Source organism: Struthio camelus, chromosome Z (assembly GCF_040807025.1).
Source record: "Struthio camelus isolate bStrCam1 chromosome Z, bStrCam1.hap1, whole genome shotgun sequence".
In the NCBI taxonomy this organism is placed as follows: Eukaryota; Metazoa; Chordata; class Aves; order Struthioniformes; family Struthionidae; genus Struthio; species Struthio camelus.
This window is the reverse complement of record NC_090982.1, coordinates 1,467,567-1,578,975: the sequence shown is the minus strand read 5'-3', so window position 1 is coordinate 1,578,975 and position 111,409 is coordinate 1,467,567. Positions and strand designations below refer to the sequence as shown.

The 111,409-nt window shown below is 40.9% G+C and overlaps 1 protein-coding gene and 1 long non-coding RNA gene across 17 annotated transcripts; one reads left to right on the top strand and one right to left on the bottom strand.

Moving 5' to 3' along the window:
* Nucleotides 1-7,978: 7,978 nt before the first annotated feature.
* Nucleotides 7,979-39,637, bottom strand: LOC104141137 (uncharacterized). 5 transcript variants are annotated; one of them, XR_011137693.1, is made up of 5 exons: nucleotides 39,521-39,637; nucleotides 37,794-37,937; nucleotides 29,917-30,047; nucleotides 25,566-25,616; nucleotides 7,979-9,932 (listed from the first exon to the last, which is right to left on the bottom strand). It is a non-coding gene; the product is annotated as an uncharacterized lncRNA (long non-coding RNA). The 5 variants fall into 5 exon arrangements; XR_011137692.1 differs by lacking the exon at nucleotides 7,979-9,932 and adding an exon at nucleotides 9,940-14,302; XR_011137690.1 differs by lacking the exon at nucleotides 7,979-9,932 and having other exon boundaries at nucleotides 21,709-25,616.
* Nucleotides 38,804-91,670, top strand: LOC104141138 (polycomb group RING finger protein 3). 12 transcript variants are annotated; one of them, XM_068927029.1, is made up of 11 exons: nucleotides 38,804-39,213; nucleotides 60,549-60,807; nucleotides 65,994-66,036; nucleotides 72,720-72,837; nucleotides 78,380-78,476; nucleotides 81,243-81,298; nucleotides 82,382-82,492; nucleotides 82,976-83,064; nucleotides 84,103-84,240; nucleotides 85,801-85,881; nucleotides 87,642-91,670. In XM_068927029.1, exons 4-11 carry the CDS (start codon nucleotides 72,729-72,731, stop codon nucleotides 87,687-87,689), a joined length of 729 nt encoding a protein of 242 aa, XP_068783130.1. In that variant the 5' UTR covers nucleotides 38,804-39,213; nucleotides 60,549-60,807; nucleotides 65,994-66,036; nucleotides 72,720-72,728; the 3' UTR covers nucleotides 87,690-91,670. The 12 variants fall into 12 exon arrangements, with proteins under 12 accessions (XP_068783130.1, XP_068783131.1, XP_068783137.1 ...); XM_009670271.2 differs by lacking the exon at nucleotides 38,804-39,213 and adding an exon at nucleotides 39,489-39,589; XM_009670274.2 differs by lacking the exon at nucleotides 38,804-39,213 and adding an exon at nucleotides 39,579-39,818.
* The last annotated feature ends 19,739 nt before the right edge of the window (nucleotides 91,671-111,409 follow it).

Below are 111,409 nucleotides of genomic sequence, written 5' to 3'. Positions count from 1 at the left end.
CCCCCCCCCCCCCGCACACACACACAGGGGTCCGTCAGCCCCGCGCGGTACCGTTTGATCATGCTTTTATGCTGATTATGCTACAGACGGCAGTATCTTCGTCCCGTAAGGCAGAGGCATGCATGCTAGCAGTAATCGCCTCCTCTCCAACAACTCACCAAGGGAAAAAGGCTGTGTGGTTTGCAAGAGCGCAGAGCAAAACCCTCCACTCCTAAAAGGACTTCAGGTCTCCTAAACAGGCAGACATTGATGCAGTCTGCCCCCCACCATCCTCGGTCAGCATCCCACAAGAGCGCTGCACTGCCCCAGGAGAGCCAGGCCTGGAGGCAAGGGATCACAGACAGCTCCACTCCCCATGCCACCCCTTGCTCAGCCCCTCCAGTCCTTGCCCCTGCACCTTTCCTCCCCACAGTATGCCAGGAACAGAGCACTATGGTCTTTAAGAAGGGCCCTGAGAAGAGGGATTCTGTGAATAGATTGGGAGGGTTATCCTGCATGCAAATGTTCTCTCATGAATCGTTTTAGCTGAAATTTTCTGTGCCTCAACATAGTTTTTGTGTGTGTGTGTGCGTGTGTGTGTATGTGAAAGGGAGGAAGAGGAGGGAGGACGAAACAGTTTCAACCCAAAAATGGAGCCTGTTGTTGCTCAGAAGACTTTCTCTAAGTCCACATGATCTCTAGACCACATGATCTACCCGCAGTTCTGTTCCTTTTCCAGCTCAGATGTCTGTGTTATCATCAAAGAAGTCTGAATACTGCTGACAGAAACCAGGATCCCGTGTGGAATACTTTTGCTGTTCCTGCTCTCCACCATCCATTTTGTTAGAAAAATATATGGAAAACCTGCAAGCTGGAAATGCACATATTTTTGGGACCGGCCAGAGCCAAGGCTGCCCTGTTCAACGCCTTTCTGTATTATCTTTAATGTCAAGATCGCCTCATGCACTGATTTCCTCCTTAATCAGTACACAGAAATAGGGAGAAGGCTCCAGCAGTGAGCTGCTGCTGGGAAGTAAAAGAGATGCTGTTTGTGAGGCAGCTGTCCCCTTGGGTGATGTCTGGGTGCAGACCTCAGAAAGTCTGTGGCAAATGAGGCTGCAAAAGGAAAAATACGACTGCTGTAGGAGAGATCTGATCTGCTGTTTCAGTCAGAATAACTGGATGAATCTGTGCAAGTCGCTTAAATCTGGGAGGAAACCTGTATTTTGTTTCTCTCATCCTTCTCCTAGGTTGTGCTTGTATTGTGCTTGTTCTTCCCTGTCTTCTAGGCGGGGGCTGCAGGGGAGCTGAGAGCGCTCGGCTGCTTTGTGCCACCCCATTTCTCTGCTCTGCATCACTTCTCCCGCGAGGGGGTGCTGCTGGGTGTCACTGGCAGCACAGCAAGGACAGTGGTAGGATCAGTGTTAAAGAACTGCCCCATCAGCCCCGCCCGCACCTTCTCAGCCCTTCTTGGTACTCAGCATCCTCTGCTTGGTCCCCAGTGTCACCTCCTCTTCCCCACACCCCAGCACATCCTGTAGCCCTTTGTCATCCTGGCCTTTGCTTTCAGGAACTGGCAGCTTAAAACAGTTTGTCACAGGTGCTTCTCAGTTAAGCAATTTCTTGCTTTGCAGGTACTCACACTGAGGCAATTGCAGTCTTGGATATGTAAGCATATCTGATGTACACTGAACCAGACAACACATTTTTGTCTCAGAGGGAAACATGGAGGCAGTAGGTATGTGAAAGCAGGTTCTCAAAAGGGGGGTATATTTACTGTTAAAGCCTCTGTACTTGGATTGTAAAATGGGTGTGGGACAACCAATGGGTGGGTGTTGGGAGCGGATGCTGCACCCAAAGTAGCTTTCCAGCAGTGCACACTTATGATTGGAATTGCAGAATAATTCAGGTTGGCAGGGACCTCGAGAGGTCTTTGGTCCAACCTCCCTGAAGCAGAGTCAGCTATGAGTTCAGGCCAGGCTGCTCAGGGCTCAGTGTAGTCTTGAAAACCTCCAAGGATGGAGATTGCATAACCTCTCTGAGCAACCAGTTCTGTTGCTAGACTTTTCTCATGGTGAAAAAGTTTCTCTTTATATCTGCTCTGAGCCACTCTTGTTTCAGCTTGTTCCCCTTACCTCCCACTAGGCACCAATGTAAGGAGTGCGGCTCCATCTTGATGACCTTCTTGTAGGTTTTGAAAGGTGCTCTTACCTCCTCCAGAGCCTCTTCCCAGGCTCTTCCCAAGCTCTGCTCCCTCAGCCTCTCCTCCTGGGCAACTGCTCCAGCCCCTGACAATCTTGGTGGCCCTGTGCTGAACTCACTCCAGTTTTTCAGTGTTGTTCTGGACTGAGGGTCCAAAGCTGGATGGAGTACTCTAGATGTGGTCTAATGAGTGGAGGGGGATAATCCCTTTCCTCAGCTACTGTCTATGCTCCTGTTCATACAGCCCAGAATGTTGTTGGCCTTCTCTGCTCTCAGGGCACTCTGCTGCCTCACGGATACCATGCATGTCTTGCTGTCTACCAAGACCCCCCCAAGGGCCTTTGGAGCAGACTTGGTCCCTAGCCTGTACCGTTGCAAGAGATTATTCCCTTCCCGGTGCAGGCCTTTGCATTTATCTTTACTGAATTACATGAGGTTCCTGTTGGTCCATTCCTCCATCTTGTCAAGGTTCTTCTGAATGATAGCCCTGCCCTCCAGTAAATCAACCAGTCCCCCCACTTTAGTGTCACCTGCAAATCTGATGAGCAAATACTCCTTTGCTTCCTCCAGGTCATTGATAAAGATGCTAAACAGGACAGGTCCTGGGGTAGATCTCATGGCATTGTTCTTGTTAACAGCCTCCAGGTAGAGTATGCCCCATTAACCACGACCCTGTGACCCCATCCAACCACTATTTTACTAGTCCAGTTGTCCACCCATCAGAATTATGATGTCCTAGCCTGGGTACAAGACTACTGAGTCTTGTATCAGGAGAATGCTGAAAGGCTTGATAAACTCATGGTAAATGATGTCCACTGCTCTCCTCCTATCCATCGTTTTATCAAAGAAGGCAATCAGCTTTGTCCGACATGATTTACCCACGGTGAATCCATGCTGACTGTTCTCATTTGCTGCCTTGTCTTTCATGTGCCCAGAAATGTGATCCAAGAGGACTTGCTCCATGATTTTCCAAGGGACTGAAGTCAGACTGGCGAGCCTGCAGTTCCCTGGACTGTTGTTTTAGCACTTTTAAATAGGTGTGCAACACTTGCTTCCAGTTGTCAGGGATCTCCTCCAATCTGCATAATTTTCAACAATGGTAGAAAGTGGCCTTGCTATGGCATCGCCCAGCTCTCTGAGCACCCTTGGACATGGTCTGTCTGTGATTCCTGACTCAATTTTCCTTCACTGATGGTCAGTCTTTTCCTGTTTGAACTCTAAGCACGGAGGCCTGGAAGGCTTTGTTGATGGAAACTAAGACAAATAAGTTATTCAGTCAAATAACGCCTCAGCCTTATCTGTGTCCTCTGTCACTAAATCACCCAGAATCAGTCCCACATTTTCCTTATGCAACCGTTTACTACTAATGTACCAGGAGAAGCTTTTGTTATGCTCAGTGTGCTTGCAAGTCGCAACTCCAGTTGAGCTTTGGCTTTCATAATGCCATGCCTGCATGCCCAGGTGGTGTTTCTAAATTTCACCTTTGTAGCCTGTCCCCACTTCCACCTTCTGTATGCTGCTCTTTTGCATTGGAGTTCTGCCATGAGCTCCCAGCTTAGACACATCTCCTGATACTTCTACTTTTTTCCTGAATGCTGAGGTGGCCTTTTCTTGCACTTGATTGAGGCTATAGAGGCCTCTTCACTGCTGGAGACTGTCATGGAGTGAAAGGCTCCTATACTGCGCACTGAAAGACAGAAGGAACAAGCTGTTCTGAGCTGCAGAACCCACATATCCTATGGGTGCACCTTTAGGTTAGTTGGACTAGTACTGAGTAAGCTCATCTCGGTTGATGAGTTGAGGTTGAGGCACTGAGTACCTCTCATCTCGGTTGCAGCACGTAATACCCTCTGCTGCGTGGATTATCTGCTTCCTGCTGATGCTGCAGTTTTTGCGTGCTTGGATGCTAATAAGTTCTTGCTTTCCCTTCAGTCATAGTTTTTCATGAGAGTTGTAGGACATTCGCTGTTTTTGAGGAGGTTCCCCTTCTGTCAAAATTTGATAAAACTGGCTAATAGATAAAAAGGTAAGGGTGGGGAATAGGCAGACCTACTAGCAATGTGCATTCCTTGCTTTCTGAGGAAACTAGGTTAAAATGGTACCTCAATATGTAATTAGTGACCTTTTCGTGCACGCTCATTAGGAGCAAAGTGTATTTGTGTGCGTGTAGAGGGGGCATTAAGATTGCTTAGATAGTTTTTATTCTAGCATTTCCTGATGTTTTAATGTTTAAATTAGCAAGCCTTGATTTGTTTGTTTGTTTTAATTCCACAATATAAATTGTTTGGTAGTGGTAGCTGTGATGCTCCAGTAATATACAAGAGGCATCATTTGCGTGAAGTGTTCCTATCTTCTTAGACTGAAAAACTGTCTTGGATGAAACAGGGAAAGATTCAAGCACAAATGTGTCAGGGCAAGTAAGGCCGAGGTTAGGTTTCTATTGGGTTAGCTGGGCTGGAGGATCGGTAGAGCTAGTGGAAGGGAAGGAGTGGAACTGCATGCAGTGAAAGGGAGAGACCAAGCCTCCTCTTTTTGGGGCAGCAAGTACTTAGATCACTCAGCGTGAAGATGTAGCTGAACCCAATGGGAAGGCCTGGGCTTACTGCTGCCTCTTACCTGCAGTGCTTTGCAACCTGTCACTGCTGGCAGAGGGACAGCGGAATATTTTCAGCTACCCACGTGATGGGCTCCTTAACATGGTTGCAGCCTTTAGGTCCTGTTGCAAAGTGACTAATTGCTGGTAAGAATCGGATCTTTTATGAGATTGCCACCTCTGCTGTGCCTGGCTTCTCTTCTCTACTTACTTCAGATGTACTGCCTGTGCTCTCCTTAGCACCTCCCAGACATGGTGCTCTTGCTGTCTCTTCACCTTCATCGGCATAGTAATGAGCACTGCTGGGTCAGACCTGAGCTCTAGGCTCTCTTCTCCCTTTCACCAAGTGGCTGCTTGGGACCTCTCTTCTGCCTTTACGACTCTTTTTCGCTCTCTTTTGCTGGCATGGGGTATGCGGACCACAGGAGAGGTAGAGGCAAGAGTTTAACTTCTTACTCTGGCACATCAGGCCGAAGTGAAGTAGCAAAGCTCTAATCTTCAGAAGGATGGATTGGCCTCTTTGCCAAACAGTTCAATACCTAGAGTGCAGCCTGGACCCTGGGAGAGGAACTGCATTCCTGAATTAATCCTTTTTCCTGGGGGTGCACCTCTGCTGCAGGTTCCTCTACCTGGTTTGGATGTCTGGCACAGCTTGCAAGCCAGCTCCCTACAGAGGGAGAGAGGTGTTAGCAAAATGACGAGCTTCGAGTATTGCAGCATTTGTTCAAAATTGCTTCCCCTCCCTGCTCCCCCTCCCCCCATGCTAGAGCGTGTAGATTGCTACTGACGCTCTACCAAAGTGCACTACTAGGACCAATGTTGTACAGAGAAGTGGCAAACGGGGCATCTGGAACCTAGATCTACTACTTAAGGTGCTACAACTCAGAATGAACTGGAACTTAGTTCATACTGTTTCCTTACAGAATTGTAAAATGTTCCTTGTGGAGGAAATACAGACAGTTTTGGGAGAAAAAGTTGGACTTCATTTTACAAAGTTAAAGACTTGTGTTGCATCAGAATTTCCTGTTATGCCCTATTATGTCCTATTATGTATATCAAAATTTCCTATTATTTAATATTTCCTTAATATAATTTAAGGTTATTCAGGGCTTCTTTCAAGGTTTTAATCATTCAGTTCAATCGTTCAAGGTTGTCCTTTTCAAGGATTCAAGGTCTTCCTTTCCCTTTTTTTCCCCTTCAGTCACATGTTTTTTTCTGTCTGACTGTAATGTACAGGGAACTAAGCTGTAAATAACTGGGAACTGGATGCTTTCTTATTCCATGATTCTGAACAGGGGCTGTTCCTTCATTAGGGTTTTCTATCATGTAAGATTTTACTGTAGAGTACTCCCTGACTTTTCTGTTTTGATTTTCTTGTGTGAGGGGAACGTCCTGAGCTTTTTAGAACAGTTTACTATGGAAAAGGTGTTTATGCATTCGTTGTTATCTGCATTTATCCATATTTTCTCAGTCTCTCCTCTGATAACTGCTGTATCTGCTGGCCAGCTTCGGTTACATTGGATGGAAGGCTAGAAATCCTAGTGACTTTGATATCTTATACATTTTCTAAAACTTGACTTGTAGGAGGAGAGACACCACCTGTACTGTGCAATAGCTCAGCTATTACCTGTCCTGGTTAGCTCGCTGAAAGGTGAGAGCTGGTGACAAGCTGGGCAGTCAGCCCAGCGACTCTGCTGCCAAACTGGCCAGGGCACATGCTGCCTCTTGACCCCCCTCCACTCTAGGCAGAAGAGGTTGGGGTCACGGGAGGCACTCTGGACGTTACAGTGAGACCAAAGAAAGAGATTAACATGGCAGGAATATTGGGCACAAATCCATGGAAAATAAAGCTGCTGTAGAGAGAACCGTTTCTTAGGATTTTTATCCTTGGTTACACAACCAGAAAGTAAAATCCAGCTGGTTAAAAAGTGTGCATATTTCCTTGTACTTTTTTTTAGGTTTAGCGATTCTTGGCTATAATTCAGGATCATAGAGTTGCTAAGGAAATTCATAGGGTATCGTATAGTTCTTATTTTAACTCTGCTAGACTAAGAATATATTTCATGCAGTATCTTTTGTATTCAGTGCTGAACTTTGTGCTGTTTCCTCATTTAAGCAAATGTCCAGTTCTCATTTCTGTGTGTAATTAACAGACCTGAAGGCAGACATATTTAATCGAGAACCCCAGTTGTTACCATATGAAGTTCCCTTTACTTCCCTGCAGAATCACTGAAGTTTTTGCTGAAGGTTCTCTTGATCCTATGGCGTTAAAACTCACACCAGAAATTAACTACCTTGAGATTGATTTATTTTCTATTCCGTCCTTTTACAGATTTTCATAGCTGGAAATGCAATTATGCAATGTAAATGTTCTTAGTAGCACAAGCTTTCTAAATCATATTCGTTATAGATACTTTTGAATAGATTTAGGGAATAATTAGCCTCTGTATAAATGATAACATTTTTTACATCCTATGGCTTTTGAATAGAAAGCTGGAAAAATCATTTGACTTTAAAAACCAGACAGCTTGCAAAAGTTTTAAGTGATAAATAATAAATTTGTTTTTCCAGCAGAAGTCTAACTTACTCAGATTTAACTCATTCTTGCGTTTACACTTGCTTAGAAGATATTTCATTGTATTGTATAGGGACAGCATAAGGAGTTGCTCATTAAAAGAGCATGGGATAAGCTCTGTAGCACAGAAACCTGTAAAGAGAGTCCATGTAGACGTCATTGCTTGTAAAATAAGTGAAAATTGTGATACTAAAGGCTATTCAGTCAGCTATTCAGGTTGACGTTGCAATAGATTATGCTGGTTCAATACTACTGCAAAGAAAGAACTACATGAAAATTATTTACTAAAAAACTGTTACACTAATGTGCTAAAAATAAGCTGTGCATTTCCACATGGGGCACACCATCCATTGCATTTTCAGATAAACTCTTGCTGACTGAACGGCTGCCGGTAAGACCTTATCTTTTTCATGGAAATATGTAAATGTCCATGCTCATCTCCTGAAGGTGAGTTTGCTTATTTTTCACCTGTGCACACAAACAGTGAACAACATTGTTGAAAGAAAATAAAATATGTCCTTATCTTTCTCTTGTCAGATGTACCATGAATTACAGCAGAAGCTCCTATTGCCTCCTGAAACCTCAGGTTCCCACAGTGGAAGAGGTTGCTCCCTGGTGATTATAAATCAAACTCTCTCCTCTTCTTTTTTTTTTTTTTTCCTCCAAGCACACTCAGTGTCAGCTTCACAGTAAGACTGTTTAATGTGTTTAGTTACTGACCAGTCGACAGGACACAAGGCATTTTGTTCACCAAGGGCTGCTTGTGATTTGGCACTAAAACCAGAAAGAGGCCCAACAGAAATGTTGAGTGGGAAAAGGCCGCATCTTAAAATGGGAGGGAAGTAGTGCACCTTCTCCCCCAACTGCTTTTCTTTTCACTTGTTCACCAGCTAGGGCAGAGATGGGGTCTGTAATGAAGAATAACTTTTTTTATAGTTTGCAGGCCCAGATAATCCCTGGGATCCTGTACTTCACCACAGCATGCCCCTAAGCCTTCCTTGCAGACAGCTGCAGGGTGCTTATCACTTCTGACACTGGAGCCATTCATTTAGATCTTGGATCTGGGCTTAAGATCCTGGTTCTCTGGTTTTTAAGGCACGTAGGCAGGATTTTCTCCCCTGAATCCTGTTACGTCTGCAGCAAACCGCATGTGCTAGTGTAAAAGCAAAGAGTGCCAAATAATGAAGCTTCCCTCTACATTAGAATATATATCTCAAATATCTTTAAGACAGCATAAAGCTATCCATTCACAACTTACCTATACAGCCTTTCTTTCATCTTTTCATTTTCCTAAAGGGAGGTATCTTGCATAAGATTTGGTGATATCATTCTTAAAATCAAGGATGTTATAAATTCAGACTTAGCTGATTTTCCTGTTTGGCCTTCAAGGATTTTATAGCAGAGTTGGCAGCCTGAAAAGCAGGCCTAGTGTGGTACTTTTGTGGTATAAAGTCCAGTTAACTTTTCTACCTTTATTTGGATGCAACATCCAGTTTCACTCAGACAAAAGACTTTGTAGAAAACCAGTCACTGAAGCTCTCAGGGAGCTTTTCAAGCATGTATTTAGATCCTGTATTACTTGTTCATGTTCTTTAATCTGAGCCTAATTTGGCAGACGAGGACCTTTCAAGTGAGAGGATATTAACTAACTAATTAGGTGAATACAAGACTACATAGAATAATATCACTGAACAACAAGTGTGCTAGATAATGTTTAATGTTTATACTAGAGTAACTATTTGGAAGTTAATATTGAACAAACATTGTGTGCAGATACCTGTTATGATGAATCCCACCAAAGCCGGAAGGTAAATAAAACAGAGCATCATGAACTGCCCCATGCTGAGAACATGCATGTGGCACAAACAGGAGGGCTAAGGAAAGGTGTTGCTAAAACGAAAATTTCTCACTCTCTGTGATGGCGGCTGTGCTTTGAGTTTCTTCTGGATGACTTCCTCCTGCTGTGGATTGCATTGGATCCCAGTAACAAACGTAGTAATGGCTTGCCTGGGAAATGCAGTTGAACAACTGGGGAAGAAAAGTCAGTCACACACTGGCAGCCGGTTCCCCTGGGACCTACAGCTCTGCAGCACATCAGAAACACCTCAAGTTGTTGTTGTCATCTCGGTAAAGACGTAGAGAAATAAGTACCATGCACGTGGAGGGCCACCCATAGGTTGAAACTAGTTTGCATGAAAATATGAGAGTTTTTTCATAGTGTCGATGTGAAAAGAAACACTCTTTATTTTAGCATGTTTATCATGTGATGCTGATGTTTCTCAGCCAGGAAAATGGATGAAAAAATGTTGGGTGGAATATGCCTCATCATCAAAATAAAAATATCTGACCCAGGAGCCGTGGTGTTAACGAAGCACTGCAGAAACCATCAGCTATTCTGGTGGGAATTTGTGTGCCTCTCTGTTGGAGGACTTTCCAACTCTCCGTGCGGGCACTGAGAACTCCAGTCTCCAAGGGCAGTGTGCCATGGTGGGTACTGCTTCAGAAATGGGGAGAAAAGCTTCCCAAATCTGTTGCTCCATCGCCTTCTCAGATCATGCTGAAGGATTTGGCTTTTATTTGAATCTGTGAGTAAAAGAACGTTTCCAAAGTGTGAGTCCGTTGTACAATGAAGTACCTATCTCCACCAAATCTTTTCAAAAAAGGCTTCTAACAAGATAATTTGCAGGCTTAGCAGTCAAGTGGGCAAGAAGGAAAGTGGGAAAATGGTTATTATGCAACTGTTCAGTCACAAGCATACGGGGAAAAGAGTGACTCTCAGATAATAGCACATCTGGTATGACAACGTGGTTCGTAAAATCCTTTCTTAGACAATGCCAGAATGGAAAACCATGAACAGGCTTTGGGGCTAGTGATCATGATATTTGCCTGACCTAAACAATAGCTGATTGAGAAAAGCTAGCCCTTTCATCCTCTGCCTTTCCCACTGTTACCTAGAGAGTAAATCACTCAGTTTCAGAGGAATGAAATGTGGACTTTATTGTTGCTTCCCGGTCTCTAAGCTTGTTGCATTTCCTTATTGGGTTTCCAGGTTCTTTCCAGCAGAATGGATATCTGCTGCTGCATTTTTTTTTTTGAGGGGTCTTTTTTAGTGAATATTTGACATTCACATACAGTCAGTCAGCGCTATGAGAGCCGGGTCTTACTGCAGAGAGACCTGCACCGCAATTGGGATATGGAAACTCCATTCCCTGTTCACATCACCATCTCCGTATTCTCTAATATGTTTTCCCTTGTGGGACTTTTTAAGCCAAACTCATGCAAAATACAAACTTGACAATGGTTTGTTGTCCTACCCACATCTCTAAATCACTATGTTCAGGAATTTCAGCTCTCATTTCTATTTCATCTGAGTCAGCAGCTGAATTATGTTTGTTCAATTTATGTCCAGCAAGAATGACTTGCTAGGCCAATATTTTTTTTAAGCATGGTTTTGGACAGTGTTTGCAGAGAAGGCAGAATGACATCAAGATTTTTTTTCGTTGTAATAACATTCAAGAACATAATAAATTACATCAGCTATGTTCAGGTCATTGCATAAAATTACTCTTTAAAATAACTTCAGAGCAGGAATGTATTTGTTCATATTAACAATGTCCTTAAGAGGTATTGAAAGTGAACTGAGATTCGTGTCAGCTCCTTCTAAGCCAAGAAATGTTCACTCTCTAATGTGCAGCATGTTTCTGCTGCTGTTAGTTTTGCTGCTTCTATTTCTGCAGTGTTTCTCTTTGCTTCACCTTTTCTCTCTCACCTCTCTGCTGTCTTACTTGACCACCGCTGTTCATCCAAGCCAGCTGGGGCTTCATTTGTACAAAGGGCTTCCTCCAACCTGCAGTGACAGCAAGAAGCTCCACACAAACAGCTTCTTCATTGCTAAGCACACTGTCACTTCTTTCATACCCATGTAAAACTACTCTGATCTCCAGCACAAGCCTCTACAGAAGCAGCCTATGTCACTTGAAAGACACTTCTGTCCCTTCTCACATGGGAGTCTGTGATTTCTGGGCTTCTCACCTACTTTTGGCAGGTCTGCCTGATCCTTCAGGTTAGGCTAGAAACTACACGGAGCTAGAAGATACATCCGAGCGTGAATGGAACAGTTCTGCTCTGCAGCTGTGCACCTGATACTGAGTTAATTGCCTTGCCATTTTCATTTTCTTCTCAGCTTTCTTTGCGCAGGTGTCTACCAGATGGTTTCAGCATGGCAGAAGGAGATCTGTCTTCTTTCCCTCAGCACACAATTGGCACTGGGAAGGGTCTCACTTGGGCTCTGGTGCTGGGTAGGAGTAGGAACCGAGGCCACCTGACCTGGGAGTTAACTGGAGCACAGGCCTGCCTCGTGAGCAGTTTGAGGGTGATTGCTGACAGCAAGCAGATCCATATAGCCAGGGCAGGGAGGTACAAGGAGGTTGAGGTTAATTGTGGGTGCTTATTACTAGCCAGGGTCTGCAATTAAAGGTAGTTAGTGGCCACCCCCCCTCCCCCGCCCCCGGGCGAGTGTTAAGCATCTGCAGCCAGTAATTATAGGTGTTTTCTCACAGTGGAACTGACATCATACATCTGCAGACACTAAACTCTTGTGGCTCAGAGACGTAGTCTTGTTTTCTCCTCCTCTAGTGCTTTAAAATGAAATAATACTACAAAAAAATAAAAGAGGGTGTTTTAACCTTGATTGATTTCCCAGCCTGGTGGTTCATGGGGCCAACACAGGCTTGTCCAGCACAAAGGAAGTAGTGACTGGGAACAAGGAGTTGCTCTTCTTGGTGGCAGTTCCCCATGACTGCAAAACTCTGGCCCAAGATACCCCTCAGGATTGTGTTTATGTTCACATCGGCCTGTCTTGCTGCTTAGCAGCCCCTCCTCACATATACCCTTTCCACCCTTTTCCAACTACTGCAGGGGGCACAACCTGCTCTTTGAGAAACATGGGTCAATATATGCAAAAAGGTTGCAACATCACAATTATGTAGAGCTGCACGTGTGTAAAGAATTGTACAGATGTGCTTGCACAAGGAACAACCGCACACCTGTCAGGAAGTAGTATTAGCAAGGCCATTCAGTTAAACCCTTTCCTCTACCATCCTAACCCCCTATAGCAACAAGCAGAGAAAAAAATGTAAAACTTGATACTGTCTTAGATTTTTTTTTTTCCTCAATTGTTTCTTACTTTGTTTTGTTGATTTATTAAGGGCCTGGACAAAAATTTCACTCAGGAAAGTTTTGCCAAGGAGGTGTCTTAATTAGGGCTGAGTTTGACCCATGGAGTTTACTCTGGTAAAATGGTTGATTTTAGTTTTTCAACTTTAAATCTTACTTGAATCACTTACAATGTAACTGTATTTGATGCTCTTTGAAGTCAAGATCCAAATCAAATAGCTTATTTTTGGAATCTAAAATAATTTTTAGGTGTTTTTATGTCTGAAATTTAAGATGTGTTTTTCAAATGGAAGTTTCAAAGATAGTTTTAAATAAATGTGTTACTTTTGAGAATAATTTGTTTGAATGGAAATAGATAGCTTTCAGTCCATTGCATGCAGACCAAGTGTCTGCGTTCTTAAAAAGGGTTCTTAAAAAGTTTGACTTAAAAGACACTTTTAGCAAAGTTTAAGGATTATTGTGGAATGTGTAGACATCCAAAGGTGGCAGTGTTAGGCAATATTTTCTGTTAGCATGCACGCAAACAGTCTGTCTTGAGCAGAAAAGCAGTGGAACTGCATAAATTTTATTATGCAAGGCTCTGGATCATTGTTTCGGTCAGCAACATCTGCTGGTAATGAAAAACAAAGAATAAGTGCAACTATTTAGGGGATTTTCATGGCATGAAATAGATGACACAGGCTTAAACCTCCACTAAGATATATTGACAACAGAATTGTATTACTCACATATTCTTAATGGTCACTTATTATAATCTTAAAAGGCCAAGGAAAAGTAATTTTAACTTCAGGTAAGAGGTAATGGAAGACAGCACATCTACTCCAGCATCCCTTGAGGACAGTTACAAACTATCTTCCTTTGCAGGGTTGGTGCAGTATTAAGGAACTATTCTATAAAACTTTTTCTGTGTCATTTACACTTTACTGTCTCCTCCTGGCAAAATCCGTAGCGTGCACACGCCAACTTCTGACCCAAGAATTGCCCTGATAGAGCCAGCCTTACCATGGTTGGGAAGAACCAAGGCCACCGTTTTGGATAGCCCCCAATAGCTTCAGCTGCCTGAACTTGTTTCTGTCCTTGTCCAGTAAGAGTGGTGGAGGGAAGGGAGCTTTTCTTCTCATCAGCACCACTGAGTGCAAGTGCATCTGGGGTCCTCTGTCCTCTTCAGGCTCCCTAGGAGAGGATAGATATTGACTCCATGGAGCAAGTTTAGCAGACACCACAGAGATAAGGAGGGTGCTGGAGCACAGCATGTCTCAAAGAAGTGGAGAGAAAGGCCTTTGTTCAGCCTGGAGGCAGGAAAGCAAAGTAGAGCTCTTCTGGATGTCTTCAGCTACCTTGGGGTAGGGACGCAGAGAACATGGAGTCAGAGTCTTCTCAGAGGTGTGCAGGGACAGCACCAAGGCAGCAGACACAAGTACAGGCACTGCCGAGAGAGTGGAGGAGCTCTTTCTTCCCCAGGAGGATGCTCAAGTCCTGGTAGAGTGAGCCAGCAAAGCCGTGGGGTCTTCAGTCTTGCAGATCTGCCTGGATTGGCCAGACAATACCAGAGGCAACCTGATTCATCTGGCCCTGCTATAAGTTCCACGGATGTTGGTGGGGGAAGAGCTGGACTAGAGACCTCCTGAAGTCCTGCTGAAGAAAATTATTCTACAATTCTGTCTCACAGATTCCTGCATAGTGCTTGAGCTCTCTTTATTTTCTTGAAGTATCCTCTGCAGTATGTCAGCTTTCCAGAGCAGAAGGGGTAGTACTCAGCATGCCAGCAGAACCCTCACCTCAGAGGAGAAATATAGGCAGGAGAAGATTATTCACTGCAAAGCATCTTCTGCCTAAAGCTGTGGTATTGGCGACAATCACTCTGATCTCAGGTATGCCAAATATATTTCTACTGCTCATTTTGGTTCTCCAGAGGAAATCAGCATAGTGATGAGGTATCTCTCTTTACAGATACCTTTTCTTACAGATACCTTTTCTAAGAAATGCTACTCTATGGGTTATATATAGATTTGAAACGTCAGGATTGCTTTCCATTTCCTTAGGTGTGAGAGTGTGCCCCATGGTTTGCCTTGGCTTCCTTAGTAAAAAACCTCAATGTGCATGCCAAAAAAATGTGATGTTTTCCTACTAAGAAGCAGAAAATGCAGCCTTTATATTCCTCTGGTATCCAGAGCCACAAGTGTGCCCATTGTTTCTGCTTGTTTTCTGCCTGTTGCACTGGAAACACTGGAAAAACAGGGTTGTAGTTCTAGAGGTATACCTGGGAATCCAAGAGCCCTCATGTCTCACCTCCAAAGTTATATTTCTCTGGGACAGTTTTTCTGTCTGTATTTTTGTTTTGTTTTCTACAAGAATCAATCTTCTTGTTCCTTTTAAAATGTGCTCAGCTTCCCTAAGATCTGGTTGCTCTAGAGCTAGGACTCTGCCTTTACTGTCTCTTATCAAAATAGTCTAAATATGGTGTGCACTGGTCACCATAAAAATAACCTGTCACTGAGTCTTTCAAGTATTTCTTAGCATACAAAAACATTTCTCAGTTTTCTTTTTAAATCTATACTGCAGCAAGTTAACCCAAAAATGTCTTGGCATGATCACAGTGTATTAATCACTGTCAGCCTTTCTTATTATTGCTTTGTAGGAGCCTGCATCTTGGTTTATCCTGTGTTTGCAGTTTTCTCCTTGATGGTAAGGCTAACTCAGGAGGCGGGAAGAGAGGAGGGTGGAAGAGCACGTTCCTGCCCTCAGACTCTGCCCACGTAGAGCTGCAAAAGCCTGTGGAAGTCTCATGCTTGTGAAGTAATTCTGCACCCTGCAGATCCTCCTCCACATGCCTAGCAATGTGGCGCAGATGGAGCTGAGTTGTCAGTGGGGATTACATGCTGGAGAAGAGTGGCTAAGCACAGGAACTCTGTCAGTATTTAAACCCACTCTCTGGAGACTCATGAGTTGAGTGGGAGGAAGAGAATGACAGGAGGAGCTGTAACGTCCCAGGTCCAGGCTAGGTCCTGTCCCAGACAGGTCAGCTCAGCCTAAGAGGCTGTCTTCTGATAACTGATGATACTTCAGCAAACTCACAATGAAAATGGATTTCTTAACACCTCTGGGAAGGCCATAACTGCAGCTGGAGGAGAAGAATCTTAATAATGGAGAGATAATCAGGAAAACAAATCAAAACATTAATGTTTTCTGCCAGTGGCAGCCCAGGGATCCAAAAGGAACAGAAGAGGCCGAACAGAAGTAACATTTCCTTCCCTGCAAAGCTGTTTCTTCATAGCTCCTACTCGGGGCACAGTAAGTCCTGCAGCCTGCATCTCCCCAAGCCTACACATGCTACTCCATCAGGATGTGTGTGAGTTCTTAGCAACAGAATTTCTTCTCCTCAGAAACCAGAATCATGTGGTGTTTTGTGCTCAGAGAGTCCTCAGCATTTTCAATATCTGCTTGCTTTTAGATAGAGGGCTAATGAGAAGGAATTACTCGTGAGGCCACATACAGAAGTACAGTGTCTTAGCCCTTGCACAGTTTATTTACTGCTATGCTTTGTTTTGTTTTACTATATTTGAGCATTATATGAATTCAGATAATATGGTATTTCAGGTGGTATTTTTGGCCAAACAGGCTACTTTAACGTGTTGGCTAGCCATCAAATCCATTTGCAGCCACTGAGCCTGCAAATGCTGTAATGGCACTGAATTTTAGAAAGAGAAAAGCATCCAGATGGGAACTGTATATTATCGCATACAGCAGATCTTCAAATTACAGGCTGAACCTTTAAATAAATGTGGATGAACTAGCCTTTAGAGGTTCACCTTGAGTGTTCACTTCAGTTCTAATCTGCAGTACTCAACAGAATTCTCCTTGCAACAGAGCTGGGCTCCCCAGTGAGACCTCTTCCCACCCTCTCCGCCACCCTGCCAAAGTTAAAGGTCCCTATTTAGGAATTTGCTGGGGATCTGTCTCTAAAAGAAGCGGCTAGGACTGCTAGTGAGCTGTAGTACTGTGTTTGGATCATCCTGACACTCTCTTCAACCCATGCAGCAGCCCACTGAGCAGATGGCTTACCTCTCTAGACTGGAAGTAGAAGTAAAGTTCGAATATCTCTTTCTGTGTAATGGAAATTTCGCTTAAATGTCCTAAGTATCGACTTAAGTGCAATCGTTTGGATTCACAAACCTCTTTAGGTTGACAGAGGTACCTGAACCTGATTCCACAGAGCTATGGCAAAAGGAGCCATATAATTAGTCTTAGATTGAGCCCCATCAAGTGCCCACCTTCTAGAAAGTCCTTTATTGTCAGCCTGTTTTCCCCCTCAGTAGTCAGTCCTTGCGTCTTTAAGAGGACTAACTCTTTGAAAAGATCAAAATAGTATTTACAAGCTGGTGTTTGAGTTACACAGAAAGCAGAAAAATGTAAGGCAAAAATGCAGGCTTTCAAAGCAGGCTAATAAAATGATTGATCCTTCAAAACTACTATCAGTTTTCTTCAAATGGCATAAGAATTCTTCTTTTTTCTCAGAGAAACATGCCACTCTTTCATTCAAGCCAAAAACCAAACAAAAACAAACCAAAACTTCAGGGAAGCTAAAATGGGGGTTAGGGATGGAGGTAGATTGCTACTTTAACTATGCTTTTCATAAAAAAAAAAAAAAAAAAAAAACTAAAGTATTTCAAAAGAGTCTAAAGGTAGCGATTTGAGAAACCAAAACCAGATGCCTGGCTTTCAGAGAGTGAGCAGAAAATACTTCCTGAATTGCACCTCTTCAAAACACCTCAAATCGTTAGTCACTTGTGAATAACAGCATCTTCAGAGTTCACAGAAGGGATAAATATCTTCCTGCCGATGACTGGGGAGCTCAATAGACTAAAATTCATTAATCAGCACAGCCTCTTCCTCAAGGAAAATGACAGCATTTCTAAATTTTATCTCTAGTTTTCATAATGTGTGGGTGATGTGGCTGACTCATTAACCCCGGGGGGAGAATTGTTAATCAATAGATGACTGCAATGTGTGCCACAAAGCTATGATTCAGATTTGCTCCTTTATGGGAGTACCTAATTGAAATAAGCTGTATAGCTGACGTTAAGCTGAAGTCTTCTCATTTTGATCTTTGTTTCCTAAGAAACATGGCTAATATAATCAATCTCTGCCCTTTCTTTCCCACCCATTGCACCCTTTTGCCAGTCTCCAACAAATTCAATAATAAAATAGTAACCTCAGTTTTTAGTTTTCACAACTTTTGTGATTACAGGTGGCTAAGTAAAGGAAACATCTCATTACTGTATCCTTCCTGAGGGATAGGACTTGCAATCCTCATTATACCTGGATGGAGGATGGGGCATGGGAGCCAGGGCTTCCTTCCTCTACTGTGGTTAGTATTACCCAGTAAGTACATGACAGCAGGAGGGAGGTTCCCATCCTGCCCAGTTCATGGCCAGTGCAGGAGAGGTTTTAGAGAGGCAATTACAGATTTCCAGAGCAATTAGTGGCATTCTTTCCACACAGACACTTGATTTTTTTTCTGTCTTTGGTGTTTGTTGTAAATAGTTCTCCTATAGCCCAGTCTCCAGTTACAGAACAGGGCAGGTAGTGCAGGAGTGAAGGGGACTGAGAGGCTCCAACAGAAATATTTTTCCAGTAAAAAATTACACTTTAAAGGTTGTTTTCGTTACAGTCTTGAAAGTGTTGCAGAGCTCTGCACAGAGCAGCTCAAAGACTTTGCGAATGTCTGAACTTGGCAATTCCTTAGCTAAAGGTGTTCAAAAGAAATCTGCAAAAGCTCCACCCAGAAATCCCTGAGCTTTATAGTGGCTGCCTTTTAAAAGAAAGCCCACTACTCTGAAATGTCTTTCAAAAATTGCATGTATATTCTCAGCTTCAGCTACACCTTCACATAGTTCTTGCTAGGAACGTAAATAAGAAGGCAATGCACTTGTCCCAGTTTGCAAACATAATCTGAACCCAACAGGCCAGCTGGCTTTAGGTCATGGCACTGAACCTTTGCTACATAACTTTCTGGGTTCAGTTGCAGATCGTTAAGTCAAACAGAGAAATTTTTTCTATTAATACTTTCAAGCTGAATGTATGAAAGGGGTGTGTTTGGAGTACAGATGCCTGAAACTGATAAATGGGGAATCAGCTACTATGCATAGACACTACATTTTTTGTAAAACTTAAAAAAAAACCAACCTCATATGCTCTGTCTCCTCCATTTTATCTCTTCCCTTTTTTCCCCGCTACAGGTTTTCAGAACAGTTTGTATTAACTCTTTCTCTTCTTTTGTGCATTATTTTGCTCTCCTTCAGTTTTCATTTTTCATTTTCTTCCAATGTCTTTGTCTTTTCATTTCCTTTTTTCATTTGTCTCATGTGTCTCAGGGTGTACATCTCCCAGCCCCTCCTCACACATTTTGCACAGTGCCTTCCTTTGTTCCTGACTGTTCCTCTTCACTCCTTCCAGCCACAGGCTCACGGGTCTGTCACTCCTCCACATCGCTCTTTCATGTGCTTCCCTTATCCATTGCTCCTTCCCCCCTTTCTCCCATAACCTTTTCTGTATTTTCCCACTTCTTTCCTCCTTCCTTTCCTTTCCATCTCTTCCTCCACCAATGGCTGAGGCTTCTTGTGTCCTTCTCACATCTCTCCAGCTCTCTTCCCTTCTTTCTTGTTAACAAGTGCTCCTCACCTCCTAGGGGAGAGGCCCATATCCAAACTAGAGAATTTCTCACTATTCAGTAGACATTTTCCTTTCCCCAGTTCCTGAACCCTGACTACCAGCTCTCTATAATCCCGGCTTTCTTTTCACCACAGCTCTCCTCACCACTTCCCTCAGAACTGTTGTCTCCTTTGCCCCAGCACTTTCCGGTACTTTACTGTTTGACTGCTGACTTGCCTGGTGGGTTGGGGGCACCCCATTGCTCCCTATTCTGACATTGTACTGCAGCTCTAACCTCTTGGGTACTTCCATACTCAGCCTGTCTCTCTCATTCTTAGCTCTCTGTCTTGGTACCTCCAGCAACCAGCTGCCTTTTCTTAATGCTTTTGAAATCTGATTTGAACTTCACATTGATTTCTGTAATCCCTTCTTTAACCCAATGAACTCTGCATACACTGTGCCCTCTCCGCTTACCTTCCATTTCCTATAAGCCCATGCTGCCACCTCCTTCCACTGCAGCTCTTGCTTGCTTCCTTCTGCTCCCCCAAATGCTGGCTGCCTTGGTGTCCCCTGAGACACTATTAGCCAAGCACAGAGGAAGAAGTATCACAGGAGCTGCTCCTGGCCACTATATGAGGTGATGTCTATGGGGAATCCTACTTGATGCTGACTGCTCTGTCTGAGGAGATCAATTCTAGGCAAGCCAACACTTCCCTGTGATGACAATCTCATGCTGGTCTTGACTGCTGGACTGGATTGTTTTAGGGAATGGGTATGCACCCTCTGCCTCTCCCAGACTCTACATATATTCAGTGGCTCTTTAGCATTAGTAAGGCTGGGAAGCTAGCTTTATCTCAGTCCCTTGGTCAAAGAGTTGTCCCAGCACTGTCCCACCAGAAGTAAGAACAGTAATTCCCATAGGCAAAGAGAAACTTTGTTTGCTTGTTTCTGAGAAAGAGCTTGTTGCTTTGAACTGCCCTATAGTGAGTATTAAAAACATGTCAGCCTGGCCAGTCCTTTGGGGCCATTGAAGGACAAAAATAAGGTGATGCACTAAGACTGATCTATGGTGCATTGAAATGTTCCATAAACTGGCTTGACCTGCTGGGAAGAGGGAGTAGTCCTAACAGGATCTTTCTAGGCAAAATGATGTTGACATAGAATCAAGGCATGGCCTGCAACCCCAGAAAAGGTGACAAGAAAGAAGACTATGAGTCTCTGTTTTGAAGGAGGGAAGGAAGGCTGGTGCAGTGAAGGAGAACTGAGGAATAGTATCTTGTTTGGAGGAGAGGTGGCTTGAAGAGAGCACTGAGCTCACAAGTGATAGAAGGTTCCTTCCACAATCTTATGTATTTCATTGATTTCTTATGTATTTCATTCAGCAGTTGCCAAGCCCTTCATAAGCAATCAATTTTGTGAACCTTTTCCACATCTATTGGCTGTATGACTGTCTTTCACCATATTAACCAGAGTGAGTGTCTGTTCTTTGGCAGTAGTTTCCACATGAGCTTCCAGAACTCTAGTTTTCAGATCTGTCTGAGACATGAACTGGCCAGCTGAGTCTGCCAGTTGCTCAGAACCCATTTTAGGACATAAAGTTTCTATCCTTCCCAGTCCTTTGCTTGGCTTTGCAGCTGGTTCTGCTGGACTTCAACCTGCCTCTGTGGGTCCCAGCTATGGTTGTCTCTCTGTGGTCTTACTGATTTGTGCTGTTGGTCCTTATTTTCCCAGAGAAGCGCCTCACAGCTGTCAATGGCAACACTAATTCTTGTCTACATAGTCAATGTTAAATTACCTGTTACTGAAGCAGGAAGTCTTGTGGTTGTGGTGGCTTGTCCAGGTTGCTTAGGGTATTCAGTGGATGCTCCTGGCTAAATTTCTTCAATAGCTTGAAGGCTGCAGGAGTTGTGCATCAACAGATACACCTCTTGCTAATCAGCCCTGGGTCTCTATACCACTCGAGGAAGCATTTTGTGGTTCTCCTACACTGTCTGAAAGCTCTGTCAGAGTTGAGACCTTACAAACTGTATTACCTTGTCTCGTGCCCTAAGAGTAATAATCTAACCGGTTCTGAGGGAAGCACACTTACATCCTCCAGGTAAGCTTTTTCTCTCCCAACCCTTTTCCACTTGCAGGACTGCAAAGCCTGATGTGATGTCTTGGAGCACATTAACTCAAGAAAACAGACTTGTTCTTTCAACCTGAAATGCATATTTGGAAACAGAACTGTCCTTGAAAAACAATAAGGCTTGAAGAACTTGTTTAAGTCCAGCTTGCGTTCTGGTCCGGAATATTTCAAATGCATTTTATGTTGAAACAGATACCTTCTCTAGTATCTGACCCGTGACTTAACAAGTCTGCTGGAAATCATACTTCCATGCAAAAAGACCAGCAAGAGCTTACTGTGCACAACCACTTCAGAGTAGGAAGCTGAAGCATCCTTGAGGAGCATATGTTGGATGAACTATTTGTGGGTGCAGTGCCTGAAGCAGAACTTCAGGCTTACTGAGGCCCCAGCTGCAACCAAAGAATTAAATAAATCTAACTTTTCTTGGTTATAACAGATTGTATGGGTCCTGAAGAAAACACATTGTATTGTGCAAGCCTCCTCCAAAGGAGATTTTAAGCATGAGGAAAATGGGGAAGAAATAGGAGGAAAGGAGAAGAGAAATACTTGAAATAGACTTCTTGAGGAAGTGTGGCATTGGTTTTGAGATGTGTCTTACTTAACAAAGTGCTTGGTGCAGTTTATAACATTGTCTATTTGTGTTCAGGGAACAGCCTGTCTATGAGTTGGGTGTGGGTGCCTATTTTTCCAGTAGTTCAGACAGAAAAAGGAACAACTGCTCAATAAATATGAAACTTGTCTTGATTCTTGCTGCCTTGAGTAATATACCTCCCTGCAGAGCTGACGTGAGAGAGGAGGCTCTGCCTAGTGCAAGATTCTTCAAGTGGTGGCAAACATGGGTGTTTGCCTGTGGGTGTACGCAAATCAAATGGCGGCCTGCCTTGCCTTCCTGATGTCTGCTCTGCTTCTCCATCAAAGGTGATTTCCCCCTTAAAAGGAATGGCTAAATGGGATGTATATTTGCTCCTGGCCTCAGGCTACCAACTGTACTGGCCTAAACTGTAATATGGACAGTTTAGAGCAGTGTATTAAAGCTGTAAACTGCAGCTGTTCAGTAACTGGGCCATTAAAGTGCACTCTTCTCACAGGCTGTGAGTAGGAACCTAGGGCTGGTACACTTAGAACACTTTGTTAGGAGAATTTTTAAATTTTTTTAAAATTTTTTGAACTTGTGTATGGTTGTGCAAAACCTTGAGCCAGCCTTGTTTTCTAGATACAGACAGAACCGTTCAGAGCCCTGATTTTTTGCTGTGTTTTTAAATGTCTGAAGTAATACTGTTAACTAAAAAAGCTGAGCAGGTTTAAAAAGGAGAGAAAATGGCACCAGCTTGAAAAATCAGATTTCTATATGTAATGTGTATTTAGCAATTTTAAAATAATCCTTTATTCTCTTTTTTTTCCCCACTACTTCTGTTTAGTTTTCTTAGTGGAGTAGATGGTAGACTGGACAGTCAAAATCTATCATTCCCTTGTGGTAGTCAGCTATTGTCCCCCATTCATCACAGGGAGAAGCATTTTCTGAGTTATGAGAATATTCAAAGCCACTTTCTGGCCTGTGAAATATTAAGCTGATGCAGTTTCTACCTCTAGTCTGAGCTCAGAAACAAAGTCACTTCTGCTGGTCCTGTCAACCATTCTTCCTCTTATAAGGGACAATTATTCATTATAAAGCTTTGATGGTATTGTTTGAATCCTGATTCCTGCTTACCTGCTCACCAGCCCTGCAAAATTTTAATGGAGGTCAGATCCTGTGGCCCGTATTTTTTAAATATTGCTGAGTCATAGCAAACTGTTCAATATGTTCAAATTGTGGCATGAGGACAAAAATGGCATGCTAGAGAGTGATGCCAATTTGACTGGCAGCATTCAATGTGGGCATGACATATCTGTTCCTTTAAACACTAGACAGACTAATCCAGAACCCCCTATATCCCTCTTTTTGTAGTACAGAGCTTCCCAGATTGTGGATCCTAGTAGTGGTATGCAAACCATTGTAGCAGTATGTGGACCAACAGTCTGCAGCCTTCTACCTCATGCTGGTCTGTTAGTAGCTCAGTCTATTAGTAGTTTCCAGTAGCTCAGTCTATTAGTAGTTATTAGTAGTAGTTTCGTGGTCTCTTCAGAAAGGCAGAATGAAAGATCAGTCAGTCTTCCTCCTCCCAATCTATCTGGAAAGTAGATGCACAGATGAAGCAGGACATGCAGAAGGAATGGAAAATCTGAGGAAACGCTGAGAGAAAATGCGTGGAAATGCTGAGATTTGAATTTGGGAGTATCCCAATTGCTGGCCTGTTCTTTCTTTCCTTGGGATGGATTGTTCTCTTCCTGTTGAGTACATCCCAGCAGTGCTCCACATGACTCCACAACCAAAGAACCTTAAATGCAAGCTCCCACGCATAAGAGCTGTGTCATCTCTGAAAAAAAACCCACTGCAAATTCCTCCTTGCTTGTGCTGGAGGCAAAGATTTCCCTTTGCTCTCTGCCTTCCCTGCCAGGCTCCCAGAGCCCACAGAGTTCTCTGAAGGCTCAAACTCTGCAGGGCCTTATGTGTCAAATATGTTCTTGGGACAACTGGACCTTGGCCTTATCTGCTATTATTTCCTATTTGTCCCTATGTTTTCAGTGAATATTTTCTTAAAGAAAAGTAAGAAATGCTGCTTCCATCTGCCACACTGTAGCAGATGACTGGGAGTTGAGGGAACCAGGTGGAGGATTTGAGGCTAGGTTCTGTAGTTATGAAGAGTAGTACAGTACAAAAATTTGCAATGTGAACCTACAGGTAATTTGTTTTGACTTGAGATGTCTGAGACTGCCTCTGGACAATTCTCCTGCAGAAACCATGGCCTGAAGGTATCAGTAGTCTGTCTCAAAGAAATAGCTCCTTTGGAGGCTTAGCTCCACCTTTTCCTTTGTCCCGGGCAAAGCGATAAGTATGAGCTATTCCAAGGTAAACACTACAAAGTCAGGGTGCTTTGGTTTCCCTGTGAGATAGGATCACCAAGGTCAGCCAGAAGGAATTTGCCTTGCAATAAACTACAGGGCCTTGCCTTCACTGGGGAAGCTGGAATTATTTTTTACCTGTAGTTACCCCGAGGTTAAATAAAAAACATGCTTCCCAGGAGTGGGGGCAAGTCTTGGAAGTCCTGGTCACTAACAAACTTGTTTAAGAAATCCTGTTTTCCCCTTCAAAAATAAACATCTGAATCCTTCCCAGTCCTAGGAACCTCTGTCCAAAGCTGAGTGCCTCACATGCTCTCGGGGAGCTTGATGATAACTCTGCGGTTTTGTGAGAAGTTCCCACCCTGAAAAAGGCTATGAGAATCACCTTTGCGATGCAAAGTCAGCCATTGCATGGCTGCATCCATTGTGCCACTTGGCATGCCCCATGCCCCTTTGGACCCAGTCACAACGGGAAGTCACAACCCATCCTATCTAGAGCTGTTCCATTTCAGCACATGGTTCCCCATGCTGTTAGGTGCAGCCTATTCTTGTCCCTTGCGAGTCCAGCCACCTGATGCGGCCTATCATAATATGGCTCTTTTTTTTAACTGAGTACGACTATTACTTCAGAGTGAGGTAGCTATTTGTTGTCTGTGTTATAAGAAAAGGCCAGTCTGAGAAGCAAGTATGGTTACAAGCTGAACATAGGAATTTATGAGGTCTTGGTGGTGATAACTGACTTTTATTGAGCTCCCTTTCCTCCCTCAGTCTCTTTCTTGATTCCTAGACAGCACACTTTACCTCAAAGGCTGCAGCAGCATCTTGACATGTTTGCCTTCTAAAATGTCAGCAGAAACCTTTCTGCTATTGGTATTGATCAGACAAGCTTTAGGGTGTATTATCAGGGCATCCCCACATTTCTTCTGCCACAAGAAAGCTGATTCTGAAAGATATGCCTGTAAATCTTGCAGCCTCCTACCTATCCTGACTACATGGCCAGCCCAGTGTGGATGAGTTATTAGGAGAGTTTAATTACTGGGATGCTGCTTTGAAATAGAATACTGGATATTTTCTGATTTCCTACTCCCCTTCTTCAAAAGGATATAGTAGAACTGGAAATGTTCCAGAAAAAAAAGGCCACAGGCACAACTGGCAGTCTAGAACTGCTTTTATAAAATCACAGGTAGCACAACACAGATGGATATGGCTACATGCTGTGGCCTTTCTTCCAATACAATAGCTGAGGGGCATCAGATAAAACTGTCAGGTGGCAGGTTCAGAGCAATGAAAGGAAGTGCGTTCTTGTGCAACATGCAGCTAACCTGTGGTGGATGCTAAAAGTTGATGCTGGTTCAAGTGGAGACTGGACAAATCTGTGGGAAAAAAATAAATATTCAAGAATATAGAAAATTATTTTCACCTTTTTTTGTAAAAAATAAGGCATAATAAATACATGGAAGCCACATCTGCATGAAGAAGGGCCTGGGATACTGTGGTTGGAGGGCAGGGAGAACTCAGCAGAGGTATGCTTGGTCTCATGTTAAAGGTTTCTATCAGCATCTGAAACTTGCCACTGTCAAATAGGACACTAGGCTAGACCGTGTCATAAAAGCGCCTTCTGTGTGTGTTTGTGTGTGTGTGTGTGTGTATACGTGTGTTTGTGTTCTGTAGCTACCTGTGTGTGTGGCTGGAGAAACAGTTACCAGAAAAAAGCAGGCCAAAGACAGAAAAAGTACATGCTACAAAATAGTGTGTGAAACTCTCCGAAGAACTGATAAGCTCTGGAGTCTTGTGGTCCTCTTGTACCTACAAGAACTGATAGACTTGGGACACCAAGAGTCAGCTGAATCTGTACAAGGCCACCAGCACGCACTGGCATGAGCAAGGGGTTGTGTAACTTGGCCCACATCCAAGAAGGTGGTGGCTGCTGTATGCAAAGACTACTGGATTATAGACCTACTTGGTGACTCGCAGGACCCCTTGTGGGACTTTCTGAACACCTGTGTGCCAGTGTGACCCTTCAGTTCTGAGTCACCAGCTGGGCCTGCCAGTTGCCTGCCAGCAACAATCCTGACTGTTGCTCCAGTCGGGTAACCATGAGTGAGTGTGTGAGAGATTATGCAAGTGAATTGTGTAAGGGAATAAGCACATGCACTGTGTGAATAGTTATTTGATATTAATAACAACAAATTGATTCTATTAATAAAACCAAGTTAATTTGTAAAAAGTATGTGAGCTGTGATCTGCGTCTTTTCCAATTTGATCACCTATCACGGAAAATGGGATTTACAACCTCTTCTGATTGAGCATGCCATGGGCAGATACATAGATCATAACCAAATACTTTCTTCTTATTTTTCTGAATGATCCTTCTGAATGCTCTCATTGTACCTGCAAGACAATTCTATAAATCTTTTGTAACATCATTGTGCAAAACGCTGTAGGGGAACATTAAAATGAAATTGAAAGCTTAGGAAAAGTCTAAGGACACTAAGGAAAAGACTAAAAAGGAGTCTATTAAAAGGCCATAGGAAGCGCCAGTCACGCTCAAGATTACAGCATTGACTCTCCACAGAAGGAAGGATGTTTCACTTCAGCCCACTAGACAGTCAGCGATATAACATAACAGTTCTCTAATTATTGTAGAGAAAATGAGTTAAAACTTGAGGTTTCAGCTCCTATATTAGTGAGACTGTTATGGGAAGCAGCAAAAACATTTTGTGCTGAGTGAGCCAGCATAACAGCACAAAATCAGCTGCTTTGATCTGAAAATTGTATTTTAAAAGAAACCATTAAGAAACTTCAAATAAGTTTGTCTTTAGAAAAAGAGTATCACCTAGTAGATCAAAATATATAGTAAGAAGATATAACTGGAATTAAATAATAAGGTGAATTCAGAAAGAAAAAGAAAAACTATAGAAGAAAAGCAGGAGTATGAGCTATGCACATAGGTTATCGTGCAGTAATTCATCCTAGAGAGAGGAAGAGTTCCAATGCGACCTGATGGCACTAAATGTGAAATTAACATTAGAGGCTCTCAAAAGCAGATCAGGATGCAAACATAGCTGCTGTATCTGCAAGAAGTGATGGAGAACGTGACTGGGAGCTGTGGTTTACTATGAAATGTTTTTGGCCAACTGGTTTGAATTGTTCACTTAAATTATTCTAATCCCAGAACTGAGGGTACTGTCACCTTACAAAATATTGCCTCAATGACCTAACCGCTAAAATGTTCTTATCTTGGGATTCTACATAGAAGCAACTGGTGATTACAGCAAGTCCACTTCAGGTGAAGCCCTGATGAGGGCCTTTTTGAATTAGGACAATGTCCTGGAAGGTGTGCTAGTAGGTAGTCTCCCAGAAGTAAAAAATATGGCTGGAAAAAACTGCAAGAAGTATTCCAATTTTTCCTGTATACCAAAGGCAAAATCAACTGGATTTACGGAGATGTTTGTTGTGAGCCTGCAGGTCCTGCCAGATGTTTGTTTAGCCTCTTCGTAACCTTCCAGGATAGAGACCTTCCCTGCATCCCCACAGGTGGATGCTGGAAAAATACTCCCCTCACAATGCCCCAAACTTTTACCTAACTTTGATGTGTTTGAAGATGGTTCTCTTGTCTTCATCTATCTTGTTTAGACTGAACCCACGCTCCCTCAGTCTTTCCTCTTAGGCTGTATTTTCTGAATCTGTTTATTCTCATTCACTTCCTCACAATTCTCTCCAATTGGTCTACCTCTCTCTTCTGGTGTGGCACTAGATCAACATGACTGATGATATGGAAAAACTGTATCACTGACTTAGCGATAAAAAAAAAACTTTAAATCTTTAACAAGGCATCTCCACTCCTGAGACAAAACCTTGCTTGTTAGCAACTGCAGTTCTTTGGGTGTCGCTTCTTTCAGTTGTTGGACTTTGGGCTTTTCTTACTGATTGAAGTAACTAACTGGTACTTGCTTCTTTAATTTCATACAGCCAAGATATTTTCTTTATAGACAGTTCCAGGAGCTCATCGGGGCTGCTCAAGGCAGGCCCAATCTGAAATGCAAATAGGTTGCTATGACACTCCTGAAGTAGTTACTTGTGCAGACCTGTTCTTTCTTTCTCTCCTTCCATTCGCCCTCCAGCCCTGCCTTTAAAAAATTTTCTGTCTGATGTAATTGAAGGATCTTTGTCAATGGAAAAGATGCATATTCAGTCACTCAGGAGTTTCCCAGGTGACTTCAGGGTGAATGTTCTGCTACTTCTTTATGTGTGACTATTCATTTCAGCTGTTCTATGGCTGAAGAGTGCTGTATAAGGTGGCCTCTAGCGTACGTGAGCCTAGTGAAAGGTATTATATACACTGCATGCCTGTTTGTGTTCTATCTGCACTGTAATGTGGGACCTGATTAGGATCCCTGATATTCCCTTCTGTGGAACGAGTGTTGTTAAGGGGAGAACTGCATGCTAGATATTTGAATGGGCTTCTGGTACCCTTCTTAGGTAACACAATTCTTTTTAAGACCTGAATCCTCAGATTTCAATCAGGATTCACAGAAATGTTAGTAACCAGTGAGCAAGAAGTGACTGGCAGCTATACCTGTGTCAAGGTGCAGCAAAGGCCAGCAGCTCTCTAAGGGACAGGGAGACAAGAGCCGCAGGGGCATCCTGAGCTGGCAGAGGCGGGCCTCGCAACCAGGGCCTGTCCCATCACCCCATGAGAGAGCAGAGCAGGCCAGGGGTTGCCACCCTGGGGGTCAGGCACCTCCATGTGGATGGGGCCAGGCCGAGGCCTGGCAGGGCAGCTGGCCTTCAGGTTAGTTTCAGGATCAGGCCCAGTGAGGGTAACCAGTGTCAGAGACAGCCCTGCAAAGGCTGGGATGGGCCATCAGGATCCACAGCAGCAGGGCCTGTGGCCAGTCAGGGCTGTTGTGGAGCTGGAGACCAGCACCACTACGTCGTCATAGGGCAGGGGCTAACAGCCTAAGGCTGGGCTGAAATGGGCTCCTGGGCCTGGGTAGGGCTGGGTGTGAATCCCAGTGGGGCTGGTCAGGGCCAGTAAGGCTTATTAGTGCACTCAGGTCTCTGACAACCTGGCTCTACACAAATATATACTTTATATGGCACTGTTTGTGTAAAGCAATTATTCTATCACACTATGTATATGGTGGAATAAATTCCAGACCTTGAACATATGTGGAGGTGACATTGAAGTTGAAGTTGAAGACAAATGAACCCCCTTTCTTTCACAGATATTCTTAACATAGAAAATCTGTCTACTGGTAGATAGATTTTGCCCCAGAAAAAAAAAAAAAAGGAAATACTGGAAATCAGTGGAACTCTATCATAGGTTATTTCTGGTCAGCAGTGCCTGGCCAATACCCAGATCACAGCAGCTAACTTCTGCCTGTTTGGAGGAACCAGGGGCGGAACTGATCACATATACAAAACTGCCTAGGGGAGCAGGTGGACCATGAACTGCACATTGGCCTATATCCTCTATTGCCGTTTGCAAAATATGCGGAGGGCTGAAGCTTTGCATGAGACAACTCAACAACAAATGCGATATGAATAGTGGATGCAAAGGGGCTGAGCTGCATCCATTTGGTTAAGAAATTTTCTAAGCTTGCCAGGTTTAGGCATTGGTCTTGCAGCAATCTGTCAGAAAAATAAGTCAGAAACACTTGTGGTTACCTGAAGAGGTATGAGCCAAGTATGTCTTGTGTAAAGTGCGCCTTAGCTCATCAAAATGGATAGATAGCATTCTGCCAAGTTCATTGTGGTATCATCACATCTTGCATCTCAGTTTCACATCAAAGCTGCAACTTAAATTAAAAGAAAAATCACCTCTAGGAAAAGTACAAAATGTACTGTATTCTAATAGCTTGGGGCCAATCTGTTTTAAAATCCTCACCCCTGCCTTTTAGTAGCAGTGTATATAGCTGTGCTGGTAATATAAGAGGAAATTTTTGGGAGCCCTTTTTCCAAATGTCCTTAGATTCCCCCGACAGCCTGTTCAAACTTCCCATTATTTACTTCTGATCTCTCCATCTCTTCTTCTGATTTTGTTCAGGTTGTCAGTGAGTGCATCTGAAAACTGAATTGCTGGAACTTAAGTGGTAATATTACTGATTTCTAACATGTGCAGGCAATCAAAAATCTTACCAGTGGTATGCATATATGTGGTCTGATATGTTGGCAGTTAAATGATAATTGATGGTCATAAAATATAAGCTTTCCTGCTAAATTGCACCAATCGGGGAGGTAACTATCTCCTTGGATTTAATGCAGCATCTATAGCTGTGAGTTGAAGGGTCAGCACATTCCCATGAATAATGCAGTAGCCTGCAGACAGCTTTCCTCTTACTGGAACACTTATATTTCTGAGAAGGTAAAGTCCCAGACACAGAACTCTTGGGAAAAAGTCAATAGAGTGCTTTTCTTTTTCAGCACAAATCCTATCATTTCACAGTAAGGATATGGCTGGGGCTTTCTGCGTTGAAAACAAACCCTTGAAGGGATCTAAGTCCTGTTTATGTGAGTGAGTGACTAGTGGCAACAAACAGATATTTATTTCCCAAGAGATCCCTCTATTTCTCCTTCTATATGACAACTATCTTCTTTGAAGCACTCTGAGGTCTTCTTATAAGGAGGACTACATAACGAGAAGATTATAACTGCTAGATAACAGTTGTTGACATACTCTGCCAATAGCCTGGATCTTTCGCTTAGCAGTGGGAATATTTGTAAGCTTAGGGCTACATTAAGTGGCTAACCTTTGCTGAAACAGTTTGTTTCATTTTTTTCAAATGAGTGTTGAATAAGTTCATCTTGCATAGTTGAGTAGATTTGGCTGCAGGGCTTAATGCACCTGATTTATTTGAGTTTGACACTAGATAGAGGATAAGGGATTTTTTTGCAATGGGGAATGGAAAAATATGGAAGTCAAGTAATAGAGGACTGAAGAGCTCAGGTGGATTGGAATGACTGAGGGTACAGTAAAATGTCTGACTCTTGGTAGGTAGTCTCTCTACTGGTGCTATGCTTCCATCATGAAAAATGTCGCAGATCAGTACAGGGATAAAATTGTTCAGCTAAAGGCTGAACAAGGCAGCATGCCTTGTCAATTTGGTAGCAGGGGTAACAGGAAGAAAGATATCAAACCCCAGTAAACCAAAGATTAAAGATTATCTGTAGAAATAGAAGGTATCTTACTGCTCTACAGATGAAGGAGGTTGCATAATTATTATGGAGTTAAAAAACTGGTATAGGTTACTTTTAAATTGAAGTAAATCTGTAACAAAATGTTGATCAACGCTTCACAATGTGCTAGATTTTGTGGGGGAGTGACCTCCAAGATCCCTCTCATTTACAGCTCTCCAAGAGATCTTAAGATTTGTATGGTGAACTATACTTCCTCACTTGTTGCATTACTTCTGGGACAGCCCGGGTCTGAGTTACACCTGTAACAATGAACTGCATCTCTGGGTTTGTACATGTTAGAGCCAAGCATCTGGATGGTGAAACAAATTGAGGTAAAAGGGGTTATTTAGTCAAGGGAAGACTGAGTGGAGGGTATTCAGATATGTCAAAAGTTTTTGCAAAGATAAAGGGTGTGAACTGTTTTGCTTACCAAACTCAAAGTGAGTAGAGCAAGGTTAGAAACTGGGGAATACTTCCTAACAATCAGGCCAACAATGCAAGGCTACATTGTCAAACCTGCTCTGAAAATGTCAGAGGAGGGACACTCTGCATCTTCACAGGGCTTAGCTGTCAGAAGTTACACAGTACAGATACAGTTGATTGTACCCTTTGGCAGATCACGTGACCTTTCGCTCTCCTATCTCATCCTTCTTTTCCATTAGGAAATAGTTGGGGAAAGGGGAAGGAAGTGGGCTTTTTAAAGCTGGTGTTGCTGTCAAAGCATGCGAAAGAGACTTAGCGGCAGTACCAGAAAGAAGGCCACTTTCTTCACACTCACCTATTGGAGCTATAGGAAAAGACATGCACTGCCTACCCTTTTATCTGCTTCAGCTGATTCACTGCTGAAGCAAGAAGTGTTCTTCAGTCAGTCTCTCCTGTTGATTGGCCTGACTCCTTCACGATACTGTCTCAGAAGGATTCTACATCGGTATCTCCTGCTGTGAAGGATTACTGGATCTTTGTTTTTAAATAAAGGATTAACAGATTATACCTCTGTAGCTAGACTTTACCTGTGGTAAAGTTGACATTGAGGATACTGGTTTGCAGGCGTTTCCTGAGCAAGAATGAAGTTATCATACGGATTTGCAGCCATTAGGATGTTCACGCAGAACTTACAAGGAATGTAAGATTTAGTGGCAGTACTTGATCTTGCGATAAAAGTTGTCACAGGGGAAGCAAGACATGAGAAATCATTGGCACAGCTGCTAGAAATAGGTTAAGTTTGGGCCGAGAAATTGAAGGCTTCACAGATCTTTCTTTCCTTTCTTTTTTTGGGATGCTCTTGCAGCTGAAAATGAGCCTTCTATTGGCACCTTAGGTCTTCTCTTCCTTACTCTGAAGGAGAGCTAAGCCATTATACACCTTTTCTAAAGCCATTTTTATGTTCCTTAGGGTAAGTCTTCCCAGAATAGGTAGCCTTTCTAATTCCTGAGCTCTTAAAATTAACTTTAAAAAGTTAGGAAAATTACATAGATTTTTTTTTTTTTCTTAACAATGAGGAAGTGCAAGTCTAGCTGCTGCTGTCATAGCAAAGTGTATGCCAGATCCTAAACACGTAAAAACACAAATACAGCAGCCAGGGAATCTCACTGAGCAAAATTGCTTGGTTATCAAGGGAAAACTCCAGAGTGCCAAATAAGATGTGGAAATATCAGAATCTGTAAAAGGCTAGAGAAACACAAGCATATAATAATATAAGTTGGAAGGAACTCTGAACGTCATCTAGTCCAAACCCCTGTTCAAACAGATTAATTTTTTGCTGCCCAATCAGGCAGTTTCTAGTTGAGCATGTTAAGTTTACTTGAAAATTGCTTCCCCAAGTTTTAAAACCCCTACCTTTCTTTATAATTGTTAATATACTAAAACTACTAATTTGAAATTCCCACACTAGTGAAATCTTGGATTTCTTTTAGTAGAGGTTAGATGCCAGCTTGATTCTTAGGAGCATCTTCTCAGCCAACATCCTCTTTCAAGTGTGCATTAGCTATTGTCAGGATAAAATCCTTCCTCTAAACATCTCTGGTAACTGTGTATTTGTTGCTTGCAACTGTTGCTTCTCTGAACCACTCTATTCTTAAGAAGATTACAACAGCATCCATTCACATTAGTTTGTCAGTCCTGCAAACTGGCTTCACTAGTCTATTAAAACCGTTCTGAAAGCTAACGCAAGAGGCAATGGGCACAACTTAAATACAGAAAGTTCCACGTAAACATAAGAAAAAAGCTTTAACTGTGAGAGTGGCTGACTGCTAGGACAGGTTGTTCAGACAGGTTATGGAGTCACCATCCCTGAAGCTATTCAAAACCCAACTGGACATAGCCTTGAGCAACATGCTGTAGCTGCCCCTGCTTTGAACAGGTAGGCTGGACTAGCCAATCTCTAGAGGTCCCTGTCAGCCCAAACCATTCTGTGATTCTGCAGTAAAATGCTGTGCACGCTCTCTTTATTGCTAACAGGTTTCTCCAGTCCTCAGCACGAGAACGTAAGCTGATGAGAATGGATGCACCACAGAGATGGTGAAAAATGTCAGTGCTATCTTCCCCAGTTTTTAAAAATTGTGATTCCACCTCGAAAAAATTCATGACTACTGGCTTAATGCTAGAACAGCACTTTTACAGATCTGATGTTATTAAAAGACTTAAAGTGTAATGAGATTTTTCTAAGCATTTCTTTAAATCTATATGACCTACAAGTTTGTAAAATAAAGCTGGATATTCTTGCAAGTGCAGCTCTCTCCAGGAACGGGGAGTCTACACAAAATGTTTGCTAACACGGCAAAAGATGGTGATGAGCAATGTTATTATACTCTTGATGTTTCAGAGCAGGCTACTGCAATGCAATGCAAACCAGCAATATAAATGCATTTGAGGGGAATGTCTACATTACAGTGGGCAGATACTCACAGAAGAAACCTGATAATGTAAGAGGAAAAAGTATAAAAGAGGAGATGTCCAAATATTGGACAAATATTGGATTTGGCTTACACATACACGTGTGTGTTTGTGTGTATATATATGTATGTGTATATATATATATATGTTCACAGACATATGTATGTACACACACACACACACACACACACACACGTGAATGTATACTTTGTATGTTCTGAAGTGAGGCTACTGTGTTGCTAAAGCCTAACTCTTTTAGGTAATTCCCCTATGAATAAGTTAGCCAAATACTTAGCGCATGGTGCAACTGGCGAACGTTTGGGTTCTTTGGATTCAGGCTGTTGGATATTCAGAATATAGCTCTAGCTTTTCGGTCGCTAGTACAGTGTTTTGCTTGTTGACCACCAATTGGCCTTGAATGAAGAAATCTAAGTGAATTCAGTACTGACTCAAGCTTTATGACTGGGAAAGACTGAGTCTGAAAGCGGGTGATCAGAAATACTCTGAGCTGTCAATTGCAGCCAACAGTTGAGCACTCACAGTGCCAGTAACTGGTGAGGGTCCGCAGGGCGTTGATAGCAGCCAAGATGTAAGGTGAAGGCTAGCAAAAGCAGCTAACCATTTATTGATAAAGTTTACTCATCTAGATCAGCCTGTTCACACAGGATCTAAAAGGCATGATCTTTCTGAGCAGATTGAGAAAGATGTTCTGTCTTCCCAGGATGATTTAACCATTTTAGATACTCTTTTTTCCATAAGCTTGAATTTTGATGGACTATTTTGGTTTCTGTGCTTGACGGTTAATCACAGAATTACAGAAACACTCTGGTGGGAAGGGACTTTCAGAGGTCTCCAGTACAACTTCCTCAAAGCAGGGCTTTGTCTAGTTTGGTCTTGAGTACCTCCACTAATGCACAGTGCACAGCCTCTCTGGGAAACCTCTTCTAATGCTAAATTATCTTCATAGTGATTTTTCCCCCTCTTTACGTCCAGTCAGAACATCCTTTCATTCTATTTACGACTACTGTCTCTGATTCTCCTGCCATTTGCCTCAATAGACAGTCTAGCTCTGTTTTTTAGGTAACCCCATTGTAGCTGTTGAAAGTTGCTATTAGGTCCTCCTGAAGCCATCTCTTCTTCAGGCTGAGCAAGCCCTAATCCCTCAGCTTCCCCTCACAGGGCATGTTCTCCAGCAATTTTGCCATGTTGGTGGCCTCTGTACTCAAGTTTATGAACATCTTTCTTGTATTGGTATGTGGATGCACTACATAGATACATTCTAACAGCTGCTGAATAAAGGGGAACAATCACATTCCTCAGGGTACTGGCCTGTTAATAAATCCCAAGATGCTGTTAGCGTCATCACTGAAGTTCTGACTTACAGTTAGTCTCCTGTCCCCCAGAACTGGCAAGGCCTTTTCAGCAGAGCTGTTCTCCAGACAGTCTGTCAGATCTGAGTCTGTACCTCTGCAGGGATTTAGTCTGTTCCAGGTGCCAGACTTTGTACTTGTTGAATTTTATAAGGTTCCTGTTGGTCCATTCCTCTAGCCTTTCTAGGTTCTTCTGAATGACAGCCCTGCCCTCAAGCATATTGACTGCACCCCCAGCGTGGTGTTGTCCACAGTCTTGACTAGGTACGTTATGTCTCCTTGTCCAAGTCATTAATAAAGATATTAAACTGGTCCCAGGATAAGCCCCCAAAAAACTTCACCTGCCACTGGTATCCAGGTAGAATACAACCGGTTAACTACTACCCTTTGAGACTGGCAATCCAGCCAATATTTCACCCATCTAATATTTCATCCATCCAGGCCCTAACATCCTAGGTCAAGAATATTGTGGGAGATTGTATCAAAAGCCTTGCTAAAATCAAGGTACAGAACATTCACTGCTCTCCTGCATCCACAAAACCAGCCATTTCATCACAGGAGAGAATCAGGACAGTCCACCATGATTTACCCTTGGTAAGTCATGTTCTTCTCTTTCATGTGTTCAGAAATGGCACAGATGCACTCGCTCCATGATTCTCTTATGGATGCAAGTGAGGTTGACCAGCCTGCAGTTCCCTGAATTGTCTTTATTTCCTTTTCTAAAGATAGGTGAAACATTTGTCTCTCTCCGGTAGTTGGGAACCTCCTCTGGTCTCCATGATCTTGCAAAGATGATAGTGAGTGGCCTTTCAGTGATATCAGTCAGCTCTTTCAGCCTACTCAGAGGCAACCAGCCTAAATTGCATAGACTTGCATGGGACTCATACAGCTAATTTATTTTGGATAGGATCTGAGCAGCTACTGCATAAATTCATTCCCAGCTTTGGCTGTATGTAAACATTGTGCCTCCCAAAGTTAGTTACGTTCAGTCTTAAACTAGAATCCTTTTCTCATAATTTGCCTGTGTTGTGCTTTAGTACTGATCATGAAAACATTCTATTTTGTTGGGTTTTTGGCCATTTCCTTGCCTACACAATTATTGTTAATGTGCTATTGCTGACTAATACCTTATCACTGTCACAAAGGAGTCCCAAATGAGATGACTAACTTCTTTCACCTGAAATGTTTTTCCTGTCATGAGGTCTGACATAGATTCTCTTATACGGATTATCTTTTAACCAGAAAAATCACATACCTCCAAAAGCTGGAGATTCCGTTGGTTTCTAATTGCTTTTATCAGTTTACCTGGGTTTATAGTATGCTTTTTTTTTTTTTGGTGTGGAAACTGTGAGAACTGAGGTATATAGAGCTGATAGAAAAAAATCCTTTAAACGCTGATTCTAGTTCCACCAGTGTGGTTCTCTCAACTTCGTGTTTTAGTTTGACCATAGTATTACTGCCATAAGGCTAACAAGAAGTTATACTTACCTCCTAGTCCCAAGTCCAAACAAGCATTTACATCTATTAATTTATGCTGTTAGACACTGTAGCTACTGACTAAGCCTAGCTTTCAGAAATATCATGTATTAGCTAACATATTCGTATATGGCATTGCCAAAGGCATCAGAACTGATATTAAGCAGAGAAGTTCAAAAAGAGAACAAAGCATGGCCTCACTTCTTTGAGGGTCAGAACAGTCTTGTCATCAAGAGCATTTTAAGGAAAATTAATTGCCTGCGGAGACATGGCTATGTGATCTTGCTCCAAGCACCATCTTCTAAAAAATATTTATCAAGAAAAAAAAAAGAAACCTGTCGACTCTGGCCTTTGTAGTTTTCCAAATCTGCAGTGTTTGGCTCTAGAAAAACTGGCAACAGGAAAAGCAGTTTATAATTAGTGTCCAGTTTATAAGTTCACTCACATTTTTATAGTTTGTTACTTTTGCTTTTGGCTACTTGGACCCTACCTCCAGGAAGGAGGCAGCAGGCCCCTATTACCATCTATCACATTACCTCTGTGAGGGTTTGTGCAAAGTCATCTGTGCTTTAACTGGGAAGAGAATTTAAATTTCCAAGGGAGAAGATGTGCCTGCTTGGCCACACTAACCTTGAAGCTAAACAGAGCAAGTCTGTAGTGCTCCCACGTGGTCTGTCAGCACAGGTGTCGCTTGGGATAACAGTGCCTGGAGCTGAGCGGCGCGGACCCTGAAGCCTTGATACACATCTAAGGCTGGGCAGATTGTTGGACAAGCTGGAAAACATAGTCAAGGCTTCTGCTATGTGAGATAGTCTGTTTCTAGTTAATTTCTTAGGCAAGCTGGGAGAGCATATTGCAGCTTGGTCTTGTTGGGAGAAAGAGGAAAATGTGCAGGTAGGTAAACAGACCTCATACTGCAGGTATGCATGATAGGGATAGTAAAGCTCACTTCAGTGCCTTAAATTTTCAACAGGTTAATTTCTGAGTACTTCTCTTTGCAACTTTGGTGTTCAGCCACGCGGAATGAGGTCGAATTTGGCATGGGCTTCATAAACTTGCCGCGTGCTCTTTGACCTACACATCTGAGACTTCATACCTTTTGGCTTTCAGGAAGACCAGACCTTCCTAACTTCATCAACTGGAGCCTGTGGCTTGCAGCTTGCCGCTGCACTGCGTGTCCTGACACCAGCACTCCCAGCTCCTATCCTGAGTTTCATCACTGACTGGTTAAAATGACACCCCCATGCTTCTGCAGAAAACCTCGAACTATTAAATAGCTTTAAGCCCTGGCATCTGAAGGAACGGCAGAAGGCAAAGCACCCTGGCCAGCCTCATTTCCCAAGGAACTGGAATTCATTTGTCAAGCCTGGGCTCCCGAGCACTCTCCCCCGGGCCCCTCGGGCCGTGGCAGGGGGCCGGTGGCCTTGGCACGGCGCCCCCGGGCCCTGCCCGCCGTGCGGGGGGGAGGCAGGAGGCAGGGCGCCGAGCCCCCCCTTCCCCCCCACCTCAGAGCTCCCCTCAGGACCAACGGCCGCGGACAGCCCCGCCCGCCGGCCCGCGCGTGACGCCGCGGGGGGCGGGGAGCGGCCGGGGGGCCGGCCCAGCTCCTCGGGGAGGGGGGGGGGGGCCGCCAGCGCCGTGCCCGGGTGAGCGCTGCCTGCGCATGCGCCGGTAGCGCGGCGCCCCCGCTCGGCTCCGCTCGGGCTGCACTCGGCTATTTCCGCCTCTTTGTTTTAAACTCAGGGCCGAGCCTTTTAATTTTATTCCCCCCCCTTTTTTATTTTTTTTTGAGGGGGGGGGAGGGGAAGAAGGGCCGGTATTTCCCCTACCCTCTCTTTGCCTGCCTCTCTTCTTGTTTTTATTTAATTTTATTTTTTATTTTTTATTTTTCTTTCACGGCGGGCAAGGCGGAGAAGGGAGGAGAAGCAGGCTCGGTGACGGGTCGGATAGGCGAGCAGCCCGGCGCCGCACCGGCCCCGGCCGCGGGGGGGGGAAGCGGCCCCCTCCCCCGCGCCAACGGTCACGGCGCCGCCCCTCCTCCCGCCGACAGGTCAGCTGGGGCCGGGAGCGGGGGGGGAAGGCGCCGGAGCGGGGGGGAGGGGGGCAGGGGCGGCCGCGGGGCCTGCCGCCCTCGGTGCGGGGCCTCGGGGGGGGGGCGCCCCTGCCCCGGGGTGCGCGGCTGCGCATGGACTGGGGGAGGGGGGAGCCCCCCCCCCGAGGGGGGGAGGGGGCGCTTTCTCCCCCCCGGGGACTGGGAGTCCGCCGTCGGCCTGGGGCGTTTGGGTGCGGGGCCCGGCACCCTCGGCTGTGGGGGAGGCGCGTGTCTGCGTGTGTCTGGGCGGCGGGGGTGGAAATACCTGTGCTCAGGCCGGAGGAGAGCAGCGCAGCGGGGGCGCATCCGCGCCTGGGCGGCCTCCGCTGTGGAGGTATGCAGCCTCAGAGCTGGCACTCGGAGTGGCACTTCTTCTTCTTTTTTTTTTTTGTTGTTGTTTTGTTTTTTTTGGGGGGGGGGGCGGAGGGTGGGGGGAGGCGTTTCCCAATTCGAGGTGTTTCCTCGACTGCTCGACTTTGTTAGTGAATTGCAGTGCTGTGGCGCCTGGTCCCCGAAGTTGAGTCTTTAGTCCACAAGTGGCTGGTGCTACTTCGGAATGTCCTGTGAGTAAACTTGAGCGTGTCCTCGAAACAGTGAGGCTCAAAAAAGGTTTGGGGCCGTGGTTTGTGGAGTACTTGGGTTTTCTTTTGTTGTTTCAGCTGCGTTTCTTCTTGGAAGTGTCACATACCTATTGCTCTGTGCATGCTCTTGCCTCACCTCAGTTTAGCCATTTTCTGCCCTCTGCATATGAGGTACGGGTGCTGGAGAAGCCAGTATTTAGAAATTCCGTTTGATTACCTGTATGTGCTGTGGAAGGTTCCTTTGGAAGTGCTTTGCGTGGTATTTTTTGAAATAGCCCTACGTAACTGTCATGCGGTGTTTCACAGAAGAGTTAAAACTGTGGATGAAAAGGTTTGAATTTAAAAAAAAAAAAAGTTGGAATGCTCCTTAAACATAAGGTTCCTCTTAACTTTTCCATCCCGTTTATGTATCTACTGTTGTGAATTGGTTTTCACTGTAAAGCCTGAACAATTAGGCATATGTTAAATAATGTTATTGTAGGTTTTCTTGCTGCTAGATAGTGTGCATTTTCCACTGATTATTGTTAGGTAGGCTGCTTGTGAAGTTTAAATTCTTCATTCTACTGGCGGGTCTGATAAGAATTTGTAGTGTAACACTTTTTTATGAGACCCTGTGTCTCATAAAAGCTGTTTTGCAATTCATGAGACTCCCTGACAGATGACAAGATGAACAGAAATAAAAGCTTATACCTTTCCAATAGCTTTATTATTTCGATTTAAGTTGTCCTTGTAGATATTTTGTAATGTGTTTAAGAGAATACAGAACCTGGGCAGAACTTGAGATACTTAGTGTCATCATATATGATTAATCACAGGAAGGTCAGGCATTTTTTTCTAAAGAGATGTATTGGAGTGCTAAAACAGAAAGCATGGGAAGATTTAAATTTTTAAAGCATATTTAAGCCATTATTTGAGGGAAATCCGTTTAATTTTTTACGTGGGTTGAGCTAGCCAGTGTAATCTTGGCGGCTCTGCTTTCACCATTGGAAAATCAAGGCTAGACGTGTGAAATATTGTGTTAACTTAACAGTTGACATAGCTTTTGTAACAAAGCTAAGATAATACTAATGCCTAGAATGACAGAAGTTAAATATCTTACTATGAAAGACTTCTGCTACTAGAGGACTGTAAAGCAGAGTTTCTGGTTGCTGTGGTTGCCCGTCCTGCTCTTAATTCTCCTGGCTACGTATGTGCTTGAGGGGAGGTCACCTCAGCTTTATATTTCAGATAGGTAATCTTTCTTGTTAAGAAGAGTTCTACGTTTGTTTTAATAACTTCCACTTCCATTTTCCCCAATGACTCTTCAATCTAGGTCGCCTTTTTAGCGTTTGTCTTTAAGCATACAGATACACACACAAAAATTGGGAAGGTTCATGATCCCTCAGGACTGAAATAATTCCAGATCAAAATACTGAACTCTTCAGGAAACTCTGAAAGGAAATGTATTAAAAGCATTTCCTCTGAAATGCTTAAGCTAGATAAGACCTGCAGAGTGGCCAAAGACGTATTTTGAAAAGCCTATATGTTGACAGTGTTTCACTTTTCAGCTACTCTCTTAAGAGATGGTATGGTCTTATAAGAAAAAGTAATAAGACCTTGTAAGAATAAGAATGTAGGACGTTCTTTTATGTGCATGTAATAAATATTTACTCCATTTTTTTTAATTGTTGGAACTGTTGTCTGATTGATACACAGTCTGCAGCGGAGATAATAAATGGAAGGTGGAAAAATTGTCGATAATAAGCTGGTATCAATAACAGTGTTTAGAGGTGCAATATTTTTAAGACTGTCATTGTTTCCTGAGTGTTTAATAGCATTTTTATCATTGCTAGTAAAAATGTTTGATAATAGTTATAACCGTTCCATTTTGCTGGGGGAGGTATGCTGTTAGGTGTAAAGGAAATCCCGAGAAAACACGCTCGGGACAGTTTGACTTGAGTAAGTCAAAAGCTAGGAAGATGCTGTCAACGTCCGCAATCTGTTACTCTGTACAAGACTTCTTTTGAAGCTGTAAATTTATTATTTCATATTGCTCACATATTCCTTTTTATAAACTCAGGCTTACTCTATTAAACTTTAAGTTTGCTTGCTACTACAGAGTAGTAAGTGCAGTAAAAGGGAGGAGAGCAAGGAATTGTTCTGTGTTAAAAGTAATCCTTACTATTGTGATATGTACCATTGTGTTTTGTTGCTGATTGAAGAGACTAAGTTTGCTCTATAACGTACTTGTCAGTGGCAGGGGAAAAGTTGATGCTCTTCTTTGCTTTAAATTTTCTCAAGTTAACTTTTTCAGTCTTTAAGTCAACAGAGTTACTGTGACTTGACTGGTAGTACCATTTTCCCTTCTCTCCCTCCCCCATTTTTTTGTTTACCAGAAAGAACCCTTTAAAGTGAAAACAGAGTTCGTTCGGAGGGAAGTTATCAGCCTGAGAGATGTATTACTTAAAATAGTATCCATCCTTTTACTAAGAGAAATTAGAAAGATTTATTTTTTGAACTTTAGTCATTCCATGTTGTCCAGAAAACCTAACCAAGTCTTTATTTTTTCCTATATTTAGTATGAAAGATTAATAAAAAAAAACTTGTACAAGAATTAAATCAGTTTTAACAGCAGTACATGTAAGGCCAGCAGCATGAAAAGTGAACTTTGGGAAAGTTGTGCCTGTCCAGCTTCAGTAAAATTTGTTGACGCTATAACGTGTCTGCTTGTGTTTGTATAGCCACTTCGCCTCTAAAATGCGTCTGTTGCAGAGAACTTGATTTTTTGAAACCTGTCTGGAACAGTAAGACCTCATGATCTGTCAGGAAACCAAACTTGATATTTGAAGCACTTGGCAGTAAGGCAGCTGTTGTTCTGGAGGTGATTCTCTTTTTTCATGAACGTATTCTGTAGCATATTATGTCTAGGTGGTGCTTAGTTGGTAAAAGTGAATTTGCTAGAAGCAGTTTACTTAGAAATGCTATGTTACTGTATTAGGTATTAGATATATTACTCTGTTAGATATTCAGCTTTTGCAACTGAATAGTTATCATTTGAGACTTCTTTTCAAAATGTAAAAAAGGTTAAAAATTTTCTTTCTCATATTTCAGTTCTGAATCATTTTTTGACATAGGAACTTCACTTTTCTTCCCTTATCCCTGTGTTTTCTATAAAAATCGATGGCTGAATAGAGGAGAGACCTAAATAAATGTTCAACTGTTGGACAAAGTATGGTGAGCTCAAGAGTTTTATGTGTTCCTTGTGCTGAAAGATGACTAGTCAAAGAGTAATGACTGCCTTTTTGTTCAAGTTGCAGTTAACAGCGATGGGGTCGGAGGAAAGTGCTTAGAGGATGTGAGTGAGACCTGGAGATACTGTAGGTGCATGTGTTGGCATTATTATAGTGCAGGGTAAGATCATGAGGAAGAGATACACACAAATACAAAGTAAACTGGGGTTTTGTAGGTCTGCTGCTTTGGGAACAAATTATTTAAACTAACTCTACCTTTATTTTTTCATTTCTGTGCGAAGTGATAAGGGATTTTATCAAATCCCCATAGACATACATTACTATTAACAGATAACTGTGTTGTGTGCTGACCTTGTGTTAGACAATAACTTAAAACATTAACAGCATTAAAACAATTGTTTTTTGGTAGCAATAACTGTCCTTATTGTTTGAAACTGAGGATATATTTGCTTTGTGAATAATAATTTTATTTTGATTAAGGTGGGAAACGTTCTGTGTATGTTTTGTGTGAATGGGAATATGTGCTATGCAGTATTTGCTTAATTAAAAGAACAAAGTCAATTTTTCAAGTTGGCAGAACGAATATCATGTAACTGCTGACTTGTAAATGGGTATCTAGTCAAGTGTTTCAGTTTTACTTACGAACTGTTCTTCAACCTTCTGCATAACCAGACAGTGTGTGACATTATCTTCAGTAGATTATATATTCATTGTGATACTGCTGGATATACTGCAAATCTTGTGTGAATTGTGGCTGACGTTGTGACTGAATGTTTTAAAAGATCACCAGACCATAGGTTGTCTCTGCTTCTTCTCATGTCACGTGCATGCAAACGTCAATATAAAACTGTAACCGTATATGTAAAAATACATGAGTGTGGCCAGTGTGATGTTTGCTGATTTTCATGTAATATGTTCTTCTGTACAGTTTCTTTTTCCCCCCACTTTGTCAGTTGAACAAGCTGAAAAGTACAGTACGGGTGTCGAACTTAAATATTCTTTATGAAGAACTGGCTCATGTGTAGATGGTGTTTCCTGGTGTATGTGAACCATTTATTAATTTAAGTACACGGATGAACATCATGGAATCTGTGAGTCAGCTGGTTACTTAGTTCAAATGTATTGCCCAATTTATTCTAACTTACTAGGCAGAGAAACACACTGGAAAAGTGTTTATTATACCAAATTTGTTTGTTGTACTTAACAGTGACTATCAATAGCCTTTATTGAGGAATGGGAATTCTTTAACTTAATGGCATGCCATGCCATTGTTTATTTAGAATGACTTTACCCAAAAAACATTTGGGCACAGAGACCTTTAGAAGTCAACGCTGTATTCTTAGAGTTAAGGTCAAAATGAACTGAGGTCTTGTATTATCTCCTGTGTTTCGAATGATTATCCTCCATAGAATTGCCCTGGTAATAGTAACTGGTTTTTGTTTTGTTTATATTTTTTGCCTACAATATAATATGTGCTTTAGATGCAAGGAACCTTATCTTCATTTGAGGATTCGAAAGAGGCAAGATCTAAGGGAATTCTTCTACATGTGCTCCTTGCACTCGGGCCCCCTGCCTGAGTTGCAGTGCTACAGCTTTAGCATTACTAGGTGATTGTTTGCTGATTTCCACATTTTTTTCCCTGCATACAATTTTTCAAGCTAAAATGAATCTTTTTAAGGGAAAAGCAAGCATAATACCACCATTTGTTAAATATTCACCTATAAATTCTTATCCCCAAGTGCAAACTGCTTTTTGCCCTATGTCAAGGGCAAAAGGAAAAGTTCTCTCTTGTATTGGAGTGGGAATGTGTAGTCAAAAATTATGAATTATGAATAAAAATCATCGGGTTTAGAGAAAAACATTTACTCTATTTTAGAAACAAAGTGTGGATTTATATCGCTTGTTGAATGACTTGCATAAGTAAATGGCCTTTTACTGTACCAGTTCCTTAAGATTGATTGCAAAGTCACCTTCCTTCTTAAATTGGTTTATGCTTTAAAATCATATTTTTATATTGGTCTTCCGCAAGATGATTATTAATTTACAGGTGTTTGGTTCAAAAAAAAAAAAAAAAGGCATAAGAAAGTACTTCGATCTAGTCTCTAGTTCTCGGCCAGATCCTCCCAACATCTTCCTCTTCCTTTCCCCGCCACCTCCCAGTAATCCACATAAGCGTTTTCCTTCTCATCTCTGTTTTATTAATAAAAGTTTTGGATTTGCCAAGTTGACATTGCTTTGCATGGAATCTGTACTTTTAAAGTCTGATGGTTATTGCTACAATCTCCATCTTTACCTGCAGTACAATCCAGCCCAGTTGAAATACTGTTGGAACTGCTTATTTTGCCAAAAATTTGCATCTAAGTATTGCTGAACAGGAACAGTTTCACCGAAAGGTGCTTTTTAACAACATTTATCTTTGTTAATAATACTGTCATGCTTGGTGGCACCAAATTAAGTTTTTTATATGGATACCAATTTATTAATCTTGTGCTTGATCGATCTTGACTGTCCACAATGAGGTAAAAATCACTCCTGTGATCAAATTGTTGCATAATAATTTCATAGGATACTCTGTTTAGCTTCATTCAAGCTGCTTGTCTTGGCAGTTGCCCACAAGAATAGTATTCTGGATCCATATAGATTTATTTCTGAGGTAGCCTGGTGCCTGACCAGGTAAAAAGGCTTCTGACTGGCCAGTGGAGCTAATTTTCTTCAGTTTACCTTTCTGTGTGCTAGATTCTCTCATGACGGGAGTTGCAAGAAGCAGACCGTGTGTGTTGATTCACATGGTGTTAAATGCATCTTGCCACTTGCAGGTTTCTTTTTATGAATATATTAGATCATCTTTGAAATACATGCGATTGAAAAGTAGAGTATGAGTTGTAAGCACTTATTAATGTAACTTTTTAGGTATTATCTTAGATGCTGCCATTAGAAATTGCTTGCAGGAATGTGTTTGCTGTAAACTGTAACAGTTATTTACATTCTGTACAGTTATTGTGCCCAAGTGATAACTCATGAGTGTAGTTATCACTTTTCTGAAAATGGCTTGCATTTGGAAGAAGAGCTACAAATTGAGAGAGGACAATGCCAAATTTCTGGTTTTGGATCTAAAAATATACTACCTTGCCGATTGTTTCATTGAAGCTAACAATGTAGCTTCAAAGTGTGGAAAGAAATAAATGTAGGGCTAATTCTATAGTCCTATAAGCTTTTTTGTGATTAAGTGTGTGAATGCATTATGGTCTGATGTATTTCCATAACTCCTCTGTGGGAAGGGAAGTACTTTGGTTTCCATGTTTCAGTTCCTCCCTCTGTCACTCCATAAAGTGGGTAAAATGACTTGCCTAGTGGAACCTGAAGCAGACTTTCAAAGCCACTTATTCTCCAGTCATAAACGTTAAGAGGGCATTAGAATGAACTTCAAATTTCTGTGCACCTGTAACAAGTCTGAATTTTTGGAAGTGACTAAAAAGTGTCGTGGGGTTTTGATAATCTTTAAAATGTGGGTATGCAGAGTGTAAGGATAAGGGAAAAAATGTCAGATTCCTCCTCTGTAGCCTCCTTATATTATTTTAAGATATGTTCACTGGAGGAGTGAACACAAGGGAAAAATGAGCTACTCTTACTTCTTCCCCAGAATCCTTGGCAACTTACTGCTTCACATGCTAAGTAACCATGTTTCTAGTTACTCATCTGCTGTGCTCACCAGCAGACATTGACAATTTTAACATGTAAATAGAAAAAAAACAATTTCCTCAGTTCTCCCCCAGCCTTAATCAAAAAACAAAGGAAAGCACTTTTTACCCCCTCCCCCTTCTGAAATTACTTTTTCAAATCCTTACAGAGATCTGCATATGGTACATCCTGGGAAAAAAAGTCTTTCAGATGCTCAGGATATGCTGTGCGGAGTTTTGTTCTGAGTACACTGTGAGGCAGAGTCCTTTCTCTCCTTGTCAGCCAAGCGTTTAATGTTACATATTTTTTGTGTGGTATTTTACTAAGTTTTATTCTAAAGAATGGGGGGGAGGGAATGCCAATGAGTATGTTATCTATTTAAACAACTGTTACATTTTTGTCAATTTTAGTAAATTACTTTGATTTTTCTCTCATGGCGTAGTTCAATCTCAAGAAGTAATTCTTGATGATGGATGGCAGGGGACTGTAGTATTTGTCTTCCAACGCAAGCTGTTTGTCTTTCTTCTGTGCTGCATATGGCTCACTTCTGCCTGGTGTTTGAAATTTGTGGTAGGGAGCATTAAGGATCTTCTGAAGTGATTTTAGTTTTAAAAATTCCTGTGGGAAACTTAAAATATGCTTGCTATCAGATTAAATATGGTAGATAACAAGGGCAATATTTATTTATTTCTGTCTATAGTCTTTTTATGGAATGCCTGACTCTATTTAGGCTGAGCTTCGTCAGAGGAAATTTCTTTCAACGATTTTTGAATACTTAGTGTCAATATATGTGGCTACAACTTTGTTGATATAGTCATACTTTGAATGCTAATTAATTATCAATTCTGTGATAATTCTGTTAAGTTCTGTTATATTTTTAATAGTAAGTGCCTTCTCATATAAAATGGATAAAAGATTGATGTGAAAAACTTTCATTTATAGATGACTTGCTGTTGCTGTCTTCTGAACTCGCTGCTTTCTTATGTGCTGTTGTGGATTAGAAAAGCTCTGCAGTTTATGCACAGTTTGTCTATGTGAATGCTATTGTGGATGCTTGGCTCCTGACTGCGTAACAGCCATTTAGGGGTTATTTGTCTACGTTTGTACTAGTTTTCCATATACTAGTGTCTTTAAAAAAAAAAAAAAAAAAAAAGTTAGGTTCACGATCCTTTCTTCTACTTACCTCACTTTTTCCTCAAGTTGATTACTTTGCTTCGGCTGGTTGCTGATGCAGTTTTAGCTGTCTTATTATGGAAATTGCAGTTGGAAAGAGCTACCTGTTTAGCTAGCTGTTTTCCTGTGTCAACTTCTTCCTCCTTTCTTTTCCAGCACTGCTTCCTTACTTATAAAAGCTGGTATCAGTGCCTTGTTTTAAGGGATTCTGGGGAGTTTTGTGGAATGACTTACGTGCAGAACGTCTTCAGTTCATTTGTGGACTGAAACTAAACTGTCCCAGAGGCTGTAGAGTACCATCACTGTAACTGGGTAAGGAAGACTTGACTTTCATTCTGTACGGTGGTATTTTTACTTCTGACTCTAGAAAGGCAGGTTTGAGCATGTGATGAAATGATTATATGCAGAGCTGAGAAGGGAACCTTCAGTTCAGAAGACAGTTAATTCTCTTCCTAGCTGGAAAACGTGAAGCTGGTATTTGTGTTAGTGCTGCAACTGATGCTGGGTAAGTTGCAATGAGGGTAACTGGTAATTATTTACTGTCTCTGAGATTAGATTAAGTGGTTGGTTTATGGCAATACTGAACACTAATCAGGAAGGCTAAATGCGGGCAATCATTTTTGGAGTGCTTTTAACATATGCCATCAAAGTATCTGGAGTATAAGAACGGCACTTTGAAATTAGGGCTGACAGGCTAGTTGGTGTTTCAAGCTCTCATCTGAGAGCTTACCTTTTTTTCCTGAAGAGTTCTCTCCTGCCCTTCTGCCTCATTCAGCCTGTGTTGGTATAAAATAGCCTTCATTAATGGTTTTGCCAATACGCCGTACTGGTAAAATGAGCACCTGAGCTGTAAGGATACATTCATTTTTGCTTCATGGTGGCCCTCTCCAGCAAGGGGCGGATAGTTGCAGCCAGTAGCTTAAACCACAGGAATGAGACTGTCAAAGCTCATACACAAATGCAACCAGTTCTGTGCCGATTGCTAAGATTGTTTTGCGGCATTGATAATTTAGCTTCTGTTAAACATTAGCTGCACTGAGGAGCAGATGCTCCATCTTTAATACCAACAGCAGCAAAAGTCAGTGATCAGAACAGAACAAAGAATTCAGTTTTACAAGTGCTAAATCCTCTACTGCCATTGTTTTTTCCCTGGATTTTTCTCTTGGAGTCCACCTTCCTTGAGCTGAATATCATGTTACAGGGTTAAGGCTGACAGGCAAGTCAGTGATGTAATGCTATTACTCCCACTTTTGTAGTCCAGGTTTCATCCTCTTCCAGAACTTATTTTTGGTCATAGTTTGCAAAACTAGCTTTTACTAGTGACTTTGCGGAGTGACTTTTCATTTTTGGAATGAAAAAAAAGTATGATAATTGCAGGCATCTTTTCTGCTTACTGTTGTTTCTTTGTGGAGGATAACACATGTTTTCATGTTGATAGGCGTTTAACCTTCTCCATACATATGCAAAACAGTAGACCTAATTATGATGAGGAAATGAAGGAAAAAAAAAAAAGCAAGTGAGAACGGTAAAGGTGTAATCCTTACAAGTGTAAGTTTTCAAACACTATTATTCTATTAAGAATGTTGTGGTCCCTTTTGAACCTTCCTGAACTTTGAAAGTTGGAGAATTCTTCACAGCCACTTAATATTAGGGGTTGGAAAGGGATAAATGTTGCAGTACTTAAAACTTATCTGCCTCTTCCTCCTCTCCCCCCCCCACCCCTCCCCCACCAAAAAACTAAAAACCCTATGGTCTTAGCTAGCTACTTTAGAATGCTGGATTTTGCAGTCTGAGAGCAAAATGCGGTAGTTGTTTTACACAAGGCACAAATAGAAATTTCAGAGAAGCATCAAACTTGTTACTGTAACAATGTAATTAAGCCTACCAAAAGTAAGAGATGTAATCGTTCCTTTAGGATATGTGACTGATCCCAGATGCAGACATCATAAGATATGTTCAGAACATTCTGAGTGTCTTTTCTGTTCCAGGAAAAGATACGTTCTTACCTCTGTGCAGTTTGCTAAAGGTAGTTGCTATAGTTGTTGCATTGCAGTGCTGGAAAGCTGTAAAGGTGAAGATCTATTCAGGTAGCTGGGTTAGAATATCAGTAATCGAGAGCTCTTATTAAGTTGTTTATTTTAATATAGTTAAGCTTGTTTGGTCAGCATGTCAAAGTAGACCAAGAGCTGCAAAAGTTAGAACTGCTGTTCTGGAGGACGTGTTTTTGTGCTTATTGCCTAAGTGCAGGATGTTTTCCCCTCTGTAAAGTACATTTCGTTTTAAAAGGAAAAGAATAAAAACTAGTAAACTGGATTGCATTTTGTTTTTTAACATTGTCTTTCTTCTAGGAGAGTAACTTTCTTTTCCACGCTCCTTTCCTCAAACTATTTTTGTTCAGTTTCCTTTTCATTACCTCTTCAGTGTTGTTATTTCTTTCTTTTCTGCCTCTCAACTATTTGTTCTGCTTGCACTTGGCCTTAGCTATCAGGAGTCCTTATGTTACTCTGATATCAGTCTTCGTTTTGGTGCTCTTTATGTTCAAGCCTGGTTTGGTTAGTACACAGGTCAGGACAAAGAGGGTTTTCTGTTGAACACACTTACTTTTGCAAGGTTGTTGGCTCTTTCTTGTCTGTGGAGGCCTGAGAGGCTCCTATTCATTGTCCTTGATTCTGTAGAGGGTAAATAGCCCTGAGGTTTTTCTGCCCTGCAGTGGAATAGAGCATTCTTTGCAGAGAGCCTAACAGTGTCTTGACAGCTCAGCTGCTCTGTTGGAGGTCAGTGGAAATGGCTTTTCCTTCCACAATCCTCAGTGTTGTGACCGGCTGTCTTTCAAGAGAAACTCATTGTTTATAATAGATGCACTTGGGGTGAAACCACAAGAAATAAGTGTGCTGCACAAGGCCTACGGAGCTGACAGCAAAGAAGAGTCTACTATAATAGGAGATGGTACTGTTTTGTGAGAAGTGTGCTCTCTGTAAGAAGTGGTGATTTCCTCCTTGTATTATAAATTTTAGCATGACTGTCACTGATGGAAGAGGAGGAGGAGAAGAATACAGCAAAAGAGCAGCAGTGTAGTTTATCTTACATTTGGGTAACATAAGTAGGGCTAGGAGTTTCATGGTGGGATTTGAAAAGTTCTGTGTTACTGTTATGATGAAGATAAACTGCAAGGCATTAAAACTATCTCATGCATTAAGACATTAAAACTGAAATTTAAATATGAAGTACTATAGGTTTCTCCCTAAAAGCAGCTGAGAAGATAGAATTGGCTACTTATTGCAACCTAGTGTCATTAGTGCACTGAATCAAAGACTAATTTTGCTTTAAAAATACTTTCATCACAGTTCATTACAGTTCTACTTTGCAAAGGTGTGAAAGTGAGACTCCTCTTGTTTCACCTAACCCTTCAAAATTTTGGCTCTAGTCCATTCAGGTTAGGGCTGAAAAATGTTGAGAATTTCACTGAACTTAGTCCAAAATAGTTATTGAAGAAAATAGAAAATGTTGTTTCCCAGTCCTGATAACAGAAGAAGGCAGATGTTTCTGTGTCTTCTCTAGTTAAAGGTTTGTTTCATTCCTCACTGAATGAAACAACTGAAAGAGGAAAACAAACAAAAGGCCAAGCTTTTTTGCAGGAAAATGACGTTGAATTTTATTTCGTGAAGGTTGTCTTGACTTGTGCTGTCAGTTTTATCAATAAGAAGTGAAAGTGCCATGATCTGGGCTTTTATCCAGTTTCATCTGTTGAGGCTTTTTGTAGTACGGAAGAGCTTTTGGGCAAACATGTTACTGTATTTTGGCTTAGTTTTGGACTGAGTCAGCTCTTTGCATTATCTTAATGTGCAGTCAGACCAGTGTGTTTATTTGAAGAAATGGGCAGGTGGACGTAGCAGAAGTGAGAATGGGAACAGAAACATAGTGGGCCAGAGACTAGGCTGGCTTAGGCCGTTGCCGGAGTTCTTGATTAAGCTGGTGTTGCTCAAGAAGCACGTATGCTAGATTTTAGCAGGAACTGCTTTGACACCCACCCTCGGATGCTTTAGAATACACTGAAGTGGACAGTGTTGGCCTTCAGAAAACTAATGAGGACTGGTCAAGTAGAGGGCTCTGTTCCTGAGTGTGTTTTTAACGTTGCTCTGACTTGAAGGTTAAGGAAAGGGAGAGGAGCTGGTCGTGCGTGGTGTCAATGCAGATGTTCTGCGTGGACCCCCCCCACTCCCCCCCCGGCTGTTGTGCTTGTGTCAAAGGTAACTGCGGGGGACTTCAGCATGTGAACAGCTCTTAAAATGAGGAGGCATAGCTGAAACAGGTATTTCCTACTGAACTCAGTGACTGCTCTGCCTTGATTTGACAAGCTATGGTAGAAACACTTTGATGTCTTTGTCACATGGTCTTTCACAGCTTTGAAAATGGTCACTCTAAATATGGATTCTATAACGTTTGCATTAATGTTTAGTAAACAGCAAGCTATTGGATATCTTCCATAATAAATCCGTAGGTTGTCTGCTCTTTACTCTGTACTCACCACTATAGTTCTTATTTTCTAAACGTACAGTTCTTGAGGAATACTGACACATACAAAATTAGCACAGTGGTGTCTGAATTCAGTACAGTACTTAAACCCATGAAGCTTTCATTTCTAAAATCAATTGGATTTATACTAGTGAAGATTAAAAGCTGCTCGTAACTCTTAAGTTCGTAATATCTAGCCATGTAAACTCCTTTATGTTGAACAAAGTGAAATATTCTCAAAGATAGCGAGGGAAGATGGCTTAAGTATTTTAAAAATAGGCCATTGTAGCCAAGCAGTGAATTTTTCACTGATGAATCTAGCCCATCACAGTATATGTTGACAAAGAAATATAACTTAGTGGAGTGAACTTCAGCAGTTATGAATATTCTTCCTGCTGAACAGTTACTGACAAGTGTATTTTTACTGTATATCTGTTAAAATGATTTGTGGATCTCCTTATCAGGGAAAAGACAGCTTCTGATAATACATTAATACGTATTTCTAACAAGGAGAAATCTTGCTGCCTTTGGTGAAAGTAACAAACTTAGCCTCCTTTGCTTTGACTCTATTGCAACACCTTGCAGTTCCCAGATCAGATAATGTGTATTGCCCTCTGCCTTTTGAAAAACATGGTCTCTGCTTCAGTGTTTTCACTTTGTTGTATTTGTTTTAGATCTAAAGTGAACTACTTTTCAAAACTTAAAAAGGTGAGGGGGAGGGAAAAGCTTTTTAAAACTGAACTTTCAAGACTTTAAACTCTGAGGCAATCAAGTGGTGAAAGATTCAGAGGACCCAGCAGCTTTTGGTGGTGGTGGGGAAAAACTCTGTGCTAGTGATTAAAAATTCTGCTACGTAATTTAATACTAAATAGCAAATGTATTTATCTGTGAAGATAAACAGCAGAAATAAAGGTTCAAAGAAGACCAATTAACTGTCTGTGTTATCTGGTTGCTTCAATTTATCTCTCCAAGAGCTAAATGTTAGAACAAATAGCAGGAAAAGTGAGAGCAGCATACATATATTTGTATGCAAGAGAAGAAACAGGATTTTGTAAAGCTCTTTTTTTTTTCTTTTTAATTATTATTATTTATATAGTTTGTCAGGCAATTAACTTTGTGTAAGTTGCGGAGTATGTACCTTACTTCAGGAGGAATGGAGTAGCTGTATGTCCATGTACAAGGTATAGGGCAGTCCTATCATAGTAGCCAAGAGAGAGTTGTCAGATCACTGAAGCTGAAACAGTTGATCACTTAATTTTTTTTTTTAGCTAAAGACATGAATATGTAACTTTTCATATTCTTTCAATTAAATCTTTAAGTTTAGCTTGAGTTGGTTAGTCATAAACTGACATAACCTGGGCTTTGTTAAACTTCACTCAGATTTTAAAAAAAGAAAAAGAGGTCATGGGTAAAATGAGCATTCAGTTAAATTGTAGAAACGCCTTTCTGTGTTTTGTCTGCTCGTAGCTCCTGCCTTCTGAGCACAGACTTCCATCTTGACAGTTACTGTTTTCCTGGGCAGCTGCTATTTCTGGGCTAATAGCGAAGTCAGATAACTGAACACCTGAATTTTAAAAGGCTCTTTACTAAATACCCAACGTAATTGTCATCTACTCCTGTATGAAGATTCTTCTCCATCCTCTCTTTTCCAGAAATCAGTAATATCTCTATGAGAATGAGAAATTTCTGTTTCTGTGAGAGATCAGTCCGTGCTTCAGACAAAGGTGCAAAGACCCCTGCGCTCAGCTTACTGTGTAGTTATTCACTGTAGGATACACTCTTTCCTAGTTTAAAGTGTCTGATTTCTCTGGTTGTGAAAAAGGGCAATTACTAAGATGTCTTATCTGTTTTCATTGTACCTAGGAGTAGGATTTTTCAAAATAGAAAGTTAGAACATACTTGTGTAAGGGGAGGGAGGAAGGAACATCTTTTAAAACATAATGACCAAAAACATTCAGGTTTTGTTAGGAGTTGATGACGTGGGTGCATTCAGTTTCTGGCTTTTCCATGCTGGGCTTTTCAAGCCCTTATTATCTTGCACGTAGTCATAGAACCATCAGTACAAATGTGCACATGTATTTAAGTGACAGCTAAAAGTCATCTGGGGTTTTGAGCTGCTCAACTGTTCTGCAGAGGACACAATAATGAAGACTGAGATCTATTTCAGCTATGGTTAGGCCATGAGCTATGTTCTCTCAACTGCATGAATACTAATCAAAAGGATTCAAAAAAGTGGTATGGGTTCAGATACTCTGTAATAGAATCTCAGTGAAGGCTTGATTTTTGAAGGGACTTTGTCCTTCGTGAGATTAGAGGCTCTTTTTAGCCAACCTTTAATTACTGGAGGTCAAGAATCTCTTCATCTCCCTGTAATCCATGGGGTTTGAATTGAAACAAAGTGCCTTTTTATATGGTTTACAATTTCTATCTCTAAGTTCTCAATAAGGAGGCTGTTGTAGTTTATTCTTCTAATATGTTACAAATGCTTTCTGTACCGTTTTTCAGACTTCCTTTGAGGTAGTACTCAAATTAAGAGTAGTGTTTTCTTTAAAAGTCTAGTGCATCCAGCAATTACTTTGATTTTTGGAAATGAACTAGATTCTAGAGAAGAGTATAGTGATATTCATTAAAGGAAAAAAGATCCTGAGACAATGGTTTATGTTCATAGCTTTTTAAAAGTTTTTGAATGCTTTGATACTTTAAAGTCTCTTCCCACTTTTGTTAGTGGTAGTAATACCTATTGATCAAAAATGACCTTGCACCTTCAGCTCTAATTAAAGGAAATAGGAGAACTTGAAGAGTAGTTTGAATAGAGTTAAGCTAGTGATTTGTTATCAGAAATGGAAAATTGATTCAGCAGGATCAAACTTGGTCAGTCAGTGGTGGGCTTTGTTCAGTTACAGTCTTGCGGAAAATATTAACCATTTTCTCGTGTCCTGGGTATCGCATCCAGTAGTGGGTTAGGCTGCTTGTTAGAAACATTTCAGGACCTTATCCTGAACAATCCATAGTCTGAACAACCGAGTGCATTTCGGTTGAAAGAGACAGCTGGAAACAAACCTGAAGAGACTTGCAAATGATAGTCAGGCAAGTCTAAAAAATTCTGCAGTCACTAATAACAGGTGGCAGCAAATGTTTCAAAAGATACTTAGATGTTCTATGCTTATCTATTTCTTCTTAATACCTTTTTTTCTGAGATGATACTGAATCTATGGGGTACATGAGGTGAGGGTAAGAAATTTCCTCTTAACCTCTCTGAATGAGTTTAGTAGTATTGTAATAAGCCGTATTGTAGCTTAAGTACCATGTCTCTTAATTTCAGTGAAGCTGAGCGTGAGCGAAGGAACTAAAGCCAGTGTCAGGCACCATGCTTTTTCTAAAGAGCGGTCACATTTCCAACCCCTTTTTGTTATGCCTTTTCCCTTCCCTTGGCTCTTCTGCTACTGATTGCTGGTCTGCCCACCACTTTTCTTTTCTGAAAGGTGAAGAGGAGGGAGTGGTTGGGAAGGCGAGGGTTGAAGTTGAGAGCATCCTGTTTACCTTGACTGCTGGTGATGCACGCACTCTGATACCTAAAATTTTCATGCTGTTGCAGAAGGGCCACCTGATAGGTTCTCAGTCTGCAGCTTTCCAGAGCCCTTTCTGCTCACTGTAAATCTCTTGCCAAAGCAACCTTTTCTCCATAGACTGGGAACTTCAGTATGTTGTCTAAAGTTCAGAGTTCTGACTCTGGTTGTTGGAGTTTAGTGCTTGCTATCTTATAGCTATTTAGTGCCAAGTTTTATGCACAAGATACTGTCCAGTTCACTGAAGTGACCAATTTAGGGAGAAGTTGGTTAACACGGTCCTTTCTTACTTTACAGAAATTCATGCTGCTGAATGTGCCTGTATTTTTGTGGTGGTGTAGTCACTCAAAAAAAGTTTAATCCCTGTGTCTTATTCCTGACATTCACAGGCTAGTTATGCAATTTTAGTACACGAGAGCAATGTAATTTAGGAACCTTGGTTGTATTGCACTGCTTTTGAGATAGCTGCCTCATTTAAAAAAAATTCTAGTATCTTCATGCTCTTTAAGAAAAGAAAAGAAGTCTATTTTTTGCTACTCCTAAAGTACTCTGAGAGCTGGATTAATCTTTTGTTTGTACGTTTTTGGCTACTCACACGAATGCATGATTGTTGTTACTGCGGCTGCTTTTTCGAGGATGAGTGCTTTTGTCATCAGTATCAATACTCAACAGTTGTAAAATAGCAGCAGTCTTTAGGGGTAGTTTCATTGATAGATGGGTATTTTTTAAGATAACCCATGTTTGTTTAATGAGATCTGTAGAAACCTGTAAGCTCAAAGTGGATCACTGTGACTGCACACAAGGTTAATTTTTTTTGTTAAGTTAATATTCTGGTTGAAAGAAAACTGAACGTATCTTTACAAATATTTCTTGTAACGTGTGCTGTCTTATATTCTTGATCCTATTTTCTTTGTGATAGGAGATGGCTGCTGTTGCCCCTTGAAAAACCTCCTATTGCTGGAAAGTGTAATTATGGAAGAGATCATATTCTCATATTTCAATGTGTGTTGGGTGGATGTAATACGTATTTCTCTCTCACCTGACTCTATAAGAACAGTTGAGGCAGTGGAAAGAATGGAGGAGGAAAGATATGAGGAATAACGCAGTGGGGCTGACAGTTGTGATAGTAGGTGGGAAGCAGTCAAGTGTGTTTAGTGAGTATGTATGTTTTGTTTCTTTTAAGGATCTGTCATTATCTCACTTTGTCCTTTTCTTGCTCTTCTTACTAAACAGAAACTGTAAAAACGCCAGCTCTAATTTAATGTTGATGCATTATACGTATTCATATGAGGCAATTTTAACCATGACCAGTTCAGGTTTGGACACTGTTGGTTTGGTCTTGCAGTTCAGGGCACAGAGAGTTGTGTTTGCTTTCACCATGAGAGCTGAAGGTGTTTAATGCCAAGAATCTGTCTCCAGTTTGGCAGGAGCAGGGTGCTCAGCTTCAGTGCTCTTTTGAATTCCCTTTTGTACATTTTAAATGCACTTTCATTTCCTTTCCTTATGTATAGTCCTACGAGAAAACTTTATAGTGGGCTTTTGAAAGAAAAATTTAAAGAGACTGCAGGTAAGACTTTACAAGAGTGAATTAACGGATGCAGTATAAATGAAAAAGTTGGAAATATGAAATAGTGTGTGTCTATTGGTTGATCTATAGCTGGCATCCTGAGAGGAAAGGCGAACGTTTTTTCTTCTTCTGGAGTTTGCTGTGAGCCTGCTGTGTTGTCATCAGGGGTGCAATCTTAGAGGAACAATGTAAGCCCAAAATATTGCCTGGATAATTGAGTTAGTCCTTTGCTAATGTCTGCACCACCTCCCACCGTCCCTAGGTAAATAAACAAAATTTCTGTTTCCCTAAATTTCACACTTACATAGCTTATCCATTTCTGTTTTCTTCCTGTCCTTTGTTTTTAGTGTAAATAACTCTTTTTTGCTCTCTTAGAAGTAGCAGTCATGCTGCCCTCTCAGACCAAGCTGTGATAGGTGAAGAAGGCAGGAGAGACAGAGTTCTTTTCATTCAGGCTCTGTATTCTCCTAGTTGCGGGCATTCTTCTTTGTGCTTGGTCCCCTTTCGTGCCATCTCTCTTTAATGTGTGGAACTGGAGTTGAATATCATTTCAGAAGGTATTTCTCCAAGAGTGGACTCTGACTATTGGATTTGACCCTTGAGGCCTTCTGGATTAATAAATATCTGATTAGTGCTATGTTAAATATTGCTAATATTTGTAAATTTGTGCTTTCATGTCCCTGGATAGAAGGCCCTCTCAGCAGGGAATTGTGCGTTACTACTTCATAGTGATTATGAATTCTGATGTATTGTGAATGCAGTAAAGCTCTTAAAATTTACAGAAAGTGACATGTGAGTCTTAATACAGGGGTGGTGCTTTTCTTCTTTGTAATGTTCATTTGATTAAATAGGTAGGCAAAGCTGAGGATGAGTTGAATTTTTAAAGTACAGTAAACACCAAGCATTACAGCTCCTTAGTTTTTTGCTTTTTTACTGGCAAACTGGCATTTAGTTTATTTTATTATTAAGGGAAGAGTTGGTAGTGATTCACTTCAGCTTTGAAGTGTGTTCCTTGCTTTAGATTTGGAATGATTTGTAAAGTTGTTTTTGTCAGCAACTGAAAAGTTAAATGCAAGAACTGACTTCTTATATCACCATAATGCATATGCAAGTAGTCAAATTGCATATTTAATTACAGGGTTAGTTTACTGCCCATCCTCTTGTTTTCCAATGTTTTTGTGTGGGTTTTTTTTTTTTTTTAACCATCTAATTTCTTGTGTGTGTGTGTGCAGATGTGTGTATAGTGAATTGTGAATGTGAATTTCTGGCCCAAATATCTATGATATAAATTAATTTTCAGAGACCTAGAAGTAGCCCATGGATCTTCTGAGGTCTTCAGTTCACCGACTGAAAACTGGAAAACACTGGCCTATCTCAAAAAGGAAAAGGGGTGGGGGAACCCAACCTGTATGACATTAACTGAATTTTGGGGATTTAATTGTTTTTGATTTCTGAGCCAGGGCAGTATAATTAGATAGGGCATTCCAAGCCCCAGCTCTATTACTTGCAGAGAATTTATGTTCAGAGCTGCTTAAGCTATGGACCTCAAATATCAAATGCATCATGCACAAATAAATCAACTGGTAAAGATGCACTAATACTTTTTTATTTTTTTGATTAAATATCTATCTCAATATAGAGAATAAACAGTATTCTGAATGAAATACTGGTTAGCTACCTTTTATTTTTTTTAAACAACGTAGGATGAAACCTGGCTAGTATTTATTCTATACAGTTGATGGGTTAGCAAACACTGAATTGAATGCTTGGTATGTTTTCTTTCAATTGCAATACAAGCCTACACAAACATCTCATTGCATTCGGAGTGGGACCTGAGGCACTAGGAAGTTAGCTTGATTAGAATAAATCATTTAAGCGGCATAATTTATGCTTGAGAGCAAGAAAGTTTGATTTAAAATACTTGGTAGTTTTTGTACTTTTTGTATTTCTCCTAAGAAGCCTGGTCCATTCTGGTAACCATTAAGTTATATATATTTTCAATGGAAAAATAACCTGTATTCTCACCTTGATATTGTTCTTTTAACTGAAAGGGCATATTGGGTATGTGGTTTAGCAACTGTGTAATCAAATATAGCCATTTATTCAGATTCTTACAAAGCATAAATGTGAAAGTATGGTTTTAGAAAATAGTAAGGGGTACTTTCTAGATTCTTTTCTGTTGTTGAATCTGCTTCTAGATGGAAAATGGAATTTTAATATTAAATTTTAAGCTTGTTTTCTGTGAGATGGAAGTGAATTTTGTGTTTCCTATCTTATTAGACAAACGAAGAAGTAGTTGGATCAAACACATTGCCATGTCCTTTAGTAGCATAGAGCCAATTGTGTTAAACTCCTGCACCTCATGTTCGTTATAGATTACAAGGAAAATCAGGCTCTGTCACTTTTCAGCTTCTGGGTGGCTTCTTAACTTTCAAGAAGTGAAGAAAGCTGAGCGGACAGAAATGAGGGGGGGAAAAAAACCTAGGTGAATTCAGAAGAGACCTCGGGTCTCAGGTGTTTTGGTGGCCAAGTGGTCCTAGGGAAGGAGGAAAAAAATCATTCCAGTTACTTTCTTTAGTTAGGGAACAAAGCCTAACAATTAACAAACAAACAAACAATTAACCCTTTAAGTGACCAGTTCACATAGGCAGTTTAAAACTAGGGTCATGAGCTTTTACTTTGTAAAATTTTGTTCAATACTCTTGTAGTTGTGGTAAAGCTTATGTATCAATTGAAAGTTTCTAACTGTCTGTTTTAGAAGGGCCCTTACTTGCTGTCCACTAAATGAGTATTTTATTTTATTTTATTTGGGCTAGCGTTTCAAAAAAGTACTTAGAACAAACAGACTTAAACTAGGGGAATATTTCAGAATGGAAAATGTGATAGAGTTCTAAAGCTTTAGGTACAGTTCTTTTCCAGTGTCCTTGTCTTTTCACTTTTGTCTTGCTTAGCTGCACGACTCTGGTTTTGTGAATGTATTTTGCAGGCAAAAGATTCCTGATGCCAGTAGACAGTACCTATGACACAAAACTGCAATAATTCAAGATCCTGTGGAGAAGTCGATAACCTGCCTGAGGCTTATGGAGTTAAACCTTCTAGCAAAGCACTTCCTTCAATAGGGAACAGTGAAATCTCTCTCTCTGAGAAGGAAAAAAAAGAGATCTTGTAATATGTAAAAACAAAATGGATATTGACACTTACTTCCTCTAGGAAGTCACAGTGGCTTTCCAGTCCCTTCATAAAAAGTAAGTATGTTCTGATGATTTAGGTGCTTTATGAAGATCTAGTAATATCCTTTTTTCCTCCTTAAGTGAAACTAACTTAAGTTTTGGAATGGTGGTTATGGAGAACTTCAGATGAGATTGGACTGTAATTGGATGGAAACCTGAGTAATTGAGAAGCTTATGCCAGTTTTAAGAGCCAAGCTGTTAACCTACATCTTACTGGACTAGACGTGCACACTTCTTTATGGCATGCAGGCAGATCTCCAAGAGAAACACTGGTGACATTAGCTTATCTCAACAGTAATGTGCATTTTGTGCTGCCTAATCAGAATACTTAGCCAGGAGAACCCCACTTTTCTAGTGGTAAAGTCAGCTAATATACAAATAAATGAAGATTCTTTATTCTAAGTGCCATATTTTAAAACAGCATATAATGAGCTTTGAGAGCCAGCATTCTTCCTCCATGTTTCTATCTTTTTTTATCCAGTAGAATGGATGAAAGACATCGTGGCAGAGCTAAAGCCTTTGAAGAATCTCCCAATGCCTGATTTGGTAGACTTGCCTAGATTTGGGAAAGGAGGGGATTAGTCTCTGTGTTGGACTTGCTCTAACTGTTTTTGTTTTTGTTTTTTTTAAACTATGTTATTAGGCTGGTTTTATTTCCAGATTTGATAGTATGATGTATTTTAATTGGGTTAAACTGTCAATATTAATGGGACTTTACTACAATTTCATCTGGAAGATCTTAATGATGGATTTCCTGAATGGATGGATCATCTACATTACTTTAGACTTAAGCACATACAAGTAAGGTTAGATGACTTGGATATGTGTGCTTGTTTCTCTTTCCTTCAGAACTGTGGAGTATATGTTTATTTGCCAGCAGCTTACTCTGCTTTGGCAGTCACATGTAGTTGAGAGACAAAAGATGGATAAATATTTGTAAGCTCTCAATGCATATCATGTTAGGATGGGTCTTGTACAGGTTATACTTACTTGGAAGTGTCCTTGGCCACTTGAGAAATGACTTCTTGGAAGAAGAACTGTTCTTGATGTGGATCCGTCTTTTGCTCATATGCTCTGTTTCTGTATTACCCTTTGTAAGCTGTCCTTTGGCCCTACAATTATCTTGCTTAGAGAGTGTTTAGAGAAATCTCCTTATATATTCTGCCTTTCACCACTGCATCAATTTACCAGTGGAGAAATCTATTTTATTCTTAGTTTTTTATGGGAGGAGAAAAAAGAGCCATTGCTGTAAGTGGGCCAGAAGGCAAGTGGCTTTCTTGGAAAAAGTGTTGTAAAAGAATATAGCACTCATTTCTGCTATTAATTTTAGACCGCTTAATATTCTCTGTGATGATCAATTGCATATTGGTTTCAAATAGTATCTTAGTCGTGTAACAGTGAGGCAAATACCCAGAAAACAGCAGCAAGTGGACCAGTTTGTAGGTCTTGTCTACTGCCAGGATTTTTATTTATTTTTTCGGGGATGACAAGAAATCAATAACTTAAATTTCCTCCACTGGAACTGGAAAAGCCTGACCTATCAGCAAGTTCATATGTGATCTCTGCAAATTGCTCAGCATGCCCATGATAGAGGTGCAGAACTGAAACGCAGCATGCCACACTTTGAAAATTAAATTTAAAGCAAAGAAAAACAAAAAAAACCCTGAACAAGAAGCATCAGAAAGCCTGCTGCTGTCATTCGTCTCGAGTGTGGCACTGATTTGCAGTAACGTCAGAGTAGTAGATAGTGATTCAAATTATAGCATGGTGCATTTATGCTCTCTAGATTTGATTTAGGAAGAGAGAAGCAACAGATTTGTAAGCATTTTACTTCGTCCTGGTGTTGAAAATGAGCGTTAGTAACTGGTATACAGACCTGCTTTATGAAGCTTAGCGTCTTGGTGCCATCTGCTGGTGCTAGTGTGTTCCCACAAATGGGAGAAATGTGTTGTGAAGAGTCTCTACTCAGATGTGAGAATTTGAGAAGTTGTTGCCATAATATTAAAAAAAAAAAAAAAAAAAAGAACTGCTGCCTTCACATCCTTCCCATATGATTATGCAGATGAAATAAATCCATATATCCTTATATATATATATGTTATAATATTATAACTTGAGGAAATGCTAAAGGAAATGTGTATCTTGAATCATATTTTCTTCTACTCAGTAAAAAAAAAACCCAGTTTCTAATAGTGATTTTTATTTAACAGTGCCTTGCAAACACAACAGGAAGAATTTTGTTGCAGTTTACAATATTTTTAAATTTTATTTGCCAAAATGAATTCTAACTATTGTATTCTGCTAATCCCAGCAAAACCTCCTCACTTCTAGTATGTTTCAGCTTACAGCTCCCCTTTTTTAAGTGACTGGTTTATTAAGTTTATCAAAAAAAATTCAAAGCTGGTAAAACTCACCCTACTTGAAACAAAAGAATTTGCCTGAGGCTAAAGCAACCACAAATAATTTGTTTTCTTTTTTCTCTCATCTCTTAAGCAAATGTCCCATATCTAACTGAGATTAGACAACTGAGGTAATACCCTCATTGTTCTCCTGAGTATTGTGTCGGCTTCAGACTGTGTTGACCTTATTACCAACTAAAGCAAGACTATATCTAGTTCTGTAGTTCTCTTGAAATTTGTTAGTATTTTAGACAAATTACTATTATGTAATTGAAAGATTTGCAGAAATGCAAGATGCTTAATATTAAACTTTCTGCTTTTTTTTTTTCTTTCTCTTTTCTTGTTATTCCGTTCTCTTTTGATCTGTTGTGGATAGCCAAGACATCATTCTTTTAAGTTTCTGCTAAAGAAATTTCTATGTGGAACAGATTCTGTTTGTTCAGAAGTTAACAGCTTAAACCTTTTTATTGCAACTGATTACAAGAATAGGCTATTTGCATATTTCTATTAAACTAGTTGATGAGGCACAAATTCTGTGCTTTGTTTCTTCATACCTGTGACCTAATGCTCACATTGCGCATTAGATCTTCCGTTTAACTGGCTAAATATGCAGTGGAAATCACTGCGCGTCTTCCCCCTGCCCCCCCACAGTTTAATCCAGGTTGCTGTAGGTTTGTCTACTCAGTATCAATTGTGTGCAGCTACTAACAAAGATGTTCCAAGCTTATGCCCTACTTTGAAAATTGTCGTCCCTATATTAAGTTTTGGGTCTGACTGAAGTTCCGTTCTTGCGATATTTTGTCATAGAGCCGTGACTTGCACTGTAATGCCACAGTCCTTGTGAGATGAAGTATACCTACTATTTCTATTATTGTTCTCTTTCTGCTTTCGCTTCTATATGATCTTAGTACCTTTCAGTAATGTATTAAGCAAAACCACTAGCATCTGCCACATGTGGCTTTTCTCTCAGGCCCTGTTCCTAGGTAGTGGACTATTGTTTCTGCTTTCTAACGAAATAACATTATTATAGGGGAAACATTAACATTATTTTAGGGGAAAAAAAGGTATGCTTATCTCTTTGAAATAGTAGCAGAAGTGCTTCTTAATGGTTTATAAATCTTTCAGGCATTCACTCTGGTTCTGGACTTGTACCTTCTAAGGCTGACTTCTGTTTTGCTTGTTTTGCTTCACAAAACCATGTGGTGCGAATAGGAATTACAGTTTGATAATCTGTAAAGTCATCAAGAGCAACTGGCTTAGCAGTTTGGACAGTCCCTTAAATGAAATAAAAGCCATTTAAAAATACTAACACTCCCTTGGGCCTTATGTAGCATGCAGGGTCAGTAGGTCTGCTGGCCCAGTTCCCAACAGAACAGTCTAGATACAAAAATGAGCTGTGTATCACTCTCTTTAGCTGTTACAGTGCCTTACTGTCTTCCTGCATCCAGACCAGGTATGGAAGTCATGTAGGACCAATTTGTTTGTTGGCTTTTTCCTTGCAAGTTCAGTACCACGTTCTCCCTCCAGCTCAACTGCAATGTTACTTATCCTCTCCAAGTAGCAATGACGGAAGAAACATGACAATCCCCTTTGGAAACGTTTGTTACTGATAATTTTATGTTGTGGTGTGTTCTCAGAGTGCTCTGGTGATAAACCTGTGACAGTTTCCTCAACAGCAATGTATTTGGCTGTTCTGTTCTTCAAGTTTTGCTGCAGGACGAATTCTCTTGTGGCAGATGCCGTGATGGGTTCTTCTCCCATATACGTGAGGGGTTTTACATCCTCTGTGAGGACTTTCTTTGTGGGTCCCAACAAAAGGACATCAGATGAAACCCTGCTTTGCTTTCAGTTAACATTAAACTGTTCTCTGAATGCAGTCAAAGCAATTCACAGTGGAGTTGCTAAGAGATTATTTGCATTGCATTGAAGTTCTTGCCTAATACTGTCATAAATGTTTTATTGTACTGTAATATTTATCATTCCCTTAGCAACATAACAACAAAATCAGTAACTACAGACTATGCCTTGGATTTTTTGAGGAGGAAGATGTGAGCAGTAACACACGCTGAGGCGTGTGTTAGTGAGGAGTACCTTTACTTTGTCTATGTAACATCTTAGTATACACTCTGTGAAATAACTTTATAAAAAATTGCCTTTTTTGTTAAGTGTCATGTTCACATGCAATTATCCTCTGTCTGGAAAGCAATGCAAAACAGTCATTTTTATAATTTTATGTTGGAAAATATCCAGAGATTCTGGAAATATTTCATTATTTCCTTGAAATATTTTTGGAAACTAACAAACAGAGGGCAAATTACTTTTAAATGTAACTTGAAAACTGTGAATAATATTCGCTTGGCTGTGGATCTCCAGTCCAAAATCTTTTACTTCTTCAGAGACCTATCACTAAATATTCCACAGGTTCTGGTTCAAGTTACTTTCACAAATGAGAGAAGAAAAAGTGAATGAATTCGTTCATTTTGCCACCACGTGGTGACAGGACTGCTTGAATTTTTGAGTAATTTTCTTCTCCTATGGTAAATATGTCCTTTCATAAGAGAATATATCGCATGGGTATTTCTTGGAAGTTCCTTTCCCCCTCCCCCCCCCACTAATTTTGACAGGTTTTTTTCCCCCTTTTCTTTTTCTTAACCAGGTATGATTTTTTTCCAGCTTCTTTTTTTGTCTTGAATTAATGTAGCTACTTTTAGGTGAACTTAGTGAGCTAAGTTTTTCTATGTGGTGGATGATTTTTGAGGAATTTTGGATGTTAACTTTCAGACTGTTTTTCTGTCTTTTCAGGTCTCTGGATGGCAGACTCTGAAAAGAAATGCTGTTTTAAGAGGTATGCCTCATGCAGGCCAAAATATTCCTGACCAGTATATACACCAATGATAAGGCCATACCTTTAAGAAGACTTTTTGCTTATCCTCTTTCGGTGTGCCCACTTTAATAACAGTCTTCTGTGCTGATATCCCTCTAAAAGGTGAAAGCTTGTTCAGAAGCATTCAGACTTGTTTTGTTGGTGAGGTCTGTGAGGTGCTGCTTACCTTTTTGCATGATAATCTTAACAGAACGCAGCTTTAGTAGAAGAAGTATAACATGAAGAAAAAAAAACATGACTATCTGACAGTTGCAGACCCTCTGCTATCCTCTCCTGATTGTGTGTTGGGGGTGGGGGGAAGTGTGTTTTTTTTTTTTTTTTTCCCCCTCCCCTTGGGAGACGAGTCCAGATGTCTTTAATTTTCTCCACTCGCTTTCCCTTGGTCTGATATGAAATCTTATCAGGCAGTAAAAGGCTGACACCGTTGTAGCAATGTGGTATAAAATACTAGAACCAAGATGGAAGAATACTAATCTTTATCCAAGTGATCATTTTTGATCGTTAGATGAATGTTTCGAACGTCCAATGTGGTGGGGTTTTTTTTGTTTGCTTAGTGTGATTTTTTTTTCATGTTCCAGCATAAGGGACCACTTCTCTTTCCAGTCTGAATAATTCAGTACTCCACAGCTGCTAGGAAAGGCAGTCTCCTAGAAATTGAATTGGCTTGCTCTTCCCTTATCTCTCTCAGCCATTTCAGGATTCACGAGGAGCAGGCTTTAGAAAAATAACCTTTCTTTCTCTTTCTCAGAGAAAGATAGGTCCCATCCAGTCTTTTCAGCACTCTTACTGTTTTGTTTTTTTTTTTTCAAACAGAACCTTGTCATTCTTTTCAGGATTGATTCAGGTCTCTGAAATTTTAGGAGATTTTCTGTCTCTTTAAGGCACTCACAGTGCTGATTTTTGTTTTCTGTTTTGTTCAGGCTAACAAATAATTCCTAGCGTAAAGTACTAACAATTAAAAGTGGCTCTTCAGCTATTACCTGAAATGCTGGTGTCACTGCTTTTTGAACTGTATTTACAAAAGTTCTGTAGAAACTTTTATTAAAAATAAAGGAAGATCTTACTGCTATCTCCAAAACTATCATGGAAGAAGATCAAGAAGATGGATTCCCCAGACTGCTGGAGGTGCAGGCTGGCAGGATAAGAGGCAATGCACACCAGTTGCAACACAGGGGATATTCCCATGAGACTGGAGGGGTATTTTTTTCCCCTGGGGGTAGGCAAACCCTGGAACAGGTTGCCCAGAGAGGCTGCAGACGCTATTCTTGGAGGTTGAATGAAACAGCACTAGGCAAAGAGCAACTGAAGTCAGGTGGACCTATTTTGAGTATCATGTCGGATTAGATTCCTGTGGAGTTTCCTTCCAGCCTATATTACACTATGATTATATGTAGTCTACTTCGGGTTGACTTTTTGCATTTTACGTTTCCCATAAAGCAGGTGAGCTTATGGTCGATTTTAAGAACTATCTATAATTAAGAAGTCTTTTGTAATTGTGAAACTGCAGAGTTTGACAGAAGAGTAACTTCCTCCTATTCCAGCAATTCTCAGTTTATTTAGAATTGTCTGTTATAACAGGTTATTGTTTAAACAGGTAACTCTGTTTAGCAGAACTAATGAAGCCCTAGGCCCTGCAGATTTGTCTTGCTTTGCTTTGACTGACTTTTTTTTTTTTTTTTTTTAAGCTAAGTTGTAAGATATTTTTGTTCTCTGCTAATAGCTGCAGAGGTCTGATGGCAGTAAGGTTTGCTCCGTTCCACTGTGGAAAAATAGGTCATCAGGATCGGAAAAATGAAGTCACAAATGTTCAGATTCTGGTCTCTCCTCCTAAGTTGTCTGCTTTTATATAGTATAGTAATTTTCTTCGAGACTTTTTGCTTCTGAACTTGGCTGGAATCCTATGAAAGGTTCAGAACTCTTGAGCGTGCATCTTACCTTCAGCAAATGGCTGGTAATATTACTAAAAAAAAGGCAAACTGAAAGTGTCTCAGGTTAATGTAGAGGTTTGCTTCTCATGTTAGCTCAAGTGCAATTTAGTGCGTTTATAGATCAATTTTTATCAGTCTAACCAAGAAATCTCATTTGGAGCTACATTTTCTTTTTTATTTTTAACTATTTGTCTAGAAAACTTCAGCCTAGGTGACGCTTCGGAAAGGTAAACTTATATTCTCCTCTTACTAAAAGCTACAGCATGTGTCTTTAACCTGAATCTGATTCTGCCAGTTTTGTTTTTAGAGCCAACAGTTCTAAATGTTGTTGTTAATCTAGCTAGATTAACTGAGTTGATCTCGATGTGATTATGACCAGATACCAGTTTCTCCAAGTACTCAGTGAGCTGCTTGAGAGCAGTTAAAAGGTTAAAAGTTCAGTTTACTATCATTTGGTTAGGCCAGTGTTTGACATAGTCATATTTTGTTCCCAGCTTAAAAGCTCTGAACCACGTGATTTAGTTTTTGCCTTATAATTTTGAATAGATTGAACTGTAATTTGGCCGTTCCTATCTATTTGAAACAGATTATATAGCTGAATTTAAACTGAAAAGCAGGTAAAAGCCTCGGCACTAGTTTAATGGATTACTGAGCCAGTAGGGATAGGGTAACGTGTCAGTTCCATCTCTTATCTAACACAGGTCGAAGGACTGCCCTCAGTTAATTCTGATTTGAACTATTTAATAGTGGAATTTGAGTTCACAGACCATAGGATAATTCCGACTGGAAGATGCCTCCAGAGGCATGTCTCTAATGCAACTTGCTGAAAGGAGGATCAGATATAAGGTCAGACCAGGTTGCTCAGGGTTTTATCCAGTTGTCTTAATGTTTTCATGTCTGTAAGGTAAATGCTTGCTTGTGCATGTGTATTCAGAGGCGGACGTTTTTGTTTCAAATTTAGTTAGATTTCTTATTTTGGAAAATTCTCTGGATTCACTCTCAGTTCCCTTTTCAACATAGCATTTGCTGATTGAGAGATGGGAGGATGAGATTTGCAGATGATAGCACATAGATTTCAGGTTTGAAAAATCTAATTTCCTTTTTTTTCTTTTTCTCTTTCCAAAGACTATAGGGCAGAAGATGCTAAAGGGGAAAGTTTGGATATATTCAGGAAAAAAGGAGTAGTTAAAGGAAGCTGGCTAATCTTGGTTCTTCATGGTGATTAACAACACATATTAACTGCCTGTACAGAAAGTGTCGGTAGTCTGAGGCAAGGATGTTATTTTAGTTGGAACTGTTTGAAGAAATCCAGCTGCTGATAATCATGCTTTACCTCTCTTATTTATATTACTACATGTTAATATGTAGTTAACTTAAGCCTTTAAGATTGTTATCTAAATAACAAAAACTTTAACTTCTGTGGGGTAGTAAGCCATAGGGACAAGGGAATGTTGGAGCTCCTTCACACCAGATTTATTATTCAGATAGCCCAGTACCTCATTTGAGTTGATAGCTGTCAACATATGCCAGACAAAAACATGTGGGAAGTCCTGTGTTAGTCATCTACTCCCATGGAGATTTTCTTCCAAAATGCCGTGAACAGTTGCTTACCTTTATATTGTGTAGTACAACTGTTTATCCCTCTCATAAATATGCTAATAAGGAGGAAAAAGTAGTAGATGGCAGATATCTAATTCAGTTTGCAGTTATATTTTTTTTCAAATTTCCCCAGGAGTGATAACGGAATAAATATTTGATGCACTCGTAACTACTTTCAGAGTTTTTAATTTGTTGCTGCTCTTAATGATTTTGATCTCTTACGTGAGGTGGTAGTTTCAGTCCTTCCATTTCTTTTTTATATTGGTCAGTAGTTTTGTTGAATGATTGTTTTCTTTCCCTCTCTAAAGAAAATATCTCAGTTCAAGCAGATATTGGCTCAGAACTTCCTCTTTCAGCTACTACTTTAAAGGGAAAAGATAATAAACAAACAGTGCCTCAGGTGCTAAACCAGTGTTAATTTTGCACAGTATTCCTCTTGTAGAGACTCAGCACAGGTTCCCCTGCCCTAACAACCAGTTGGGAAGCAATCCAAGCTGTCTTCAAGGTCTGGGTCTGTAAATATGTCTTGTCTAACCAAACTGACATCTTTGTAATGTGCTTTTTTTCTCTGCTAGCTCCTCACCTCCATTTTAAGTAGTTATGAATGAATGAATGTTTTGGGGGGTTTTTTTGTTTACTTTGTTTTTTTTTTTTTTTTTTGAAACTCTTTGTGGGTAAAGAACAACCCATAGACGAGACATGTTCAATTGTGCAAGATGCAGGGTAAGATGAAATCTCACACGGACAGATTACTTATAGGCCCTAAGAATTGTGTTGCTTATTGGAGATTGCTGTGCTGAAGCTTCCATGTTAGGGCCTCTGCATATGCAGGGAACAGTTTGTCCTCTTATTTAGGAGCCACAGTTAGCCATGCAGGCCAGCTGTTCCGGAGAATTCTCTTTCGGTAGCTTGTGTCGTCTTTTCAAACTGAAGTGACAAATGCCCTGGAAAAACTTGCCCCCGTCTGTTTATTCTTGCTGATAGGTTCCAGTGTCTGTTCTTCAGTGAGGTTTTGGCAGAGTTCTTGAAAGGTGTGTAAAATCTTCACCGGGCTGATTACCCTGAGTAAGCCTAATTGGGAATTCCTAGAAGTGTATTTTTCCTTTAGCAAAGTAGTATATGATTTTTGTTTCTCATTCAGTCTGTGGAGTGGTCTTCTAGATGTGTGTGTTATCTTTGCTATCCTCTGTTTATCTGGCAAAATTTACTTTAATCTGGGAATTTTTACCTTCTTCATTCTGTAATTTATTCATAGCTCTAACAAAATCTTGTACCATCTGAGCTGCTTTTATTTGTGCAGTTTTTTTTCTAGTGCTACACCATGTGATGCCTCTTTTGGCAGTGCTTGTCTCTACTGTAGTGGGGAAAAATTATGAAATGTTTTCTAGAGAAGAAATGATTTCTTTGCTTCAGTTTTCACTGTAATATCTTTGGCTCTTCATCCTCACTAATATTTGGATTCAGTCCATGGTGATCCTGAGTACCTTTTGCTGAATTCCTGTCTAGGCAAGTAACTAGAGTTGTATCTGATATCGGCCCTGTATGTCTGCCTCTTTAGGTATCCTTTTGGCTTGATTTCTCTTTTACCTGTCAGGAATTATGTTTTCCATTATTTTCCAAAGGGCTGGCTTTCTATTTGACTAGTAATTGGAATACATTTCCTGAATGTTTCTCAGGAAAGGCGATAAATAGCTTTTCCCCTTGCGCAGAAATGGTAGTAGTTCATGGTGCTTTAACTGGAGACCTCATGGACTAACTTGAAACTGTTAAATATGTGGCTATTCTCAATTGGTTAGAAACAAAACTATAAAATAGAGTTTATAAAAGTAATCCAGTTCCCCAGTGCAGATTCTGACCTGTCTTGTGTGCTGCACATACAAGCTGTGCTTTCATTCTTCTCTAACAGCTAAGTTACTAGCATAATTATGAAATTTCAAATGCTGTAAAATAAGTTCAGGTTTTATATCTCTTACTTCTTAACCCTGAGGAACAGAAATCTTCAATTATTGTTTTGCATCAGACAATGCAGATCTTAGAGCTTGGTTAGGAAAATGCTTTTCCGTAGATTATGATAGAATATAATGTACTCTGTTCAGTGCTGGTAACAATCAGACTAGTTTGAAAGTCAGACTACCTTTTGTGGTATTTTTATGTGAAATTTGGGTAAAATGTTTCACAATTCAAATTCTGAAATGTATTCCAAAACAAACTCAATTAAACCTAGTCAAGTCACTCTAATGGAGAACAGTATAATCTAGTGACAACTGAAGTTTGGGAACCAAATGTAATAGGTTATAAGCCCGTTTAGCCTGCTCTTATAGTGAACTCTAATGCTGTCCATTTATACTAACTGTAAATTCTTTTTTTTCAATATATTTTGAAAGATAAAATATCTATATATTTAACGGTAGCAGTCTATTTGTTAACGCATGGGTTTTGCAGGCTGCTTTGTCTGACGGCAATGGTGGACGTTGCAAATAAGTTTTTTTTTCATTTTCAATTTCTGATTTTCTTGCTTTTAATGGTGTTTATGGCATCCTTTGCTCTGAGGAGAAAAAAAGCTTCCTAGTTCACATTTCTTCGTACAACAAATTGTAGCTCTGCCAATGAGTTTTATTTTGTAATGTTTCCTTTACTTGACTTAATTTTAAAATAGAAAATGCTTTCAGACAGTTTATTTTTTGGCTCCTTTATGCAGCTTCTAAATTATGCTTTAACCATAATGGCATGAGACAAACACTTGAAGTGTGATTAGACTGACTCGGTCAAATCAGATTCACTTCTGATTTCTCAATTCTCAAATTCCATTAAGGAGCTCCCCCAGTCCCCTTCTCCCCCTCGATTTAGATGAATAGGAGTATTTCACCTTAAATCTAAGACCCTTGATCAGTAAGTGCACTGTATTAATAGCATACTAGAAAGCCATGAAACTCTGATTTGTAAAATAATGTAGATTTTACATTATTTCACTGTTTACCTCTGTGAAAGCCTTTAGAAGTTAGTATTAAGAACATTAAGCTATACCCTTAAGGTGATTTCTAATCACTCATTTATTCCAAAACTACTTTTACTTGATTACTACAGCTGTGTTACTGTATAATGTCTTTTTTTCTACAGACACCAAAGATGCTAACGAGGAAGATTAAGCTTTGGGACATTAACGCCCATATAACTTGTCGTCTGTGCAATGGATACCTGATTGATGCTACCACTGTAACAGAATGCTTACATACTTGTAAGTAGGAGTAAAATTACCTTAAAGAATTTTTATTTGCTTTGCAACATGTTTTAGCAGTGTTAACTGAAGTTCAAAATTATATAGTGCATCAGCCAAAATAATGCATGCTTTGCTGCACTTATTTTCTTATGAAGCAAATGAGAACGTTGAACGTGTACTGCACAGACTTGAAGACCTATTTAATAGGTGGTAATGTATGTATTCAGGAATGCAGTCTGTCTTCCTTCTGATGGAATCTAGTATGCCTGGTTTTCTCTTCTGTGGCAGTTGATACAGTGTATATTCTCCACCAGCAGTCTGACAAATGTTTCCTGTGTCTATGCAGAAAGCAGCTATAGTTGATAAAGAATAACTTTTTTAAATACATCAGTAACAAAAGGAAGACTGTGGAAAATGTGGGCCCACTGCTGAATGGGGCAGGGGCCCTGGTGACAGAGGATAGACAACAGGCAGAGATACTGAATGCCTTCTTCCCCTCAGTCTTTACTGCTCAGACTGGCCCACAGGAATCCCAGGCCCCAGAGACTAGGGAGAAAGTCTGGAGAAAGGAAGACTTTCCCTTGTTGGAGGAGGATCCGGTTAGGGATCACTTTAGCAAACTGGACATACACGAGTCCATGGGCCCTGATGGGATGCACCCGCAAGTGCAGAGGGAGCTGGCAGATGTCATTGCAAGGCCACCCTCCATCATCTGGGAAAGGTCATGGCCATGAGGAGAAGTGCCTGAGGACCGGAAGAAAGCAAATATCACTCCAGCCTTCAAAAAAGGGCCACAAGGAGGACCCAGGGAACTACAGGCCAGTCAGCCTCCCCTCAGTCCTTGCAGAGGTGATGGAACAGCTCGCCCTGGAGGCCATCTGTAAGCATATGAAGGACCAGAAGGTGATGAGGAGTAGTCAGCATGGCTTCAGTAAAGGGAAATCATGCTTAACCAACCTGGTAGCCTTCTCCGATGACTGACTGGCTGGGTAGATGAGGGGAGAGCAGTGGCTGTTTTCTCCCTGGCCTTCACAAAGCTTTTGACACTGTCCCCCCTAACATCCTCATAGACCAGCTGATGAGGAAGTGCGGGCTAGATGAGTGGACAGTGAAGTGGATGGAGAAGTGGCTGAATGGCAGAGCTCCGAGGGTTGTGATCAATGGTGCAAAGCCTAGTTGGAGGCCTGTAGCTAGTGGTGTCCCCCAGGGCTCAGTCTTGGGTCCCATCCTGGTCAGCTTATTCCTCAGTGATCTGGATGAAGGGGCAGAGTGCACCCTCAGCAAGTTTGCTGATGCTACTAAACTGGGAGAAGTGGCTGAGACACCAGAGGGCTGCGCTGCCGTTCAGAGAGACCTCTCTCTCAAATTGGAGAGATGGGCAGGGAGGAACCTCTTGACGTTCAGTAAAGGGAAGTGCAGAGTCCTGCACGTGGGGAGGAATAACCTTATGCCCAGTACAGTTTGGGAGCTGACCTGTTGGAAAGCAGCTCTGCAGAGAAGGACCTGGGAGTCCTGGGGCTCCATGAGGCAGCAGTGTGCCCTTGTGGCCAAGAAGGCCAATGGTGTCCTGGGGTGCATTAGGATTAGGGTGCATTAGGTGTTGCCAGCAGGTGGAGGGAGGTGATCCTGCCCCTCTACTCAGCCCTGATGAGGCCTCACCTGGAGTACTGTGTCCAATTGTGGGCTCCCCAGTACAAGAGAGACATGGCACTACTGGGGAGAGTCCAGCGGAGGACTACAAAGATGATGAGGGGCCTGGAGCATCTTTCCTATGAAGAAAGACTGCGAGAGCTGGGCCTGTTCAGCCTGGAGAAGAGAAGACTGAGAGGGGAATCTCATTAATGTCTACAAATATCTGAAGAGGGGGTGTCGAGAGGATGGGGCCAGGCTCTTCTCGGTGGTGCCCAGTGACAGGACAAGAGGCAATGGGCAGAAACTGAAACACAGGCAGTTCCATCTGAACCTGAGGAAAAGCTTCTTTCCTGTGAGGGTGACAGAGCACTGGAAGAGGTTGCCCAGAGAGGTTGTGGAGTCTCCTTGCCTGGAGATATTCAGAAGCCATCTGAGCAGGGTCCTGGACTACGTGCTCTAGAGGACCCTGCTTGAGCAGGGAGGTTGGACTAGGCGATCTCCAGAGGTCCCTTCCAACCTCAGCTGTACTGTGATTCTGTGAAAACTTCATCTGAAGATATAAATCCATCCTAGCATCTTTGTTGTTGATATTATGGGATATATGAGTGATAGGGTTTGAAATTCTGTGAAGGGAACTTTCATATGAGCACAGTGCAACCTAGGTATCCAGAAAGAGCAGGTGAAAATATTCTTCCTAAGGAGAAGCACCCTTTCAATCCAAAGTGGTAGCTCCAAAACCATTCTTTGTTGTCTTGAATCTGTCCGTCCTGACCCTCAGTTTCCTTTCCCAAGATAGGTATCAGCTGTGGCATTGACCTTCAGTCCAGAAGACCTGCATCAGTGGTATTCAATACCCTCTTGAGCAGCTGCAGTGATGCCTTTATCCTAAAAGCTCAAGTATAACTTACGGATTTTACCTAAAGTATCTTTTTTAGCTGTGTCTTCAGAATTGCTGCAAGTTTCCGGCATATTCTTCTAAACCAGGAGCTTCTGTTTGTCCAGCTTTATCTGTTAAGAGCTTAGAACATGGTTTGCTTTGCGTATATCCACCTATATTACCTATGAAATAGTATTTGCCACACAACTTGAACCATTGTGCGCTTTCCAAAGTGCTTCTGTCACAGGACGCTACTCATGTCGTGATAAAACTATGTTGTTTGAATAGCTTAATAACCCATGCTCTAAACGTTCTTGGAAGGAAATTATTTAGTAGCAATGACTTCCTCTCCAAAAAATGAATGTTTATGTTTCAGGTGACTTGCTTTCCATCTAAAATTTCTTACCGGAGGGAGAAATGACCCTCATGATTTGCCAGAGTTTACTTTTTCCACTATGTGTGATTTCTACATGCAGTTCATAAGCTTAGTCTGCTAAGCTTGCTTTTCTTGCCACTCTTCTCGTTGTGGCTATTCCCACGTCCACTCTGCATGATTTTCACATTGTAATTTCCATGGTGTTCTGTTCGGAGTGCAGTAAGGTAATTAGAACCTTAAGGTAGACCTCTGCTTAGTTTTGTCCCAAATCCTTTGCTGCTGCTATTAACAGTTTATATTAACAATATTGTTAGTGAATGGCCCGTCTGATTTTAGAGCTAAAGGGTCATTTTTCATTTTTCTTAAAACAAACGAACAAAATCCTTAATTCACATCAGTCACACCATTTCTCAGACCTGCACATGGAGTGAAATGTTAGGTTAATCCACAGGGCTTGCTGCAAAAGCCAGGGAACAGTCACTGCCAGCTTCTACTGCTGTTTTCTTACGACCTGTTCCTCCCTTATTTAGATTATTTGTGTTTTCAGAAAGTGTTACTGTTTCCATGTGTATCCTGTAGAAATATGATGTTCAGAGAAAAAGCATGGCCTTGTAATTTTTAATAAACTTTATACATTTTGGCATTGTTTGTACTGTGTATGTTAATGCTAATAATGTAGTTCCTAAAAAGGCATCCTGTGAAAATCTCTCTTGAGAATGTCCTGTCTGTTGAGATAATGAATTATCTACTGAATTGCAAGGTATTTAATTCAACTTGTGTTTTTATTCAGAACTGAGGAATTTTGCTGTTGTCTATATTATACTGCAGATCCATACCCTTTAGAAATTCAATGATTCTTCACTTTGCCAGGGTGGTTCTTGAGATATGGAGTGAGAATGCTTTGGAGGAATAAGGCTGACTTATTCTGAAAAACAGAGTTCTAGGGAAAACACGTCTTTTCCACTCCCTTTTTATAGTTTGATTCTCCACTGTAAGTTGAAGTGGTCTTAGTTGTACATTTTCTGGTTACTTCAAAGTTCAAGGCTACAGTCAGTGCCCCGTTATCTAGCTAAGTGGAGATGGGAAACTGTGGGTGTCCCAAGTAATGGATAAGTTCTGGTAGTGCTATTACTTCAGACTGCAGAGTGATTCCCATGTTGGTTGTTCCCTGGTTGTCCCCTTAGGACTTGCAGTTTCAGGATATTTATTAATATTAGCTTGACGCTATGAAAAAAGAACAGATCTGGAAGATGGATAGCATTATCCATAAGCTATCTAGCTGCATTTATTTGTTTGCTGTGCTTAGACTGATAAACCTGCCAGAACCTGAGCTGACCTGTGCTGAGTTCAGTTTAGGAAGGATTGGTGTCTACCTATTTTAAACTAGAAGACCTACTGAAATGAGAAATTACTTGTTTTAGAGGATCACTTGGGTTCTGCCTTCACGGATGTGGTAAGACCGTCGTACAGCTACACTCTCGCAAGTAGATCTACTGCTATGGCATTGCGCTGGAGCAGAGTGCTCTGCAAGGTCTGAGCTTACTGGGCAAAAGCTGTAAGGTGTGGTCTAATGATAACCTCCACCAGCAAAAGTACTATCTTCTTAAGTGTGTAAATACAATACAGAATACAAAGTCATTACACTTGCTTTGCTGTTTCTTATTTTTTTTATGTTAATTGGTATTTATTCAAATGTACCGTCATATGGTTTGAGAGGTAGATGGCACTATGGTTACAGAAATTCTCTCATTTTATACACTGAGGTTTACTGTATTAATACCAAGATTCAGTAAACTGCTGCTGTTTAAGAAAAAGTTGTTTCGCTATTTTTCAAAAAGAAAATTATTAGTAGTATTATTTAGATAACTAGAGCTTTTCCAAATACTTGAGTTGGAATTTATTGTTAACTTCTAGTCAGGAAGTCATGTAATAAAATACTTTGCCCAATACTGTTTCTTTGAAGAAAAGAAATGAGATAAATAGTTTGTTTTCAACTGGTTGCATGGAATTGTGCTTATGGGCATGGGAACAGTTCCAAAAGCATGCAATTCTATAGTGTATCACTGTTCTAGCAGCTTTCATGAGGTTTCTTTACAAGATCTGTCCTTGTGTAATTTTTTTCCTGGTGAAAGTTTAACTGTGGTGTACTCTGTGAAAGTTAGAACCTGGCTATCCATTTTTTTGAAAGCTCTGTTCTTTTGAAAAGCCTCCAACTTAAGGAAAAGGAGTAATTGCTTGCTGTAGGTTCATTTCCAAAGACTTTGCTACTTTGTACAAACATGGCTCAAGCAAATTATCTCAGTATCTTAATAACATATAGTACGTCTTGTAGCATCCGCTGTGCAGGCTGAATGCTGCAAGCAGTATGGTGCTGACCTGCTCAAAACTGCTGTTCTAATAAATTCCGGAATGGGATTGTGCTGTGTGCTTTATTCGGAAGATCTGACTACGTACAGATTTCCTACTATTGATTGTAGCACAGCACTTGACTTCAAGAGCATTCAGGAAAGATATTGTAAACTGTTTTCTGAATGATGAGACCTATTTGCATGATATGCAGAGTTCAGTTTTGTAAGTTTGAAATATGTTTTTCTGCAATTGTACAAAACTAAGCTTTTTTTTATTTTCCAATATAATTTTTGTTTCTTTTTAATTACGAATGTTCTTGTTTTCAGTCTGTAGAAGCTGCCTAGTGAAGTATTTGGAGGAAAACAACACCTGTCCAACATGTAGAATTGTTATACATCAGAGCCATCCATTACAGTATATTGGGTAAGTATGGAAGTAAAAACACGACTGGCTTCACTCTTGATTGTGTAAAATCAAGTACAGCACAGCTAGTACAGCACAGCTTTCCCCTAGATTTTCCTACTTGTTATCAGTATGTTAGGGCATTTAAAAAGAAGCTGGAACAGAAAATAGGATTTATGTAAAGGAGAGAAGAGGCTGAACTTTTCTATGAATTTGCAGCTCCTTAAGATCTGTTATGCTTACCATACTAAGAGCATGCTAAGTATGCACTTAAATGTTCAATTTTTGGGTGAAGCTTAATGGGATTTAGTGGCTTCTGGTTTTGTATGCCCGCATCACGAAGGTTACATATATGAAAGATTTGTACGAAGTACACTTTTACTAAATTATGAAAACAAATGACTGTCAATTGAGCAGTGGTTTTCACTGCGTAATAGAGAAAAATAACTCTTAGGATTATTTTGTTAAACTTCTGATGGACCATTTAGTTCCGAGGTACAGATAAGGACACTGGCAGTAAAAACATTAGACCAGTGCCTTTCCTCTGTAGAATATAACAATCTGTGGAGGACTTGGGCTTTTTTTCATCTTCACCCCTACGTGGAGCTTCCTCACTTTGTGATATAACATGAATTTGGTATTGTCCATCTATTTCCTCCTTTTTTTCCTCCTTTTTTTTTTTTAATTTGTTTTGCAAAAGGTCTTTCTCCAGCGCTTTCCTTTCTATTTGCGTATTTCTAAGGCATCCATCAGATGATTGTACCTCCTGACTTGGCTGAATCTACACTAGAGATCTGAACCATAGAAACTTTTCCTGATGGAGGAGTGTTGTGACTGCATTCACACTGGCTGCTGCGTATCAAGTAGTCTTTTCCCTACCTTCATGAAAAGTTTGCTTTGGTTTGTGGCACAGCTTTCAGTGTGCATCATGTACATCAGTTCTCTCCTAACTCTTGGAACAGTGCTAGCAGAAAATGAATCTCATTTCTCTTTTTGCTTTCACTGGGAACTGTTTATGTCCTAAAAACAATTTCTGAATTGCTCAAAACTGATTCTCATTCAGGAGCCTGAAACTCGTTATGCTGTTTCTATAGCTTCCAAGAACAGTGATATACTCTTATGAAAGCATGTGAAGTGTACGCTTTGAAAGGAAAAGTAGATGTCAGAAGGCAAGAAGGAACAAGTGGCAGTTAAGATAGCATCTTTATTCCCTTTAAAACTCCAGGAACACATCTATGCCTTGGCTCAGAAGTTTGAGGCCAGGAAATGTAGTCTCACATTGAGTACAGCAAGGGAATTTGGCAGTTGTTTGTGGTTACTGAATGCCTGTCATCCTTCCTGTTAAAAATTGATCCCCTTCTTAATTTAAATTCTCTGCTCTCCTTCAAAAATAAAAATGTTCCTCAGAGGAAGTATTTTTTCTGAACTACTTACAAAATGCTTCCCTTTAAGATTGAAATGGCTTTTGTCCAGCCTGTTTTTGGAAACTTTTTTTTTCTTTTCTTTTAGAATACGGAATTGATAGTAAGGAGTTTTATAATATATCCTAGAACATAGATTTGCACTCCAGTTCATCTCTGTCCATCTGGGTGTTAGGTAAAGCGAGGACCTCTCCTGTTTCACATCTGTGAATGTGGTTCTCACCTGTGATCTCGTAGTGGCAACTGGCTGACTCATTTATTTTGAAATGTTTTTGGAGATGTTCCTGCAATCAGTCCTTGATGCTTGAAAAACCCAGCCTGTGCAAATGAGATTGCTACCTCTTGAAATTATATGAATTTTAGAAGTACTGATATTTTGATTCTTCTTGTAGTGCTACTTAAAAGAGAGCAATGATTGGTTGTAAACCTCTAATCTGTCACTGTTTCTATGGCGGTTCACTGGTCTCCACTGCTGCAAAGTCCTCGTCTCAGTTGATGAGGAACCTGACTACTCTTGTAAACCTGCTCTCCTGCTTAGGAGTCAGATCCAGTATTTGATATTGCGAGCTCTGTTTGGGTTAATGCCCTCGCAGCAGCTGAGACTGATGTTTAAATTGTTCCTGAATTTATTTTTAAATTGGAATTTAAGGTAATGTTTTTGTTTTGTTCAGTGACTTATTGTAGACTAATCTAGAAATTGCAGCAGTGTAGGTCAATGTTGGTTGAAAACAGTTTTATCCAGTTGAGCTGTGGATCGAAGTGTAGAACCAAACCTGCTTCCCCTCTAATTCCTGCCGTATGTGGGATTGGTCGATCTCTTTTGTCTGGACTATGTTACCTCTCTAGGCTTCTGAGCTATGTAACGTTACTCATGGATAAAATGTTGACTTAAGGGTCTCTTTCTGTGGGCTGTTTTCTTGCATTTTTTTTGGAGGGGAAAAAAACCAAACCAAACCAAAACCCAGTAAGGGTAACTAAATAGCCTGGAAATGTGAGAGATTGGTCTGAAGGGGTGAGAAAAAGTCTACCCTTGATTCTTTTGTACTAAAAATGCCTTTATGTCAAAGTTGTCAAGGAATTTTGAGGTTGCGCCTTGATGCGGTGGGATGCCATCCGCTGCATAGACAACACCATTCTTCATGCTTCCATTGGGTTTCTGTCAGTTGCTGTCTTAGCCTAAACATTACTTGAATTACTTTCTTGTTACTGTCCTCTCTTGTTTGATATAAATATTGATTTGAGAATTGAAATGTTTCTGACAAGAATTTAGAGTTTTGCGGCCAATTTCATATTAGAATGCATTTAAGTGAAATGTCTTGAATGAAGATGGTTTATTTAAACTTCTGATTCTGTTTTTTCCTGCTAGTCATGACAGAACAATGCAGGATATTGTTTACAAACTTGTACCAGGCCTCCAAGAAGGTAAGTTGTGGTATGATCTATTTTAGTAAATGCAGATTTGCTTTTTTAACATTAAAAAAAGCTTGAGGTGATGAAGATACAGGAGTGTGTGTGGTGAGAGGGGACTGAGAAGAGTACAGTGGAAAGCCTGCCTATATTTGTTCCATTTCTGGTATTACTTTTTCTCTATTTTTGAGAGATTAATTTTAGAACAGTACTAGAAGTATTCTTTTTGTAGGAAAAAATGAATGAAAAAATGCTAGCGATGTCTCGGGGAACAGTATATTTACATAAAGTAGAATAGCAGTTCACCTTTTACGTGTTGGCATACTATACCTCTCTTATGTTCTTATTAAATTGTGAGCTTAAACAGACTGTGCCAGCTTTCCAGAAATATCAGCGATAGAATGTAATTTAGAACAACCTTTAGTTTCAGTGAAGCTTTCTTCTAATACATGAGCCCATTGATAGCAGGTAACTTGAAATTTGTGTTTTCATAATCCTCTTTGAGACTAGATCTGTTCAGTGAAAGCAATGCCTTACAGTAACTGCTCAATAACTCGTTTCCCCTCTTGTGTTACAGCTTTCATTTAAATGGACTTTTTAAATCTAGTTAAGCTACAAAAGCAGAACATTCTCAAATATCAGTAAGGAAGCTTAAAAGAAGTAGTATTTACAAATTATTTCTAGCATACTGAAAATCAGAACTAGGATTGAAAATTCAAAACCATTGAATTTTGCATGTTGTGTGACCAGTATTGTATGACTGCAACATTGGAGGGGTTTCTTAGAATATGGTATAGCATTTAATGTCTTATCTCACCTATGCCAATAGAAATGGTATAACAGTAGCTACACATATGATTTGGTAGTATTCTACTGCTAGAGAGAGAATACTAACTGCTAGGGAGAATAGTAACAGTATTCTACTGTTATTTCTGGCATGACTTGATACAACAGCAGAGATAGAGAAGCAGTAAATAATGTTAGTAGTACTTCTTGCCGACAAACCTGTTCTACTTGACAAGGAAGAGATGTGGAATGACTTCATAAATATTGCAATAGAACTTTATTCCAGAGATTAATGTTTACAATTTTAAATAGCGGAAATGAAAAAGCAGAGGGAGTTCTACCACAAACTGGGCATGGAAGTACCAGGGGACGTCAAAGGGGAGACATGTTCTGCAAAGCAGCATCTGGATTCCCATCGGAATGGTAAATGGTCTTTTGTTTTTTCTGTCGTGGATGGTGAGTTGTTAGTAGATTGCTGAAAGGATCTGTCAGAGGTATGCATCTAATTGATTTATAACAATCGTAATTGTTTTATAGCACTGTAGCATTGTAAGGTACAGTGGGTGTGAAATTGTTACTTTGCCTCTTATTTGTTCACAGAATCTTTCTTTTTAGCTGTCAGTAGGATGTTACTCCTGATGAAGAACATTTCCATACTAGCGCCTACGTGGGAACTCGTTTCACCCAGCTTTTAGGTGGCTGGCAGTTGACTGTACTGAAGGCTGTGCGCTATACTTGTTGCTGTCTTTCATGTGTGGGGCTGGGGCTGACTAAGCAGATAACCACGATTTGGGAAAAGAAGAAGTTATTCTATATTCCGGTCCTCAGTGGTGCTGTTTAAATCATATTAGCTTTAGGAGCTGCTGATTTTGGGTGTTATGCCACATATCTGCTTTCTTCTATAAGGTGAAACTAAAACAGATGAAAATTCAAACAAAGAAACGTCAGAGGAAAAACAGGAAGAAGATAATGACTATCACCGAAGTGATGAACAGGTGGGCTCATAGGGCGTTTTTTAGTTTTATCTTGTATTTTAGCTTTAGTTCTGTGATACCTTACTGAAGATGAATAACTGTTGAAGGATTTTTTTTTTTCCTTTTTTCTGATATAATCAATATAAAATGTTCCCCCTTGCTTTTGTGTAGACGTGAGTTTTATCTTGTGAGTTTTGGCAGGAGCGAAGAATATTTTTTGAGATGTTTTCATTAAGATTTGGTAGTTCTGTTTCTCTGAGTTTCTGAAGTATTGGCAAGTCTCTTGTTCAGTTCAACATAAATTCAAATTACTTGGGGCCTGTTTCTGAAGGAGTGTATTCTTTTGCTATTCTAACACACTAAATTGAATGTAATTCATGAATAAAGCTTTTTATACTTTTGCTAAATTACTATTTATCTTATTTTAAACCTCTGATGCTAAGACAGCATTAGCCCTCCACCACAAGCCTAATATCAAAACCAGGAAATCCAGCACAAAGTTTTAACTGCAAATTATATTTGAAAATAAAATCTGCAGTTGGGATAAACAGGGCACCATATTTATATATCCCTGTATGCAGAGTAAATTAAACCTAGATTAATTTTCCCTTCATTGATGGGGTAAGGCAGCTTTCAAAGGGACTTTTAAACAGGAGTTAAGTATTTAAATGTATTACTGGATTTAGCAGTTGCAGTAAAAGCAAGAGGTTATATTAGAAGCAGTCATTAAAAATGTGTTAATGATTTGCTCTTCCACATCTTACTCTGGCTCCTCCTGAGCTAGTTGTAACCTGTGAAGCTGGACTGGAGCAGTCTTGTTCCCATTCCAGTTCCCTGAATGTTTTTGTCCAAATCCTTCTTGGGTGGAATGATGCTTATTACTAAACTGACAAAATTTTAAGTTTTCTTTAGTGGTACTGCATGCATTTAGTTTTAAGGAATACTAGTCCTCTATGTTTTCAGCTTATTGTGTTGGATTAGTAAAAGCTGCATATGCAATACATAATAAGAACTGCAGAAAATTATATCAGTCACCCCTGACTGTTTGTTTCCCTAAAGGTAAGCATCTGCTTGGAATGCAATAGCAGCAAATTGCGTGGATTGAAGCGAAAATGGATTCGCTGCTCAGCCCAAGCAACAGTCTTGCATCTAAAGAAGTTCATTGCCAAAAAACTTAACCTTTCTTCTTTTAATGAGGTAATATTTTAGTTTTGATAAGTGATTTTGGAAATAAACATCACAGGGAAATGGGTATTATCCTTTTGCAAAGCAGTGTCTTCCAATCTGATTTTATTTTCGGAAAACTGAGGCATGCACCATTTCTTGAATTATATAATACCTGACCATTTTCTTATCCTTTATAAGCTAAGCAGATGAGTTTAAACAAATCAACTGTTGTTTTCCTTCAAATTTATTTTCACTTTTCATTTAGGATTTCTGGTTGTTTTTCCTTTAATTTTCCCTTTCTCCTTCTTGTGCTAAATAGTACAATGAAACTGTAGCTCTTGTTGGTTCTTGGGTTTATAGAGGACTTGCCATTTAGTTGGCAGTTGCATCTTACTGCATCTTTTCGTGTCCAGTTGTAAGTAGTTACACCCAGAGGCTTGGTTATGTGCTTCCATGCATGTTCAAACCGACTCTAGCAAATTGTTTTGTTTGACCACTTCAGTTCAGTTATACCTAACCCTTGCAGAGATTACACACTCCGTGTAGGCCATAGTTAGTAACACTTTAGGTAGTGCTGAAACCCAGCTTACAGGAAAGCAGCACAAATATTTTGTTCTTCTCTGTGCTTGGGGTGCAGTTTAACCTGATGTAGTATCAGCTACTGTCTACCACAGGCAGCGGGTTATCAGATACCTACTTTACCCTTATGTTTCAGGGAATACTTAACTAGTTGCTTCTTGGGAAGAAGTTGTAGTGAAGGTAAAGAAAGAAAGGGAATGCTAGCCTCTGTGCTGCTTCCGTTTCAGGTTCCAAGTTAACACTTAATGGCAAACCTGTGAATGCAGCCTCTGCTTAATACCTTACTGGGTCTTGATCACAAGTCTCTTTGTATCTGGTTTAACTCTGACTGCTGTCTCCCAACCCTAATCTAATTGTCACTAATTTGTCAAATTTCATTAAGATTTTTCATTCACATCAAGTCATCTGCTTTCCAGTCCAGAATGTCAACACTTTCCTGCTCAAACTTTCCAGCTGGCCGTTTGCATCTGTATGGTTCGTCCTTCCTAGCTTCTCTGCACTTCAAACCACTCTGTCTTGTGGTTGGAGTACCTCCCCCAAGCACAGCTAGTCTTCCTGACACAACACTATAACGTATCCTGTCTTGCCATCAGCAGCTGGCTCAGAAGCTGTTGACTCCTAGCTGTGGCTCAGCAGGCAACATACGCGTGATCACTGTTGAAAATGTTCTCCTCCCCCCCCCCCCCCCCCCCATCCTTTATATGAGACTTGTGAATTGTGTCTCTGGTCATTTCATGTTTTCTTTTTTAAAAGCATGTAGGCTTTGGAAAAAGGGCGTTAGTACTGTTTGAGAAGCTAAGTTAAAAAGACCAGTTCATGCGATAGTCTCCAGGTAGGTTTAGTTACAGTCTTTCACCACTTTACGTTGAGGAATCTCTCTCTATCTCTGAGGGGAAAAGAAGGAAAAAAAAAGTCTCCTCTAACATTTGTCGTATTATCTGAAATGTATTGTTTCATATACTGCATCCCAGTGAATTAATTATCTCTTTTTTTTTTTTTTTTTTTGGTCAGCTGGACATATTATGCAATGAAGAGATTCTTGGCAAAGACCACACACTCAAATTTGTAGTTGTTACTAGATGGAGATTTAAGGTATGACACAGTTGTTCCAGATAAATCATGAAGTGACTAAAGAGCAAGGCTTATTTAAAAAAAGAAAAAAAAAATCATTTGGGCCAATACGACAGTAAATGTAAACTCATTAAAAAGATATATTGTAATAAATATCTAATATAGCATTTTTAAGAACTAGGTATTAATTTTATTTCCAGAGAAACTGAAGGAAAAGGGAATGAAGTGTAATTTGTAAGGGAAAAGGGGACACAGCATCAACTGGGTAGGTAAGGAGTAATTGCTGTACTTGTCTGCTTTAGTTCAGGTTAAGTTAAAAGTGATTAAAAATGGTTTAGCAGATATTTGACTTGCTGGTGGCAGTTTCTTGGAACAGAACCAAAAACCTTTACAGCTGAATAGTAAATAGTTGGGCAGTCATGTTGAGTGTTAATTTATCACACATGTAAAACTGATGACTCTCCTCAAATAGTTTTAAGAATGGATTGTATAGTTGAGCATCTAGGAGGCAAGTCACACCCACAGAACACAGTGTGGATATTTGGGAGTGTGTGAAGAAGGAGTTAATATCCATAATAGATAAGCAACACAACCCAAGCTTCCAGCAGAACGCTGAGGCAGAACTTTGGATGCATACCCAGAAGAGGTACTAATGGAAGTAGGGGTTTTAAAAAGAAGTACAGCATAGAAGTCCATAGTCAGTCCTTGCACTGCAGAGAGGTCACGAGTGAAATCCTACTAGAATCTGTATCATATATCATTCCTGAATGACTTGGAAAGGGGTTTGGATAGTACAGTGGCGGTTCACTAACAACACTATGGTTATTTAGGATAGCGAAGACAGGTTGATGAAGCACTGAAAGAAGCCTTTAAAATTCTGGGTGACAGGTGTTAATTGGCATCTTTAAATTTGATGTGGGTAAATGTAGAAGGATGCATGCTGAGGAAGACACTAGACTGAACTTTACAGATAAAATGATAGACTCTGAGCTCACTGAACTCTTGAGGCTTCAGAGATGTGAAGGTATGCTCAGTGGTAGAGCTAAAGGAAAAACAAACCAAAGCAAATGCTATGGTTTGTTATTAAAAGAGCAGAGAACTGAACAAGAGCGTTGGGTATGCTTCTGTGGAAATTTACTCTTCGCTTTTTGTCGTGGGAATCTGTGGAGTTGTGAGGCTGATGGAAAAGGGAGCAACTAGAAGCTTCCTTCTGCAGTAAAAGAGATGAAGGACATCAAATGAAAGTGGTAGGTGGGAGGTCCTAAACAAACAAATGGAAGTGATTGTTTACAGGACTCGAGGAATTCCTTAATGCAGGATGTTGTGGATGTTACAGATTTTTACATTCTAAAAAAAAATACCAGTGGATACATGTAGGGAAGAAGAACTGAGTGAAAGCTCTTAAATACAAAGCAGTGCCACATCTGGCTTAGGAAATCTCTGGATCGTTAATGACTGGAGTCTGGGAGTATTCTGCACTATGTGCATGCTATATTGTTATGCTTTTCTCTAGGCGTTTCTGTTTGGCCCTGCTGGGAATGGCTTCCTGAGCTTAACAGTAAGATCCAATATGATTAGTCTTTAGGTGATTGATTGCTGAGACAAAAGAGGAAGGATTGTTCACCTCTTGTCTGAGCTGGGCTGTCTTGGTGAAATTTTAACAGATCAGATAGCTCTTCTGATAGTTTGTGTACATTTTAGTTAGTAAGCAGAGGTTTTGTCTGCTGAATAGATTAATTCTGTTTTTACTTCTTAACCTGTCTGATGTTTCTGTCTTGCAGAAAGCACCTCTACTGCTGCATTACAGACCCAAAATGGACTTGCTGTAAGAGAACTTTATTGTCCTTCTGGACAGAGTTTTTTGCAGAGACTATCATCTGGCACCTTCTTAGTGCATCACTAGTCACATGACACAAACCAGCTGAATAATTTTGGAAGACTATAGTGCTTTCATAGAGGACTGTCCTTCTGAATATGTCTTCTAGAGATGCGTTACCTGGATTGCTAGACAGAAAATATTTATACTTTTTTGTACGAAAGAAATAAATCACGACTCAACAAGACACTACCAGCACTAAGTTTACAGATACTGACAATACTTAACAGTTCCATGTAGCTCAGCCTGATTTGTTTCTTTGCAGCTACACAGAAATAAGTTAAAATGTTGTGCAGTGATTTTAAAATGTTGCTTTTGACACCAAATTGCATTTAGTTATTTTTTCATGTCTTGAAACTTTTAGGAATTTGATCCACTATATTTTTGCAAGATGTTCCTGTCTTTAGTATGACTGATTACATTGGCTTTCATCAAGGTTTTCCTGCAGAGCATTGGCCATACCTAATAATATAGTGAGTGAGTGGTGATATTTATTTTTGCTGCATTGAAAAATTTCTGAAAATCTAGGAATCTCATAACCTGTTACTTTTGCCCAATGATTGCTCTCTTATACTTTGTGTTTTAGTAAAGCTTTGGTATCCCCTTTGCATGCTGATTCGATAAGGTTAATAGAAACAAGCTCAATTGATTTAATGTGCCCTGATATTTTGCTGCGGCATAAATTGCACCACATCACAACAAATACTCAAAAATACTGAATTGGTGAACTCTTAACAATAAACGTGTCTTAAAGAGTGGAGGCTTGCAGAAATCAGTTTTTACTTAAGATATAATTTGCTCTCACTAGGTATTGAAACCGTGGCTGTTGGGCAACACTGGTGATATTGCAGTTTTCACTTCACTGACTGCAAGTTGCTCAGTGGATTGCTGACCAGCTTTGTATTTTTATTTTACCATTTTTCTAATAAAACCACAACATTTTCTTTAGTGCAATTACTAACTATATTGGTCAGACTACATTATAGTAGCGCCTTCTGGCCTTAATTGTTAAATTTGCTTGTGTTGGCCCTAATGGATGCAAGCTAACATACGTACGTGTATGTGTTCGTATATGTGTGTGTGTAAATATGTATACACACATATATCTATATTTGTTACAGAACCCACCCTCAGTAGTGCTTAGCAGGGTTCACTGCACTGTTTGAAAGCTTTTTGAAATAGCTTTTTAAAAGCTAGAATAATTGAAAGTGATTTCTGCAAGCTGTATACTGTATAGCATATATAGTATGGATGTGAGTGAATTTGTCTGGCACAGGGGTCAAGTCACTGAAAATAGGCTATGCAGTGTTTTTGGCAGCTGGACGTTATTAACCCTCTTACTTTTGAAAGTGCTTTCCCGTCAGCTAAAAATGCTGGTTTCTATATATATATTACTTAAACTCTGTTATTGTTTGATAAAATATCTTTGGATAAAAAAATCAGTTTGCCTGTTAACACTGCTTCCTCCAGCTGTGTTTCTTCCCCTCTTCCACAAGAAAGTATTACTTAAAATATTACTTGACAACAGGAAGCTGATCCTACCGAAGGTTTATCCAAGCATTGTAAGTCCTCTTAGCTCTTCTCGCGTTTTCAAAGCACCTCATTCCTCAGCATGTCTCCCACACTATCCTTCTGTAGAGTCTTCAGTCCTCCTTTCCTAGCTCTGCTGCTGCTGGAGGGATGCTCCAGCTTCTGTTGTTTATCTTTGAAAACAGGTTCCTTATTTTTATTTATAATCACAGATATGAATGGGAGGAAATCACAAGGAATGCAAGCAGAGAAAGAAACAGAGCCTTCTGCACTATGGGGATGGAAAGGAGGCCGCACTAAGGCCAAAAAGGGCTGCTGTCTCTGTAAATGAGGACTTGAGATAGCCACGTTTGACTGTCTGGGTTAAGCAGAACTTTTCCACATCGAGACCTTGTGTGTGTGTGTGTGTGTGTGTGTGTGCGTGTGTATCTCTATATGTGTCTGTGTGTGTCTGCGCACGCATGTGTATGAGCAGTGGAATTAAAACTTGGCTCTGGTTTTGCCTTACTGTGTCAGGACTCACTTACCTACATTTGAGCTTTTATCTGTAGTTAGCATTAATTGAAGTGGTAGAAGACGACAGGTGACATAACAGGAGTCTTCATTTTTTTCTAATATTTTCTTAAAGCAGTGAATACAGGTGGTATGGATGAGTGTATGAATTGACATGCTGGGCCTTTCTAGAGCTGTTCATGTGGTTATCACTGTCCCAGTGTAAATAGGGATTGATTGTAGCCAGTGAGGCCCAAAGAATGCGAACATGGCTTTAAATGTCCATCCTCTGTGCGCCCTGAGCATACAGACACTGGCTTTATCTGATGTAGACATAGAATTCAAGCCCACAGACAGCATCCTGATTAAGGTGGTTCAGCTACAGTCTAAGGGTTTAATAAAAACATAAATACATAAATATATGTATACACATATGTGTATATACATATATATACATATACATGATCTGTCTACCTCAGAATGTGTAATGCAGAAACTTTTTCTAAGATCAGACATAGATGGAGTGCTCTTGAAGTATGTTGAGGTTTTAGTGTTTTCCTGTGCAGTTGTACAATTGAGAACACGCAAATTCAGAAGGCCCTCTGCCTTTCAAAACTTAGCCTTGCTGTAACAATCTACAGTACAAAATATATATTTGTAAGTTTGTAACCATCTTTGGAATCACTTGAATTTGTTATGGTGCTATAAATATATATTGAAAACTGATACCTATATAGATACATAAATTGAAGCCAGTATTAATATCTGTAACTGGTTTTTGCTCATAATCTGCTTTTGCCATGTGTTTAACCTGATAAAACTTCAGAGGTTTAAAAAACAAACAAACCAACCCCCCCCCCACCCCAAAACAACAAAAAGCAGTTATTTTTTTCTAAATCACATGTTACAACATCTTCACTACAGAAGCTCTTTCCCTGGGGAGGAATGGGATCAAGTCTGCACTGTATGTTTGTTTACTCTAGCCTTACAGAAAGACTACAATATAATTGAATTCAAGTCGGAGTAAGGGCTTTTGGTTACAGTTCTGTTACATTTGTGTGAAGCTTAAAAGACAGTAGATTTATATCAAGATTACATTGGGTAAAATAATACAGATTATGTTCAAAGTTAGAAAGAAAGTTCATCTCAGCGTAGATAGCTCTTGGTCCTAGTGAGGTCATGTTCAATTTATTTTGGCTTTAGTGAAGATGGTGTTACTGTGAAGTAGTTTTCATGATTGCTTACGCTGGTAAATAATTGCAGTAGAAAAGTATCCTGTTACGTTGTCCTCAGCAGCAATGAGACTGATGAATCGCCCAGGCTTAGAGTCTCATTAAATATAGTTTTCATTAAAGATATAGAATTCAGATAGAATATATAATATTGAATTTAAATAAGATTTGGGATTTTAAAAATTAACTTTATAAAATTATTTATTCTATTCTAAACCTTCTGTCTTATTTTACCATCCAAGTATTTTTGGTTTCAATGGTCCAGCTTTATGTACGGGCATATAAAATGAAATTGTAAGATGTTTTTACAAGCTTCTTCCTTTTACATTGAGTTTGAGTAGCTTTTATTTGTATGTTCTTGTTTTGTATGGATAAAGAGCATTACTTATGCTTTTGTGCAATAGGTTTGAAACATGCATTTATTAGGCGTATGTTTAAATTGTAAATGTAGCATCTACTTGCCGCTAAACTTAAAAGGAATGTAGATGGCATTTTTTTCACTTGTTCAAATGGGTTTTTAGGGCTATTGTTTGGGGAGGTTTTTTTCGTTGTTGGTTTTCTTTTTTTCTTTTCTTTCTTTTTTTTTTTTTTTTTAAAGAATGAAGTTTGGGATTTTAAATTTGTATAAGTGCAAGAACTACCTGTCAGCAATATTTTAAAATAAACGATCTGGCAAGAAACCTTAATGTGAATTGTGGAAGCAATCGGCAAGACTTGCAGCCTATCTGAAATTGTTTTGTGCCATTGTTATGTCTGGTATCTGTATGTACCATCTGACCTGGGAATATTTATTTTTCACTGGTTGTGCAATAGTATACACAACACTATCACCTCTGGGGATATGAGACCATAAAAAATATCAGACTACAGCTATGATGGTGCTATTTTTTCAATAGGCTATGAGCCTTTGAAAACTTACCTTGCTCTATTGTCTTTTATGAGAACATAATTAGTCCTAGAAGATTCATTGAGTTTTTTTCTACTGGATGGTAAATGTAACCATACAACTAGCTTGTTTTACAACATTTTAATCTTACTATTGAGCTAAATATAATAGGAAAAAGCCAACCAGTCTGTACATCAGCAAACAAGTCTTAGCAAGCTTATATAGTACTTAAGAAATGCATTTCATACAGGAGGCTGGACTGTACAGAAAAATCTAGTTTCTGTATTTCCTCAGGTAACCACTTCAGTTTGAACATTTCACTGGAGATGTTAATGCAACCTACACTTCAGTTCCTCCACCTGAAGCTAATAACAAGAGAAAAAATTGTCCTACACACTAAAATCTCTGCATAAGTTATAGTTAAGTAACTTAGAGGTCTTGACTTTTGTCTCTTAAGTAAAAAATTGCAGGGGGAATGTAAGGAGTATGGAACGTTACTTAAATCTCTCTTTCATCAAAGCTTGTAGTCAGCTACAAAAAAACCAGTTTCTAGGAACTCGACGTTTGTGGCAAGCCAACAGTCATGTTTTACCATGGGGTTCTGATATGTTTGTATACCAATTGAAGCTCCAGTCCTGCTATTTGATGCATGTGAGTGGATCCTTAGGGCTTCTTGGAAGTCTTTCGAAGCCATAATGACTTGCCCAGATCAGATTGCAGGGTAGGGAATGAATATCCAAATCTGTGAACACTAACGTGGATAACTTTGCTTATAATGCGGATGGTTCCACTGAAACCAGTGGGATAGTTCATGTGAACGTTAGGAGTGTTTGCAGGATGGAATCCCGTTTTGTTTTTGTTTTGTTTTTTGTTAAGGCTGGGCAGATGTCCCCGTATTTTTTTTTTCTTTGAAACTCAAAAGTATTGGTTTAATAGAATCTCTAATTAAAAAGTGACTTAACTGGACAAAAGGAGAGTTTGTTCTTTCTTTCTGCAACAAGAATAATTTAAGGTTAAGGGACAATAAGCCAGTGTAACCACTAAGCCTTTATCCTCATATGTGGCATAATACAGATACTGAAACTGTCACTGTGTAAAACCATATTTTTGGCTTAGCTTCATTTGAAAGTTTACATTTTTTATGCTTTGTGTTGCTGTGTAATTTTTGTACTATTGGTGGCTAGTTTTTGTCTGAATAAGCCTTTTGGGATTATTGCTTAATGTTTTGATTTTATAATAGTGAAGCTTGTATCCAGTGTTTTGCCAATTAATATTATATGCTTGTTAATAAAAGCAGAGAAACTAACTGAAATCCTGTCAGGCTGGAAGTTATTGTCCTATTTTTTCCCAAGACTCCAATGAACTAGTCAGTTAACCATAGCACTGAACCCACACAGTATGTCCGAAACAGTGGTGGCATACAAGGCTATAATGAATCTTTATGCCTATTGCCTATCTTACTGAAAGTAAGTGGCTTCAGCTGCAGGGAGAAAAACAGTTGCTCTGGCAATTTATGTATCTGTGGATAGACGTGCGCTTACCCACCTGTATGTGTTGCTTTCAGTCTTGCCCTTACCCCATGATGCTGATGTGCAGAGGCAGACTGCAGCATTCTGGAAGACTTGATGTTTGCTTGGACACATGTCAAATTGAAAAGCATACCCCTACAAATCCTGATTTTATGTTTCTTAAGGACTGAGAGATATTGGAATGATATGATGTATGAATTTGAATACCTAATCTAGATACTAGAGTGAACTGCAAAGCAAGTACTGCAGTAGGTGAATTCCTTGCAGTGTCTGCATACAGTAATGAAAATTTGCAGACTTATGTACTCTTCATACTGAGAGGTGCAGAAGGGCTGCTCTTCTGCTGTTGGCTTGTGAGGAATTACCAACAGTTCTGTTGGGCTGTGTTCAAGTTCGGTTTGTTCCTACTTGCGCTAGTGGTAGCCATGTATAATTGTCCTGAGCAGATTAGGCATTTTGCCACTGATTTACTTCATTTAAATGCCAGCATGAGAAACTTACCTCAGAAGGGTCACTTTGTCTCTATGGAGTCACTTAAAAGTGAATAAACGTTGCCACTAATTCTGCCTGAGCAAACATGACATCTTCTAAATCTTCCGTACTCTCATTATTAGTGGTTCTGACACTTCCCTTGTACTTTGTACTGCTGGTTGTTTCCATCTGTGAGTAAACTGATCAATGACCTGCCTGATTCAGTCTAATTCCTCCCTTTTTGTATTTTCAGCAGTGATTCCAGGAACAGTTCCACTTCTAGAGAATAAAAAGTGCTAGAGTAGAATTACTCTACTTTATTGTAATGTGATTAAAGATTTGTTTCCAACCTCTATAAATGCTGGAGTAGTTGTAAGAAGAGAACCTCTGCTATCACTTAGACAAGCAGAAGTGCAGAAGTTCGTAAGGACGTAATACTGCACACAAGTTGCGATCTCATTAATTGGCCTATATGTCAGGAGGAAATTGCTCAGGTTTTCAGGAGGAATGACTTATGCGTAGACCTCACTTGAGGAATTATTAAAGGCACTGCCATCAGCATCTGTTGTGAATGTGACATTAGAAAAACTTGTTGGAAAATTTATCATAGGTCAATGTTTTGTATTGTCCCATGTATAATATCCTTGTAGTGATTTGAATGGTCCTCTGGCTTTGATTTTGATTTAGACAGGAAAAAAAAAATTCTTTAACATTTTATCTTTTATTTCCATTACTGTATGGTAGTTTGAAATGAGTCATTTAGATCTAGACTGGATTGTACATTGTAGAAAACCTAAGCAACAGAAATACAAGATGGGACAGAACCAGTTCCCCTCATTACTCTTTTTTAATGGACCAGCGACTGTGTTCAGGTAGAAACAATTCTAGTTTGAGTGCAAAATTCCTATGCCTCATGCGAGAAACTGCTAAAATGACTGTTTGCACAGTCTGTGAAAGCATAAAACTGCCCTGCAGCTAATGAGCAGGAAAACATATATTTTTTCCCCCACAGAAGTAATCCAACATGCGGAAGCTCTAACTGATAGTTCTTCATATCCTTATTGCCTCAATTGAATATTGTAGTGATTCTGCAATAAAAATCAGTAATTATAAGTGAAAGGTCTCCTTGTATGTAATAACTTTCTCAGGGTTTCTTTAAGATTGGAACAGTTAAGAAAAAAAAAAAACCGTATTAACCAGATAATATTTTAGATGGATTAATTCAGCTGTTAAACCCTCGTGTAGACATAACTGGTCTGATTAAACTGATCTCAATTCAGGTAAATTCAATTCAGTTCCACTTCTGAATGAGTATCTGAACAGGATTATCTGTAAGGCAAACAGACATCTTAAAAGTTCACTCATAAAAACTTAAAAGTTCACTCAGAAGTTCGTTCTCCAAGCCTCTTTTTCAAGCTTCCTTTTGATTTGCTTTTATCCGAGAAGCTTAAGCATGGTGCATGGTCCAGCTCATGGCCTGGACCTAATGAGGAAAAAAAAATTTACGAGAATAACTTGAGAGAATCTTCTGTCACCAGTGAGATGCGGGCCACATCTATCCAAACATGTAAATGAGTCTTTCGTATGGAAATATTCTTGGACTTGCACTATCATTGTCTAGAGATGTACTGATGGGTTTAGACGGTGTCGGTGCCTTGTGTGTTTTGTGTAATGCTTTTATCTTGATGCATGTAAACATATAGTTTATCTGTGAAAGTAAGGACATAAAAAGCCAAGCAACTGGCTCCAACAGGCAGCTTAACTGTGTGGTTTCTATGAAGGGATGCTGCCCTTTATACCCTTGCATCTTGCTTTTTTGCCCCTGCCTGTAGTGTGAAATAGTTCCTTCCCAGACCTGGTGGGAGGGACCTTTGGTTTTTGTAAAAGCCTTTAAGGCTATAAATTGATCGTTTTCTCCTTTATACGAAGTTTACTGTCCCTTGAGTGAATTTTGACCACTTCATTCGGGAGAACACAAAAGCTCTTTGATTCTGAATGCTCTAAGTCCGCACGACAGAAAAGTCTCTGCTACTGTTCTGAAAAATGCTCGCTGCTGATGCAGCAAATGAAGTCTCTGTTTCTAGACTGGCTTGCTAATTCTCAGCAGGCTGCCGGGCAAAATTTCCACTTTAGTATGCATGTTATAATATAATACATTCTCCAAGTGCTTTTGTTTTCCCACTTGAGCAATGTCTTTGGAAAGAGCTGCAATTGATTTTGACAATATTATTGGATTATTGACTTAAGTGTATTTTGCTGGTTTCTGAGAGTGTCTGGAAATAGTTTGGCAGTATAGTGGTGACCCAGGTCAAGGAGGCTGTATCATCTGGTCCTGCTTTCACAGCCTCTGGACAGGTTTGCTCCCTCTGTTCCAGTTCAGCCTTCCAGTCTCTAGCTGCAACACCCGAGACCCGACTACTGCAACTGTCTGCACTTTGCAGCTCTGAAGATGTCTCTGGATCTTACTGCAGTCATGAGCATTGCTTCAGATAATACTAATCTGAAACAAAGATACTGAAGAGTTGGTTCTGGACCTTCTTGTAACGTTGTGTGTCATGAATGTGGAGGTACACCTATCTTCTGATTTGGAAGAACCAGTCTTCTGTCTCCTCCTCGTTGAGAACAAACAGTCCCAGCTCCGCATGGTATTTTGCTATGACAGGATCTACTTTACCACTGCCCTCTTCTAGAGCTTTTGGAACTGCAGGATCCTCCTGTTCAGACATGTATGTAGTTATGCTATGGTTCATAGAGTCTTACAGAAATTGCTCTTTTTAGGCTGAATGATTTGAGTCACATGAAAAGAGTTGCTGCCATGTGTATATGCATTCTGTGACAGGCAACAGTGATATCTCACCTTACCCTGCAGAAGCTTTGCTATTCTGAAGTGCCAGATGCCCCCCATTTTCAGCATCTTTCATAGCTGACAGCCATTTCAATGTCATGGGGCTGGTCCCTGGAGGTCCTCCTTAGTAAAGTATGATCTCAGCTTGCCTTGAATCAGTTTCTCTTGCTTCCTTGATTTTGCTTGGTTGCCTAGCTTTTTCAGTGTGGTGTGGGAGCTCCCCCTGCTGGATATGAGGCGGCCTTATGGACTTTCTCTGAGACTGGACACTGGATCCTTAGTGGACTAGATTGCTCTTCATCTTTCTCTGGTTACTTATCAGAGCCTCTGGGCTGTTGGGAGCTGCCATTCATTGTGTGCATGTTTATTAAAAGTGTGGCGACCATGTGGTGGAGCTGCTCTGGCCCCTGTGGCAGAGTTGCCGCTACTTCTGTTGTATGCCACCGCTTCAATTCATCCTTGATTGTCTTGTCAGGGGCTCCTTGGATGTGGTGGGAGGTTGGAGACTCTTCTGAGCAGCCCTTGCTGTTGGGCTTCTGTCCCTCATCACAGAGTGGGACGGCAATGGGCCCTTCTGCTCTTTTCCTCAGGTAGCTGATGCTCAGGCTCCTGGATGTGACAAATATCACTGTGACTGTAGAGATACTCTGTCCTGTGCTGTTCTCTCCTCCCCTTCTAGTGCCCTTTGGTGCCCCTGCTGATCTTAAACTCATCGTCTGGATAGTATACTGGATCCAAGCTACAGTCAGAAAAGCACAGTCAGGTGGCTGCCTGCTTCCTCATTCTGCAGAACGTCCCCTGTTGCTGGGCCCTCTCCTTTGAGGCCTTGCAGGGGGTATCTAGTGAGCTTTAATTGAGCTCATGCTTGATTCTCTTAGTGCAAAGCAGAGTTTCCTGCTAGTCTATTTTCACCCAAAGGAGAAGAAAGGGGGAGCTTTTTCTGCTGTCTGGTCCACACAACAGCTCTCTGGTCCTGGGAGAAAGCAGTTCATGGGGTGGGTGTGCACAGAAGCATCTTACAAGCTGCTTGTGCTAGGGGCTGAGAAACACCTGTGCATCCTGGTGACACCTGGAAGAAGTCTAGATGCTGACCACACCTGAACTAGTCCTCTTTCTCTGTGGTAAAGGAGTGGTAGGCTTAGAAGCTGAGAGCGCCCTTGGTCCCAGCCTTTCTGCTGGATCCAACCAAATGTGTGTCAGAGCTCTTCATGTTGCTTTGGGGTGAAGAGAGCTGTCCAAGTCACCACTTCAGTGCTGACCCCACTGGGCTTAGTAACATGATTTTGCAAATCTCAGTCAGCCCCTTGGTAGTTATGGTTCACCCAACAGGAAGGGGAGAGAGCCTGTGGCAGGTGGCTGCCTGGTTGGCCTGTCTTCGTATCTGCATGGCCAAAAAAAGAGGAGAGGGGAGAAGATGAGCTAAGAGGGAGCGGAGCTAGCTCTCTGGCTGAATGAACAAAGGTGAGATTCCTGCTTCGATGAGACTAACAAGATCACTAGCTGATCGCTGGTGCTGCAGCACATTTTGCACGTTTGCTTGATCTTCCCTAGATAAGGACAATCTGGAAATCTCTGGCTGCTACTGCACTTGTGCTATCTCTGGAGCAAGAAGAGCTGTACTCTGCCCTTGAACTGGTGTGGTCTGAAGACAGGCTTCACTCAACAAGCACAAAGTCTCTCTGCATTCAGGGGAAAAAAAAGGATGCAACTGTCCTGCAAAGCTGCTATGTGTTTCAGGCTTAATCACATACAGGAGCATTAGCTGGGAGCAGGGCATGTTCTGTAATTTAAACCGTGCAAGACAAAATGGCAAAGCTAAGAAGGCAACAGCCGCTGCTGGAAAAGCTTGCTTTGACCACTTGGTATTTCACAATACTTGGGCTAAGTTAAACCGGAGATGTGTAAACCAGACATTCAAATGTACGTGCTTTGAAAGACAAATAAGGAAATGAAAATGCCTCCTGTGTGAGGTGTACAATGTAAGTGGTGCAGATTAACGTTCAGCATTTTACTTCATTAGAAACATTTGCTTCATTAGGACATTAGAGGTGCTTGCCACTGTGGCTCTGGACACAGGGAGGTGCTGTTGTCCCACTGGTGACAGGGAAGCCTGACCCAGCTGCAGGGAAGGTGCGTGCTAGATGCAGCTGCAGAGGCTCCTCAGTACACAGCCTGTGTGTCTGGCACAGCACACAACCCACCTGGATCTCTGAGGTACACGTCCTTGCTGCTCAGGGCACCATCGTGTTCCTAGGGACTGCAATTGTCGGTGGCATGTTTTAACCTGCTGCTGCAACTATTCCAGAGAAGTGGTGAAACCAGATCAGCTCCCTAGCACAGCAACAGCTGCTGGGCACCACCTGGTGTGAGCAAGGTGAGGGTAGTCAAGCATGTCCCTTTATCTCAACTGCTGCCTGACCTCAAGGCAAGGAGTCGAACCTCCAGGTGCTGATGGCCAAGCAAGTACCTTGCTTGGTTCCTGGAAGGGCAGCAGGGGACAAACATCTTGCTGCTCAGCAAATGCTGAACGAAAGTGTCCTGTGGGGTGCAGTGCAGACGTGAGGCAGAACATGGCCCATCTACCTGCACAAGGTAGGTGATGGGGTGTTTGGGAAGAAGAGAAGTAGGAAAGGTACAGGAAAGCTGGTCGTGGTCAGCTTTGCAGGAATTGCATAAATATATACTGATAACAGTACAAATTACGTACAGTAGTCTGCTTTTCTGATGGGAACTGGGGGCAGAGCCTGTTCTTAATGCTCGTGAATTACTATCCACGATTCATTGAAGGAGCTAGGAATCATGTGTTGCCTAATGCACTAAGGGCCTGGAAAATTTGAAATCTAATTATTGTGGCTGTGCGTCTGAAAGGACAGCCACTGTTACATGACTAGGTAATAGACTTAATTTGGAGGCAGTTTGTCATTTATCAAAGAAAAAAGAAACAAAGGCTAAAGGAGATTCTAGAGGTCATCAGGAAGGATGAGGTAACTGGGAAATATTAAATTGAAAAAGTGCATGCTGGAACAGAGAAACTAGTAGGAAAACACCTGCAACACGTGAGGGGTTCAGTGGATACTTCTGATTTATGCTGAATACCTCCCAAGTTTCCTTTGCACGTTTCTGGGTCCTGAGTATGCACTGCTTCAAATGCCCTGGTGACCTAGCTGTCCTACTAAAGAAGCTGATGTGACAAGCCCAGTGCTGAGTCAGGTGCCTGTGCAAAACTGGGGGGCAGTTAGATCCTTAGAACATTTCACTTAGAAACCCTAGGGTAGGCAATTGCAGCTGATGGGAAAGAATGTGCTTCCTAGGATGTTCCAGGGTAGTTGGGTCTCCCCTGGTGGGACAAAGTAACCTGCAGCAAAGGCAAGCCATGGAAGGAGCAGCTGGTGCCATGCAGGGCATATAGGCAGCGGATAATGCATAGCTTGCTGCACAGCCACTGACGAGGCAGTGTCAGGACAGAGAAGCTACACCTGTTAGAGCATGGACCTGCCACACCACGGAAGCGCCAGCTAGGGTACATTCAATAACTGGAGAAGAAAATGGTCTATCCATTCATCTGTCCTCTGAGAGATGACCTTTATCAGACATGCAGGCAACTATTCTAAATTTAATGCTGATCCAGAGCTTCTGTCAACTAGATTCCACTCATCTGCTGGTTGGGACTCATGAGAGTCTTGTACAACCATGTTCTGGGGACTCGTGGCAGAGCAGGGAGCTGACCGGCAAATGCAGAGAGTGCTTTGCTGCAGACAAGGATAACCTGGAGATTCTAGCACTTGCTTGTGGGCATACACTAACATCAGCTATTTGAGATGTTAGCCCAGGACTGACTAAGAGAACTGTGCTACTGTAGTACTGGCTTGTATGCTAATAAATTTTCATCCTAACTTATCAAAATTTCATCACAATTCTAATTTACAATTACAATTCTAATTTACAATTTACAGTTAGAATTGTAATTCCAGAAGCCATTTGGTATGATGGTCCTCCATCATACCGATGCCTAAGCTGTGTGCACCCAGCTTCTTGCTTGAGGAACACGGAAAGATTTATCTTCCCTGTTGAGCTATGAAAGCTATTGCCTTTCCTTGGGCCTTATGCATCTGGTTTTTGTTTTGCTGTGCAAAAGTTTTTTTTGCTTTTTTTTTTTTCCAAAACTGTGTTGCTTACCAGCTAGTGATCCATTTACAATTGTTTTAGAAAGGCAAAAGATTTCCATGTTATGTAGCACAGGAACGAGATGCAGAGTAGCGCTCTACTCACCAAATGACTGAGTTTTGAGTGGTGCTTAGCATAGCTAGACCCTGGGCTCGGTGGAGCTTGTTGACTTCTGTTGGCTTCCTCTGACTGTTAACACTGGAAAGAAAACTCTCCTGAGCTGCTGTTCCTGATCTGCCTCATGCAGTCCTGGTTATGGTTATGGTTAACTGCTGATTGTCCTCGTCCCTCTTAATATGCTTCCTAAATTGATTAGTATAGTCCGGTATGCAAAACTGCACTCAGTTTGCAGAGTCTGGTTTACGGTGGAAGAGTTTATATTCTGATAGCACCAAGTAGGATGCAGATGCTTGATGGAGCAGAAAGAAGACGAAAAAATTAAGGATTTCAGTTTATTTAATTAAACAAAGAACAGACTGATAGTACCGGAATTAAGGTACCTAGTGAAGAGCAAAACTTTGAGAAATACCAGCTCTTCTATCTAGAAGCCAAAGGTAAAACAAAACTTCACAACTGGCACCAGTAATAAAATGAATGTAGAGTGCACATACGCCTGCGTGTTTGTGTGTGCAGGGGCCTTTAAGCTTCATGTTAATCATCCACAGGAAGAATTGACTTGGCAGTAAGTAGTTTCAACACCTGAAATATTCAAATCAGGGTTACTTTTTTTGGTAATGCTTTTTTACACGATCACTTCTGGTCCAAACAGCGGTCCATGCGGCATGCAACTGCAAGGCTCCCGGCTTTTCTGGAGTGGAAAACGGCAAATCTACTCAAGTGTCTTAGATGAAAGAGATTAGGATAGTTCAGCATTGTGTTGATGGGAGAAAACATTTCTTCTCCAGATCCATGACATCCTTCAGCTATCTGCATGGTTTGCTCTGAGCAGGGTGAATCCTAATTCATGTTTTTGCCAGAATGCCAGTGGAAACAACCTTAGCAAGAAAGGCTGCTCCAGGTGGACAGGACATTATGGAGAGGCTGGTGTGAGTTAGTCACTGAGGCTGCCGGCTCAGTCTGCTCAGGCTGTCTACCTATACATCTTCCCTTTCCCCCAGTGGCTTACTGACATCCATGGAGGTTTTGAGTCTTCTCCATGCCCCAGCCCAGACACCCTCCAGGCTTCACTTAGAGAATGCCATCCTGCTGGTATGCTCAGGGCTTCCTGGGGCAGCTCTAATACGACTGAAGTGCTCAAATAACACTGTCAAATGCCAAATGACAATGTTTAATTACAGAGCACAACAGTCTACACTCCTACTACTCCGCCCCTGCCAGCCTGTTCACCCTTAAGGAGCAGATTATTTGGCTACTAGTGTATTCCTCTGCCTTTAAGCATCCCCAGGACTGGAAGTGGAGAGCAAATAAATACCCTCTGAGGGCTACATATGACTCTCTATAGTAGTAAACAGAGGTGAAATATTTCATCCTAGTGTAAAAGTTACTCGATTTCCCTGCTGTAGATGTACAGAACACCAGAAGTCATAGAGGAGAGCTAGTTGCTGGCCTTGCTTGCTGCTCATGTTGGGAAGATCACTGCTTACAAGGATGATGGTGCACGTTCTCAGCTCGGCTGCACGCTTGGAAGGCAACCTGTGTGACTACTCTGCAGAGGTGGTGCTTGCCAGTATGCAATAAACAGTCTGTCACACAGCTTTTCTGTTCTGAGCAAATTGATTGCCCGGCTTTTATCTGGGGATATTCACAGAAAGTGCCAGAGCCAAGGACAGAGCCCATTTCCTGGGCTGATTGGCTCATTTCCCTTATTTTAAGGGAGCTGGGGACACACCACCAACAATTTTTCCTACTTCCCCATAGCCTTCTGAACAAGCCTTTTTGCACCTGTGACCCTGAGGCAGAGCTCACAGAATATGCGGAGAGGTAAGGGGTAGGCAAGCAGGTGCTGCACCGTGAACACGCAGCTGGTTCTATGGGGATATTTATATTGACTCATGGCTTGAGCACCACCCCAGCCTGTGTATTGCTTCTCTCACTAATGCTTACTCAGGTAACTTTTTTATTTCCCTCCAAACTTTTTATGAAAAAAGTTCCTCCAAAGTTTTTTATGAAATTTCCAAGGCATTTTGAATAACCTCTGTTTCAAACCCCCACCTATTCTGTAGGGCAAGTTTAAATACTTCCAGTGAAATACATTTATAGAGCACATGTCTACCTCTGAGAACACTTTAAACACTGGAAGTCTTTAAAGAAATCTGCTGCCACTGAGATGTAATCTTTAGCAATGCAAGAACAGCCTTGGACACAAAGCGGTGAGTAATGCTTGATAATCAGAAAGCTGCGCAGGGGACACTGAGAACTAGAACACAACTGCTCAAGGAAGCCTGGAGCCCAGAGGTGGTCTGAACTATTTCATCTATTTTGGACCCTGACCTGGAGGCGCTGCTATTCCTTAGCTCACCTGGCACCTTCTTCAGTGGGGCAGTCTCTGGTCTTGGGGGCTCTCTGGGTTTCTAGCCTGGTTCCGCAATTCTCCTCTCTCTTCACAGGCTCACATGGAGCCTTTTCTCCTTCCACATTTTGGCGTCTACCCACGTTACAAAAGTTTTTAAAGCTTTGGAAGAATTATGGATTTAGTTGCATGAAGCCATAATTCTTCAAAAATTTTAAAAGCTCTGTGCTGAATGACGTAGAGTGGCCCATAGCTGTACTCTGAGGTCGGGGTTGCAACTTTGTTCACCTGGGACAGTTTACAGAATTCACAGCATTTCACTGTGTAAAGAAATTCTCTTAGGCATGGCATTTTATACACATGATGACCAGTGACATCCCTATGCACCCTTTAGAGGAAAAAAGCACAACACCTGTTCTGTTCCCGAATGTGGATGTTGCATGCTCGGGCAGAGTGCAGCGATGCAGTGTGGCAAAACGTGTGCTGCAGCCTGGACTCTCACTGGGGGTTTTTACAAGTAGTATTATCTCCATAATTAGCAGAGAAGGTGTCTTTTGGGCATATGAATTCTTATTTTTTACCACATACTTCTTATCTTGAGTAGTACTTTCATATGTTTCCGACTGAAGGATCACCAAGTAATGTTTTCAGGTAGAGCATGGTGTTAGATAGAAGTTTAGCTTGCCTGTGAATATGAACTTGCCTTTTTTATTACTATTTATATGCTCTTTAGAAGCAGTCTTCAGCCTATAAATGAACATCACTGATGCAGGTGGATAATGGATGCACAGATAGGCCTGTTACACCTTTTGTGCTCTGTCATTGCATTTCTTCTCAACGCAATGATCTGCACAAGGGTAATGCGGTGGCCATGACCACCGTCAACCAACTGAGTTTGAGGGCCAAATGGCTGTGTATGCTCTGAATCTGTAGATTCTTTGGCTGTTTCAGCTTCTGTATTTTACTTGTAATAAACTGGAAATTTAAAAACATGGGACTTTTTTTTTATCTATAGCCTGTTGTTCTAGGTTTGCTTTGTCATGTGGTGAAGGAAGCTATATCTGGTGCTTGTGTTAAAATAGCCTCAGAATTGCTCAAAACAAGAGTTCTGGGAGAGCAGGAGAATCCAGGTGATCAAGGCCTGGGATTCTTGGGTTTAGAGTTCCCAGGTCTCCCCTGAGCAATGCTGCAGTTAATATTTTCCAACCTTCTATTCTTTTAACGCGGAAAAGATAACACAGTAGAAAGCGGAGGAAAATAGCCTTCTACTGTACTGCACCACATAAAAGGGCAACAGTGGTTTGGTCAAGGTGCCTGGACCCAGCTATGTATTAGCAGGAGGTCCAACAGTAGAATTACATGCGTACGTGTGAGCTTCCTTGATGCTTTTTACAAACTTTAATATTGCTTCTGCTGTCCTATCTGTCTCAGTTCACTGGAGCTGTGTTAAACCATCATGCATAAAAGAGACCGTAAGTGTTCTTTGTCCTGACTGCTTGTCCACTCATTGTTCTCCTAAGGAGGCATTAGCACAATGAGTAAATCAAAGGTCTCCTCAGAAACCTAGGGTGACTGAAGGAGAATGTTTTCTAGACTGGCTTCTCAATCAAATTTTTGTACAAAAGATAAGAACCTTGCAGTCAGTATTCTCCCCCCGTCTCTAAAGCTCTCACCTGCAGCCGTTTCACTCTAACAATCAATATTTCATCTCTGTGTGCACCATGAGTGATCTCATAAAGTTCTGCAGGGATACAGACGGCCGTAGCTCTGGAGGAGTTTGCAGTGCTGGCAGTGAAAGTGATATTTATTGCAAGAGTGTGTTTCCTAGGAGAGCTCTATTGCAACAAGATGTCCCATCAGTTGTTGTCCCTTTAGAGGAAAGGAAACAGGAAAGGAAGGAAAAAGGAAATTAGTTGCCCTGTAAAACAAAGGAAGCACTGAAGGAGACACATTATAAAAGCTTGCTGGTTGATGCCATGGATGCATACCATGCTTCCTTTATCCAGCCACTCCCTTTTTGTGCAGCCTGTGGACATGAGGGTTTCCTGAGTGGGCTCGGCTCACTTGGGACAGAATGGATGGGGCCGAGCAGACACAGCGAGCACAGCCCTCCAGGTCTGCTGCTTGGCAGCAGCCAAGCGAGTCTGGGCTTTTCCAGTCCTGCAATGGGAAACTGACATTAAGTCCAAGGTTCCAGTTTAGTGCTGGAGCTCTGGACACCCTTGGTGCTGCTTCCAGGTTTTCATGGGCTTTCTGGAAAGTAACCTAAAGCTGAAAAATATGTGCCCTTTTAACCGCTTTGTGCTTAAGGGAATCAGCTGTGTATGCAGTGTACACGATGACACAGTAAAACATTTCAAGGGCACTTTAGATGGTTAGGCTGGTTATTAACAGTATTACAGGAGGCCATATGGAAGTCATATAAAGCACTTCCAAAAATCTCTGCAGGGAGGTGTCTTTGATACTCACCCAGCGCAGTTTCATTACCATCGTCTCTCCTACACTTGAAGAATAACAGAGACAGTGTTCTCCAAACATTTGTAATACCCTAAGAAGTAATCCGTGCAAGTGATTAAACAATCATGGTTCCCTTTCACATTCAAATACTTCTTTTTTAGATCTGCAGCTGACCACTACCTGCCTCAGGGAGAATTTGGAGGCCTGCGGGATTCCGTGAGATTTCACAGCTAATAACTGAAGTAAATTAACCGTCTACCCTAGGAAAAGTTCAATTTAGATATCTGCAATGCCCTCAGCTATGGGAAGCTAGCAGCCATTCCCAGTTATTTCATGGTTATGAATTTTATTTAATTCTCTGGGATGAATGTTTGAAGTGATGAGAGGATATTACAAGGGTGTAAGATCCAGGAGGCTAATCTAGTAATGCATTAGCTTTGTAATGAGTACAAATTGTCCTATCTGTTCTGGGGAGCTTGCGGGAGACAGCTGAAGCATTATTCTAGCTTGATGCTGTTTTGCAGATTTAGCCAGGGAGGAGAAATGAAAGATGGTGTGGCATTTTGTAATACTTGGGGCGCTCCCGAAACAGGTGCCCAAACTTTCTGCAGGATTTGGATACCTAGACGTAAAAAAAGAGAAAAACGGGACTTTCTTCTGGTTCAAGCACCCTCATTTTCAGCCCGGGGTCTTTACCCTTTTGTGGTAGTGCAAGCTGGGTTCCTGGCTTAATCCCTGCATAAGGTTGTGCATGTGGTCCACACCCCAGCTTTTCTTATAAATCAGATTTCCTGGTGAAAGAAGTGCAGTGGTTCGGTTAAACCAGGGAGTGGCACTCTTTGAAAGCAATGCGAAGTCACGATGAGCAGCAGCTTCAGAACAGCAAAGCCAAGTTCACAGAAAGACGTATGATCTCATGGGAGGGTGGGATGGAGCATGTGTCCTAGTTGTCAGGGCTGCTAATTACCTTTATGTCTCCCTAAATGACCTCTGAACCAGGATGCTCTAGGAGTGTCACGTCTATTCAGGCTTCAGCAGGAGATGTGTTGTGGCAGGAAAGCACAATCACCACTTTCTTCCACTTCTTGCCCTTCAGGATCTCTCTCAGAGATAATTCAGAAATTTCCTCCTACAGCGCCCTTGAACGGCTTTCTCTGCTACAGGAGAAGCTACAGCACAGATACTACATAAGACCCGTCTCAGAGTTTTCTGGGCCTATGGCAGAAAACTGCCAGAGTTTTCTGGCAGTACTTTTTTGAGGTAACCCAATTTCACTAAATCCCTGAAGGAATTGTTCTTTCCTGTTCCTCCATTTGTCTTGTCTTTGGAGAACTATGTTCTAGGGAGTGATAAGCTGATTAACATGCCTCTGTTAGATTTTCTGAACCAAACAGGCCTTTGTTTCTAGCGTCCAGGCACTTGCCCAGCAGCTTAGTGCTGCCAGCAAGCGATTTCACTATGCAGAGCTCCCAGGTCCTGCCTGCAAGCAGGTGCAGGCTGGTGGAGGACTCAACCCATGCAAAGTTTACATGTTCTTCATGCCAGACGTACTTTCCATGTTGTTCAGATGGTGGCTAAAAGTAACCTGAGAGGTTGATACTTGCACTGGCATTGCTAGCAGATTTCTCCAGTGTCCCCATGTATGCCAGCTGGAGTTGCTCTCCAGGTGTGTCGAGGGAGACAGGTGAATCAGCCCTGGTGGCTCGTGAAGTATACCTGGCAGGACCATCTTTTTTGAACTTGGTCTCTTAGCCATTTCTTTCATTCTGATCTGCTAGGGTATGGTCCTGGTTTATCGGAACAACAGATTCATGAGCTAGACTTTTTTTAGCAGCTGATAGCTCACCACCCATACGCTTTCAGTGTTACTATTTCTTCGGGATCCGCTGACAATGTTACCTACAGTTCTACCCCTATTAACTGCTACTCAAAATTTTCTAGCTGCGATATACAGATGTAAACATACATTTCTTTTGGAAGCCTATAGCTCTTTTTAACTAAGACAAAGGCATTAAAATAAACATTTCTGAGTAATATCTTGTATCTTCAAAAGATAAATTTTCTCTCTTGGGTCACCTTTTCATCAGTTTAGCCTTCCATTATTTCAAAACCTTGTATCTTTCTCGCAACATATCCACCCCTTGCAGTTCTCAAGAGAACCCTCATATCTCCTCATGGGGAGAAGAGCATGTTTACTTAAGTACACGTATAATGGCAGCGCAGTGACTCACGCTTAACTTTGCACTCCTATATGGCTATACCTTGCATGATGCATTTTCAATGTACGAGATATTTAAAGCTTCTAATCCTGTTAGTGTCACTGTAAATGAATTGTCTTATCCACTTTAGGGGAAATTCTGCAGTCTCAGGCTGGCCCCTTTCGAGCTGGAACAAAAATCGCTTTCTCATAAGGCATAATGACTCCTCTTTCTCCACTTGCATTATACCTCCCTTCCCCCACAGAAAGCAACCATTACTGAGTCATTGTAAAATTCACCTTTGAGAGAATTGCAACTGTCTATTTGAGTTTTCTGGTAAAAAAAGGAAGATTAACGTCCCATACCCACCTCTTCAAAAGAATTACACGAAGCACGTTTGTGCAAAATAGCTTTGCTCTTGAAAGGGAAGGCTAGGAGACTTCTTGCCAGCCTGTTCCACTATCCCGCACATGCCAGGGACGAGAGGGTTTTGACGCCCGCCTGCGCTGGCAGCAGCTGTGTTGGTGTCCCCTTTGCCTCCTGGTGCCTCACCAGCTGGCTGTGGATGCTCTTCGGTGCGTAATGGTGCATGTTCCTGCCACCACTTCTGTTCTGGTGCAAAGTTAGCAGTCTACTGTCCTTAGACAAAATTCTTGAGCATTAGTCTTCAGTTCTTATTTTGGAAGATTTTATTTGCAAAAGGCTTTTTTTGAGAGGATTACGCTGTGTTTGGTTACTCTTGATTTATACTAATAACTCATCCATTGGCAAAACTACTCAAAATACATTAAAGAAACTGCTTCAGCATCGATCAGTGATTTTCTTCCTCACTTAAATTGGATTGCTTTAATTTTGCAGACCAAAGCCTTAAAGTCAAACTGCAGTAATGCAATTTGAGTGGGTAATAAAAAACTCTCACAAATATTCAGAAAATATCTAATATGTAATACTGTGTAATGTGACTGAATACACTAAAATGACCTTTAAATCAATGCAGAATAAAATTCCGCAACCAATTTTTGTGTTTATTTTCCCACAAACTTGTTCACTATGTACCTTTTCTGAGAGCACAAATCCTTATCTCATTGCTTTGTTGATGTGGAGAAGGTGGCCGCATATTTCCCAACTATCTCCTTTAATGTAATTCTTTATATTTCTGCTTTTCTTAGGCTGCTTCCAGAAGTCAAGTTAGAGAAGTGAATTACAGTTGCCCCAGGAGAACCAAATTCCATCTTGAAATTCATACTGAAATGAATTTTCCACAAGTAGTCTGATAACTATGCTCCTTTTTAATTAAACTTTTTAGACCATGGAGACCAAGGAAGTAATGTAGATGATTTTTACGGGGAAAAGCACCACTATATTTTTCACAATTATTTTTTATTATTTCTGCATGATTCGTTAGTGTTACATACTTTGGAAAAATTAAGTATCAACACATATAATTTTTAATTTAGTACTAAACTCTAGAAAATGAGTGGAGATACCTGGATTTTAGTAAATGTTGTAAGACTTTTTTGTAAAGATTATACTGAGCTTTTAATCAGAACATATTGTTCATTATCTCACAGATTAAAATATTTTCCCTGACTAGGAGTGGTGTTTGTCTTCTGTTCTGCGTACTTGTATGCAATCTGTAGTAAAGTATGTGAGATCCTCGCACAGTCTATGGTATTTATCTGCATCTCAGCTTGGTCAGGTTAGGGACAAAGGAAGGAGTAAAGCAGCAAGAAAGGAAGGATGCACTTTCTCTGCCTTTGACTATCCGAGTAATTTGAGGCTGCAGTAGCCATTATTTACTAAGTCTGAGAACTCAGTGAGTACAGGTGAGGAGTTCTGAGTGCTTCAGTGCAGAGCCCAATTTCCTCACTAGAGGAATAAATGGAAAAAAAAGGTTGGTCCCAGTGCAGACTGGTGTTTGAGCTATCAGCAGCTCTCTGTTGGTGAGGAGAGGGAGGAACATGCAAAGAGAGTCTCATTGTAACAGATTTAATTGAGAAGTTTTGAGAAGTGACGTCCTCCGGCACATCTGCAGGCACGCTACCTCAAAGAGAGGGTGACACTGGGGACTGATCTAATTGTGTGTGGTGACTCTGAGAGATATGCAATCTTTCATACCGCTGGGGCAGTTTCCAGGCGGACCCTTCGGCTTGTGGCATCTGACACCCTGGCTTGGTTTTTGGCTAGGATAGCATGTTGGTGAGGTCTGCCTTGGCTAGGTGGAGCAGTCCAGAGGACCTGCCTGCCTACCCCAAAGGGTAGTGCTTTACAGTACAGCCCAAAATAAGAGGTTATAGCAATGTAAGCTGGAAGGTTGCTTAGGATGCAGCTTAACGCTTGGAGCTACAAGCTGTATGGTTTTATCTTGCAAACATTTCGGATAATCACCAGCAACTCTGTTCTGTACATGAAGGGCTCTGGAGAGCAGGGATTTGGAGAGGGCTGCCTTGAAGTCAGGCTAGGGGACGGGGTTAGGAGGCTGTTTGAAAATCACGATAGTGCAACCTACAGGAAAAAACATCTCCTTGATAAACAAGGTCAAGTAAACGTTTTCCCCTGCCTGGAAAGGAACAGGCACAAACCCCAATGGAACAGTGTAAGCCCTCACACCTACTGCACAGAAATGTTGCAGCATGAGTGTACTTGGGGCCAAGTACGGAGCAGGGCAAATAACTCCACATTTCACCCACAGTTCTGTGGGAGGGTCTCAGAAAGTGCCTCGTCCTTTTTCCTGTGCAGGTTTGTAATTCCTCTGCATGGCTGGTAAACACCATTTGTCATCATCCTGGTGAGCTGTGTTTGAACGTGTTCCTGTCCCACCGCTGGAGGGAGGACAGGCTGACGGGGACAAGAGAAAACTTGGCTTTCCCGGCTCAGCTGGAAGAATCAAAGAGTTCAGCCTGCCTTGTGACAGGATACCCTGAGCCGTGACAGGTCCGTCGTTGTTAACACAAAGCAGCATAAAGGGTATCTGAAAATGGAAATGAAAATGGTGCAGAGACCACAAAAGACGTTAGCTTCTCACTGTATCCACTTCAAGTCTGTCTTTGGCATAGATCTCAAGCTGAAACAATCCAGATCTGAACCGAGTATATTGAAACTTGGCGGGGGGAGGAGAGGGGAGGGAAGGAGGTGGGAAGACATTTTGATTCGTAGTCAAACTACAGACGGAAATCAGTGATAAAATATAGATACTATGCATTGTGAGGTTAAACGGAATTGCATACTTTTTCCTCACAAGAAAAAAAGAAAAGAGAGGAAAATAGTACGACTTGATTGCAATAATTACAAACCTTGGAAAACGGCTGTGGCTTCGTTAGGATGTTGATGAACTCACTGGAACAGCTCTGTTCCAAATTGCTTAGTACAGTGAGCCAAAGCAGATTTTTGGCAGGACTG

What these genes read in the sequence shown, in the direction of transcription:
- LOC104141138 (XM_068927029.1), top strand. Translation starts at nt 72,729, where the DNA reads ATGCTAACGAGGAAGATTAAGCTTTGGGACATTAACGCCCATATAACT. An exon ending in CATCCATTACAGTATATTGG is followed by an intron (nt 78,477 to 81,242) that starts GTAAGTATGGAA and finishes TTTTCCTGCTAG; the next exon opens with TCATGACAGAACAATGCAGG. An exon ending in ATCACCGAAGTGATGAACAG is followed by an intron (nt 83,065 to 84,102) that starts GTGGGCTCATAG and finishes GTTTCCCTAAAG; the next exon opens with GTAAGCATCTGCTTGGAATG.